Consider the following 132,890-nt stretch of genomic DNA (forward strand, 5'->3'; position numbering starts at 1 on the left):
TGAAGACGCTGGACTAGAGTTGCATGCTGTTATCTAACTTACTTTTCACTGAAGTTTTTCACTCTATCTGTAAAACACACCTTTGATGGAAGTCAAGTGGTATGGAAACTTCAGAAAACTACCAACCTTTGTGATGAACAAACCGCGGTATTGTTGTTACATAATTATGTTTTCTCTCAAAATTATTTCGCTTTTATTGTTGCAGCTTGCAACGAGGAACTTGTTTATAGTTGAACTTGCTTATAATTGCAACGTAGGCAAAATTATCAGACGAGTTTACACGGTGTGATCTTGAGCCGGCACTCCATATAACATCAAACAGGTTGCTACGCCGTTGCGAGCAGGAGCAATCTGCCGTAATGGTTGTTCGTGCGTCACTCGAGTTCGAGTCACGTGTGACGCAAGAATTATTTTGCATAGTTCTTCAGCCTTGAAAATTCTAGACTGTTCTATCATGGCAACTCTTTCTCAACTTAAAGTGCCTCTGACAGGAAAATAAATTCGCTAAATTTATCTAAGATACCAAAAAGATGACACTAACAAACTTTTCTGACCAGCAAATCGTAAAAAATATCAACAGGCTACTAAGTTACACGCTTGCAAACTTTCGTTGACATCGGCGAATCTGGCACTCATTCAATTGCGAAAATAAAAACGGCAACACCTCTGTGACGTCACAGTAAGTGGGAAGGATACATTCTTTCTCTGTGATGACTTGGTAAAGTATGGTACGGCTACTGCAAAGCGTGAATGTGTGGGGCTCTGTTGATCTAAAGCATGCGCAAATTAAGAATTACCGAAATGAAAAAGTGAACTTATTATTACTATCAGGTTTCGATCAAATAGGTTGAGTTTACTTTTATCAAACAGCATCTCAATTCAATTGAAATTGCAGTTTCATAGGGCTACAACTTTCATACTTTTTTATTTGTCCTAATCTGGCTATAGCCATTTGCAGTGTAACAACGGTATTTCACAAACAGCATCTTTGATTTATGGTTGAGGCAATGCCTACAAATTGCTGTTTATGTGACATTGTCAGTGACAAAGACCGTGTGCTTTCTTTTCCCACTTTCCCACAAAACAAGGTACTGAGAAGAAAATGATCAAAGTTTTCTTCAAGTGTTCGAAAGTGGGATGGGCCGTACAAAACTAGTCGTATATGTTCACTTCCCTGAAGATGATTTTGTTAATACCACCAAAGTAAAAATGCCTACAGGCATGAGTTGGAGTGTATACTACAAGGTGATGCTCTCGGAAGCAACAATGGGATTGTGATGCCGTCATGCATTGTTTGGCGAATCCGAAACAATTTTCCAGATCCAGATGGCCGTTACACAGGATTTCAATGGCCAACTGAAGGCACATTATGAGAGAGAGAAAGAACTTTTATTTATTTTTGAATACTGATGATGAATTAAATATGAATGATGATTCGTACGATTTCTTCATTTTTCACTTAAAGTATACTTTAGGTTTTGTAGGAACGTATCCAGTACAGTTTTATTAAACTGCAAAAAACAATAAATCTTCGAAAAAAGCAACCGCTTGTACCAACTCCGACCAAACTGTGATCCACCAATTAGCCTACATCTAGGAAGCGTTGGTTTCATCCGTTGCTAACGACGTCCACTTAGGATGACGTAATACCACCAAAGTCGTCCCAGAGCAGTGAAATATAGAGTTTCGCCTGTGGTGGCGCTGCGGAGCAGTCGTTTGATTAAATTACGCCCTAACCAGTCGAGCTACGAGGTTAAGATTAAAAAGTTCGCTAAGTGTAATTCTGCGCTAGGAAATGCTTTAAAAAGTTACTATACTTGGATCCCACCTGTCAGGGGCACTTTAAGGCAATCAACTTACCTTGATTCTTTTGTTGATCTTGATTTGGTTTTTAATTTTGTCCATACCACAAAGTAACTTAAATTAAAGTTGCAAAACTCGTATTCAGTATCTTGTTTGTTTTTGCTTGTTTTGATATTTTACTGATTTTTACTTCATTTCTAAAGTTACTTTTAATAAATGTACTAAAACAAGCAGTAAAGTAATCGAGAATTATAAATAGGGGTTTTGGGACTGCACTGTCATGTCAAACAGCTTCATTTTCTAAATACTGTAAGATACGTGAGTAATACGCCTCATAACATCTTATTGCTTGAAGCTATGCAATTTTCGCTTTAGAAAAAAAATCGACAATTTTTGCTGAATTGTTACTATTTTCAAGCACAAAAAATATAATTTGTCGTTGGTTAACCACAACGCAATCTTGATTTTCAGTTTAAACTGCTTCCAATCTGATGTTGGTTCCTTTAAAAACAGTCGTCTTTTTAGACTTTTAGAGGTATAAGCTATTTTGCTGCTACAAAATGTTGCTGTAATGGATTTGCGATTAGGTAAAAGTTAAGAGTGACAGAGCTTTGTAAGGCTATACTTGAAAGAGTTAACAAACAATTTTGAACATTATCTTGTGGAGTATAAAGGTCCTTGACATGGCAACTTTTGTAGCAACAATATCATCATCAAAAATGTCTAAACATGCGACGTTTATCTTCATGAAAAAGAAAATTTGTATTAGGTTGTAGTGCTACTTGGCAGTCCAGATAAAAAAATTATGTCACAATTCTGGATATCTTTTAGAAACGAATATTCGTGTTTAACTTTCAAAACAATCAAACCGTCAGTGGTTTTTCGATCAGCAACGTATGCAATAAATCTTTTTCGTGTTTAACTTCGGTTGGTTGGGATTGATTGGTTTGGAATCTTTATTTTAGGACTTGATAGAGTATTCCTGGCAGCTTCGCATACTTGTAGAGGCTTACACCACTGACGCAAAGCTGGTTACTGAGATTGACAGAGTGGAGCTTTTATTAGTTGTTGAATTGTAGTTGCTGCCTTGCTGGGAATGATTCCATCTACCAGGTGCCGGTGAATGGAGAGCAGTCCTGAAATGCGTTGATCAAACACACACTTTCAGAGTCAAACCAGCGCCGCTTGATCTTGAGTCGGGCGAATGTAAAAATGTAGGAGTTTTACATCAGTTGATGTTGGTCTGACAATCAAGCAATAATAATTTTTTAGGCGGTTAATTTTCGGTTTACTGTAACTCGAAAGCAAATGCTTCAAAGCTAATTTGACATTTTACAGCTTTGCACTACACGGCTTCAACATTGAAGCACCAGACTTTGCCGCAAACTTACGACCCTATCGTAGCATACCAGTGTGCCTCGGCACATTTTGGGAAATTCTGCCATATTAGACCGAGACACACAAACAATGAGGACATCAAATAATAGCCTATTGTTGATCAGCAATTATCAGGTTTGTAAATGTTTCTAAAGACAAATTAAAGCTAAGAAACTTGGCAACTAGACATTGAATTAATTCCTTTTCCGGGTCTTTTGTAATGTAAAGGTATGGTGAGGTATGCTATTTTGAGAGGTATGGTTCAATACGCAGCACCTGTGGCTCATGGCTGTACCGGTGGCGGATCTAAAAACGTAGGAGGAGGCATGAAGTTTTAACCTGCAAGGTTTGCTTTAGAATTTAGTTTCAAACGTTGTTTCTTACATTACAATCTCAGAATGATTTTAATAATTAGTTTATTTTTGACAGACTTTTTTATAGTCTTGTAGGGGTATTTAGTGTAATAAATTAAAAATGTAATAAATTAAATTTAACCAATTGAGTTGCCATTGGCAATAAACACGAAATAGTCTATTTATATTTTAGTTTTGGAAAAGCTCTAAACTTTCTATCTCTTAAATCCACTTCTAAAAATACGCTTGCATTGGGCAAGCAAAACGAGCGAGAAAATCTTGCAAAAGTGACAAAAACGTTTTTTGCGGGTTTTTTCTTGTGGAGAGGGACACGTGACCAAGTGGCCTCCCTTTGGATCTGCTTCCATCAGGTTGGGTCACGGGCCAACGCGTTCACCTTTCTTTAACAATTTCAGTAAATTATACCACATTCTTGATTCACAACCACTGGATAAAGACTTTCATAAAATGAATATTTAGAAATGCCTTGCCAGTTGACTAACAGTGATTTCTTTGAACAGAAATCGTTCGTGTTGTGTTTAAGTTACTGTTCTAAAACCAGTAGCAAATTTACGGAAAATCGTGGGAGAGCACCAGAATTTCTACAAAGCAAAAATTCTCAGCAACACAGTTGAAATCTAATGAAGAAGCAAATAGTCTGGTGAGGGATCTGCGTGCTTGCTACAAGTGGAAAATGTCTGGAGTAGCATTTACTATGATCACACAATACTTTCAATCACGCTCTCTCTTTATAATAATAATTTTGTTCTGCACCGCAGAAGTTGAAAAATTCGTTCTGAAAATCTCTGGAAAAAGGCAGCGAAATTGCAAACCTTTCTTCTATCTTACTTGATCTGATTGGTGTGTCCAGCAAGCTATATACGTGTCTATAATTCAATTCCCATGTTTGATGATGATGTTAGAACGATAGCTATAACATGCAAGCCTACTCGGCTGCGCCTCTATGCGGCTGTGCTGATATTGTCAGCTTGTAAAGCGCTCGGAAAAGCGACATATCTCGGCGATGGATACAGCCAGGCGCGGATTTATGGGGGGGGCCCAGGGGGCCCGGGCCCCCCCCGAAATGTTGTGAAGAATTATTGTTGAAATTCTATGTATCCGCATCAAATCGTTTAATATGCGTCTAAACAGCTGATATTAGTCCCACGGCGGACTTAAACTTATCCGGGGGGGGGGGTAATTTTTTGTTATTATTATGATTAAAATCATCCATCGATCAGACTCCTTTATTCCGTTATACAACTGCAAATACATTTTAATAGCAAAATTTGTTGAAGCTGACTCAGCTGAAACCAACGCTGAACCAAATGACGTCAGTTGAAACAATTTGAAACCTTGAATGGCTGTTTTATAGTTTTTAGTCTTCACTATAATTTCAATCAATTGCCGTCTATGCTTGCAAACATACAAACATCCATTTGGTCATGGACACTGCATACAGGGTTTTAAACCAGATTTCAAGTTTACTTTGCATGCTTAGCAATTTTTATTCAAGCAAAATGTATTTTTCAAACATTCACAATTGATGAAATGGCTGTTTCTTTTAATGTCTATTTTATTTTATGGCATATCGTATATGTCGTAGTATAGTGGCGTAGCCAAGGGAAGGGGGGGGGGGTTGGAAGTTACAACCCCCTTTGGCACGCGTGTGACATCACGATATTGAGAATGATGCTTTCAGTCTCTATGCCTCAAAACAAAGTTTTCCTAATTTTAAACGAAACTGCATTAAAAGAGCGAGTTTTGCCAATACCAAACATTCAAATATCTCAGCTGGGAATTAGCAACAAGAAAACATAGAGACTTAGCTTTATTTCCGAAAAATGCCCAAGAATTGATTGATTGATTGAATTTTTATCCTCGGACTGGGAAAGCTTCAATGCAGAGCTTAATCCTGGCAGTTTTGCATACTTGTAGAGGCTTTGAATCACTGACGCAGGCCCGGTCACCGAGATTGACAGAGTGAAGTTTCCGATTGTTGAAGTCTTGTTGCTGTGGAACTATTCCATCCATTAGATGCCGCTGAATGGAGAGCAGTCCTTAACGTGCGTTGCTCAAGCGCACACCCCGAGAGTCGAACCAGTGCCGCTTGATCTTGAAGCTTCTTCGTTCCAGAAGTGACGCGCTAACCAATTGAGCTAGCTATCGAAAACGTGATCTTATCCTTTTGATATGCCACCGGACAGCACCATTTTACAGGAATATTTATACCCACATTTTTGTTGAAAATGCTCTCAGAATGCACCAAATTCAAAGTAATTTTTCAAAATTTTCCGGGGGCTGCCCCCAGACCCCCTGCCGCTGGGTGTCGTCTTTGAAGAAGACACCGACGGGCTTCTCCCGCCGGCTGTCAAAACTCCCCCTTTCAAAATTCCTGGCTACGCTACTGTCGTAGTATCATTGTTCATATCTGTTTTATCTTTTTCTTTCCGTTTAATTGATTTTCAAATTTTCTGGCCCCCCCCGAAAAAAACTCCTAGATCCGCGCCTGGATACAGCGTTACATAAAACACAGGAATATTATCATATCATCAAATACAGTTACTACTCTCTAAATCCTCTACAGCCTGTTTCACCCTAAAAGGTTGCAATTGTAGGGTTAAACTCGATTGTCCCTAGCTTGAATGGGCAATGCTCGCAAAAAGCCGTTATTTACAAAACCACCATTGATAACGCCCAAAGGTCCTTAATTACATTGGTTGTTGTGAAACTACTTTTAAAAAACGTTTCTCCAACCACAAATGTACCTTCATGGATAGGTCTAAACTAAACAGCACCGAACTATCTAAGGCAGTTTGGGACCTTAAGGACAGGGGTGTTCATCCTAAAATATCATGGTCCTTCCAGAGCTATGCCCGGCCTTGCAGTGGAGGTAGTCGCAATAATCGTGGCCTCTGTCTTGCTGAAAAACTGGCCATTCTAAAGGAGGATTGTAACCACCTTCTAAACAAACGTTCTGAACTAGTGGGTAAGTGTCGTCATCGCAACAAATTTAAACTTTAAAATAAAATAAATTTCATTTGATTTTTACAGGTTACTAGTAGCCTACTACAGATTAAAAGAAAATGAAAGGGGGTAGGCTACTAGCAAAGATCTATAGGATTGGCCCATGATACAAGAGAAGGATCCACAGAGGATACAAGCTAAAATGAATAAATCTACAAGTGAATAAAAATAACAATAACCTCTCAAGTACATGTAGCTCCACACAGAGTGAAATTTGCATGACTTTTGACTCTTTTTTATTTCTTTAAAAAAAATATCTAAAAAGACATTTTAACTCTTTTATGTTTGTTTAAAAATAACGTCTAAAAAGACATTATTAAAAGATAACTACGAACAGGGGCCGGTGTTTCGATCTTCCGATCTCTTCAGCCTAGTAAAATGAAAGTAGAAAGTCGTTTTGACATTTAGAGAAGATGGTTTCTAAGAGTGATGTAATAAGCCAATGAGAATTCATTTAATTTTTAATTGATTTTATCGCCAATTCAAAAGTGTGATTTTTTTAGAAAAGTTGTGCTAAGCAATGATTGGAATTTGTTGAAAATAAAAACTTGAGAAAAAGATAGAAATTTATCACTAAGCTAGAACATAACAATCATCTGAGATGGATCCAAAATACAAAAAATTAGATACTAGCGGCACATATAAGTATTAAGATTCAAAGAAAATGAAGGGTATATCAGCAAACATCTATAGGGTTGGTCCGTGATACAAAAGAAGGATCCACCGAGAATACAAACTAAAGTGAATAAATCAACAAGTAAATAAAAAAAATATTTATTTGTTCTTTAATCAAAAAACATCCGGCGACACGTTTTAACCCCCCTTTCTTGGCAGGTAAGTTGGAAATTAAGTTTCCTCGTTGGAAATTACATTGCTCTGAATTCTTGATACCGCCATTAGATTTCTTCTGAAAAGTGATTGAAGAACAAAATGCACCGCATTATGAAGTCTACCCTTTGATTTTTTTTGCTGTTTGTTTCGATTTTTCCTTATATGATTCTGCAACATATTTTTAGATCGAACTAATTAGTTGCTGGTTGGTCCATAGGTCAAACTACTTATTAGTCTACAAATATTTAAATTTACTAATGACCGAAGGCTTCTATTTTTAGAATAAGACTTATTTGGTTGGTTGTGATTGATGAAGAAGTTGAATCTCCGATAACAAAGTTCCCCGTACCACGAGCTAGTAGTAGGCTGCAGCAATTGAATAGCTAAGTTTTTTGATCAAGCTGGATTCGATCAATTTTTCTCATGTCTTCAGATGGCGCTGCGATGGTGAAATTTGCCTGTAACAGATCAGTTTATTTTATTTTGTTCTGTTGGTGAATAAAAAAAAATATACAAAAACACAATAATTACAAATAAATAGCACAACAAGCGTGGCAGCGCAAGACTAAAAGGTTACCAAAGTCAGCTGCCACCTAAACATCTAAAATTAAGAACACCAATAATAATACCGGTAAATAACATAATACCGATACTTAGCATAATACATAACAGTGAAATAACTATACAAGGCAACATAAAACATAAGAACTGTGCAAGGAGATGAACAAATGATATGTTTTAGGAGTGATTATTGTAAAAATTCTTTAAAAAACATTTATATTTTAATTTAAAAGTATTGTAAGATGCTTTTTTATTTCTTTTTGTACAGTATTTGATTTCAAAGTAACACTCCATTGAAACATAATATCTTCTTACTATAGTTTGAAGTTGCTGATGGCAAATATAAATCATTGTTTTTGTTTTGACGGGTGCTATAATGGTGAATTTCACTCACAAAAGCAAAGCAGCCAGCAAAGGCCTGTGACAGCATTTTGTGCACAAATTTGTACATAAATTTTGCAGTCTCTAATTAGATAATATCTTCAATTCTGAGCACATTAAATTTATGTTAAAGAATAGTTGTACGTGTCGATCTTGGCAAAAATAGGCACAATTGGACAAATTTGTTCTGTAACACTTGAATTGGAGCAAGTAGTGTAGAATTTGCTCTTCTCCAATTGATAAATAATTGAATGATAAGATTAATAATAATATTATTATTATTTCATTGCAATCGTTCATCAAAAGTTACACCAAAATAGTTTATACTTTTCTTCCTTTGAATACTCCGGCCATTGATTGACAGACTAAAATTTTCTGCTGCACTTTGTTTATTGCAGAGAATTATATAAGAAATTTTACTATAATTTTATGACAGTTTATTGGATTTTATCTACACATCAATTTATTCTATTTTTGTATTGACATTTTTTCAGGAAGAAGGCAAGCATTTATCTGACATATGAAACTTTGAATCATCTGTACAGAGTAGTTGAAAAAAAGGACGCATTCGGAAGATCTGTCACATAATAGAAGAAAAATCAAAGGTCTAAGGATTGGCCCCTGCGGGACACCACATCAGCATTGAGATTAGAATTCTTACCGTTAATTTTTTTACTTTGTTTTCATCTTGTTAGTTATGATGTTGAAACTTTTAAAAACTTGCCTCTAAAGCCATAATGGTGAAGTTTTTTTTAAAGTAGGCCTATCTCATGATCAACTGTATGAAAGGCTTTACTTAGATCAACAAAAAGCGATCATTTAGTAGACCTATATGTGTGACCATTCATTGTCAATAAAATTCATCATCCGTTTATATAAACTTTTTCAAAAATTTTGACAAAAGTTGACTATGAAGAAATTGGTCGCTAATCTGTAAAGTGTAAAGGGAAACTAACTTTAGGTAGGCTACAGGTATCATGAAGCTCTTTTTGAGTAGTTACACCAGGAAAGATATTTTGCAAAACACGTTTATTTAATACTTTTGTGAAAAGAGAGCATATAATTACCTTAACCGTTATGATCAACCTGAAAGGTCAAACCAGGGATATCTAGAGAAGGGGATATGAAGGCTCGAAGCGATTGCCTTATTCTCATGACACTACCAGGGCGGTAGTTTGCAGTGCTTTAAACATGTGGTTCTTTTTAAAATCGTAGAAAGTTTTGTAGTGCAGCTGGTACAATGAGCTACAGGAGACAGTTAGCAAATGTTACATAGAGCATATTTAAAGAATACTTGTTTACAAAGACAGTTGAAAAGTTACCAGTAAGCTGTTTTTTTTTTAACAAAGTCTTTGCAGTAGGCTAGATGTAAAGCAAGTATATGGGTAGTTGAATTAACAAGCAACCATGTGCATGCTGTGAATATCCAGGCCTGATGCTAATAGCGCAATGGAAGTTATCATAACAAAATTTATTAAACTACTATCGGTGCCGATTGTCATTTTACGATAAACACAAATTATTTACGATAAACAAAAGCCCTTCTATTGTCAGACTTAATAAAAGCCTTCGTATCCCCTTCTTTAGATATCCCTGGGTCAAACATACATGAAGATTTGTTCGCTTTGAGGTGCACTATAGCATCAGATACTTCTACCTCATTTATACCAACAAAGCCAAAAAAATAACATTTGCTGTTTAACATGAATTATTCCAAATTTGAGTTGGAATTTGGAATTCTAGCTTCCATTGAAGTACCAATATTTGTAAAGTAATTATTTAATAAATCAATGCATTCAATAGAATCTGTTTTACATCTTTTATCATTTATAGTAACAATTGAAGGAAGCTTTTTATTATTCGAGTTTATTTTCTCCTTTATCATCTTATAATATAATGATCGTCCATGTTTTCTTGGAGTGACTTGTCGAGGTTTGGTTGCTGCTGGATGTCATTTTTGTTTGTATCAATATATGAAATACTGTACATAAAAAGTAGTACCGTAATATAACATTTTAATCTATGCATTATTTCATATTGTATTGAAGCGTTTTAGATAATAGTATGATGTCTTTATATGACCTATAGTAGACTCTATAGTCTGTCTAGGGAATGGATTAAATTCCATTGTACGTTATGTTTTTCGCCATCATCTACTTGTTTTCTAACGTAAATCAAACTTAATATAATGTCGAGTACTTTTTCACCTTTAAAATCAGAAATGGGAGAACACTGACCATTGGGCAACTATGCAGAGAACGTAGCATGTAGAACGAAGAATGTGTTTGACATTCCATACAAAATTGACACTGGTTTTTCATCCTATTCCTTATAAAATCATTACTGCTGGCAAAATAATAATTCATGCCCAGCAATTGCCAGATTATTCTTTCTTTTTGTAAAAAAAAAAAAACAGCAAGAAGTGTTATGACGTGATGTCTGTAGCAGTTTGTAGATCATGGCATAACCGGCCAGTCGTTGCGCTCTCCGGTAATTACAAAGCCCATACTTTGATGTCAAATAAAAGCAATTTTGTAGGTAATTAGACAAAAAAGGAAACACTCTTTAACACAATCTGCATAAGCTGCTGGCTGATGTTAGCTATAAGTACTTCGTAGCAAGGAGAGGAGGACAGTTGCTTAGAGTGCTTTTAAGGCAAAACCACCAAAGAACGTTGCTTGTTTATGCGAACTCCGGATCATATAAGCTTTCGAATGATGAGAAAGGATGTAGATGTATTGAGCCTATGTTGTGATGAAAGTGAGTTTTGAACTGGAGACCATCTGCATCCTGTTAATTAAAGAACAACCAAAGTCGATCTATGCTGTTGTAGTAGTAGTAGCCTATATAATATGATAATATGATATTATCATAGCGTGCAAGCTTTCAAATTTGACCTGAGACCGACCTGTAACCCTTTGCGGTCAGAGTGGCTAGACAAGTAGGTAACGTGAGTAGTAGCCTACTATACTTCATAAAATTCGTACATATTTTGGACTATTTTTCTTACCATGCAAATATTGAAATAGAATTTAGCACTTGTGCTGAATATGGTCTGGCAATATTGATATCAGGAGTTTACCAGTGACTTGAGGTTCAATGGTCACACTTTGGCTACGGTACTTCGTTTGTCGTAGCTATCTTTTTTAAGAGATATGAACTACGTGGCCTATAGCCTAGCCCTAGACTTACAGTTTGTAATCAACATTACAGCATCCTTCATTCATTATAGATTTGCATATTGGCAAGGCCTATGTAGACAGATCGCTATGTTACGAACTAAGAACAAAGACCAGAAAATTTTGTTACAGCTGATATCCGAGTGGTGAGAGCCTTGGTACGGCACTGGATAGGACGTCGGTTCGACACCGCTCAAGAGCATACGGCTGCGTTTTTGGCAAGACACTTAAATGCGGTAGGCACTTTAACGTACCACACTTGCCAGGTAGTTCCCTATAGTCATGTGCTACTGCTGCCACAGCAAACTCGCTATAACCACAGCGAACTCCCAGCATCAGGCTAAAACAGGTCGTTAATATCTACATTGTGAAGTAAGCAATGATCATGCTGCTAAAAGCGAAACTCAATCTATTGAATAAAATTGTTGTTTGCACCTTTTTTCTAAATATTATTATTTTTTGTTCTCGGTATTGCGCTCTGAAACTTTTCCCAAAATAGAAGTATTTGTTCTTCTCAGTTTTTTTAAAAGTTGCCGTTTCAATTTCGATCACAACTTAAAGTGAAATTAAAGTTAAAATAATTGAAATAGGACAAGAAAATGGCAACCCTCAAAAATCAGGCAACACTGAAACCGGAATCGGAGTCGTTTATTTTTCGTAATACTCCACAACCTTGAACACAATCCCAGCAATACACTACCAGTCTAGAGTCTACCATATATTATTGTTAATGTGGCACACGTAGTTCTAACGCTGCACCCAGGTTGAAGACACGTTCATGCAAGAATGCCCGGCGGTCAATTACTGCCGGTTCCAGCGTCCACACGCGACGGGTCGCCCGGCCCGTCGCAGGCCATCTTTCTGGGCAATGCAGAAAGAGCCTGTCTCCCTGGCCCGCTCCGCCATTCTAAATTTGCGGACGGGTCATGTAACGTTTCGATCCACACTCTCCCTCCACAGGTACCTCGACTCCCCAGCCTGGCCCCCGCGACCTAAGCTGGTGGACTTACCCCTCCGGGTGCATCGTCACCCCTAAATCACGCCGCTCCCCGCCGCCGCGGGGTGTGGCAGGCCGGTTTCTGAAAGTCTTCGACCTGGCTATGTTTGTTTGTGCTCTCTCGCCGTGTCAATTATTTGTACCCGTGCGCTGTTGATGCAAATAAAACAGTTCAACACTATTATTATTTCATCGATGCATTTTGAAATAAATGTTAATCGATTTTAAAGAAATATAAATTGCAGCTGACCCTTCGCACTGAGGTGCCATTTTCGATGCGATTGTAGGTTACAGTTCGTAATTTACATAATTAATTGCCAATATTCACATAGGCTAAGCATTCTTAACTGTTTCAACTTAAGAACCATTTTTTGAACTAGTTTTTATCACAGACAAACCGCGTGTTAATCATTACGCAATCTTATCCTGAAAAAAAAGAGAAACATTGAAACAATAATTCGTAAAAGAATAGCTAGAACCAAGGGTGTGCAGTGTGTATAATCGTCATGGGCCATATTGCACAATTGTAAAGTCTACCATATTATATTAATACGCCTGGCCGACGCTTAAGCGTTGATGAAAAATTATGTTGCTGTTTTTACTGCAGACAAAGGCTTGTTTCGTACAACGCAGTCGTGCGGATGGCGTGTTGCATGGCTGCATGAACCGATTTAACAGGATCATTAATCAAGTGGGCAACCGTAGTCGAAATGATGTATGCCCAGTTTCACACTATGAAGTTTTAACAAAAATAGCAGACAAAAAAAAAACAATTCATAATCGAGAACCGAGTGCTGCGACTGTCAGGTCTTTCTTGGCGTGTTAATGAACAAGAACCTTTCAGTCAACTATTTTGGATTGGCTTTTAATCAAGAAACAAGTCCTCATTAATCATACCAGTGCGTCATTTGTTCACCAGACTAGCATTTGATCAATGCCTTTTATGGCAACTATGTACTATCTCTTTCAGTGGCTGAAAGATACATAGCCGAGTGGGCTGCTGTAGGTTGGCACATAATGCACATTGCAACTATTTTGCGAGCCACAAAAAGAAGTCACATATTGTCAAAACGAGTCTTACTTCAGAACAACAAGAAAAAATCAATTGACCAATACTTTTAAACGTTATGACCAAGAACGAAGCACGTTTTATATGAGCCTATTATGAATTGCACGCACAATATTGCACATGCTGTATAGCTACAGGAACGCGAAGTTTTTCCTGCTGGAAAAGGAGATAATGAGACGAACATAAAGTTTTCTATTCAATTGTACAAAAAGAAAAGTCTTCTCTAAAATAAATGAAAAGAAACCAAGAAAAAACAATTTTGCGTGGGCTAGAAGAGAAACCTTGCTGGTTAAGAATAACAATGTCCCTTATCCTTATATCAGCGTGGTCCGACTCTGTCAGCGTGGTCCGATCTGCTAGTTAGCCTATCACACAGCTTCTCCAACTAGCGGCCAGATCCAACAGAGTTATGTACCACGGAGCAGTAAGTTATAACATTTACCTAGCTTTGTTTTCCGTAGCCTACAGTTGCCGTAGCCTACAGTTGCCGTAGCCACAAGTTGCCGTAGGCCAGCAGCAAAATGTCGATTTACAAGTCTAACAGGAGTCTAACAAGCGTAAAATTACTGAAAGTTAATGAAAGGCAGACGAATGACTACTTTTTGGTTTCAAACAAAGACAAAGCAACAGTATAACATTTTCAAACAGTATTCCTTGACTACTGAAACTGTTAATTGAAAGATGTCGTTTGTAAAACGAAGAGACAACACCACGCTTTCTTGACAATGAATATTCTAATGAAAATCGTTCGCCTCACTATAGTCGGTACTTATTGAATCCACCTCCGCTCCAGGAGATATGGATTCAATAAGCGGCGGATCTACGTTAGGTCTCCGGATGACCCAAATAAGCCAAGTGTGCATGATTGTTAATCATGTTATGTATAATGAAAGTCGTAAATAACTTAATAAATACAAAAATGACACATTAATCACTCAAGAAATGCAAAAAAAGCAATATCTGCGGAAGAATCTCTCCACGACAAGAGACTTCAAATAGAGTTTTATATTGCTTTTTTTGCATTTCTTGAAAAAGTTTCCGCACAAGTTGCCTTGAAATTAGCATTTTACTGCGTCGTCAGACGTTAGGAGTGGATCCACTAACCGGAGCAGTAGATCCACTAAACGGACGTTAGTAACTTATGGAGAAATTCAACTGAGTTGTCAGCCAACTACCGGTCAGGATAAGTCTACATATGATTGGATAAGACAACGACCAACCAGTGGTTAGCGATACGGTGACAATAAAGTTTATATAGGATTTGACTCAATTGGTAACCACTCAATTGGTAACCAAATGTACGATTGCAATACCAAACTAACATGTGCTATTGACTAATTGTTAAGTGTGCTACACATCATTTAAGCTTTGTGTTGCGTTGATATGAAACCACTTTTGTTCAACTTGTATGCAGGCTATATGCAACGCAAATCACTCAACTTTAACCTTTGACATTCTTGATTAATTACAGTTCTTGAAGGCGTCAAACGAATCACATAATGTCGTCAATGCACCTCCCTGCGTGCTCTGCGTGCTTTCTTTCAGACAGCCTCATGATAAACGACGTCACTTTTAGCTGTCCACTCAGCCAGATCTTGGGTCGATTGCCGCCACTGTTACGTCACCACGTTGAAATAATTAACATGTTTGATAAGTTTGCTTGGCAGGTATTAGCATAACTAATTCGAGTAGGGCTGCTGCAACAATTAAAAAAAAAAAACTGTTGGACCTCCTCCTATTTTATGATGACAGCATTTTGCAACATTACATCAGCAGCTTTGCAAATTCTTATAGGGCAGTTGAAAAGAATATTTCTCCATTCAACTTGCAGTAATCTGTACAATTTTTTTTTATTTGAAACAAAAAGAAACCAACGCATCGACTTTTGCATCAACATCAATCAAAATATTTTGATTTCGAGCAGCCCTAGAAACTTCTTTAAATTTGAAACATTTGCAACTTTTGACTGATTTTGTCAGATAGACGCGCTGCGGGACTCGGTGCGCTTAGGTAGCGCATTTACCTACATTATGTACAGGGGAAGATAACCAGGTTGAATTTGAACAGTTGATTCTATTTTAGTTTTTGAAAATGTTGAGAGAAGTATCAACGGTCAGTGCAGTTAATCAGCCGCTCAATGACATTTCAACTTCTTAAAGTAGGTCAACAATTTTCCAACTTGCATGGACTTGAGGCATATTTAATATAATGAATTAGCTGGCTAGCTGTATAGTGCGGTTGTGCGGTGCCATATGTCTGTACATCAAAGTATTTGGTGCTGTGACTGGTATAACAGTGTTATGAGTTTAATTTAGTTTGAAACATAATTATATTTCCACCGCTTTTAACAGAACTGTGTTATAGTTTAAGTATCTTTTGTCATTGACTATGGCTCCTCCTAGAGTGCAAACATCTGTGACGTTGTTTGGTTCCCCACCTTGGGGATTCCGTCTGTCCGGTGGAAAAGAATACCATCAACCACTTGTTATCTCCCGGGTAGGAAACAATTGTTTAATTGTATATTTAATTGCTTTTGCATAGTTTTATTTGCTGTTTTCCAATAATACCAACCTCTACTCACCTCTACCCAGGATGTAATAAATTGGGTGGGTCTAGTTGCTAAGGGAAAAATGGTCGAGAGAAAGAGACTGGCCACCCCACTCTCCTTAGTTCCGAAGGCTTAGTATAATGAGAATCTTATCTTCTAATTCCCCAAACCTTTAATTCAAGTATGGGACTCACCTTTACCTTGTCAATGTCAATGCTTATTTATGGCGCGATACTTAGCTACATGTTAAAATAACGGGAGCTGACTCGATAACTGCATGTCTCTTCGCTACCTGCTGTGTTGGATCTGTAAATAGGCTGTAATCGCAGTGTTATTGTACAATAGGCGCAAACTCCAACATGACTAGGCCTTTGCAGTGTATTATGTTAATATCAGCATGGATGTGACAGTTCCGATGCAACGTAATAACTTTGGTTGGTTAACTTGTGACTTGACGAGTCGAGAACATGGACCCACAGCTGCAATATGATAGCTTGATTACGAATGTGCTTGTTAAACACCTCATGCGTTAACACACTGCGTCAAAAAGTAATCATCTTTTTTCTAACCCTATTAATCGTAATACCAGGTTACACCAGGAAGTGTTGGGTCGAAGGGTGGATTAGCTCCTGGTGATGTGGTGATAGCGGTCAATGACCATTTTGTACATGACATGACCCTGGATCAATGCGAGGCCAAAGTAAGACAAGCGGTTGGGTCGCTGTACATGGTGTTGGAGAAGTAAGTTACGCTGATATCTTTTCAAAAACTAACCAACAAAAAGTTTTCTTTGTAGCTAGTAGCTCACTGCTGTGTAATGCACTGCCATTATTAAAGTTAAAACAACTTTTTTAACTACCAATCATTCAACGTAGGCTACTCTTTAAACCATTTTTTACAATCCAAACATTATTATATCAATCAAAAATTTAACCACTGATTCCTGCATCTGTTGGGGTTGTAAACATAAACTTAATCAGGAAAACTCTGTCGTTTGTGAAAGCTCCGAACTCAAAAACAAAAATCGTTGGACTTGATTTGATTAAAATTAAATGCAACAGTTTTGCAATTTTTGAAAAAGAATGAAAAGCGTATCGGATCCATTGCTGTGTAGTAACAGGCTACTACCAGCAACGACCAGAGAACCAAGATTGAAATTTAATGGAATGGCAAGCTGTTGTTTCTCTCACATTTTACTTTCAAGCCACCTAATTTGTTCAACATGGCATTGAAATCGATGAAAAATATAGAGGTCAAAGTTGTAAAAAATAGACAAAGCACTCAAAGACGTTCAAGATGACACAAAACAAAAACCTTAAAGTTTAAATTTGTAAACTTTATGATCGTAAACTTGAGCTCGGGCCTTGAACTAGAAAAGAAGTATCAATCAACATGGCAGTCTTAGCCAACTGGAATAAGAGGTCATGAGTTGTCAAGACATAAAAATAGTTACTCTAGACTAGACTTGGACAACTAGAATTTTTGTAGTCTTTCGAAATTAGATTTAATTAGAGTAATTTAGGCTTTTACAAATTAGACTAGGATTAGAATTGGAGCTACCCAAGTTTTCACAAATTAGAGTAGAATTAAACTAGATTAGAAATACATATATTTCCACCATCACAGCGCCAAAACCCCTTACGTCATAATATACATTGTAACGTCAGTGAATTGATGAATTAATCGAATTTTTCATGACTTTGCTGCTCAAGGGATGGAATGACACTTTGATCTTGATCGTTTTATTGCATTTTTTCGTATAACTTTGATAAGAGCGCAATATCCTTCCATTTGCCAAAAAATACTGTTGGACAAACTAGAATTTTTAGCAAAACTGGAGATTGGATAAGAACTACAATTAGAGCAAAGAAGTTTTTACTGAATTAGATTAGAATTAGAATTACCGACATTTCGCTCTAATTTATCTAATTAGACAACTAGAATTAGGCTATCTATAGTTGTCCAAGTCTGCTCTCGACTGTTCGTTTGCGTGTAAGTGCTTTCGTAGGCGATGCCCAACCAATAGCTCAAGACGGAGTCCGTCTTGCAATAGCTTCATTGCTAATTAGCTGTAGGTTAAGTGTATTGATCATTTAACTAGAAATATATTGACAAATGACCTCTATGTGGCAATAATACCTAGGTCAACCAACTGAAACTTTATTAGACCATGAACACCTATACTCTAAACCGCAAATTTTCGAAGCTACCGTTTTATTGGATTTTCGAAGTTTTCTTGCAACAAATTTCTTTTCGAAGTTTTCTTGCAACAAGTTGTCAATTTTCGAAGTTTTATTGCAACAAATGGCTGTTTAGGAGCATTTTTTAAAAATAAAACTTTAATTTGGCAGACGCTGCAGGATTTGTCTATTAAAATATGAATTGTTTAGCCTATAACTTTTAGGCTTACTTTCATTGTGAACGTTAGTCGCAGCTAATCAAAATCTATTTTGACAAAAATGTGTTGCTTAACTTTTTCAAACGTTTTTTGAATGATTTTGTTTAATTAGTATGAAACATTTAAATAATGCAGAAAGCTAGTTGAATTAGGAGGAAAGCTAGTTGAATTAGGAGGCTATCTTTAGTAGCCTCATTTTTTTGACACTTTATTGAGTTTTAAAAAGTGAGACCATTGTTTTTAGCTGACCGAAGTTAACACAATTTTCTGCTTTATCTCAAAATTTCAAAATTTACTTTGACAGAAACGCCGCCCATGTATCCGTTCGCCCATCCGGCCAAGTCAATGTTGATGGAGACAGAAATGTTTATGTACGTAGTTCACCGTAAACTTTACATAAGAGGCCTCACAAAATTGAGGTCTTAACTTTTTTCCCAATGGTGTATCAAAAAGTCAGTTTTACCATTGTCTAAGCTAAAGATACCGCTTTTTTCGTGTCACTAGTGTTTCGTGGATTTAGTAACTAAGTATATTTTGTTAATTTTCTAACTCGAATTTGTATGTTTTCTTTGCATGTCGCCCATATTGCAACCTGATAGAAGGAAGACATCAGTGTCTCAGAGCGGCTATCACGTCATAATAGATGTGCAAAACCCTTCTACGCAACACCCCCATCCAGCAATTCTCCAGTCTCCACTCAGGCTAAAGAAAGCAGATCCATATCAAAAAAACCTCCAGGATTCCGATCTGTTGCCTTCCGTCCGAAAGAATCCCTTAAATGCGCAGACCAATCAAGCACCGGGCTGCTCGGCGGGACAGCTCTAAATCAAAAAGCAAATTCTTTCAACAGCATTCCTAAGCAATTCATTTCTTCCTATAATTAAACTAAAGATTCAGCTCCTCTTCAGCCTGTGGATCTTTTAAGCTAATCTGTGTCACATCGTCGATCTTGTGAATCAATTCTGGCAGTGGTTTTCAAACTTTATTTCCGTGCAACGAACTTCAACGTATTCTCGGTCTTGAGATGCACAAACAATAAGTTTGTTAAGATTCACATATTAAAAAAAAGTTTATTTATTGAAATAACAAGAAAGCAAAGTACACAATGATTGAATGCACTGTCGAAGCTTTTTCTTTTTTTGCAATAATACAGTTTATCAAATCTTATAAGAATTCGCGAGATTATCACTCCCAGTTTTGTTTAATGTCTCATCAACATCAGGACTTGTTTCCATCACTGCCTCGATAGAAAATCTTACGTTGCATAATTGCAACAAAACGAAAAGTAGGCTACTGGCTATGTAGCCCAGTCTTAGCAAGGCCTGTTCAAGTGTCGCCGTTTAGGCTTATTGTGATTAAAAAAAGGGTAAGCTTGTCGAATCAAATTTTGTGAGAACTTATAAAGAGTTGTATAGAGTTTGGCCGTGCAGTTATTGATATTCTTTATGACTCGGTAATGTAAGCTAAAGTAGGCTACATGCCGATTGCCGATCTAGGTTAATAGGATATTTCCAAGGATGTATCACGTTGCTAATTTTTACATTTGTACTATACAGCAAGTTGTATTCGGTCTACTTAATTAGGTTTGTTTAAACTGACAGGTACAAATCTTAGAACGATTGGCATTTATAAGCGACAATGACTGAAACTGTATGTCGAACATTTCATGTTAAACTTTTTGTTGTTTTTCTGGTAAACTTATCTAAAAAATTGTTATTGTTGCACATACTGAGCTGTCCTTAAGCGTTTTTAAAAATAAGATTTGATTGTGATTCTTCCGTGTACAATCTCACATTTGATGACTTTTCATTTATTTTTGCGGCTTCGTGATCAGTTAAGGGGCCATCATAATACCCCTTAACTTTGCAGTTGATCAGCGTTACATGTTGTTGATTAAACATTGAAAATTTTTAAAACTCGCCAAAAGATGTCTGTAGCATGCTAAAGTTTAATAACGTTTGGTCTACTACATAGTTCAGTTCAGTTCAGTTGTTTTTATTTCTGACCATCATATCAAAACAATACACGTCAACATAGCAAAGGTCGAAAAAAAGGTAGAAGCGACAAAACGCGAACGTTAATACGTGCTTGTGATCAAAGTAAGTTATTGAGTTGAAAAAAATTTGGCACGGTCGCAACACCTTCAGAAAAATTTAAGATATAAAGGAAAAAAAAATGTTACAAAACAAATAAACATATATATATAGGCTATAAATTTATTAGCCTGATATGTTGAAGATTTGTATTGACAGTTGCTATGAAGATCGGCCATGGTGCGTTATCAAGAGTGCTGATGGTCGTAAGGGGAACACGTTTTGATGCGTTTAGCTCATAGCAAAGAAGAGCAAGGCAGGCAAAGAAAACCCCACAAAGAAATCCTACCAAGGGCAAAGCCATTTCAAGCGCAACGCACCAGGCCTTACATGACTCACAAAATAGATAGGCTATAACTTGACGACATGAAACAATGACAAAAAAACAAATAAATCAAACTAGCAAAAAACAACATCATCATCTTGCGGAAATTCCATTTTATCCAGGGAAGTTATGTCTTGAAGATATGAAGCGTGCTTTGATAAAAAGTTGCGTTGATAAAGCGATAATTGTAGACCCCAGTCAGCTAAACTCGTCACCTCCACACCGATCCAACGTTAGCAAACGTTGAATTAATGCAAAAATGACAGGCATCGCCAGCAGGGATGTAGTAGTGGTATGTCACAGTAATACGATAAATTTGGATTACCGTATGTTTTACACGTTAAACCATATTAAAGTGACAAAAAAAATCTAATTCGGCATGTTAGAAAAATACATAAACAATCAGACAATAGCATGACGATCCAGTCCAAGATATTGATATAAAACAACTGGTTGGAGCACATTGCCACCGCTTCACCGAAAGATGGCGATTGATCGAAGAGGATGGAAAAACTTATGCAGACTCTGTAGAACTTCTGTGAACAAAAAACACAAGAACCAGAAAGCCAGTAGGAGTACTTACAATCTTACTATTTTGCTAATAAATCTACACACATTGGCTTATCATTGCTGGGCAAAAAAAAAAAATATATATATATATTAGTATGTTTGGTGCATGATGTAATACTTAAATGGGATTATTTCAAAGAAGATTTAGCTTGTTCATTTTTGATTTAAAGCTTTTTACAGTTTTACATTCATTTCTTATAGTAGGGGGAAGCTTGTTCCAAACTGTTGGCTCCTTGTACCGTATTGATTGTTTGCAAGTGTTAATTCTGCAATATATCGGAATATAAGGAGAATTACTTCTTGTTGTTAGGCTACTTGATTGTTTACACATAATTATATCATTGAATGTTGTGGGAAGCAGCTTTTTTGAATATTTAAACATGAAAGTTGCAATCTCTGTATTTTTCATGTGGTTAATTGATTTTAAATTATTGAGTTCCATTACACCTTTTATGCTTTCTCTGCGGTCAATGTCAAATACAGTACGAAGAAAGTTATTGCATGTACGTTGTAACTTTTGCAATGTAGTTTTGTTTCCATGACACCACGTTGAGATACAATATAATATCTGACTCTCAACTAGAGAATGGTAAATGGAGAGAAGTGCTTGTTTGTTTAGGAAAGGCTTAATTTTTTTTGTCACGCAGAGTGTTGATCTTATTTTTTGAAGCAAGATTTCCATACGAGAATTCCATGACAAATGCTCGTTTACAATTATTCCCAGAAACTTTATTGAGGCAACTTATTCTATGTTGCTTTTTCGAATATTCAAGGGTGGGTTGTATGATAGTGTCTTGCTTCCTTGACTTGAAAATAATATATGTTTGGTTTTGGTGACATTTAGAGACAATCGATTTGTTGATAGCCATTGATCTATGCATACAAGCTCTTGATTTGCCGTATCATATACAGTAGAAACGGTTTTATTTTTATATATAATGGTGGTGTCATCTGCAAACATAATTGCGGTTCCGTGTTGAAGGCAGTTAGGAAAGTCATTTACATAAATCAGGAATAGAAGAGGGCCTAAGATAGACCCTTGTGGGACACCCAAAGATATGTTGTTAACATTAGAAGATAGTGTGCCATTGAAAACCACTCTTTGTTTTCTATTACTCAGGTAACTCATGAACCAATCATAGGCCACGCCTCTTATTCCGAAATGATATAATTTAGCTAGCAATATTTTATGGTCAATGGTGTCAAATGCTTTAGATAAATCAAGAAAGATTCCTAATGCAAGGTGGTTGTCATTGAGTATACTAGTGATACTATCTATTAGCATTGAAGAAGCATGGCTTGTGGAATGATTTTTTCTGAAACCAAATTGATTGTTATAGAAAAATTTACGTCTAATTAAAAACGAGTATAATCTGTTGTACATGATTCTTTCTAATATCTTTGAAAACACAGGTAGTAGGCTGACTGGTCTGTAGTTGTTTGAATCTTTGCAGCTACCCTTTTCAAAGATAGGTAGGCTATCACCTTCCCCAACTTAAATGAATTTATGAATTTTCCACTCGTTAAAGATAAGTTAAATATATGAGTTAAAGCATGCAGTATGTTGTTTGGAGTTGACTTTACAACTATGGATGGTATTTCATCGATGTCACTGCTAGTTTTTGCTGACATAGCATGAATAATATTGTTTATTTCATTTGAAGTAGTTTGATAAATATAAATTGTCTCAGAGCATGGAGAATCAAGATATGTTGAAAATATTGTGTTTGACTTGGGAATTTTTTTTGTAAGGGAATGGGCAGCACAGGAAAAGTGATCATTGAAGTGATTTGCTATAGTTAATCTGTCAGTGACTGTACTATCATTTATTTTGATGCCATGGTTAGTCTTAGACTGGGATTTACCTAATAGATTGTTAATTGTTTGCCAAGTAGCTTTCATATTAAACTTTTGCTTTTCAGATTTAGATTTATAAAATTCCTTCTTTTTTTGCTGAACTGTATGGAAGTATAAGTTTCTTGCAGAGGTGTAGTTCTGTTTGGAGTGAATAGTTTTATTTGATATGTACTTTTTAAACAAACGCTCTTTTCTTCGTAATAGATGTAGTAGTTCTTTATCAAACCAAGAATTATTCTTTTTTAAAGGTGCTTTTTGCAAAGGAAAATGCTTATTAAATTGACTGGTATATTCTCCTATGAATGACTCATAAGCTTCATCAGCATCAGTTTGATTTAAGCAACAAGTGATGTCCATATTTTCCAGAGCATTTGAGAAATTTTGTATGTTTGAGAGATTAAATGATCTGGTATATTGATGACATGTAACTGAGGGTTTTCCATTGTTAGTACAATACATAACTGGGAAGTGGTCTGAGATTGCATTAATTAGAATTCCACAGCGAGTTTTATTACCTGTTTGCACATTGGACCATATTTGATCTAAGACTGTTGCACTGGTGTCAGTTATTCTGGTAGGTTTATTAATTAGTGGGTAAAAAGAATTTGAAAACATCAAGTCTGTAAAAATGCCTACATTGATGTTTTCATAATCCAATAAATTATAATTAAAATCTCCCATTATATAGCATTGTTTTGATGTACCTATGTTATTTATGCACTCACTAGGCAGATCAAGAAATTCCAAATTTGACTTAGCATCCAATGCAGGTGCTCAATAAATGCTACCACAGGTCACTTGTTTACCACCAACGAAAATATCAATAAAAATAGACTCAAATACTTTTTCTTTCATAATGGTTAGGTCATCACGCTTAGTATACATGATATCACTTTTTAAATCAAATATAGTTATTACTATCTGAAGCCTTTACAAATTGTTTCACCTAACGGATCATCAGAAGGTCTGAAAAAACATGCAACCAGTAAAGAATCGATAATTCTGAAAAGATATTAAATATTACAAGTGTAATTTAATCTGCCAAAAAAAAACCTCTAAACCTGTACTTCCTGAGAAGATATTAAATATTACAACTGTAATTTAATCTGCAAAAAAAACCCTCTAAACCTGAATTCCTGAAAAGATATTAAATATTATAACCGTAATCCAATCTGCAGAAAAAAAACTTCAGAATTACTAAGGACAACCTCCATCCGCCACGACAAAGTTTCAATCAATTTGTCCCAATGGAAACCAAGCAACATGATGGCAACATCTATGACATCACAAAGAAGCAAAATGCTTGTGTGATGATCGGCGCAACCTGTAGTAATCTGAACAAAATGAATAAAAATTGCTTTTAAACCTGTAAAAATTAAATGAGATTTATAACCTGTAAAAATCAAATGAAATTTAATTTTTTTTCAAAATTATAACCTGTGAAAATCCCAAGGAATTGTGATGATGTAACCTGTAGTGATCTGAACAAATGAAATGAAATCTGTTTATAAACCTGTAAAAATTAAATGAGATTTATAGCCTGTAAAAATCAAATGAAATTTTTTTTAAAAACTTGTGAAAATCAAAAGGAATTTATTTTATTTTGAAGTACTTGAGTTTAAATTTGTTTCTATGACGACATTTGCCGACCAGTTCCGAACGCTTGTTCAAAAGGTGGCCACTATCAGCCTTCAGAATGGCCAGCTTTTCAGCCAAACATAGGCCACAATTGTTACGACCACCACCACTATAAGGTCGAGCACAGCTGTGGATGGACTAAGTTATTTTAGGATCAACACCCTTGTCCTTAAGGTCCCAAACTGCCTTGGATAGTTCGGTGCTGTTTCGTTTAGACCTATCCATGAAGGTACATTTATGGTTGGAAAAACGTTTTTTAAAAGTAGTTTCGCAACAACCAATGTAATTAAGAACCTTCGGGCTGTTATCAATGGTAGCTTTGTAAACAACGGCCTTCTGCAAGCATTGCCCATTCAAAGGACAATCTGGCCTCACTCTACAATTGCAACCAGGCTGCGATGGTACATTATCAGCCTGCAATATTGCTTTATTGTGGGAGGATATTACGCTTGCAACATTCGGAGTACAACTGTAGCTCAGCTTAATAGTATTACGGTTGAATATTTTGTGCAATCTATGATGGGGTGGAAAGTGTATGGAAACAAGTTTGAAAAATTCCTTACCAATATTGCTATCAAACTGCAAGCTGAAAGGAGGGTTAAACCATAAAATTTTCCGGCTCCTTTTCCTAGATGATTATAAGTTATTAGCAGGGTTGTAGCAAACTCTCTCCGCAAAACCACTTTTCAAAAGGGCATCATTATAAACAGATGCGGTCTTATCAAATTCATTTTGGCCAAATGATGTGGCGGACAATCGCTTTGAAATCATAGTCGGGATTTGTCTCTTAATGTTGGGTGGGTGATTGGACTGGGCATGGATGTAAATTGGATCATTATTGGGTTTTCTATAAGGCCAGAATTTACCAGATAGCAAATTCAAAGTGACGTCAAGAAAATCAGTTTCAATTAGACCAGTATCCACAGTAATATTTAAGCCATGTTGTTTAAATAATTGAATGACATTCTTTCTCAAACGATCAATCTTAGGGCCGGATAAATTACGCAAAATAGCCAGACCATCATCACGATATAAGCCAAGCATATCTCTGTCAACAATAGCAGAAAGTTCGTTCAAAAGAAACAAGCCGACCAACTCACAAATCTCAGCACCATCAAATGAGCCCATTGTAACATCAAACAAACCATCTTTCTTAGCCCAAGTTTCACCACCATCAAAAAGCAACGATTTCCTAGCATGGAAAATTGTTTGTATGATACAATCATCCAAATCCATAAATGGTTTGGCAAACTCAATTGCTTTACACAAAAGTTCCTCCGTAATGGATGGATAAAAATCAACAATGTCAAATTTCATAAAGGTGCATTGACGTTTAGATGGAATAGCCTTAAACCAGGATAACACAGAGTCTGTGTTTTTCCATTGATTCAGTCGTGATGCATCACGGATGGTTACGTTAATAGAGTCCAAGTATTGTTTACTTATACGGCCAATCTGGGACTTGGAAGGGTTAATCAACCTGCATTTAGGGTTCGATGTAAAATGTAAAATTTGATGTAAAATTCGATGTAAAATTTGATGTAAAATTTGATGAGAGTTTGCTACAACCCTGCTAACAACTTACAAACATCTAGGAAAAAGAGCCAAAAAATTTTATGGTTTAACCCTCCTTTCAGCTTGCAGGTTGATAGCAATATTGGTAAGGAATTTTTCAAACTTGTTTCCATACACTTTCCACCCCATCATAGATTGCACAAAATATTCAACCGTAATACTATTAAGCTGAGCTACAGTTGTACTCCGAATGTTGCAAGCGTAATATCCTCCCACAATAAAGCAATATTGCAGGCTGATAATGTACCATCGCAGCCTGGTTGCAATTGTAGAGTGAGGCCAGATTGTCCTTTGAATGGGCAATGCTTGCAGAAGGCCGTTGTTTACAAAGCTACCATTGATAACAGCCCGAAGGTTCTTAATTACATTGGTTGTTGCGAAACTACTTTTAAAAAACGTTTTTCCAACCATAAATGTACCTTCATGGATAGGTCTAAACGAAACAGCACCGAACTATCCAAGGCAGTTTGGGACCTTAAGGACAAGGGTGTTGATCCTAAATAACTTAGTCCATCCACAGCTGTGCTCGACCTTATAGTGGTGGTGGTCGTAACAATTGTGGCCTATGTTTGGCTGAAAAGCTGGCCATTCTGAAGGCTGATAGTGGCCACCTTTTGAACAAGCGTTCGGAACTGGTCGGCAAATGTCGTCATAGAAACAAATTTAAACTCAAGTACTTCAAAATAAAATAAATTCCTTTTGATTTTCACAGGTTTTTAAAAAAAATTTCATTTGATTTTTACAGGCTATAAATCTCATTTAATTTTTACAGGTTTATAAACAGATTTCATTTCATTTGTTCAGATCACTACAGGTTACATCATCACAATTCCTTGGGATTTTCACAGGTTATAATTTTGAAAAAAAATTAAATTTCATTTGATTTTTACAGGTTATAAATCTCATTTAATTTTTACAGGTTTAAAAGCAATTTTTATTCATTTTGTTCAGATTACTACAGGTTGCGCCGATCATCACACAAGCATTTTGCTTCTTTGTGATGTCATAGATGTTGCCATCATGTTGCTTGGTTTCCATTGGGACAAATTGATTGAAACTTTGTCGTGGCGGATGGAGGTTGTCCTTAGTAATTCTGAAGTTTTTTTTCTGCAGATTGGATTACGGTTATAATATTTAATATCTTTTCAGGAATTCAGGTTTAGAGGGTTTTTTTTGCAGATTAAATTACAGTTGTAATATTTAATATCTTCTCAGGAAGTACAGGTTTAGAGGGTTTTTTTTTTGGCAGATTAAATTACACTTGTAATATTTAATATCTTTTCAGAATTATCGATTCTTTACTGGTTGCATGTTTTTTCAGACCTTCTGATGATCCGTTAGGTGAAACAATTTGTAAAGGCTTCAGATAGTAATAACTACATTTGATTTAATTCGCTCTGCTTTGCTTTTTTGCTTGGCATTGAGCACTTTTTGTAGTATTAATAGTTTTCATTGTTTTAATATCACTTTTTAAGTATATCCCTACTCCTCCACCGCGACTGTTTTTTCGAGCATTTGATATGAATGTATAGCCTGGTAGGTTTAAGTAAGGACCTTTTGAATTAGGCTGAATCCATGTTTCGACTACAGAAATTAAATCATGTTTATAGACATCAGCAGGGCCTCAAGTTTGGTGAAATTTTTTACATTAACAATAGACCGAGCATTGATGCATAATGAAGAGAACACTGGCCCCAGTGAGCAGTCCATTTTTAGTTTGTTGACGGTTGTTGAGTCTACATATGTTTCAGATATGTTAGGCATAAAAAGGTCATCTATGTCATTGTTATTTGTGTAAGATGTACTAGCAAACATATCATTCAGATAGTCAGGCTTGAAGGTAAGATTTGTTGACACACTGTGGCTTCCAACCAGTGTAATTAATTCTGTGTTGGATAGATGGACAAAAGGGGGATTCCAGTCACTGCACAAGGTACATGTCCAATTTTGTATGTCATGATAATTTGCACTTTTTTTACAACATTTGACATGAACTTCAATGGGACAAGTTAAACACTTAATATATTTTTGATTTTTACTGATTGTTTTTATACAATAGTTACATTTTAGTTTTATTATCATGTATAAACAAGGAATTGAAAAACAAAAAGGTATAAGATAGGGTTGGTTTAAAGCAGGGGTGGGGAACCTGCGGCCCGCGGGCCAAATCTGGCCCGCGTGACTGCTCCATGTGGCCCGGGTCAAAATTTCTTTACCCAAAATATATTGAAACAAAAGCTCAAAAAAAGAGTAGGCTCTGCATTCTCGGTATATTGCGAATGGCCTTCTATGACTTTAGTGGTATGCCACTGTCTCATTCACCAAGAAAACTTGTGCGCGAAATCAGTTCAGCTCAGTAATGTCATGCCAATAGTGATACAATGCATCCATTTCATCAAAAGCAGAGGTTTGAACAGTCGCTTGTTGCAATTACTGGAAGATCTGAATACTGATTATCACGACCTTGTCTACCACTGTGCAGTTCGTTGGCTGAGTCGTAGCGACATGCTTACACGCTTTTACTTGTTGCGAAACGAAGTCGATCAGTTCAAGAATTATCAGGGAAACCATGTCGTTTTGAGTGATAGCCAATGGTTGTGTGACCTAGCGTTTATGGTTGACATTAGCAAGCACCTCTCCGAGCTTAACGTCAAGTTGCAGGGACCGAGTCAGCTGTTGAACTCCTTGTTTGCAAAAGTGAAATCATTTGAAGCTAAACTACATCTGTGGATACTAGTCCAATTTGGCAACTTGAAAACAATAACAACTTGAAAACAACTTGAAAACAACTTGAAAACAACTTGAAAACAACTTGAAAACAATAACACCGCACATTTCCCTACCTTGCAAGAGCAAAAGCCTTCTACAACAGCCAAATATTCCCATGTATGACTGTATGTGTCAATCTGATGGAGACATTTAATGCAAGATTTTTGGACATAAAGAGTAAAGAAATGGAGTTAGATATTTTTGCCTCTCCTTTCAATGTGGTTGCAACTGATGTTCCTAGTAATTTCCAACATGAAATAGTATAGCTCCAGAGTGACGGTACGTTGAAAGTGATGTACTAAAACATTCCACTGCTCACCTTTTTTCAACGCTACATAAATGCTGATTCCAGTCATGCTAAAACATGCTTTGAAATATGTGTCTCTGTTCGGAAGCACCTAGCGTTGCGAGCAGTTTTTTTTCCAAATTGAATCTTACAAAAAGTCGACTTCGCTCCAGACTGACTGATAAAAACGTGGAGATGCAGTTAAGAGTTGCAAAATCTTCCGGGTCAGCAGACATCACACGACTCACCAAAAATAAAACTTTTCAGCCATCCCACTAGCTTTGAAAGTGAAATAAATCATTGTTTACTTTGCTGCATTTTTTTATCTGTAAATAAAATTTCGAAATTTTTAGTGGCCCGCCTGTGTTATTTCTTATTTTATGTGGCCCGCAATACTAAAAAGGTTCCCCACCCCTGGTTTAAAGCTAAGCTTAAAAGATAGCTAAGCTAAGGTTTAAGAGAATGCATAAAGTAAAAAGGTTCCTGAGTTTGGTTTTATTGTCATTGGTAAATATCATATGTTTTGTTTAGTTTCAAATGATAATTGAAAACTGCATAATGTTATAGCCTAAGAAAATAGATTAAGATGCCTCATGGTTAAAAAATTTTGGAATATCTGAAAAATCATCTATCACTTGCCTTTTGTTAACATAAAAAGCTACATAAAACTTTAACATAACAGTTTACCACATAAAAGCTAATTAATCAGTGTTAAAAACCGCTACAAGTAGCTACCTATACATTGGGCCTCATCACTAAATGTTTCGCAAAAATCTCGAGATAAAGCACAAACCAGGTAAGGTTGTTTAACTTTTGAAAGCGTGATAAGGCATAGGCTATATTTTCATTGATTCGTGCTACAGCTGACATCTCAAATTGCGCATTCAGCTAAGATACGCAGAATTTGGCAGAAAGCATGTCCCATCAAGCTGCTATACTGCACATCAGTTCAAAGCACAAGTTGAAGTAATGCTTCTTTATTACGTGGAAACAATCTATTCTGAAGGCTACACATACAATATACATGCTATGGAAATAAAGGTCATATGCTATTTACAAACGCTACCAAGACCACACATAATACGCCATTTATTTACAGTAGATTTTTATTGAATAATTTTCTTTTACTTTAAAAATTTAAAATAGTTGCTAAAAAACTGAAAAGAAATATGTTTACAACCTAATCGTGAAATAAATTTTGTGCTAAACGTATAGGCTAGTTAGCAGAAATATTAACAATAATGACTTTCAATCTTTCTTTCGTACGCTTCCTGCATCACCTAAAATTGAAGATTTCCATCTACTTTCCTGCAAGGATATTTTTGAATGTTAAGCACCTGAACAGATGAGAGGACGGGCAACTTTTATGTTGTTTAGGCTAAAACACGTGCCTCTGTACTCACTCATGTAAACACTAGCAACTATAGTCATGTTGGTTAGGCGTTGAAGCTATTATGTAACAATAGGCTACTTATTGTTGTGTATGTGGATCTTACTTTTTCTATAGATATTATACAGCATACGAAACAAGTTTGCATCACGCTGTAAGAACGTAGCTGATTGTTTTAGAAGCTTTCAAATACAACGGTGTTTATGGAAGCTTCAATGTAGTTGAAGAGCAGGTCTGTATCAGAGTCTAACAAAAACCAACAGAGACTTTCTTTTTGACGCTTTTAAAAACGTTTTCACGTGTAAGACCAGCAGTATGAAGATGGTTAAAAATAACCTTTCAAGATCTCAACAACATGTTTCTTTCAAATATTTTTCTTTCAAGATCTTGTCTAAACGCACCACATATTAATGATGTTGGCGTTCAATTAAAAGTAAGATGAGCTTTGACATGAAATTTGCCAAGAAAATTAATTGCTTGATTTGTTATCTTGCTTTAATGAAATGAAGGACTTGACTTTGCCAAAGAGGTGATGACGTGAAACGATTTGAAAACACCTTAAATATTTTTTAAATTCAATGACCAGTCGAGTCATTTGCTCTTTGAATGTCATTTCATGTACTTTCAAGCAAAAACGCCGGGCTGATGTTCTTTTTCCTCCAGCGTGATTGAGTTCAATGAAATTGTACTTGTCGATAACTTTTCAATTTCCACGGCAAGAGATCCAGATTGAACCGATTCTTTGATTTCTTTAGAAGGCAGTGGCGTGAAAACTGAAAACAAATTAATGTTTTACTTGAAATAAAGCGCTGGAAATTGAAAAATTTGTAGAAACAAATTTATTAATTTGTACACACTCACTGCAAGCTACATGTTGATGATATTGTATGTACTTAATTGACACGCGAGATTCATTGCAAGTATCCATTGCAGATATGTGTTGCTCTCAACGATGTACAAGGCATCATTACCTTGACTCCGCGGCATTCCCTAAACGCTGAGTGCTTAGCAGGAACAAAATGCAATGACGTTTTTATAAGATTTTTTATATGACCTGAAAAAGTATCGAACCTAAATCTAGAATATAAAATCATTAAGTTTTCTTTAATATTTATTGAAGTTGTTGTCCTGTACGCTACAAAATGCTGCAATCTTAAAATAACATATGGTACTGTTCAATCTTGGTTGAAGCCTCCAATCACAGTAAATTAAAACTGTTTACAAGTGTTATAAAGAAAGTTGTCCAACACCAACGTTTGAAGTTATTGTGCATATTTTTACATCGATTCAATGCAGATACTTGGCAATGACCTGGCAATTCTCCACTCCGCAAAGTCGTGGGAAAACATAGAAGACACCTTGAGCCAGGACATGAAAACTCTCTCAGCTTATCTCCAGAATTGGCGACTGAAACTCAGCGAAACCAAAACTGTGGCAGCAGCTTTCCACCTCCATAATCGGGAAGCTGATCGTGAGCTACACGTCCAGAACAACGGAAAATCTCTGTCCTTCTGCCCCGAACCAAGATATCTTGGGGTGACACTGGACAGATCGCTCACATACCGCCACCATTTGGTGTCACTGCGCAAGAAACTCATATCCCGCGCTGCGCTACTCAAGCGCCTGGCAGGCTCTAGCTGGGGGGCGAGGGCTGACACTTTGCGTATAGCAGCCTTAGCCCTTGTCTACTCTTCAGCCGAGTACTGTGCACCTGTTTGGTGCCGCAGTGCTCACTGCCATGACATCGACACTGCCATAAACAGCGCCCTGCGCACAGTGACCGGATGCCTGCATCCCACACCATTGGACAATCTTCCCATTCTCGCTGGCATCCAACCTGCTGAGCTTCGTCGCAAAGAAGCCACTCTGTCCCTCGGTCGACGGGCACTGGAGCCTAACCACCTTCTCCACCACAAGATCTCTGCTCTCCCAAACGAGCACCCCCGTCGACTGAAATCAAGACACCCATTCGTGCCAGCCGCCCAACTTCGTGCCAGCCGTGCCAGCCGCCCAACGAAGCTGATTCGTGCCAGCCGCCCAACGAAGCTGATGTACAAGACATCTCTGCGGCTGCTTGGGCGGACCATAAATGGTGTTCTGAATGGAAGTCAACCGCCACCAGACTCTACTCGTTCATCCCCGACGCCGACACACGCCCCATCGGTCTAACACTACCAAGACAGGCATGGGTGCGCCTCAACCGTCTCCGTACAGGCGTCGGGCTTTTCCGCTCAACCATGCACCAATGGGGAATGGCCTCTTCCTCCTCCTGTGAATGTGGTGCCGAGGAACAGACCGCAGACCACATCATCAATGACTGCTTCATCTTCAAGCCACCTAACGGAGTGGAAGGTCTGCGTGTCATGGATGATGAAACCAAAGACTGGCTGCTCTCTAGTAGCCTTCCAGTGTAGTCCGGGAACATCTTGAATCTGGTGTGGTAAAAGGATAGACCCTCGGCCCAGACACTCACACGACGACGACGACAATGCAGGTGAGACCTCGAAGCAGAGCACAGCTTTACTTCCCAAGGTTCATTAACATCGTCTTGCACCTACTAGTGCTAGTTAAGTTTGAAAGGAAAAGATAGGAAAAAAAAATCTTTTTATTTCCTTAAAATAGTGGTTCCTAACCTTACTTTTCCCAGGGCCCCTTTTCAAAGATTTTCACATTCTGGCGCCCACTATAGTAGGCTATAAGAGAAATATTAAAGATAATGAGTGATAGCAGTGCAGTTGTATCGGATTATAACAGAACTATATAAACATCACATCAGATAAGACGCGTGAAGCATCACATTACCTTACGAACATTCCACAAAATAATGCTTCTTATAGGTTCTAGTTCTACTAGCTAAGTCTATGCAGTTACTATAAGGATAGTAAGCCTATACATAGCACGAATAAACATTGATCTTCATCTAGCAGACCTACTACAGCGCATTTGCAGTGAGAAAAATATTGTTATACCTTCTGAATATAGCGTCTCCTATAGCGCCCTCCTGAGTATCTCTGCCTTTCTGAGAGTCAACGGCGGTAGCACCCAGGTTAAGAACCATTGCCTTAAAGCAGTGATTTTCAACCGCGGCCCTCAACAACAATTAAACAACAGTGACTTTTCTGTCTATACAAATTCAATAGTAAAAATGCTTGTTAATACATGGCCCAGTGACACAAGGTGCCAATAAATGTTATCAAGCCAACAGCTGTGTGGTGAGAAACCCCAGTTCAACACAGCTTAAGAGCACATGGCTGTGTCTTTGGCAAAACACAAGGGATGCCTGAAGGTAAACACCAAGATTGCCATCTACAATAAATAGTTCTTTTGTTATGACAAGTTTATGTATTGTATCGCATATGCTTTCGATTGTGTAATCTAAAGGCATACTAGTCCGCCCCGATAGCTCATTTGGTTAGCGCGTGACTTCACGAACAAAGAAACTTCAAGAACAAGCGGCGCTGGTTCGGCTCTCGGGGTGTGCACGAGCAACGCATTTTAAGGACTGTTCTCCATTCAGCGGCACCTAGTGAATGGAATATTTCCCCGCAATAACACTTCAACAATCGGAAAAATTCACTCGGCTAATCTTGGTAACCGATCCTGCGTCAGTGGTTCAAACCCTCACAAGTATGCGAAACCACCAGACAGCAGCGTTGACAAGGGGTCCAGAGAGTACTTTTGGACCGAGACTGGGATAATCTCTTGGGGTTCCGGAACTTTTTCAAGGGACCGGGAGCATGAAGGAACCGCTGCGTGTTTTTTTGATGCATTGCGTTTTTTCTCTTTCGTTGGGACTCAAGGATCTCATTGGTACCTGACCCGACATATCCTCCCAACGACCCTTCTACCAGGAATAATCTTTCAAGGATTTGTCAGCGCGAGGATGAAGATTCAAAACCAACCAACCAACCTAGACTAGATTCAATGAATTTAGTTTGTTTTAAAGAATGCAATATAAATATGGTACGTTTGATCATACCTGAAACGTTGTGCATCCTTTTCGTCCAATGAAGCATTAAAAAATGAGTAAAGTTAAGTAATGTTAAAAATCACGAATCGGAGATTCACAAAAGGCCTTTCAAACCATGATGGTTGGATACTTTAGCCTAGTAATTCGCACCTACACTGGTGTAGAGAGAGATGCTTTCATAAATCGTGAAATTTTTTCTACACACTTATCCTTGTGGAGGAAAAATAGGACAGTAACAGTAGCTCAATTTTGCCTCCTCCCCAAGTTGGCATTGCATAGTGCAGTGGTTTTCAAAGTTTTGTCGTTGCGACACCGTTGGAAAAGTTTACTGGACGCACCCTGCGATAGGAATTTTTAATAATTTTTATACATTTGTTTGTGCCTCCAGCCTTCATTTGTCTCGCGTCAAAGTGAATTATAATTTCGCTATGTGATTGTTAAATCATAATCAATTTCTAACGATCCGCAATAATGAGTATGAATGCCCATGTCAGGGGATGAGAATATATGTGGGCATTTTATTTCTTCAATTGAATTTGTATACGAAATGGAATTATTGTGTGACGCCCTTGAAATATCGAAACGACGCACCAGGGCGTCACGACGCACAGGTTAAGAACTTGTGACATAGTGCATCAGCAATGTTCCGAGCTATTGAAGTGCAACTTTACCACAATAAAATTTCTACACAATCAGCCTACTATTAATGTGTTGTATGACCGATGCGTGGACTGCGCTTTAATAGTGATAACGTCATGTATTATTGCATACTTTGTAGCTTCAGTAGGCCTATCTTTGTATCGCAGACTATTTAAAATTAATTTGATTTGTAATTTTTTCCAAACCACATTAAGCAAGATATCTCACCATCACATGTTGAAAAAAGCGAATTAATATGAAATTAACGTCCCATTCAGACACAAACGTGACGCCATCAGTCCAATGAGTTGTCAACGAAAGGGAGTGAAAAGTTTTTTTGTGTCTAAAAAAACTAACAAAATGATGCAATACTTCGAAGTAAACACAGCTCACTGCAATAGCCTAGTTAATTGATAATTATTGATACATTTCAATGCGAATCGAGATAGGTTATGAAGCCAAAGTGTTATCTGTGAAGGTGGGGACGCCTTACGTAAAATTTTTGGAAGTTCTAGCCTGCTGAAAGGCTACAACACACTAAGCTATACAAACTTTCAAGAAGTAAATTATTGAAATCCTTGTGGGGTTGTGAATAAAAAAAATTGAAGTGGTAGGCCTAGGCCAGCGGTTCTCAACCAGTGGTGAGAACCAGATGGCTCACTGGTGGGCCATAGAAGCATTTTGATGTGGGCCACAGACATATTTGAAAAATTGAAAGATTTATTGAAACATTTTGTTTTATTTTTGTCACTATAGTCAATTTTACACTTGTGTGTTTGTTTAGTTACAATGAATGATACTGCTGTTTTTAGCTACAAAGTGGCAATCATCTTCTAATTATTGCAACATGCAGTTTACATCAACTCAGTTTTTACAACACTTTATGATGTAATTGACTAGTTTGTGGTTACAATTAAGCCATCTTTATAAGCGGCAGCCTTGTTGAACTTCTGCAGATTCGCTTTTTAGTACGTGCAGCATTTTATTTTGTGGATTATTTTGGGGAGGAATTGACAATACTTGAAGCTTTAAGTTTAATGAAAATTACATTCAGTATGTACATCAACTTTTGATAACAGAGAAGAAAAAGAACAATGTGTATTATGTTGTTCTGTTTGTTAAGTTCTTAGTCATCATTCATTGAGGCCATCAAAACTGAAACTTCATCGGGAAAAAGTTCATCCTATAATTGCAAGGATGAAGATATGAATTTTTTTAACGAAAAGAAGACAGTGTGAAGCGTCAGCACCTGGATTCAACAAGGAGATTCCAGCAACATTCCAAAGGCAATGTTCTGCTGCTTTTGTTTATAAACCTTTTTTGTAATTTTTTTCTTACATAAAAACTGAATGGGCCACAGAACTTTTATGCAAACAAAAATGGGCCACGAAAGAAAAAAGGTTGAGAACCACTGGCCCAGGCTATAACTTAAATTCTAAACAAAACCTCTACCCCAATCCAAATTTAACAAGATGAATTTGGTTAGCCTACATACAGAGTGTGCATCTGGATAAAATATTGCTCCTAAAATGCCTGAAAAGCAACCAAACCAAGATTTTATTTGTTAATTTTTTTTGGGAAGGAGGGGGCAGCCCCCCACGCCTCCTATCCATTTCATTTATTTGGACAATAAGTTTTGCATTGCATTGTTTATTTATGTTATAAATTTTGCTTTGTTAAATTCTTGTCCTTTCCCAACCCTTTTCTACATCCCCATCTGCATTTTCGGCATAGCCTATTTACTATTATTTTCTATAAAATCTTAAAAGTTGTTTACCCTTTGCTAAAATGATGAATGTAATTTTTTCCCCACATTGAAAGAGTTTGCCGCTCTAAACGGTTTCTGGTCCTATTTTTAAGAGTAATCACAAAACTCAGGACCCACCAGTGGATTTCGTGGGGAGGTTGGCTCGGGATAGTGCTCACATGGCCCTGTATAGGCTAGGCTAAACTCAATCACCAACCTTTGTAGAGTTTCTCGGAAAAGCCGAAAGAAATGCAGGTTGTGAAGCATTAAAATATAGCTGCTACACAGAAATAGCGTGGACTACAACGTTTTCAAACTGTAGCAAAGAAGATTTTATTTATCAACATCAGTCAAGCAACCATGTGTCAATGATGATAGTCATAGACCGACTTAATAATTTCACTGATAACCTTTTTTTTAATAGATTCTATTTGAAAAAGAGCTCCAAATAAATTTGATTTAGTCATCAAACCTCATTGTTGTTAGTTTATGATTTTACTGTAGGTACCAGTAGGTTGTTCGGTTGCATCCTGCAGTAGCCTACATTTGGCTGCATAGATCCTAATAGCTAAAAGTTATGATCTGCAATTCATTTCAACATCGAGAAGCCGACACGGAGGTGAACACTGAACAGATGTCAAAATCACTTTATTAGGCTAACCGATATATTTTTCTTCGGGATACTTTGTCTTTTTATATTTTGTGACCGCGCAGAGTGACAACTGAAAAATTACAGGCCTATGGTAGGCTACCAGTCTACCATAGCATGCACAAAGTTTCTGAAGTAGGCTATCTTTTGTAGCCGCCAATAGGCTACTTAGGCCCATTATAATGTGGGAAAACCGCCTTCTGTAGACCGGAGGAAAAAACTGTCGGGAGATCTATTTTGCCAACGAGTTAACTCCCATTGTTTATCTCACCGAAACACCAACCAACCGTCGTTTTGAAAGTTATGGATGATCTTAAACATAGACTAGTTGGAAACCAACGAAAATGTTGCTCCCTATGCAAAGGATTTTTGAAAAATAAATTGTAAGAAAAGCTTCGTGTGGTGAGCAATTGAGCATGGCGTGTTGCGTAGCTAATCTCCAACCTGTTGAAAGTGACAGGATGTCGACAATGTGTTCTGTGCTTTAAATTGGTGTCGAGCTTCCAAATATAACTGGGCCATGAAACCTATTACGGCAGAATAATGAGTGAAGTTCGGGGGGGGGGGGGGGGAAAGACGAAAACCGTTGTTTATCGGAAGTGTGGGCTAATCCACTTTCTGACTTCAAAGGGGAGTTTTCGCGTTTTGATATCACACGCGTTCCTCAGAATCATGGACAACGGCCCAGGACGCCTTCCATGACCATCCTGGAATCTATAAATCAGACCCAAGTAAAACAAAACACAATATCTTCTATCTCAACAAAAAGCAACGAAACAACAAGCTACAGTCAGAAAACAACTTAAGCCGTTTTAACATTGATTATCTGTCAACGTTAAAACAGCGTAATCTGAATTTCTGGACAAGCTAAAGAATTTTTTTTTAAAACTTCTCATTTTTCATCAGCAAAATGCACAAATGCAGAGAAATGATAAATTTTTATCAGCAGAAGAATTAAAAAGCAAAGAATTAAGAGCAATAATGTGTCGGGAACAAGTGATATAACAAAATGATTTTAAAAGCTCAGTTCAAATAAATAATTCCACAAAGTAACATGTAGTGCCAACTAAGAACACTTACTACATTTTACACGTCAAAATCAACTCGTGTATTACGTGAGGTTAAGAAAGCTAACGTTATTGAGCACGATACTGACCAATCTTTTATTCTAGTCACCATGAATATAAAATGTGTTGCTAACATATAAAATAAATTGTTAAATGAATTTTCCTATGACATCGTTCAAAGCTTAGACATTCAACATGAATGGTAATTATCGATTATCCCATAGCAACTGTTACTTGCGTAAAGAAGAAAACTGGTAAACAATAATTCATTTTAAAACAACAGATAAAAATAAATGTTTCCATAGCAACCTCAAGCAGTATCATCACAACGATCTCTCCATTAATGTTAAAACTGCGGGTTCGTTTGCACGATTTCATAACTATCGGTGGGTTGCTACGGAAAGCCATACGCGGCCAGCAAATAAATCCTTTTCACATTGATTCAAACAGTATCTGTAGGACGTTGAGTCAATGTTCAAAAGGAATTGTTTGCTGGCTGAAAATAATGTGGAAAGAGTTGAAAAGCTTTCAGCAAGGCGACAGAACAAGTTTTTTCAAATCTTTAAGTTTTTTTCAAATCTTTAAGTTTTTTTCAAATCTTAAAGATTGAGCTCTCGGCGATTGAGCTCTTGTAAAGTTACACACAAGAAAAAAAAAACCCAACAAAATGCTGATTAAATCTTTGCAACTGACATGGACGGCGCAAGAGACCAAAGACTTCAAAACGAAATTATGGCAAATTATTTAAACGTGATTGTGCAAAGTTCCCACAGATGGTGGTTTGCAGCTGCATCGGTCAATTACGCGTCACATATCAAGAGAGCACAGTAGGCCAGGTGGTTCGATTAATAAGCTACCCCACAGCGACCGGATCAACTGCACATGATATTGCTGGGGAGTTAGTTTTGTTCCGCAAACATCACGCAGATAACTTTTGACATTGCAATGCCGGGGGCTTGCGCTTGCGTTTTAAAAGTGCGAAAATTGAAAAAAAAATAAACATCCGCAAAACTTTTATTTCGTCAAATCGGCTTTAAATTCAAAGGAGAAAATATGGTCGTCCTATGCTTGGAAATGCCTTGCGAAAAAACTAGCTCTGTTTGAATTTAGAAAAACTCAGTACAGCAATTCAAAGGTCCTAATGAATGTAACTGCAGCTCATTTCGGGACGCGGAGGTTTACAAATTGGCGGATCCACACACTTCGGGATTAATGTAATGAGATCTCACCTGGAGTGTTGAAACCGTGCGTCATACGTGTCGTCATTACTCTTTAGTCCATGAAATAAGCAAGAAAGCACGCTTGAAAGAACAAGAACACGCTGCCGGTATTGGTTCAGCATTGCTTGCTCAAGAAAGTGCGATTACTGCCATACAATTTCAAGTCAATAAAACTAAACTGACTTATTCAATAGAATAGATTTGTAAGAAAGCCAAGCTAGATGAATCGCCTGCTTGAGCCGGTACAAGTGGGAAGAATTATTTCAAATGAAATCAAATGAAAAGCTTTTTTTTTTATCAGATCAAGTCAACGCTGTAAAATTTCTACACAAAAAATGCGCTGAAATTCAATAAATATAAAGCGACCAGTACGTGAGAGATGCAGACAAATGAATCGAGTCTTTAACATTGGCACTCTACTGATCTGGTAGCTTGACAGAGTCATAAGGTACTGGGTGGGTTAGCTGTAGCCACCATTCACCTTTGTAATTTTAAGTTAAAAAAAAAACTTCAAAACAACCCACTTATCACCATCCAGTTCCCCTTCATAGCAATTAAACCCTTGATTCTCTTAGAGGGGTGCAGCAACACAATTTTGCACTGCCTCTTGCAACTGTGGATGCTCCTTTCAAATTGGAACAATCTTTCAGATTCTACAACACTGGGGCTTCTACTCAACTTTAATTTCAAATATCTCGGAAGATCAACAGGCAAGATGCTTTCATTGCATTCTCTACGTCGGTATTTTATCATTCGCTCAAATGAATCGTCAACGAGCACAACACAAATGTTGGCTGGAGGTCATAACATTAAATATAGAGATGTACCGATATATCGGTATCGGTGATATCGGCCATTTTTTGAGTATCGGTATCGGTAAAATTTGGCCGATACTGTGGACGATACTAAACATGCAAAAAAGGCGTTTGCTGCGGATTTTCTGAAGAACCAAAGATATAGATTTTTTAAAGTAGTAACTAACGTCACATTGATGTAGAAAAATAACAACCTGTTCAAATTTTTGATACCTCACACTCCCATGACTTCATGCGCGCACCTTTTGGCATTGTTTGCTTACAGTGATTTTTTCACTCAAACAAAACGTTTTGTTTCAGCAGTGTTGCGTTGTTCGATTCTTAAGTTGTGAAGGAGACTCAATTTCTCCAATATTTATCATTTGTGAAAAAAAGAGAATTTCGACACTTTAAACCCTGATTAACGTAAAGTCAATAGAGGATTCGCGTGAAGCAGATACAAAAGCATCTAATTTAGTGAAAAAAATTGAATGCAGTAATATTGACGACCTTTTAAAGTACATGTAGTTCAAACAGAAATAGAAAATGTTGGGTGGAAATTCAAGTTTATCATTTGTGTTTCTTTTTTACTCTCAGCAGAGGATAAACCCAGGCCAAGACTACCCAGGTAGCAAAAATGTATAATTTTGCATCGTTTTTACGTTGCTAACCGTTTAAAAAAACCATGTAACTTGGTTGTTTTTAGTAAGCTGGTTCTATCAGTTTGTGATTTAATTTCCACCTTTCGTTGTAATAAACTCACCAAGCTTAAACAATGTCATGGCAGAATAAGTAGGCTCAAAATGAAAGCAATGGGACTACGAATCCTCACTAAACTAATCAATAAATGGTCTTGCTGCGCCTAAGATGAAAACCTCATTGTGAAGAAAGGAGCGTTCTTCCCGGCTATCAGCACAAGGTTGAGCACTCACTAGTACAGCGAGCTGTTGCGATTCGCTAACCATAACGGTGTAGCTTCCACGCTAGCCATTTTGACCATCCAATCAACTATACGTTTCTCGGCAGCCGTTTTGTAGCAAGAATTGACATCGACAAGAATTGAAATGGCTGGTGTGGAAGCTACACCGTTGTGGTTAGCGAATCGCAACAGCTCGCTGTACTAGTGTGTGCTCAACCTTGGGCTGATTGCCGGGAGGAACGCTCCTTTCTTCACAATGAGGTTCTCATCTTAGGCGCAACAAGACCATTTATTGATTAGTTTAGTGAGGATTCGTAGTCCCATTGCTTTCATTTTGAGCCTACTTATTCTGCCATGACATTGTTTAAGCTTGGTGAGTTTATTACAACGAAAGGTGGAAATTAAATCACAAACTGATAGAACCAGCTTACTAAAAACAACCAAGTTACATGTTTTTTTTTATACGTTTAGCAACGTAAAAACGATGCAAAATTATACATTTTTGCTACCTGTGTAGTCTTGGCCTGGCAAAAGCTTTTCAACTAAACGACAAGCGCCCTTAGGTTGCACATTACTTGTCGAATAGTTTTTGTACGACTACACAAATCACTTGGTTTACATTTTACATCTTATTATCAATTATGATAGCTTATTTGGAGAGTTTGCGCGAACACTTTATGAATTTTTCAGAAACACCAATTATGGTGTAATGTTTCTTCCCTTATACCTCAGTCCTCAATTACGGTGGACTTTCATTAATTACTAAAACCTACTATTATGAGTTATGACACAACAATGCGGTTGAGATTGGATTCTTAAATCTTTAATAAATTATGCCAATTGAAAGCTTTCTTAATAGTTTTATGCAAATAAGGTAAAACTTCGAATTCTATATAATTCCTTGCAAATACCAAAATTGCTTCTTTTTGTAACACCAAAGTATCGGCCAAAATATCGGTATCAGTATCGGCCTAAAAAAGTGATATCGGTATCGGCCAAAATAGTGGCATCGGTACATCTCTAAATATTTAAATCCGTCTAATATCACGTTCAGAGAAGTATTCGCTATTCAACACATGGATATTATTTAAGAGATTCAATTTGCTGTCAATTATATTCACAAAGCTGCAGAGCCCAACGGCTGAAAAAAACCCAGCACTTTCCTCGCCTTGGTACAAAATCTCTTAGTTTCTACGACTTGAAGGTGACAAAACGATCACACAATATCGTGCCAAAGAAGCCAACATTTCGTGCGTTCAACTAAGTGCAACATGCCATCATCCACTCTCTACCAAGAAGTGAACTTGCGTACTATCAATACAACAAGGTCGTCTATTTTCGAGGAAACACACAAAGCTATGAAAGAAAATGCGTGTGGTGCGAAGGTGTTGAACGCTTGTTGTCACTGCATTAAAATCGCAACTTGTTTTGTCACTTCAGCGTCAGGGTCGACAATGAAACGATAGAACAGTTGAGATGAGCAGTTTGAAGAAACGATCAGGCTACTGCGAGGTCGTACTTATTTGTTCTTGCGCTGTGTTTCCGCTCTCTAGGATTGTTGTTGGGATGACTTCCTGGTGTTGTTACACCGTCATGTTTGTTATTTAGTTCCAGTGGATCCAAGATGTGACAGATCTTGTCCTCCGCCAATCTCGGGGAGTGGGATCTCCGATGAGAGGATAGGCTCGAGCGACCAGGTTGCCGCAAATTGTTTGGAGCAGTACCAGCAGAGGAAGTGGAAGATTTTGCAGATCTTCTGCCTCTTCCTTGCTGCTGAGTGGTTGCTGGTGTTGCAGACGATAATATACTGGCATATTGAGGAGGAAATATTTCATCCATCATCCGAAGAGGTGGAAGATCGGGAGCTTTTGATCCTCCCCAGGAGGAGCTCGACCCTTTCCTGGCAAACATAAAAGAGGTTTCAAAATGAACATGCAAAAGACTTCGTGGTGAAACAACAATTTAACATGAAAGTGGAGTATTCACATAAAAAATAAGACAAAGGACATGAATGACGTGACGATGAGAAAAGAGACAGATCTGATGAATGACGAAACAAAACGGTGACAAAAAAGAGACGCAAGTAAATGAAGATTAAAAAGAGAAACAAAAGTCAATAACAAACTCTGACACCAGCTAGTTTCTTTTCTCGTGAGATGAAAATTTACTACTTGATGCATCTGGTGGAAGGTGAGGAGAATCCGGGTAAAGTTGCAAGGACTCTTGGAGACTCGAAGACTTCATAAATGGATGAACATTTTTTTGTGTAGGTCGCCCCCCGCTGGATTTCATTTGAGATTTTCGGCGCTGACGCGACAGATGAGCCGGGACGAGAGATGGGGCGTCAAGAGAGGACTGAGATGCTGAGTCTGATTCTTTGCTAGATTTCTCAATTGAAGATTTTATGTGGAGAAGCAAAGACGATTCCATGTCACTCCCTTGAGCACATCTCTGGACCCTGAATCTTGAGGAAAAACTATGAGAAAGGAATGATGTAAATAAAAAGCAGAAGCCGATGCATGAATTCACGAGGAAAAATATGGAAAAGAGTAAGATGAACATGCAATGTTAAAAATGCTTTTATTAATATTCCACAAGGTTGCAATCGTGAAATCAAGCATGATTCATGCGGTGGCATCTTCCAGTTCACCTTAGTGTAGGAATATGTTTACAAAACTACTTACAACAAATTTCAAGTTACTGTCCAAAGTTAATAATTGAATAAAGACGTAATTGAAACATACGTCCTTAAGCATATAGACAATCAAAATAGGATAAAAACGAGTGGTTATTGTGACTGCTCTGTTTCCATTATTACCATGCGAAAATTGCCAGATAAACTTACCTCTGTCCTGATGATGCGCTTCCGGCGCAGTAGTCGAATTGCATGAGACAGAAAATGAGATCGGATGACACGAGAACGAATTTATCAGGGGGGCTTGATATCACGTAGCGCTTCGATGTTGGGGTCGCAAGCTGATCATTGACGTCTCGAAACCTGCATCGATTTGTTGTGTCATTGTATTTTCGTCAATAACATGCCCGAAACAAAAAATACAGTTCCACCAACTACAACAAGTGATGTACCAGGATGTCAATGAACAGGCGGAAAAGCCATGAAATTTAAAAACGTGCCTGAATAGTAGTTAATATCTGCAACTGGTACAGCCACAGAACAAACAAACACTAAACAAACTTTCGACAGCTGCTGCTGCTCACGAATAAATTATTTTTACTTTGAGAATGTTTAAGTTTTTTTTGGCAAGATTCGGTCCGACTCGAGTTAACATGGATCAACGGTCTATGGTGATAAGACAAAAGCGACGCGGCTTGTGACAATATTCTCACTTCAAAACCAGTTAATAAGTTGAGTAATCTCTCAAGGTTCATCGCTCACACAACGTTTGTTCCGTATAAAATTGTCCTGTAGCACATCACTCACCGATATATCCCAAAACACAAAAGGTTGTAAGTCTTCAACGCTTCAACAAACAGTTCCCCATAATATCCACCTTTCTGTTTACATAAAATAATAATTTAGACTCGACCAACGCGTTGCATTATGCACGCGATTGACAGCACATACCAAAACGTCAATTTCGCCCCGTTAGCTCAGTGGTTACGCGCTTGACTTAGGATCACAGGGCGCTGGTTCGACTCTCGGGGTGTGTGTTTGAGCAACGCATTCCAGGGCTGCTCTCCATTCAGCGGCATCTAATGAATGGAATAATTCCAGGCAAAAACACTTTAACAATCGGAAACTTTACTCGGCCAATCTCGGCAACCGGACATGCGCCAAGAGCCTTTACAAGTATGCGACACTACCAGGAATAATCTATCAAGGCTTTGTCAGTCCGAGGATAAAGATTCAAAACCAACCAAATTGAATTATCAACTACTCACCCCAATTTCAGCAAACGGACCATCAAATAGTGCAAGTTGAGCAACCCTGCATCTGTCTCTGTTGGAGAGTGTTTCAACATTGCTGTAGCCCCCACGAAGAGTGTTACCCTCCGCTAGAATTGCTTCCAACTCGGGGGTAGCGCCGCCAGTTATGAGGGTGCGAATCAACGTCAGTGTGTTGCTATTGAAGTAAGCCTGAATGGAGGATATCAATTAAACATCACAAGTAATGAGCAACTGCAACAAAGGACAGTGAGCAGAAGTTGGCAGTAGCGCGCTACTTTTGTAGCCCCGCTATATATTTGTTGGAGTAGCGGCTGCAGCAGTGGGGCTACTTTTTTTCGCTACCCGCTACTTTCCAATTTAAAGTGAAAGAAGTAACTCGTTTTTGGAAATTTTTTGTGGAAACAATGCATGAAAAAATCAAAGCAGTAATCATTCGACTATTGCGGGAAATCTTGATACCACGTCACGTTGATACCGGCAAGAGTGACACAAACACCAGTCACGACTCCGAGGATGAATGCTATGGTGTGCTGTATCGCATGAAACGTCGGTACGAAAAGAAAAGTCAATTGTGGAGGCTGTTCTTTCAGACGGAAGCAAGTCCTTGAGCTTTCCTAGTGCCGATTTACAACGTTTGTTCATTAAACAACATTCGCTATTGCTTTCAGTGCTGCGGTGGAGACATTCTTCTCTGTTGGAAAACACGTGCAGGACTTAGCGGGTCCCATTTTAAAGCGTTTGTGTTTTTGAAAGATGCGTAACAATAATTTTCACCTAAAACGTGTTTTCTACAGTATAACGACGTTGAAATGACAGTGTAAACGAATGATATCCGTCCGCCCGGATAGCTCAGTTGGTTAGCGCGTGACTTCGTGATCGAAAAAGCTTCAAGATCAAGCGGCGCTGGTTCGACTCTCGGGGTGTGCGCTTGAGCAACTCATTTCAAGACTGCTCTCCATTCAGCGGCACCTAGTGAATGAAATAATTCCCCGGCAACAAACACTTCAACAATCGGGAAACTTCACTCTGCCAATCTCGGTAACCGGCCCTGCGTCAATAGCCTCTGCAAGTATGCGAAACTACCAGGAATAACCAATCAAGGCTTTGTCAGTCCGAGGATAAAGATTCAAAACCAAACCAATCATTCGTTTTCAAGGTCATTTCAACGTCACAAAGTCAGTCTAAGTTAAGGCAAAAGTAGCGGAAGAAGTAACGGTAGCGCGAGCTACTTTAGCACGAGTAGCGGATGCCCACCACTGATAGTTAGAGCAAGCAATCAAGGCAAATTAAACACAAATAAACCAAATAAGTACACTACCTAAAGTCCTAAATCAGGGATGTGCAACCTTTATTACAGGAGGGCCAGGTATAAATATTTGGGTGAAATCGCGGCCGCACGTTTATTTAACATATGCTTTTTAGTAGTTGCAGGCACAAAAAAGTAGTTTTTTTGTTATTCATGTTATTCTTATGGCATTATTAGGGGTTATCTCCTTCCAAACGTAATAATAATTTTTTCTCTGTAGTCTTGTATTGAGATCATTCAGGTGCGTAGTTAAATCAACCAAGAAAACTAGATCGCATATCCAACTTTTGTCTTCCATTTCAGTTATTGGGTGCCCTTTTAGTTTCAAAAATTCACGACTTCTTTCCGCAATTCGTAATATCTTCGCAACATGCAGCCCTTGCTTAATCAACGCACCTAGGAAAAGTACAGTAGATCTTTATGTGCCCTGTTGAAATCATCCAGAAACTTTTGAAACTGACAATGGTTGAGCCCTCGTGCTGGAATGAAATTTACTGCCTTAATAACCGGGATCAAGACGTGTTTGAACTTCAAGGATTTGCGCACAGGTTTTGCTGGTGAATGATAAAATGAAAAATTGCTATGTCATCATCGATTTTTCTCTCCCTCAAGGCAGACTTCAAGAGACCTATAAATCCAATGCCAGTTCCGAACATGGATCGAGCACCATCAGTTGCGATTCAGCAAAAACTGGACAAGTCCAGTTCGAACTTGTCAAAAGCATTAATCAATTCAGGAAAGATGTCAGCCCCAGTTGTCGTGCTCTTCATTGACTGTAGTGACAGAAGCTCTTCCGTTTCGTTCAAGTCTTTGTCCACTCCTTCTACAAATATGGCCAACTGTGTTGTGTCCTTTTGGTCCGTACTTTCATCGATCGGAATATTTCATGAAACAAAGTTCTTCACCTTATCCCTGAGAGTGTCACTAATATCACAAGCAAGATCATCGATACGCCTCGCTATCATCCACCGTGACAGACTTATTTTCTCGCTCACTCTTCAATTTAGGGCACATTTCTTCTGCGACATCGATAAGACACTGCTTCACAAAATTACCGTCAGAATACGGTTTTATAGTTTGAGCTGTTTCCTGTGCAATTCTGTGCCTCTGATCTACTGACGTTCCAAATAATTAAATACAATCGGATTAGCGGTGGCTGGTGGGAGACTTCTAAGATGGTTAACAGAAGGTGCGAAGTCTATAATAATCCACTTCACAATGAATTGTTCACACGTACCAGACTAAACTAAATTATAAACACGTTTCGTGGGCCGCATACAATTCAAAATTGGCACATCTTCACGGGCCGCACAATTTTTCTTCGCGGGCCGCATTTGGCCCGCGGGCCGCACGTTGCACACCCCTGTCCTAAATAAATACACCACACACGTTGTCTTCGGTACAGAGACCAGCAATCTAAAAATCTTACTATTTTTTTAGTCGTGCCAGGCTTACACCCGGTAGCTGAGGATTTAGATTAAGTGGACGGGAAGGCAAGGAAGCCAATCTTCGTGTCCAGTGTCCACCTTCAAGTATGCCTTTAAGTGTCCTGCCAGAGACACTGTCGCATACTTTTGAGGGGTGTGGAACCAGCGCCGTTTCAAGCGTCGTACCAAGGCTCGCAGCTGTGTAGCCGACATCTTGGTAATGAAAGCAACAATGGCAACCGGTCATAGCTTACCGCACTAACGAGCGAATCCAGCACGCTGACAGCGAATGCCGTGCCACAAGCGAAAGGTTGGGTGAGGTACAGCTCAGTGTTGGGGTCGTCGTCGTCGTCCTGGTCCAGGAACTGAACGTTTGTGTCGTTTACTGAAGATCAATAAAAACCGTCAATACTGGGAAGAAATAACAACCGAACTAATGAGGTCTGAAAAGTTACCCAGTTTAAATTCTAAAAAAATGTATTTCTACATTCTACAGTCTACACATTATTATAAAATTAACGCGAACCAATTTAATTTTTGGCTACACAATAAGCGATTCGAGTGGAGATCGAACGCAGACTTTCCACTCTCCTTTACAATTAACGATTTTCTATGCTCTCGTGCTGTCTTCGTTGCCGAGTATATGCAGAAAGTGTTGTTCTGCATGAGTACAAGTGGCGCGACTTGAAAGCCAACACGTCTGTTGTTTCAGCTGTTGTGGCACCTTAGGTTGCCTAATCAGTGATGCAATTCAATGTAAAACAATCTGCTTTGAATCAAATAAAGCAAAATCTTTGAAGAGTGTTCAGCTACGTAAAACTTGGTAACCAAAAAACTAAAACACTGCATTTTTGTGGCATTTTAGACATTTTTAACATGGAAATAACAAAATCGAATGATGAGGACACACGTACGTGTCGAAAACGTTTGAGTTTATTTTATTTTAATTATGTTATATTTTGTGTGAAATAAAGTATGCTAAACCCGCTAAAGTTACTATGTTTTATTTTTCTATGGTTCAACAAAGCAAACTCTCTACCAAAGCTTTATAAGAAAGAGTTGGAAAATATTACTACCAATAAATAATTACTTTGATACGTTATTGCGTTACCGTACATCAATGATAATTGGGAAAATCTTATATTTTCCGTGACATGATCTTCAAGTTTGGGATAACTTGGAAGTAAAAGCATGGGTCAAAACTTGAATCTGCCATATGTACTGCATATCAACCTGAACTTAAGCCACAAAAATTGCCGCAAGTTCAACGCCCTGCAATGTGACCAGCAACATTGTGTCACGTGATCTTTGGTCGGACCCTAGGCGTCATGTTTTAATAGTCCATGAAAATCCAAACTCACTCAGTTCTGTTATCATCGGGATATTGACCCCGTCCATGGTGCCTTTCGATGAGGACTGGGAGTCAGGATTCCCGTATGGAGGAAAACCTAAAAAGAATGAGAAACTTTCTGTTTTATAAATACACTCACATTACTTTTGATTGATTGATTGATCGCTTGAATCTTTATCCTCGGACTGGGAAAGCTTCTTGCAGAGCTTAATCCTGGCAGTTTCGCATACTTGTAGAGGCTTTGAATCACTGACGCAGGCCCGGTCACCGAGATTGACAGAGTGAAGTTTCCGATTGTTGAAGTCTTGTTACCGGGGAACTATTCCATCCATTAGATGCCGCTGCATGGAGAGCAGCCCTTAACGTGCGTTGCTCAAGCGCACACCCCGAGAGTCGAACCAGCGCCGCTTGATCTTGAATTTTCTTCGTTCCAGAAGTGACGCGCTAACCAATTGAGCTATCGGGGCGGACTGACTGTTTTAAAACTGCACCACGAGAATAACTCAGCTTTGGCTTCATTTGGCCCTGGAAGTTCCTCCGATATTCATGGCAGTGATGATGACAATTGGCTGGACAATGTCCATCAACAATGGATCTCAACAACAACTGTGACGGCCAGATACACTACCGAATGTTCATCGCGATTTCAAATTGGGCAATTACAGAGATTCGTGTTCGATATCACTCTAGAGTGCACACAACAAAGAATAACAAAGCAATAATCGGAAATGCGCGGTGATAGAGAAAGCAAGAAGTTAAGTGAAGCCGTCGACCATTGAAATTACAAATCGAGAATAATCCGGCGCATTGCAGTTTCAACCAGGGCTGTGAAGTCGGGAGAAAAATAGACGACTCTGATATTTATAAATGGTCGACTACTTCAATATTGCCAGATTTTTTTTTTAATTTTTGTCCTTTTTTATTTATTTTTATTTCCACTTGAGTTGTAATCGAAATCGAAACGGCAACTTTTTTACAAAAACTGATAAGAACAAACACTTCCAATTTCTAGAAAATTTCTTAGAGCGCAATACAATCAACAAGAAAACGTCTCCACAGCCCCAGTTTTAACATCAAACCAAAGGCAAGTGACCATCGATCTCACCGTGAGATTGCGCCTGTAACATACTGATGCTGTCATCAAAATGCATCGACTTGATGTTGAGAGAAGCTAAGATGGATTCCTTGTCCTGTAATGACGGATCTTCTATGGCGTTTTGGTTGGCCGACAGAATGACGCACATATCACATAAATTGACGTTGACTGAGCGTAGATCTGCTCTACTTAAAGGGGAACCCTGAAATGAAATTCTAATGTTCAAAAGCATAGAAAAATCAATGTAATTGCAAGTATCAGGCTTTCTAACTAAAATCATGTTGCAGTTCTTTGATTAATTATTCAGATTACGACTTGTGCAACGACGTACTACAACTAAATAAATAAAATAACAGCGGTCAACGTGATTTTTTGCTGCAAATTGTGCCATAACGTTTTTCGTCTATTCCAGGCGCGTTGCATCATGAATAGGAAGTGATGCGCGTGATGAGGGTTGCCAGCTGCTTCAATAAACAACGAATTGCTGTAATAAAGAGTGCCAAAGTGAGAGGGGTGCACCACTACCTTGACACAAAAGTCAAGATAACGAGTGGACGGAATGTCTTCGTAAGGCGAAATGAACACCGATCATTAGGTAAATTAATTTGTGAGCATTTTTGCAGATCGTTCAAAGACAGTGGCAGATTTTAACAGAATTGCCATTGCAACAGATGTTCTGGATAATATGAGAAATATGGGCGTTGATTATAAGCTTAGATAGAGGCAACATCACGATGGAGCTAGCAGGGGCAACAGAGGGCTTTATCAATCATGTCCAGTCACAATATCCAAGAATGTCTTCATGGAATCTTATATTAGTTGCACTCATACTTTTAACTTGGAATTTCAAGTCGTTAAGATATTGAGACATGACGTTTAAATCCATACGTAGGCTAAGATATGGCACCATTTTCTTTTCCACCAATATGCGATATTGGGTTCAGTGGCTGAGGTCTACATTCAACTTCCTATGATGAAACGGGATAAACGAAAGTGAGCTATGTAACTTTAAGAAGTTTAAGGCGCAATGAAGTTAAAGAAATAACGTCACATAACTTTAAGTTACACTTCGCTTCTTCTGTACAAAGCAGATTTGACGATTCTGATGCCTCATTCAACAACGCTCTCATGTGGAATTATAACAGTCACTTATTGAATGCTTCTGATGAACCTTCTAGCAGCAACGGAACTGAAACAACGTTGGACCCCAACAGAGTTTCTCCAACCTACAACGTTAAACTGAACGTAAAAATATCTGCAACACGCTGGGTGGAAAGATATGATGCTTTCGCCTCCAATTCTTTGTCTCTTTGTTACGTCACAGCTATCTTGGAAATTTTGTTCTAACCAAACAATAAATCTTCCCCAGTAAGCAAACCTAACTTCAATTGCCTGTCCTTACCCCTGGGCCAGTTCCTTCACTCTACCTTGGACTGTAATCAAGATTAACCTGCAGTTAAGAAAACCTGACGTGACAGAGCAAAAGTGACTCAGAATGGTTAAAAAAGGGACTCAGAACTTAGCCGCTAAAATTTGGCAGAAATACATTGTCGTAGTTTTTGCAATGCTTCCTAAGCAGACAATAAGTGCTTGAGCTACTTGTTGAAAACGTCGTTGAGTCAAAGGCATTTTTATTGCTACAGTGGTACAAGCGTGGTATAAATTGAAACCGCTTTGATAACAAGCTTGCCTCGACAGCCAATTTAGAATATGTCTCAGATCATTACTTTGCCTTTGAAAGTCGTATTTTGTGTCAAAGTAATGAAATCCGTAGCAATGAAAGAGCTTCCCTTAGATGTGTATATAATTCCGTCATAACTTGACTTCGTGCTCGCTAAACAGCGGAATATTGAAGCGTGGTTACCTTTGTAGTTGCAGTTCAAACTTCTGGCGCATGCGTTAAATTTGATAATTTGTCAGTCAAATAACCCATGAGGATTATTCAAACGCAGATATCTTACCACAAGTAAGGTAAAGCATATGAAGTATGACTTTTTATCAACGTGCCCGTTGTTTGACATCATTATTCATTGCTACATCATCTGTAGAAAGTGTCGTACTTATTGCAATACAACATTAACATGTGGATGCTCAGCTACAAACACGTTTTGACTAAGTTCAATACAGCTAAGTCTGTTTTGATCTACGATTCCTTGCAGTATTTCAGACAAACAACTTAAAAAACTTTTATAAATTTGGGTGAAAGTAAAAACACACTGTTTGTCTTTTTAGGCCATAAAAATATTCCAAGTTGTGACCGACTGCAGTAAAATTGATGCTCTGGGTTGGAAACCCAACCGTATGAGGCAATGCTTTACCGGATATCGCAACATACTTACCGGTAAGATGGAAATTTTAGGGAAGTTGCAAACAGTTTCCCACTCGCGATGGATGAACTCGATGTCACCGAGAAGAATGATCTGCTTGAGTTCGTGGTAGTGAAAGTTTGAAGCGCGCAGAGGCATGACGAAGTTGCGCAACCCGAGTAAAGGACTTTTCCCGTCTCCAAATATGCACAGAACGATGTGACCGTTGAGAACGGTGGTCGGGACACGATCACGACTCTGCAAGGAAGCGTTTAAAGAAACATGTGAAGCTGTGTAGTCATCAGCCTAGCTTTAAACTTTCAGTACCTTGCGATTGTCGAGAAGTGAAACGAACCAGAGATCAAATCTCACTTAGCTGTTTTCCATAAAAGGCGGACAAGCCGGACATGTCAACTGAAGTTATCGCAATAGAAACCCAGGGATATCTAAAGAGAACACGAAGGCTCACAGCGATTGGCTTATTTGCAAGAAACTTACCAGGGCGATAGTTTGTAGCACGTTAAAATACGTGTAGGTTACTTAAAAAGGCATAGTTGTGTGGCAAAAGCAGGGATATCTAAAGAAAAGAACACGAAGGCTCACAGCGATTGCCATATTCTCACGACACTAGAAGAGCGGTAGTTGATACCGTGTTAAAACACCGTTTCTTTTTAAAATTGCGCAAAGTTTTGTAGTGCAGCTAATACAGTCAGCTACAGAAGACAGTCAGCAAAAGTTATTTATTGTAGAGCATATTTAAAGAATCCTTGTTAGGAAAGACAGTTGAAAAGTTACCAATAAGGTGTTTTACTTAACAAAACCTTTGCGGGAGGCTAGGTGTAAAGCAAGTATAGCCTATGGGTAGTTGAATTAATTAACAATGAGCATGAAGTGAATATCCAGGCTTCATACTAAAATAGCGCAATGCAGGTTGTCATAACAAGCTTTATTAAATTACTATCCGCGTCAGTTGTCCTTTTGTGACAGAAAGGTCATTTACGACAAACAGAAGCCCTTCTATTGTCAGACGTTATAAAAGCCTTCGTATCCCCTTCTTTAGCTATCCCTGGTCAACCATCTATTCTATTCCAATAGCAATAAGCGCCATAAGCGGGTTGTACACAAAAGCACGAAAGCCGTCTTGAGAGTCATTGATCGTTGAGTCCCACATAATAAACTTCCATGAAATAAATTCTCTTTAAATTTGTAGATGAACTAAGCAAAGCTAATCATTGTAGAAAGAATATTAAGAGCAACCAACCAATAAGCACTTGTTAATGTCTCTTGCCGGACACCAGTGGAACATGCCAGTGACGTCATATTTCATCGAAGACTCTATCTCCTGTTGCTGAGTTGGAGCAGAAGTTACTGGCTGGAGAGATGAGGATATTGTTGGAGTTGGAATGCTGTTTGCTCTGTGGGGATAGCGCCTCGTTAGCAAAGTTAAAAAATCTGTTTGCCAAGTTAGACCTCAATAAAATTTACAAACAGGTGGAATTCAAAAGTAACTACAGAAACTGCATGAAATAATTCCACATGTTAAATTAATCAAATTCGCCTACCGCAGATATCAGGCCGTTACTTGTTGGTCAACTGTTAAAATAAGAAATTTAGGTTGATAATACAAATCACACACACAGATCACACAAAATTACGGGCGAAATGTTTCAAGAATGCAACGGCACATGAATCGTTTTTGTTCAAAAGCAATGCGCTACTTATGAATGTTGAAAATAAAAAAGTTATTTTTCGGCTCTGGAGACCAAAGACAATAGGTGCTTGAGCTACTCTACAATACGTTTCTATCCATTCCAAGAGGAGCGATTGTTTTAGAATGACAGCACGTTGAGATACCTTCAATAATTCTAACTGCGGTACTAGCAAACTGGCTGTTGCACAGTGTGAGGGGAGAAAAGCAAACAAAAATGCCGGTTGCAACACTACTGAGCGGCTTGCTGTGGATAGTCGTTGGGTTTTGCTGCATAGCTTGCTACAAATTATAGCACAGTTGCCAGGTAATCAAGAGCTCAAGTTTTCGCTGTCAAGTTAAGCGATCCAGTAGTATCGTACCTGCTTCTGGCCATCCCCTGTTGCTTTGTCGGGCTGATCTGTTGAATGATCGACGGTTGGCGGGTTCGAACCAAGTTGCTCTGTGCGGCGTTTGCGGGAGGTGAGAAGTTGTTGGCTGGTAGATAAATAACCAATTACAAAACTTTACAAACGGAATCGTACAATTATACTTCAAGGTTTTCAGCAGCAAATTATGACCAGCGGACTTAATAAGTAATATTAAAATTGTACTTGAAACATCAAGCCTGCAAACCACTGTGCACTTTAAAACATCACATTTAAACTATGGCTTTGTTGTAAGTTTATTTTCATTTTTTGCAATCGACATGCTTTCACTAAGCATTGAATCCTGTGATATGATTCACTTCAAACTTATCATTCAAATATCGTTACTGTTTTGAAAATTTATCGTTGCTGAAGGCGTAAATCTGAAAATTGTGGTCGTTTGTGATACACTTTACCTGTCAATTTGTTGACCATGATTTTATTTGCTACAATTTGCGCTTTTAAGAGGTCGCGGCAAAATTAGTTTAAATCGAAGTAGAGTACAGTTAACATGCTACAGTAAGATCTCGCTACAACAACGGCAATAAAGAACTTTCCAAGTGTGGCTTGTTGAAACGAGATCGAACTGTGAAAGTACCCGACTGGCAGGATCCACGTATAACGATCGGTTCATGCACATGCAGGAAAGAAAAAGATGTCATGATCACAAAACGTACAAATCACAGAAGATTAGAAGCTTCATGCAATGCAAGTCCGCACAATCTGAAAGGAAACGTAATGTAGTCATTTACTTGCAATGGATCACCTTCCATTGCGGTGGCGTGTGCCAACAAACAAAGTGAGATTAGTCTTTTAAATAATCTTTAGAAGTCAAAGCGATCTTTAAAAATTTTCTTCAAGTGCAACTTTTCGGATTTTTGTGACCATTTCCTTTTTATTTACAGTATATACATTCCTTTTATCACCAAGGCAATTGGAAGTTGGGGTGAAATTTCAAAATTGAACAACAACTTTTCTTGCAAACAGGTAACTGAACGCAATCACTGATTAGGTTGGACAAAATAAAATATTTTCTTTACTCCGACTCACCAGCCGATTTGCAAGAAAAAGGTGGCAAATCGTGTACGAAGCGTTAAAAAGGCAGAATATGCCATGGCGCCTTGGCCAGCAGAGATTTGGTTGGAAAAAAAAGAACTTGATTACACTCCTAAGCTATGTAAACACTATTGTCTATCTAAAACGGTTGATGAAACAATAAATCGACGTACAATGACGGCTGTACTGCAATGCTTCCCTGAAGACAATCTGAGAAACACATATTTCCTGCAGGTACAGAAGAGTCGTCAGATCAACAAAAAGGAAGCGATGACGATAAGAGCACGACACCGCTTTATGACGGCATAACCCAACATTTTCACGTTATTTGTACGCAAAAATGGTGGATCATGTAATGTTGTTGCGTTGATCAGTGGTGAAGGAAAAGCATGAGATAGTAGACTATCAGTGAACAACATTTGTCATTTCTCGCGTCTACATCCTTTTCCCATTTAGCTTGTTTTCAAAAATTCTAATAGGCTTTTCATGTATACTTCTTGAAGCTTCTGGACTAAAGTATTGACAAAGTAAAAATACAAAAACCTTTACTATGCAACAAGTAAAAGTACACATTTTTTTTCTTTCCGCTTATAAACAGCTTTTTGAGATGCACCGTATTCGCGGAAGCATCAAACCATATTTTCCTGAAGTGATATTTGCAAAGTGATTTTAAAACGCCAAAACAATAAAAGGTTTCTCTTCTGTCTACTTTTTCCACTGAAATACTAACACCAAATTCACTACACTGTGAATCACGTAGACAATTAGTGTTTTGGTTCACATGCATATAAACTTCAATAAATCTCGTTTACGCGTTCTTTGGCCATACAAGAACTAAACATTGTCTGCAGGCCAGTGTGAGTAAATGACTGTGCATGTTCTTGCAATGTGTGGGTTCTGTGGAGGGACAAGCTAGCATCAGATATAATAAAAAAACATAATGATGACGTGATGGTACTATTCACATGGTTTGTACAAAGAATTCTTTACAAGCTATGCATTTCACAGATGATTGTCTACTGAATGGTGATGCACGAACAAATTACCCTTTTCCAGCGGTGTAACGGTGCAAAGTTTGGGAGCAGGTTGATATTTACTGTCACTTGAAGCCCAGTACGATTTGTCACATTTAGCAATCGAAGACAAGAGCACTCGTGGGGAAATATCTAACAAAAAAGAACTGCGGCTTGAAACAGCCACCATCTCTCATCATCCGCAATCTACTCAAACTGCAATCCAGTGTTTCGTATCATCCCAAGAATCACTTACAATTTACAACAAATATTAAACTGAATTCATTCATGATTTCGAACTTTTGCAATGTATATTTGAAATACTTTGAAGTAAACACATCGAAACCACGTTGCGCAAGACAGGCAAAGCTCTGGTGACGTTAAAACAAGTTAATTACAGCTGGTTGGAGTATTGACCGTTCACAAACCAACTAGAATTGTATGAAACATTTAACACGTTTTTGAAGCAAAATTTCTGCGTGGTCTTGCCCTATAATAGAGGAAATTGTGCTCCGACGTAAATTAATCGGTCTTAGTTTTATTTCGAAATATATTTCGTTCTGAATAATGTCGGTTCGCCCAAATAAAGCTCATTTGGAAGATGACTAAACACATGAAGCAGTCAGCACGTCAGGTGCTTGACCACTACAAAGTGACAAGATGCTTCAAAGGATAAGCAGATTATAATTGTAAAACGTTAACATCACAGCCAATTTTTTTATCGTATCAACAAAATAACAAGCTTTGTGGTTAGGTTGGAACTTGGATTATTATATGGCTTAACAAAGTTAAATTCGGCAAAAACTGAAAGCTACCCAAGCAGGTTGTGCTTTATCTAAGATACTTAGCAATGTTATAATTACCAAAATGCAACATCCATCTACAGAAAACATGCAGCACCACAATGTAGCTCTATTAATGGGCGTTCCCAGTTGCAACTTTCCAAAGGGTGCCATAAAAAAATGTCCTACTTTGAAATTTGACCAATCAGAGTCGCGCTGATCAGTAGGGTAGACACTTTAACATTTATTGCTTTGAACATTGTTTGGTAATTACAAAAGAAAAAACAGCAATAGCAGTGATGAGAATCAAGCCCACATCAATGAAATGACTACCCCCGCCCTAACCCTCTGCGCCAAATCAGCCGATGCCAAACCGATGTTTTAATTTAATTTGTGTTTTTCCTTTGTTCTTCCGAAGTTTCAACATAGGGGATTTTTTTATGGCACCGTTTGGAAAGTTGCTTCCCGGTCCCCATCAGTTGAAAGGAATCACCAATGATTGGCAACAATGTTGCTTGTTGTACCACGTCATAACCACTACGTGGAGCTTCGGAGAATGATGTTAAAAATGAAACCGTGAACTGTAGTCTCAAAAATATGTTAGTTGTCGCTTTAAAATAAATCAGATAGATTCCACGTTGTTTTGCAACTAACGGCCTAAGTTTCCCGCAAGTATTCGTTAGCCTGTCAACCTACAAGGTAAAAACAATGAAATACGCTTCTCCCGAAGTTGCTCCCGAAATTATAGGAAAATCACTTCAAAAACAGATTGAAAATGACAACATAGAACTAGGAAATTGTCTGTGCAAAGGTCATAACATAGCACGATACGGACAGGCAACATTGATGACAATCTTTTGCATTTTCGAGTACCGTACCAAGATGATCTGATGACAAAGTAAATACCGAAATGGCCTGACGACATATGGTTCACGCCAAAGTGACATCCCTCAAATGGTGTCTCATCCATAACCTTAACCCACAAAGAAACTGACTACGTTTGTGCCACTGGTGTAGGTGTTCCCGCGAGATAACCTCAGTCAATATCTCTTCGACATATCTTCACTACAGAACTCCACGTCACTACTAGTTACGTACTTCTACCATGACGCAGCCTGGATTATAGCTGGCTGTCAGAAATAAGACCGCGCTTAAATATTCTACAGCTGCTACGCTTGCAGAGCAACGTTGGTTGTTAGTTGTCGTTCGCGAGTAAACGTCAGCTTCGCTTAATTAATCCTTTATTTTGTTAGTTTTTGTTAATTTAGTGTCCGGATTCCAACGACACTTAAAGTAATGCCAGAAGACAGTAAGCCCAGTGGTGATGGCGCTGCTAGATCTTACCTCTATTTTTGCCATAAGGATCCCACAGAGGGGTCCTAGCAGGGTCTGGAAACGAAACTGAAACAAAGAGGAATGTCGACCAGCACCGAACAATATCAACAACTAGCCACAATTGACTTCGAACATGCACCCAATCATTTACGGAACAAACATTGAAGTAGTAAAAAATCATTCCGGAAGTTGACAATTAAAAAACAACAAAAATAATCCAGAGCTGTCGTCGCCGTGGCGTCGTATAGTCGTTAATAAGTAGCAAGCATAACTTTTAATCCCTTTATCCAAGAACGTCCACGAAAACCAAAACCAGATACAAGACAAAACATCTGCGTAGAATCTTCATACAAGAAAGGCCAGTGAAGAGTAAATAGCCAAGAAAATGAAATAAAACTATCCTTTACAACATTTTATCACGGAAATCTGTAAATCTTCCTATTAAACAAATCATTTGATTTTTCGACACATAAAAAAGCAGCAAATAAATCCGCTAGCTAGTTATACATACAGCTAATAAAAGGGGATTCAGCAAAGAGATAGTAGAGGACGTGGTGTCAGCTAAATAGGCTTCGTGTTTACCTAATGCTAATATTTTCCTTAATTATGTTTTAAAACAACATGAAAATACAAAAAAAAAACGGTTTCAGGTTCCCTCGTAGGCGAGGGGGCCCGAGTCATGTAGGCTACTAGCCTATTTACAGGAAAATGTATTATTGCTCCATTTGGTAGAAAATCTTGTTTTGTTCAAGTTGATCATATTGTATTTCTCTACCAAGCTTTTCTTGACCAGGCAAGGCATACTACAAAAAATCCATTCCGCATTTATTCGATCATCTCAATTAGATATAAAAGAAAACAGGTTTAAAATGTAAAAATTTTTAACTTATTGTCAATGTCTTATTGTCCATTGTCAATGTCTTATAACTTATTGTCCAGAAGTTTCTTTCTTGTAAAGTTAGACATCCACACGTTTAACGTTTATATCCAGTATTTTTTTTATTAAAACACTACAGGCCACATGAGTAGACGTAATTAAACTATTGATAATGCCGATGACAGAGAAAAATGGAGGTCTGGCTGCAAACAACCGGATTATCCGAATGATTCGGAATGATCTTCGGCCTGAAGTGACAAATAAAACTTGACCTTTTTACGCCAAAATAGAAATGGCTGCAAAAAGTCAAGAGATCAAACACTTTAAGCAAAAAAAATTTAAAATTGTTATTAAAGAGAAAAACCAGCCTTCATTAACTTTAGAGAAGAAGTTGAGATTAGTAGGCCTAATCTAACCAATCTAAGCTAACCAACAGCTGTAACTTACAAGGCATTGTTTTGACTCCTCATTTACTCAGCTTGTTTGTTTGTTTGTATGTGGCGCTATTGAAATAAAATAAACTGACCTGACTTGTCAATTAGTTACTCGTCGAAATTTGTTCTCTCCGCTTAATCGGACCAACTTGGCTTGCTTCCGATGTGGTTCCATTTAGTAGGGTTGTATTGTATGTATAACAATTTTAATTTTTAACCATTAGATAAAATAAGAAGCCATAAGTGAAGCTTGCGTGCCCATAATTGAAATCCTCAACATACCAATAAGAATTGTGAATGAGTATAGTATTGATTAACTTCAAAATGACGAAATTGTGCACAAAAGTACCATGAATTATGATAATGCGATGGCTCGTGCTTTCCAAGGTCTGAGTTGTTGTTCACCTTTATGAGGAACGTGTTCAGTAACCATGTGTCTTCTCAATCTAATGCATTCTACAAAAGGGGAATAACCCGGGTGCACAATGCAAGGAGGTATATATGGCGCTGTATCCAACACGGATATGTGTTGATGTATCCAACACGGATGTATGTGTTGCTGTATCCAACACGGATATATGTGTTGCTGTATCCAACACGGATATATGGCGCTGTATCCAACACGGATATATGGCGCTGCATCCAACGCGGATATATGTGTTGCTCTCTGCGCATTACATATAAAGCAAAGTCAGCACAGTCGTATCCGAGTGCATTATTCCTTGGAGCCATTCCTTTGCTGAGTACCAAGCAAGAGCAAAATTCCATACCACTTTTGAGATGTCTTTGGTAAGACGCTACAGAGTATCGAACTTATAGCTACCGATTCAGAGGTGGACACTCTGGCCACTGAGCTCGTGTTAAGAACAAAACATAACGTTAAGATTAAAGCAAATTAAAAAGTGATTCCTGCACAGGACTGCTTACTTTCTGACAACGTTAATCTGATACGCAAAGCACACGTGACAATTATTGTTGTCTTCTGCATGCTGGCAATTCAATCGAATTATTCTTCGGTGATTCTGACAGCACAACAAATTTACTGCGATGACCCCAAAATTAATATAAATAACCGCATCTTAGAATTCTGCTTAAAAAAAAATCTAAAAACGAAGATCCATGCTTGCAAATTAAGAAAAGAATATCAAGAGGATTTCATGTTTTAAAATCACTGGTTATTCGATTGTAGTTTTTTAATTATTTCTTTGCACTTTACAGATAAATCTCGAAAACACAAATGTGATTTTCCAAGAAGCTAACGGCAATCAGGCGCTTCATTGGTCTTCTGCCATTCTTACCGTTTTTATTGCTTTTCGAGAAGCCGAGGAGTGAAAGGATCGATTTTCTTCTTCCTGCAACACGTAGCACTATGACATCACAGCACAAAGCATGCACACTTCAAAGCGACATGCAGGCGATAAAAAAAAAGACATTACAAGGCAACTTCGCATTTCGCCTCGCGTTAAGCGCTGTACAATGCATTTGTTCGAACCATGTACAACTCCAATAAGACTACCATCTCGTAATATTAAAACTTTCAACGTGGGTCTACCCACTGTATCAACACAGCACAGGTACTATTGCACACTATGTTGAAAACCAAAGCCACCCTTGTGAAGTATTATGTCATATCACGAACAATGTTGATTTGTTTCGTTTCCCTTAAGCTTCAGTTTGAGTTTGTAAGTGATTCAATAATTACAAGAGTTTATCCATTTGGGTGATAGGGATCACAGTCCTGTATGATTTCAAGGTCTCCGATATTTATTTCGCACAAAGTTTATATAGACACAATTAGGTAGGGATGGTTAAAAACTGTTTTGTTTAGTCGTCGTTTTTTTTTGATAGTTTTTCTTTACGTTTTTTATCCTTTTTTTTTCTTCTTTTTATACTATTTCCAATCATTTCATACATTTTTTCAAGTAACAACTGTTATCATTTATTATAACAAAGAACTGCAAGAGAAAGTGTTGAATTATAGCTGCTGAATAACATTATAAATTGTTTGCTGCAATTTTGACTAGGTTCTGTAAGTCAGAAGTGTGGTTGCATGCTCAGCAAATGGTACCAATGAACCACCCAAACTCAAGTGCTACCAATGATGAAGACTTTAACAGTCAACCTCCTTTGTGGTCTGTCTTAATTTCTTTGATTAGTTCATTTCTTTCATTGCATATAGCCTATTGTTGTACTTTAAAGTCTCATTGGTGAATATGCAGTCTGCCCGATTGATGCAGGTGAACTTGTCCTTAAAAAAAGTAGAGACTAGAGAGTATTACACAAAATTGACAAATTCAAGTTCTTTCAATTGAAACGTAATAAAATTGAACTTGCCAATTTTAGTGTGGTACTCTATACATTTTTCTATTATTTTATCTCACTATGCGACTATGCGTCCTCATGAATCATTGGTGAAGTCAAAAAAAAATTTTAATGAAAAGTTTAGTGACGAAGTAGTATCTTCAACCTAGATGACCTATCGATGTCTTGATTGTTTCAGAACAAATATTTCAGTGAAGCAAAAGTACAAATTTTGTTCCAACATTTAATTTTTAGACAGATTGTTGGTGCAAAAAACAATCGTTTTTTTTAACGTTTTTAAAAAATAAAACGAGCACAAAAAACGACTCCCATCCATGCACTGAGGTAAAGATACTAATTACAGTCTAAGCCTTTAATTACAGTGCATGAATAATAGAGGTCCTATGATTTCCAAAGTAACAAATGCAGCTTATTTTTGCTATGTATGAAAAGGTAGGGTAGGCCATTACAGGGATGAGCCTGTTCCAGTGACCACTGGTTAAGTCCATAGCAAGTGATCCACAAAAACAGCATTCTTAATCGCAGCGCCGAACTTTGTGCTGAAGTTTGGCATGGTTATTGGTTATACACAGCTTATCGAATTGACTTCAAAAGATTTTTTTTTTTTTAAGTAAAATATGAAATTATATCAGTTTGAATTTTTACATTCTTTTTGCTCAATTAAAAAGTTGTATTTTCTAAGTATTATTACAATTATGTGAAATATAAACACTTAATTATTTTTAAATGCACTCTTTGGTATGACCCGACACGGTATCGAACCCATGCCTACCGATTCAGGGGCAGACACTTTAACAACCAGGCCACTGAACCGGTTGATTGCGCAACATCTACAACCAACTACATGAGCAAGCCTTTTACAGAATTCACACACCATTGAAAAAATTAATCCTATGAAACTAGATGAAGAGTGCTGCAAGAAGTAACTCCTACGTGTGCGACACTTAATGACATGTGCTGTGTGCATGTTGCAGGTCAAAGGCGGCTTCAGGTATGTTACTGTATCTCCAAACCGTTGGAAAATAATATTACATATATATATATGGCAATATTTTCTTCATTTTGCAAGTTTTTGAACACTTTATATCCAGTATCGATATTTCAGTCAAAAGACACGTGCGTCCATCCTTGTACCAATTACCCATCTGTATGGAGGTTTATGCTACGATACGTGTATTTGTAAACTGCAGGTCGCTGCAGCAGATAGGGTGTTTTGACCGGTAGATACTTTAACAAAGGACAAATTTCTTTATGAACCAGCTGACTGCAGCATTGTGAGCCTTCTAGCACTCAGCCAGAGAGTTGATTTTTGCTTTGAACTTTGGTTGGTAATTACATAAGAAAAAAGAGCAATGGAAGGGGTAGGAATCAAACACGTCATCGACATGACTATTTCCTATCTCTAACCCTCTACACCACATTGGCGACGGCGAAACGGTCATTTAGTTTAGTTTCTAACGTGCATGAGTCGCATGACAGCAATCAGCTGACATTTGATCTACATTACCGTGTCTACCGGTCAAAACACCCTATCTGCTGCAGGGACCTGCACATTGTAAATACTCCTACGGAAGTCATGGTACCCAGTATAAACAAACACACATGCCATGAAAACGACAACACCATAGCAGTCAACACGCAGAGCGAAACTATTTTAGGTTTGGATCATGACCTTCTTTATATAGGCGAAGATGGCTATGGTTTGGACAGAAACAACTGGCCGGAAGTCATGGAATACGAACTCACCTCCGTGCTCGCGCTTTTTCTTGCAGTCGCATGACTTGATCAATTCTGGATTGGTGACGTCACTGTGACAGGACTTGCAATAAAGTTGCGCTCTGAAAGTAACAGGAACCGACATGGATGCTTGTGAATTGTTCAATACGCCCTACCATTGTATGAGTAAACACTCAACCCAAGCGCGTCGTAAGTAGAAAAAGTAAGCAATATGTATTGATGGGGGGCAAATGTATGCTTTTAAATTTATTGCAACATAATGATTCAAATAAAATAAGTAATGAAAATCAGCAACTAGACTCAGGAGAATGATTGGAAGGGTTAACATTTTAGGCTGCTTAACTTTACTTAAAGGAAGTTAATTAAGCCGTTTCAGTGCACAGCTTGCCTGGATTAGATTTTCAATATTAAGAATATCGCAACTCAACAACATCCTTCTGTACCTGCATTACAAACATCGCCAGGGCATAGCAGGATATCGAACCTACTGTATATCTACAGTACTCTATTCACAATCACTACACTACTTGGTCTAGGCGTAGAGACGGTGGCTAGTGGATTGTAAGCCGCATATTATGATCGCATTGGCGGATTCACGTATTCCGTCCTTGTACGCAACATGCATTAAATCGCGTCAAGTCTCTTCGACATGTGATTATTAAACAATTTCGATAAATAAATGAAGTATTTTTCCCAGCGCAGAACCTGATTCGCTACAATGAATTAGATGCAAACGGGATCACCTTTACGATGGTACCTACCTTTTAACTTCCTTAGCAGATTGAGCAATAAAAAATCCGAGTGTACCTTCTTGAATTTTAACATGATTTCCTGGGTTAATTAGAATTCTAGGGAAAAAACACAATTCTTTGTTAGACACATAACTCTACACTTTTTTGACGTAGCAATCACAGTTTTTAAAATAATTGCAAATAAAAACAATTTTGGAAGTGATAAGTATGAGATCAGGACATTGCGGTGAAGCTAATTTTGCGCAAGACTATTAAGCGTGGCTGATTGGTCGCAGAAAAACTTGCAACAGAGTAATCTCACTGCGAACCTATTAGGTACAAAGTCTATTTTAATTGAGTATACTTTGCCTTGAGAAAATACTTTTTATTTACCAGTATCGAATCACCAGCTTGTAACGCAAAAGCGACATGCTAAAAACAAGCAAGTAAAAGCCACGAACAAATGATGAACTTAAACCTATACTTGGAGAGTATAGCTAAATGTTTGTCATAGCAAACTGCATTTAAATCAGAAGATGTACTGTGTTGAACTGTTGATATGAAAAAAACATTTTTCAAGTCCCAAGTCATTTTTCGAAGGTTAAGCCTCAGGGGACAATGGTCACAATTTCTATATCGTCTGATATTGAGATTGATCCATCCTGTCTTTTAGCTTGGAAGTGAAAGAGTGGTTCAACGCTTCATTTCCAAAAGAAAAAGATACATTCAATCCCACTTGAATGGGATTACAATATTTATGATCTAACCAAAATAATACAAAAAAGTAAATCGCAAAACTAACAAATAAGTAGAAGCTTCGGTAAAATTCAAACTGCGTGACGGCCTTGAAGCATGTTTTTTTGAAAATCTACCAATTATCTTCAAAGTGGACATAATAATGATGATTACGTTAAGATGCCGTGTAGTACCCGATAAATATTTTATAAAAGGACCTCATAAGCTGGTGCTGGTTGAACCTAGGTTGATGACGTGAGTGGCACCAAACATTATATGATCAAGCAAAAAATGTGAAGCAAAACGAGAAAAACTGATTCCACGCCAATAGTCAAATACAGTGCTTCAAACGTGTGGTGAACGTGAAACCTTGCTAGGTAAACAGCAACACAGATGCTCCTGAGTTTTGCATCGTTTACGTCAAACCATTAATCGTAGAGCAAACACTGACTGTTTACCCACTGATGTATTTCTCATGGGACGCTGCGTCGACCGATACACAACTTTCCAGCTAACATCGAGTATAAGCATTTTAACATCACTTCAACATTAAATCGAAAGAAGAAGAACAACTCTCCAAGGTGTGCTTCTCAAAAAACATACAAGCTCAATGTTGAAATAATTTAACCAGACGTCGACACAACGTAGAAAAGACCATAATGGCCAGTGGTGAGATCGTAAAAGAGGAACAGTGACGATGTATGACGATGCATTAGGATGATTTGCAATAGCTACTGCAGCTGCTTGAGAAGCCAAAAGAACAAAACTGGTATGATAGCGGTATGTGGATTGCAGTAGCATCAATTGAAGCATGTGCCAATTTCTTAATACGCGCGGTTTGAGAAACCTAAGATCTCATGTGTTAAAAGTAATGCTGATCCTTGTTGCTACTGGTGCTGCTGATGAGTGGGATGCTTCGTCAACAAAAGACAGGACAGAATGAAAAACAAAGCTACCCTTCTACATCCAACTCGGTGCAACCGATTAAAAAATACATAAAATCCTCCAATTACGAACATCTTCGATTACCTATTGCTTCATCGAAATATCGCGTTTTCATTATGACATACACTTAATTAAATTTATGCTGTAAACATCAATAATTTACGTACAAAGCAAATTCTACTCTCAAGCCAGGTCTACTGATGTTTATAAGAAATAAATCGATCGTGACCAAACAGGTCATATCCGGTCGAAGGGGAGGTAAACAGGTCATATCCGGTTGAAGGGGAGGTAAATGATGGTAGAACATTGAATTTTGGAAAAGAAGAAAAAACATTTCACAGTAGTTTAACACAAACAGTGAAGTTGTCTCTCATAAACTGTAAATTCTTACATTCACTCAGAAAGAAAAATATGTCAACGACCACCAGACAAGATCAAGTTAGTTAATGTTGATTTGTTGTGAAGAACTTTCCACAGCGGAGTTATCACAAATGCAAAGTTCCAAATATATATGTTCAAAATTCCCTAAATTGCATCACAATTTATCTGCAAAATCAAAATGAACTCGGTGCAAATGAACTTGTAAAGGTCTGAAATGCTTAATCACACATAAAATTCGCTAAGGACTACTAGGAATGATCCAGTTCTACTTTTCAACTGTTACTCCACTATAGTCCAAGGTTCACTATATAACAGTCCCTAATATTGGGTAGAAATTGATGGGGGTGGTAGAGGTGGATGGATCAGTTCAAAAAGGTGTACAAATTTAAGTGCATTTTAGAAGATTTCAGTACAAACTACGCTATATTTAATCAGTGCAGTAAGTGAACCAAGGCAAAACAATTCTCACTAACTTTGTCCCTAAGTAGACATAACACTCCCAATCCAGGAACAAATTCCCTAAAACGGAGAACACTGTTCCACAAGTGGCTGGGCAGGATAAGACACCGACTGAGCAGTCAGCGACGCAAAGAAAGCGCTAGTTGCTGCCCAATGCCCATGTCATCAGGACAGGTGAGGTGAGGCTAAACAGTCCGCACAGCCACGTCCAAATAAAAAAAAAAACATGCGATCGACTGCATTGGCAGAAAAAAAAAAACTTTTCGCTTTGCAGTGGGCTACCACAGGTTGGAAATGATGAATGTGTTTACAGTGCAAGCCTACAAAAGTGCAGATGTGATAGTAAAGGCACTTTAGTTTTGACAGCATAAATATTCTAATATATCTTTGTATTGCTATGATAAGATTCCGGGTGTGAATGAGAAGTAGCGAATAAGTTTATTATTATTTTTTTGAGCCGAGTAAATCAAGAAAGTGTAGGGGAAAAAGTGATCACTCTTAAGAACAGAGCGAGGAAAACCAATCACTCTGTGGAGGATCTTCCGATATTGGCTTCTGGTGATTGACTGATTTATTATTTACTAGACTTGATCACCAGATTATTCAGCATCTATTTTTCAACCGTGTTGAAACTGGTTCATCGCAATAAAATAACTGCACTATATTTTTCCCAGCAAAAGTGACGGAATGATGACATGAAGCACACAAGTTGATTTGTGAAGAGAAATACAGAAGAGGCTTCCAAACATTCATGGCATGAGCATAAAACAGACACACTTGAAAACAAAGAAAAAACGAAACATTCACATGAAGAAAAAATCATTATTAGGGTCCAAGCGATGACGTCAAATTAATCAGCCAAGATGTGCTTGAAAAATGATTTCAATACAAACCGCTTGTTGTAATCTGACTTTAGCAACGGGAACCTAGACATAGATTAATATAACGGGATATTTGACTCATTGAAGAAATGGCTGAATAATAGTCGATTAAGAATATTATTTTACATATTTTCAAATAATTTAAAAAGTCGAACGTTTTCGGCTTATTATATGCCCTCATCAGGAATCTGAAAATATTTGAACAAATGCAATAATTTTCAACTTCTTAAACGTAACTACCTAACTGAATAAACAACGAGAAGTACGCAGTGCCCGAATACTGGCACAGAAAAAAATAACAATTTAGACAACAGAAAAACAAGCAAAAAATAAACTAAGTTACATTATTTTATAATGCTCAACCTTGTCGTTGTGTTGTTTTTGTGTCAAACTATATCCTTACTTCAACGTATGAAGTGATAAAGACTATTATCGTTGTAGAACAGTTAACCTGTTCATGTTGAAGTAAAGCGAAAGACTTCATTTGAACAAATAAACACATTTTCTCCATAGATATTGATTTTCTATTTCAATTAACATAGTATGTATATGGCCAAAATAAAACCGGTTCTATTTCAAAAATTTGTACAGCGCACAGCATTGAAAACTACCGGAACAACGCAAAAAAACTTAACCCGGAGCCACATATTTAAAAACAAAATAGGTGAAAAGCATCACAGCTATTGACATGAGTCTGCCTCGGACCACCTGAGTTGAGCACAGTCAACTGGGGACAAAAGTTATCGCATGCACTCCAGCCCGACTCATGGGAACAAACATTACATTTCAGAGCATTTTGTCTGGAAGTGGCAATGCACGGTTTGGCAGTGAAGTGAGACACAAAACGTTTCTTAAAGAAAGATTACAACGGATTTGAAGCATATACCGAAGCCAGAAAGTGCAATGGCTATTGACTAACGTACCATTGCATGTACCGAAGCCAGAAAGTACAATGGCTATTGGCTAACGTACCATATCGTGATCTCAACGAGCACCAACCAAACCAATGAACAACAAACAATCACCATTTTTATTGATTAAAACGGGACAATCAATTGATAAACTGTTTTAAAAAAAGTTCTTACTTGGTTTCGTTGTTTTCGTTCTTCACTTCAACAGCCACAAGCAGCAGGTTGAGATTTTTGTAGCAAATCCTGAAAGTCAGTGCAAAAACTGTAAACACGAAAACCTCAGGCAGTAAGATTGCAAAGTGTAATAATCGCCAGATAAAACAACAATGGGATGTAACACAGTTCGCCTTGCCGGACCAACACTCACAAAAACGAAATATCACAAACTGACCAAGCAAACAAAAACACATAAAAATTGTTTTTGAAATGCCGGAGTAAATACTTACAAAACAGAAAAGATCACATACAACAGACATCATAGCAAAAAATTCTTGCTGAAGGAATATTGGATAAAACTACCATTCAACGTTTTATAGGCAGAGAAAACTTTTTCTCGAACCGTAGAAAATTTCATTATCAGATCACCGCTTCAATGCGTGATGGAAACTCTACAAAGCATTGAAACTTTTTTAATAAAACGTTTTAAAACTCAGTTTGTGTTGACACCACAATGCTTCGAATTCAATTTTTAATTTGTGCTTTCGAAAACAAAAAGGTTACACACAGTGACACAAGAAAACGAAAATACTAACTCGCAAACTTTGGGAAATATCTGGTCATTGAAAGAGGAAGAGAGGTTCTCTGTGTACATTTCGGATCCTACCCCGGCAAGGTAATGCTTCTGCCACGACTCCCCGTCAAACTAAACCATGGAAATAATTAAAAACATAAATGTATATGCAAGTCAACCAAGCCTGAAATTATGAGCACCGGAAATATAATTTTGATATAGAGATTTTTAAAAGTTGATGAAACTGAGTTTTTTATAAGCTGCACTTGCGGTACAACGCAGAAACATTGCCATTTGATTGCTGACAAAAACGGCGTTAAAATATCAAATATAACAAAACCTTTCGTTTATGACAATGTTCACCTTAATAGTTGATCTCATCGAAAATAGATTGGCCATTAAGCTGGAAAAGCCCGGAGCCAAGCAAGATTGTGCGATGAAGCCTAGTTTCAGCTCAGCCAGGCAGATCACGTCATCGCCATCCTATGGAAACAATTAGTTTGATTAAAGAGCAGATCATGAAACTTGAATATGTTGTTAACATGATAGTTGAAAGTTTGCTTCAGCGTTCAACAAACACAAGGATTGAAAAACTTAACCTTCACGTAGACTTCGACTCGTGGAAGAACAATTCTCAACTTTCCCAGACTTGTTAAACTTATCAAACTTGAAATGAAATTTTTTAGCCTATTTGGAATAATGTAAGACTTGTTCCGAAACCAAGAAAAGTAGTTGAGAGATAACAGCAGCTGATTGTTGGTTTGACAATCACTGAGAACACGCAATGACATGAGTTAGCATGCTTGGAAGTGATTACTGATCACTGATCAGCCATAGTTACCAGACGTTTCTACAATTCAGCATGTTCAAGTGAGGCTTTAGCTCTTTCGTGGGCAAGAAACGCAAAGGAACACACTGTTAACTTTGTCACTTTCGAGTGCCCCATCTATAAGGCACCGAAAGGGATGCAGGATATCACAGCATTAAAGCAAACATGACATGGCTTTTCAATACCTGCCCTAAACTTCAAAACTGTTGTCTCACACGAAATAGGTAGAAATAATAATGACGTCGCAACAATTATGCAAAACCATAACCTGAGACAAGTTATTCCAGCTCACAACTCCCACATTACAGAAATAAGTTTCTGTTTTGCGTACAAAGTCCTTCAAACCACCCCACTCGCATCAGCCCACCTCAAGTGTTTCCTGGTTAGCCTGTGTATTAATAGCTGTTTCGACTGTACACAAATAGCAGGAAGTGACTGCTTGTGACACGTCAATGTTACAAACATCTTTTTTAAAGTATTTGGAGGCGAAGTGTACTATTCTAGGCGTACACACAAACGAAGCAACCATTCAGCCAACATTATGAAACAATGACATCATCTGCCACGCCAATCGGCTATAACTAAGGTGGATAAAACTACCTTTGATGATGTCATCATGATCTGCTGCGTTGCGAAGTAACTGCAGTATTTTATTCACAAAAAAAAAAAAACTATTAACTAGAGTTTCGAACGCTCTGATAATATTGTCCGTATAGCGACATCGCAGTATAGCAACTCTTTAAGTTTAGCCTGACCTGATGTATACTTACTTAGGAATATCATCCCACATGTTACTAAAACTTCACAGTTGAAAAATTTTGCACCAACAAAGAGATAATAGTAATCTTTCTTTAAATAGTTGTCACAACTTGCGTCTTGCCTACCTTGACGTTCCAACTTGGAATATTGAGCAGATGGGCTTTATTGTGATATTGCATTATTTGTATGATAATTCGAACTTTTGCGTGGTAATTCTTTATCGAAATCACCCTAAAATCACAACATGCTGATTAAATTTGTGTGATACAGCTCAATAAAAAGAAATTGGAAGAATAAAGCTTTACTAATGAAACAGCTGCGGTATGTGGAGACTGGAGAGTGTCCACTGTTCTAACGTAACCAGCAATTACACTGTTCAGACGATGAATAACCAATGATCTTGGATTCTTGGTGATTAGTAGCCACTACTAGAATGGCAAACAAAAAGAGCCGTGCGAGACTTGTAATACCCTTTCAGCCATCACGTTATCATTCAAATTTCCTTAGATTTAAAATGTTGTAACTGTCAGTCGAAAACCTCATAATGTTAGACGCGTCCTCTGCATCAGCATCAAGGCAATATTTGTTTGCGAGGATCACACATGAGTCCGCTTCTTCCATCTTTACTCTGGAAAGATCGTTAGAGTTCAATACAGATCCTTCGAAGAACTCAACTTGGGTGAAATGCCGCTTGAAAAGAGCCTCAAGTTCCAGGTTTGGTGGAATGCTGAAATAAAAAAATAAAAAACACAATCAGGGCGTATATTAGTGCATCTGCAAATGTATCGTTGTATAGTGCATTTGCAATGCATATTTATCAATCCAACTTTGGACATAATGCAGAGAGGTTTTTTAATAGTATACTTTTGATGTTTTGTCTGACGGCGTAGAAAGTATAGGGTAGGGTGGTCCAAAAAAAACTTTTTTTGTAAATGTTAATGTCTCACCCTAAAATATTGTTACCATTGATGAGAAAATGATATATGTGAATTTTCATAAAGATTGGTTGATATTTAGAGGTTGCTACCGGGGTTCAAAGTTTTGTCGTTTACCCCCATTTTAACGTTTTGAGAGGATGTGATACAGATATGATATGATACGGTACAGTAAAAAAATATGGTACAGTGCCATGGTATATTGCAAGAAAAATACAGTTTAATAATTACTCTATAGTCTGTTTATAAACTCATGTACGTCTGTATTACGAATTATACTAACTGGTCTACATATACAAAATGTGCAACTTTGCATACTTGTGTTTAAAATTCAGAGACTAAATTTGACAATCAATAACAACTTTAGAAGACAGTAAATAAACTACATGTACATGATGTAAACTAATATACATAGTACATACATATTTATTAACCTCTAAACCAGGGGTTCTCAACCGTGGCCCTCGGCCCCCCAAGGGGGCCACAAAGCGTTCTCAGGGGAGCCACGATAAAAGGCTTCATTAATGAATTATAACATGTATTGACAGAAACGTAGAATTGTGACACAAAAAACACTCATGTAGGTGTTAGTAACGTAAAGCTAGCTAAAAGCATGTTTTTTCATCGTATGTTCTATCTCACTGCATGTTGCATCATCTTTTGTGATTGTAACGTAACAATTAAGGATACGCTTGATTTACTGGCGTAGTCTATTACGAAAAAGAAAGCATTAAATCATTTAATCACTCGTTAACTGTTTTTATTGATTTCGTTTCGTTGTTCTTTAAACAAATACATTTTTATTTCACTCAAGGGGGCCATGGTCTTTTAGAGCCACAGTCTGGGGGGCCATGACTCAGAAAAGGTTGAGAACCACTGTCTAAACTAAACCCTTGACAGCCTGTTTCACCCTAAAAGGGTAATCATCAGAAGGTCCTCCTTTTAGGTTAAAACAGGCTGTCAAGGGTTTAGAGAGTAATAACTATATATATTTGATTTATTTCGCTCTGCTTGGCTTTTTGCTTGGCATTGAGCATTTTTTGCAGTATTAATAGTTTTTATTGTTTAGTACATACATATAGGAATTATTGCGCGAGGGTCTTTCTACTACAGTCTGGATATCGGTGATCAGCGACGACGCGCAAAAGATACTGTTTTTGTTCTTCGTCACATGTGTGCAATGTGTTGTATTCCGTGATCAACGCCACTCCACACTCGGCAATGTCATTTACAACCTTCATTTCACTCACAATTGCTCTCGCTCTTTGATACGCGTCATTGGTCTTCCAGTTATCTGGGTCTATCTCCAAAAATGATGAAGACAAATTCAGGGCCTTAAAATCGGTTTGTATTTGATGTAGCAAAAACTTTCAAACTTTTGTCTGCAATTTCTTTGTGGCCAATTACAGCTTTTTTACTAGGCTGTACTCCTTCGTCACATGTCTTTATTGGAGTCATCATCTTCCGTTTAGTGTCTGATGATAAAGAATTATCAAAGAATGCCAACGCGATAAGCTCCTCTCCCAGGTACCACAAATGACGCAACATCTTGTTCCCTGCGGCCTTTGCCATCTTTGAATGAATATCCTTGTACTGATCGAGTTGTTGAGAAATGCGAGATCCTGAGATAGTGCAAGAATCGGCGATGGGGCGAGAAACCAAGCTTTCACGTACACTCTCACAACAAACACACAGATATTGCGCAAAGCGACATCCTCCCTTTTAGTCAACGTGTACTGTTTTCGGTACATCCCAACTTTGAGTGCATAGATGGCTTTCGCCATCCACCTGGCACGATGAAGGGCACCAGGAGCCATGATTTTGATGCCACGAAGAGGAACTCTACCCAAGAATATGATGGTCAACTCAAGGAGCTCTGTAGTCGTCACAATGTTGCTGTATTAACAATTTTCATTAGCGAAGGTTCTTATGGCATCTGCTACGTCTGTCACATGCTTTAAAGCCTCGTCGTCAGTTCACGCACATTGTACATCATCTTTAGCAATGAATGACCATTTCATTTGAAAACGCTTGAAGAGTAGAATGTCCGGACCAGTCGAACGACCCATCACACATAAAAATATCGCCTCGAGAACTATCTCGTGAATATGATGACGGCAGGCCAAATACAACAAGTCTTTGGTTTTCAAATAAAATGGTCATTCATTGATTTTGTTACATCAAATACAAACCGATTTTTTAAGGCTCTGAATTTGTCTTCATCATTTTTGGAGATAGATCCAGATAACTGGGAAACCAATGACGCGTATCAAAGAGCGAGAGCAATTGTGAGTGAAATGAAGGTTGTAAGTGACATTGCCGAGCGTGGAGTGGCGTTGATCACGGAATACAACACATTACACACATGTGACGAAGAACAAAAACAGTATCTTTTGCGTGTCGTCGCCGATCACCGTCACTCCGTCAGCGATATCCAGACTGTAGTAGAAAGACCCTCGCGCAATAATTCCTGTATGTATGTACTACGTATATTAGTTTACATCATGTACATTTGTACATGTAGTTTATTTGTTGTATTCTAAAGTTGTTAATGAATGTCCAATTTAGTCTCTGAATTTTAAACACAAGTATACAAAGTCGCAGCGGTGACGCGCTCGCTTTCCAATCATGCAATCCTGGTTTGACTCCCGGCTTATACTGGTTGTTGACAAACACCGCCCACGCCCACCTCTACCCAGGGTGTAATATATTGAGTGGGCGTAGTTGCTGAAGTAAAGGCGGCCGAGAGAAAGGAACTGGCCACCCTACTCTCGTTAGTGCCGAAGGCTTAGTATAATGAGAACCTCATCCCTCGATGCTTGTATTCAAGTATGGGACTCACCTTTACCTTATACAAAGTCGCACATTTCGTACATGCACACCAGTATATAATTCGTAATACAGACACATGAGTTTATAAACAGACTATAGAGTAATTATTAAACTGTATTTTTCTTGCAATATACCATGGCACTGTACTGTATTTTTTACTGTACCGTATCATATCATATCCTCTCGAAACGTTAAAATGGGGGCAAACGACAAAACTTTGAACCCCGGTAGCAACCTCTAAATATCAACCAATCTTTATGAAAATTCACATATGTCATTTTCTCATCAATGGTAACAATATTTTAGGGTGAGACATTAACATTTACAAAAAAAGTTTTTTTTGGACCACCCTAGTATAGGGTAGGCGGTAATCATTTTGAAACAAATTGAATTTTGAATACAATATTGCTATAAGAACGGGAGTTGAAAGGGGGGAAACGTTAGCAATAAAAAAAATCCACATTACCGTCTTCATACAGTTAAAACAATAAAAAGTTTAACATGATTGGGGCATGGGGCCACTTTGAATCAAATAATGAGCTGTCTCAAAAATAATAGACATACCTGTGCAAAAACAACACCTCAACATTTACATCGTCTCTGTCTTTGTGTAGAAAGTCTTTCAAAAAATATGACACACTTTCCAGAGTAATATGGCCACAGACTACGATGTGCCTAAAACAGAACAAAACCCAGTGAGAAGTCGATGGGATTTAGACCAATGCACGACAAACTGATACTTTTAATTGATATAAAGTTACAACTTTAATCCAAACATTAATCAAAATAGTGCATTTGGCAACACTAAGTACAAAATACAGGTACAACTCGAAATAATTACAAATCGTAAGTGGAAGAAAATTTCTTTGAAAAAATAAGGTTGAGCGCAACCGCTAAACACACTCAGCAATTAAATTGTCAGCAAATACAGATCATTTGCTGCAAGAGTAAACTTCAATTGATCTTAAGTAATTCATTTCATCATGCTTCATCTAGCTCTGCATATTTCTCATGCGAACATCAATTATGCCTTCGACAAGGTAGTTGATGATAAAAACCATGCAAGGTTGTAATGTAGAAGGGACAAACTTCCGTAAAAAATGGGGAATTTTGTGTTTGTATTTGAATGCAATAATTTAACGACTTCAAACATTACTACCGGTATCTTACTTTCGTCCACTGACTGACGTATAGGCTCCACCATATTTCTTGCGTGTACCAATCAACTCTATTATCTCAGGCACGTAGCTCGCGAACATGGCCAACCCACCAAAGATGAAAAAGACCATAAAAAATCGACCAAGTGTTGTTTTAGCTGCAATATCTCCATAACCCACAGTAGACATGGTCACCTGGATGAGGGAATGAATTAATATAATTTCCAAGATTTAACGACAGGATAGTGAGGGAAGAATACCAAACACTAAGTATAAAAACACTAGGTGAGAGGAGTTTTGTTCCAAGTCTTCTTTGAATCTTTCGCTTGAAAAGAAGTCATACTTTTTACTAACAATAGAATGACCAAATGTTATATTTACAACAAGTTGTTTCAGATACTATGTCCTGCCTTTTCCATTTATTAGCGAAGATAAATTGAACCAAAATCAAAATACTGCTGAAGCAAAACGTTACTAATTTATACAAAAGTCAATGTGCAGAATATGATGTGGTAAAAATATGCTGCGTTCAAGACACTGCGGCCGAACTGACATTATTTCGTCCAGATGTGTTCCAGAACGTCTAAGAGTGTTTGCTTGGACTAAAATTGCATTTTCACTTCCTTCTATGTCACTATCACAACTAAATCGGGTCAAGTCAACCTTCTTTTCCTTGTAAGACACAACAAATGACAAAGTGAAAACAGTACGAAGTACAACAACGACAATCAGCAAACTTTCATAAACTATTTATACTCGAGAGTTTTAATTATGAAATGCTTGGCAACCTTTCAAGTGACATTTATGATCGATACAGTTAAATAACTACAGCAGTGGTTCTCAACCGGGGGTCCGCGGACCCTAAGGGGTCCGTAAAGCGATTTCAGGGGGTCGGTGAAAGTTTCCGAGGTTTCAGCATGATTGATAAATTGCGAAATTTAAAAATTGTTTGTGCTTTGTTTCTGTATTAGCCTACGGGATACTGTTAAAGAAATGTGAAGTAGATGGGAATGCGACATTTCTCAATCCCAACTCCAAGCCTGCTTGGCACGTGACAACCACTTTGCATCACAGGCTGTAGCGTACGAATGTGGTTACATTGCAATATATCGCAAAGCATCCCGTAGAAACGGCGTAGATAAACAAAAACATCATTCCAGCAAATAAAAAAGCTGCAAGCATACGGACAATCTGCACACTTGTTGTTAGCAGTCACTATCTATCTACCGGCATACGATTTAACGCCTCTACTTTTTTTTTAATTGAAGTAAAAGAATTGACTGTAGTGGTTTAAGTGCTTGCTGAAGTTGACGCTCTAATCAGTATTGGGACAACGCGACTATCATAATGAGAATATGCACTGCAATTACTTTTCTACTTTGAATCGAACATGTTGGAGTCCTTTGAGTTATATAATTGAGCTTCCTGTATAATTCTATGATAATAATAAGTCGGTCACCTTTATACTGCATTGACACTGGTAGCTGCTTAATCATTGTAAAAAGTGAATTTTTAAACTAGAAGTTTCGTGAACTCTCCAAATTAAAAGGAACTATTATCATATAAAAGTCACATAATGAGACGTTAGTCTGGCTCTACCTTGAGATGTTAACTTCTGCGCAGACAAAAGACTCGCTTAGAAATACAAAAGCAATAATCTCACTAGCAAGGAAATGGCAGTGTCTAACCAGTGTAAATGTTCGACTTGAACAGATATTATCGCAACTTTTCAATTTCTTCAGATCAAATGAGCAGCTGTCGACCTTTCACTATGAGAGAACTAAGCTCGATAACGCTACAAGATGTGCACGTTCCATCTCGTTAATGTTGGTTATGTTGGTAAGTTATTGAGGAATAGCAAATTCATGACAGTAGTTGATAGGATTAAGCCGGTTGCTAGGTACCTGGTACAGTGGTACACCCGCAAAGTTTTTAACTGAAAACACCCTGCGACAAAATATGCCTTTGTGACAAGTATAATGGAAGATACATAGAGGGTCCAGCAACGAAATAATCTTTGAAAAAGATGCTGACTTTATTGCTCAATCAAACACAGTAGCTGAGGGTGCACTGCACACACACAAACTATAAAAAAAAACATTCGCTGTTTTGCGTTACAGAAATCCGTGCATATGATGGCCTCGGTGAGTTCCGATTCGGTGAGTCCAATTCCTTAACGGGTGATTTTTTCAAATTTTTTTTTTTAAATTATCGGGTACCGGAGCTTAATTATCATTGCCGTTTTAGGGTTAGGGGTTTGGGGTTAGGGGTTAGAGATTAGGAACTCACCGAATCGGACTCACCGAATCGGACTCACCGAATAGTAGCAGACCCTGATGGCCTTGACTTCATTCAGCAGTTCAATGAGTTCATTCAAAGACTGCGCTATGGCACAGAGTTCAAAACACACTGACCACTTAAATTTCTAGATAATTAAAAATCGTCTATTTGCTTTTAAAATATTTGAAAATCAGAAATGTTAATAAGTGGGGATTAAAACATTTAAGGATCTCCACATGAAGCAAGCAAATCTTAGATGTACCGGTAAGATAAAGATATATTTACGGGATTACACAAGCCATCTTTCATAGCATACTTTACAATCTTTACATTGCCTCCATTCACAAATTGGTAAAAAAATACCTCAGCATCAGCACGCTCATGATCCATAAGTGATTTGAAGACAGCATTCAATCTTTTTTTGTAATGACACTGTGTTGTTTCTACAGCTATTGTCAGAAAAAACTCAGCATACTTTAAAATGGGTACAAAACATTATTTATCTTGCTTATGCTTAGCACTTAAACAAAACTCTACACCACGCTAATCCGATATAAACGTGTTGTCAATGACAAAGAAACGCCATTCAAGAGATAAAACGGCGTATTTCATTCAACAAGACTCACCATCAGAAGATAAACGCTCTCCCAGTATGTAATTTTTTGAGGATTGGTGAAATCCAACCATGGGTCTCCTGTATTTTCCACCTGAAACAAGGAACCTACTTAAGTGAATCTAATCCCGATAAAACTAGGATTTTGACATCTACAACTACTTACCGTGCAAACAAACAACTTAAATTATAGTTGATAGTTATGTTCACTCCACATAGAAAAACTAAACATAGTTCATCAATAAACTTTCGTTAAGTGGTGAGTTGTAATCCCTTTAGTTGCAACAGGGGTAGTGTACAACAGCAAAGTGCGTATGAGAAATAAAACATACAAATTTGAAGTAAAAAAATAAATCGGAATGTCCTTTGAACGGCCGCTGTAACCCAACATCCATCGTTCACAAACCTTCAATCAACGACGCTCCCATACATTGTAAGACCCAGCCGATGGCAGTGTCGCATACGCTCGTTCATGACGCAATTGCCGTACTACAGTATTAACAACAGCTATGCTTCAGTCAGCCCGGTTCAGTTAGGCAGCTCAGAGCTATGTGTGGTTTGCTAATGGGAATCTCTTGAGTTCTGTGGGTTTTGTTGAGGACTGAGCCATGCTACTTGCCACCTACATTGGTTTAGCATCGTCGGTTTCTCTTTTGCATGTTTTTGAGCACCTTTTGACCATCCCACAAAGAGTGAAACAGGCTATTAAGGATACTTGGACTATAGCGGTTTCATTTACTTGAACTGGCTCTGCTTGGCATTGAGCAAAGTCGTATTAGTTTCATTTATTGTATCAAAACCAGTTAATCAGTAAATGAAATGAAACTTTCTTACTTCCTTTGCGTTTTACAAGGCAGACATGCAGCAGCGTAGTTACATTCATCAGAAGTGGAGCCGAGTACACTGTTATCCGAAATCGATTCCCTCAATGCTAAACGGTCCAAAGCTAACACTTTTAAGTCACCGTACTGATATTTTGCTATCAATCGACTAAGAAGAATCTGCTGAATGTGTATCAGACCGACATTACCAAGATATAATTCGGCTGATGAGAAATTCTGTTGAAAAGGAGCTATCTTCCTGGCGTCAGCACTACCTGACTACTCAATGTAGAACAGCGAGCATTGTGTTTCGCTAACCATACCGGTGTAGCCTCCACACTAGCCATCAAGACTTTTGCAAAAACATGTGTTTCTCGGCAGTCGAGTGTAGCAGGAACTCAGCGATAGACACGTGTTTCGCTCATTAGGCTGGGCTCATCAGTACCGCACCAAGAATTCAATTGACTGACAAAAGCAGCGGTTGAGAACTATGTGGCAGGAACTAGTGGTGCGGTACTGATGAGCCCAGCCTAATGGGCGAAACACGTGTCTATCGCTGAGTTCCTGCTACACTCGACTGCCGAGAAACAGTAGAGAAATTCATTAAAAAGAGAAAAAAAAGCATTTTACAAACATGGCGAACATTTTCAACACAAACAACAACAAAGATTTTTATTATTTTAACACATGATCTTGATCAAGGAAAATCACAAATTTCATCAATTTTCGATAAAGATTCAAGGTAACTGAAGTGCATTGTTTTTGTTAGGAGCAATGTTTCTGGCTAAACAAAACCAGCGGTTCAGAAGTTTTCCGTGGCCCGATGAATAAGGGTTTGCGTTTTTTTCCTCAGAGATTTACATACAGCTAGCTTAAACGTGATCTTAAAACAAACTTAAGTTGTTTAGTAACAAACAAAATTTATTCGAATATCCCACTGTCACTATGACGTCACAAAATAATAATTTAATTCGACAACATCATAAGACGAGTAAAAGTTTAAAGCAGTGGTTCTCAACCGGGGGTCCTCTAAGGGGCCGGTCAGCAAAACGTTTTCAGGGGGTCCGTGAAATTTTCAAAATTTGCAGCACGATTGATAGATTACAATATTTAAAAATTAGTTGTGCTTTATTTGTGTATTACAGTGATTCTCAAATGGTTTGTTGCGACGCCCTAGTGCGGCGTTTGAAACTTCAAAGGACGGTACCAAGGTTCCGCTTCCTAACCAAAAAAGTTCATATAAAAGAGTTAAATATTTTATAAGGCTAAATATGTTCAACTTAATTCTTTTGAGGCAGCAGATTTTTGATCAATGCTGAACTTAGAAATACAAACGTTGGCCAGCAGCCTATTAGCACTACCAGTTTTGCCGCAGCGAAATATTGATTACAAATTTTAAAAAAAGGAAGACATTTTTTGTGAAGGTACCGGTAGCAAAAATTCTATTATTTTTTGATAAAATTTATAAAATAACATTACATCAGCATATAGAATATAGATTACTGATGTTTGCCAACATATAGCTCATAGCATAGGCTAGCTTAGTCAATGTCATCAATCGTCATAAGTGCGTTGCAAGTTCAGAAAATTCTTTTAAGTGTGTCGCTTCGAAACTTATAAAATATTTGATTCCATTAGGACAGGGGTGAGGAACCACCGGGTCGTGGCCGGTGTCGGTCCGTGAGGAATTTGTTACCAGGCCACGCAAAACCAAGCCTAAATTCCTCTATAAATTGCAAATGTTTTTGATTAACCGGGCTAATGCAGAATATCAATTTTATTTTCAATATTCGGTAAACGTTGGCTGCCAAACATACTCAAACCAAATATAAACAAGAATTACATAAAGTTGCCTTCAAAAACAGAAAACAGCAACAAACAAGACAAAATTACAAAGTAGGCTGGACATAACAAACACACTGCGGGTGTCATTAACCACCACAATCCCAAGGAGGAAGCAGATGATTGCTGTAAAACAATTCCAGGACTTTCACGGAGCAGCGTTACAATGACCAGATAAGTTGTATATAATATATTTGCATGCACCAAATGTGTTTTATTGAAGGCCGGTCTGCAAAAATAAGGGAGCAAGTCTTTTAGGCGCTGACAGTTAGGCGCTGGTCTAATAGGCGCGCACACTGTGGCGTCTGCATATTTAGGTGCGGAGCACTGTGGCGCCCGTTCATTTAGGTGCTATTCCTAGTAAAGTCTGTAGATTGTATCAGCTTAGCAGGTAGAGGCGTAGGGCAATGCTTTTCACACAAAATATTATATTGAACAAGAAAATATATTGTTTTGTTAATGCGTGTGCGTTGTTGGTCATGGCTTCAGTGAGTGAAGTTGCTTAAACCGCCAATGCTTTTTCACACAAAATGTTATATTCAACAGAAAAAATATATGGGTGAAGCTGCTTAAACCGGGAATGATTTTCACACAAATTGTTATATTGAAGAGAAAAATATGTCATGGCTTCAGTGAGTGAAGCTGCTTAAACCGGCAATGATTTTCACACAAAATGTTATATTGAACAGAAAAATATGTTATGGCTTCCGTGAGTGAAGCTGCTTAAACCGACAATGATTTTCACATAAAATGTTATGTTGAACAGAAAATTATGTTTTTTTTTTGCGCGTGTTCAGCATTTATTTCTTGTTAGTCCAGGTTTGCGTCGGCGAAAGCTTTATCAATAAATTATTCAAGTTTCCGAACATGTATGAGTTCACTTTTAGTTATGTCAAATAATAACTACACTAAACATCAGTAAAAAATGTACCGTAGCCTGTATTCAACCGGGCGGTAGGCTTAAGTGAAGAGTAACTTAGTTTTCCGTCAAAACCCCGACTAGGTTTAATAACGAGCGAAGTCCCACCATTATGCTTGCAACTTGTAGCCAAGGTGTAGCCTATATGCCCTGTAGAAATGTATTCATGTGAACAGTAGTAGAGCGTCTTACGCGTTCTCGTCACATGGCCAATCCATCCCGAACAGAAGTAATTGCGAAAGATAACAGATTAAGTAAAGTTCCATCTGGCTGCAACTTGTGTTCAGGATGCATTGCAAATGTCCTGTAGAAATGTGCTAATATCAAGAGTAGTAAAGCGTTTTCACGCACCTCAACTCCACACGATCTATCCGTCTCAAGTAGAAGTAATTATTAAAGGTAACAGATTGCACAAAGCTGCGCCTTTAAACCGGCAACTTCTACTCCAGAAGTACGTGTCCTGTGGAGATCAGGTGGTCTACTGGTCTAATTGCCCTGCATATAAGCCGATGTTGGATCTGAGCACTTCATTTGCACCGAAAGGTTTGGTAAGTTTGCCACATCATAAAGCAAAGATTGATATGGCAGCTTCGACTATTTCAACTTCACGTAATCGTGAAAAAATTGCTGCTGATGGCTTCATGTGTACGTTGCAGTGTTTGATAGCGCATTTTTCGTATTTATTAATTGTTTAATAAAAATCTTCATCCTTCCACCTCGTGTAGCCTACCTTCTCAAACAAAGAGCTTGCTGTGGGTTCTTTGCTGTAGCCTAGGCTACTTGCAAAGTCAGGCACTGCACACCAAAAATTTAACCACCCGCTTCAATATAGACTAAGGTATGATTTTTTTACTGATGTTTAGTGTAGTTATTATTTGACTTAACTCTTTCGCAATCACCGAGGTCAAGACGTTTAATCTAAATAACCAGACATTTTTCACACAAATCTGTTGTAATTACGCCGTAAAAACATCTCGTGTGATCGACGTAGACGCACAATCTTGACATCAAATGAAAGCATACATCTTCAGCTATCCGAAGATGCAAAGCTTTGCAATAAAATTTAAAACATTCAATCTACGACTAGCAACTTTCCATACGGTGTTTTTTTTAATTTCTAAAAAAATTAAAAATTGGCAGAAAAGTGTACTTCATTATAATCTTTACTACCCAAGCATGATAAAATAATTTGAAAATATATGTAGTTTAATCGAATGCCAAAACAATTCTGCACATGAGAAAAATTTTACTTCGTTTCTGCGCGCAATGCTTTAGGAGGTACAGCAGAATGATTATGGAGAAAATTTTAAGCAAAAAGTTTACGTAATTTAGCCTACAGTCTTTTTGATCGAGAAACATTTTGTGTGAAAAGCATTGCCGGTTTAAGCAGCTTCACTCACGGAAGCCATGATATAATTTTTTGGCAAGCTGCCATGCTGATACAATCTACATACTTCTAGGAATAGCACCTAAATGACCGGGCGCCACAGTGCTCCGCACCTAAATATGCAGACGCCACAGTGTGCGCGCCTATTAGACCAGCGCCTAAAAGACTTGCTCCCTTATTTTTGCAGACCGGCCTTCAATAAAACACATTTGGTGGACCCAAAAATAATGCCTGCCTCAAACCGGTCCGTAGTGCAAAAAAGGTTGCTGACCCCTGCGTTACGAGACGCAATATACTAAAAAATCAGGCAAAATTTTTAGGGGCCCACGACAGCTTCGCAGAAGAAGACAAAACGGTTGAAAACCATGGGTCTAAAGCGAACGTGTAATTGACCAGATCAATTACTTGTAAAATATATTTTTTTGAATGATCCGCTGCTCTTGGTAGTGAACGACGTAACTTTGGTAAAAAATAAAAAGGGACATTCTGTGGGACGCTACTGGGCTTGGCCATCTTTGTACGGCAGTGATTAAAAAGCGAATGAAATCGCCACAATCCTGAACAATGCAAATATGTCTCGCAGGAGAGTTTACACACAGTGACTAAAGCGTCGACTATTCAAATGATAGATGGAACTGAGTTGCCATGACGTATAATTCCTTAACGCGCTTAAAAAAAAGTGTTGAAAGTGACTTCCAGACAGACAGTGACTTCCAGACAGAGAGAAGCCTGATGGTGGACAAATAACAAAACTACAGATTTTAAAGACAAAGAAATAGACAATATGTAGTTAAGATAGAAAAACTCGTGAAGAGAGGAAAACAGACTACAATTTACAAATATACTTTCATGCTCATTCAAGGTAGACTTCGCTTATGAACTGATCCTTGTGTGATTTATAATGGTGGAATGGTCATACACCAATGCAAGATTTTACTGCAAGTGAACACAAATTGTCCAGTGATCCTTGTAGAATTCTTTTCACCCAAGTTACATCTACAGCGCATCGTAATATAGAATGTACTAGGTTGTCATTAAACATAAAAAGGCGGCTATTAATGAAAACGATCGATATTGCGACGTGCAGTGACAAGACCAGGAGTACAGAGCATGAAGCCAGTGATGTGACGTCATCTCATTTCACTAATAATGGATTTTAACTAATATTCAATTTTCTAGGAACACGTCTTAAGCTGCAGATGTCAGAGACAAAATTTTCGATGAATCAAATTTGATAAACAAAAAATCCTTTGCGAAGAAGGGAGCGTTCTTCCCGGCTATCAGCGCAAGGCTGAGCACTCACTAGTACAGCGAGCAGTTGCGATTCGCTAACCATAACGGTGTAGCTTCCACGCTAGCCATTTAGAGTTGAGACCATCCAATCAACTGTATGTTTCTCCATAAATAAGTCCTTTTGTTGCTTTATACAAAATTTCTTAACGTTTAGTTTTTCCACTGCGTTATGAAAAAGCAATGGGACGGAACAATCGACAAGTTACACTCTTAAGCACCTCTGAACAACTTCTTCAACAAAACTGATCAAACCCTTCAGAACACATCGCTTCGCAGTTCGCCCTATCAAGTGGTAAAGATTATTTTTAGAGTTGAAAACATATTATCTGTCAATCTAACTGAAACAGTTTGTGCATTACCATAGCGTCACTTACCAAGTGAATAAATCCAGCTCCAGTTAACCAAATACTGACAAATATTGATATTAAATTCACCAGTTTTATACTGTTACTGGTTTTTAAGATATTGACAAACTGAAGAATTTCTGAAAACTGAAGTAGCCGCAATGCGCGAAGAAACCTTAAGCCTGAAAAAAGAAATAAAAAAATTAAAACGTGAGTAAACACAGCAACTGCCATATATAATGATATATCAACGAATCAACAATGCAATGTCGTTGAAAAAAAGAAAGCAAACCTCAAAAAAGTGTATTGACAAACCAAATATATAATTGGTTTGAAACTTGAAAGCTTGAAACGTGTCTGTGTTGGAACTCACCTAACCAGGTGCGGTTGAGATATACCGACACAAACACTGGGGGAACAGTGAAGAAATCTACAATGGAATTCACTTCTAGCCAAAACATCAACTTGTCGTTTGCAGCAATGTACTGAAATGTAGAAAAGTTGTGAGCACGCGCATTAGCAACAGGTACATGCGCTACTGAAATACAATCGCCGAAGTATTCAAAATATGGTTGAATAAGTGCCAAACCAGCGTAATAGCCGGAATGAAGCTTTCTGCGTTGGAAGTATTTTTCAAAACAGAAATGGCTAAAAACAGAAAAGACTGTCATGCCTCCGGTTTCAGCAAAAAGTCAACTCCCGTGCCACTACTGTTGATGGCAGTAATCAATAATAATAAATGAAAAAGTCCACATGCTTGCCGGTTTAAGAGCATTAATGCCTTGAAAATTTAGCCTTAGCCAAATTGTAAATCAGTAATTGGGACTGACAGAATAAAAAATACAAACAGACACATTTTTAAAACAATATCAAAGTTATACGACATATATTATCTTTTGTCAGTTTGCTGGTCCAACTGCACTTCCATCAAAACCTTGTGTATCTAACTGTACAATCTTTCAGTCAATACTTCCATAATATGTACAAGCACTCAATCAATTTCATTAGTTTTAAAAAACAATCGAACTTACGCGAAGTCCAAAATACAGTAAGAAGAAAATATTCAGAGCTAGATCAATTTGGAGGGTTCTGTCTTTGAAGAAGTTTTTGCATGTTTCAATGGGACTAAAAACAAATTTTGTTATGAAATTTGCAACTTGGGGTTATCTAACGGAGTGAATGCGACAATGAGATTTCATGTAGCGCTGTAGCCACGAGCATTAAAAGACAGATATATATTTTATGGAATAAAGACTATATTGAAAAAATATTTTAATAAATATGCCTGAGCACATTTCAGTAAAAACAATTTCTTTGGACCTCATCGGCAAGGATGGGGTTAACAAACTTCATTAGCACAGGTACCATTGTAAAGCAATTAGCAAAATTTAGAAATGACACGCAAACCGTCGAAGACATTCAACATTTTTGCCAAAGTTATTCATTTTCAGATATGTTCTGCGAGCGAATGATGTAATCTCACTGTTCAATACATCTCGCATCCCATGGACCATCCATCGCTATGACTCGAAGTATGGTGATGCTGTACAGTAGGCTATACCGTTACGCATAAAGAATGATCGACTTAGAAAAAAAAATAAAGATAACCAATCATGTCAATAAATTAGTCTTTGCATTACGGGACAATCAGGCGACCTGCATGGTAAGATATAAAGGCGTATATATATATATAAAAATATAAATCAAATATAGTAATAACTATATTTGATTAAATTCGCTCTGCTTTGGCTTTTTGCTTAGCATTGAGCACTTTTTGTAGTATTAATAGTTTTCATTGTTTTATATATATATATACTGTAGGCTAATGAGAATAATTTAGAATTCTTTCTTGTTTGATTCTATTGGCCAATATACTGTAGGCTATATATATACAAATTTCTATAATTCAACCATTGGCACAATACGGTGTAAAACACTTCATGTTAAATCACAACATGCCAAATGTGCTATAAACGTAAGAAAAGGCAGTAATACAAAATGTAGTGCAATACACTTACTCAGAGGAATCTATGAAGTAGATCATAAGAGCACCGATACTCAATACGAAAACCATTACAACCTGTAAACAACAATCCCACAATTAATAGATATCCACGTGGCCGACTCTACTGCAGAGGTCTGCAATTCTTTTCTAGCGAGATCCAAAAAATTCCAAAATTCTCGCGACCCAAACATTCCAGAAACATATAATTTTGTAAAAAAATACTTGTAATTTAAGATGAATAGGTACTAGGTAGGCTACTATCTTTCACAGTATAACTTTCTTGCACAACATTGTATGAAACTTAGCACATCAAAGAGTAAATGATTGTATTTAGTTTTCCAAACGAGATTTATGGGCTCTGTGTTTAGAAAGCTAATCAATTTTAGGTCTACTATAATTTTAGAGATGACAACCTAAAAATGTTCTTCTATTACAGTCTTGATCTGTATTCGATAAGCTCCTTCTCGTTAAAACTTCCTCAGTGTAAAAATATTTGCGCTTGAAAACTTATTTTAGCGACATTAACGCTTTAATGCACATTAAGCTACTGCAGTGCTGTAGTAGTTTGCGTTGTCAGCATTTTACGATTTGCTGGTATTTAGCGAATAAGCAGATTGTAATCGTATTACTACAATCATATTTATGTTACATTAATACCGTACTAATAATATATTCTGACTGTAACATTGTGATGCCACATTAACGTGCAATTTTCTGATGACCAAGCAGTTACAACATCAAGAGGAGTTAAGCGGTAATTTCGCTTCTGTTAACAATTTCCAGTTTCATGATTTCGTTGTTCTAGTTAATTTCGGTTATTAGAATCATTATTCAAAACTATCGGTACAGCTCAGGAATGCAGTAATCATTTTGATCACATGTCGGCTCAACGTAATAAACCAATGAAATGATAATAGCCTTGTTAAAAAATTTCTCACACGCGCTAATTAAATTCATAATAAGGTCAAAATATTTTGCGACCCAGAGAGGATGATCTCCAGACTCAAATTAGAGTCGTGTTTCACTACTTGCGAATCCATGCTTTACTGGACAGCCCATCTCTAAGAAGCAAGGAAGGATGGCTTGTATAAAGTTTCAGTAAGAAATCGAATGTGCACATTTATCATTCGCTATGGCTTAAAGGAATTGCACAAGTTAAAGTACTTGACAGGACAAGCAGATAATATTGGAAACAACTCATAAAGAAAAATGAACAAATAGGTGGCAACTTTCAAAACTTTAACAGGCAAAAAAACTTTTCATGCATAACTTTTTCATATATGCAATTCTTGAGATATAACCCTGCTGGTCTAGAACATCAATGAAAATAAAGTTAAAACCTAATGCACCAGAAGCTGTCAAACCATATCAGTTTTAAATAGCCACAACTTTTTACAAAATAATATATTTTATGTACAATATGATAAAATACTTACGAGAATTCGACCAATGAGAGTTTGAGCTGATATCATTACACCTGCCCAATCCTTGACAGCAGTCATCCAACCAACTTCCACAGCATGGCTGTATCCGGTTTTCTTACTCAGCGAACTTGATTCATTGCTGCTATCATCAGAATTTTCAGAGAAGAATTCACTATCGGTATTGCTGGATCCGGGTTGCCTAGATGTCAAAAATATGCAAGGAATTTTCATTTCAGCGGTTTTGAATTACAATTTACAAAAGAAAAATTACAAATGCTATTCAAATACATGCTCTATATCAGGGTAATACTGTGTTACAGTCGTGCAGAAGAGAACCTTATTTTGCTAGATCCGCAAAACTGCATAAATACAGCAATTAAGAAAAGGAAATTGGATAAGGAAGGAGGTTGCTTTCAAAGAAGGTAGAACAGAAGTTACAATAATGTTTTTAGTAAAAATAGCAACAACTGTGTGTGCCTACCCAGACAGCAAAATCCGACATTTTTACATTGATTCAACGTCTGCAGATGTAGATTGTAGAATCAATGCAAAAATGACGGATTTTGCTGTCTGGGTAGTTTGCCAACAGACTGTAAGAAGTACAATAGAAAAAGGCACTATGAGATGAAACAGGCTAGCATATTTGAGGTTATTTGAAGCTCTGTGTTGAGACTAAAAAGTATGCAGCAGTAGAGATTGACGAGACTAGGGTGGGTGGCCCGTTTATCTGGCCTGCACTTTCTTCAGCAACTAAATCCACCCAATTCATAACACCCTGAGTAAAGTGGTATTTTTCAACAGCCACTCCAGCCAGGGAATCAAAGCAGGATCGCATGAAAGGAAAACGAGCACCTGATCTGCTGCGCCATCCCACAATAAGGTTTCAAAATAAAACTATTCATTGTCTTGAGATGAAGAGTTTAAGCCTATCGTATTACCACAACAAATCATGGTTGTATCGTGGTAAGATGAACCATGAGGCAAGTTGTCCCTAAGCCAGGTCAGCTGCGGTTAATAGTCTTACACCAAGTTGACCATGTCAGAATGCTCTGACCCCCCACATTAACTAGTTTTTTATCAAGTGGAACATTCTGTAAAACTGACAAACAACTCACCCATATCCTGGGCAGCACATATAACTAAATCCTCTCCATACCAATATCATTATTAAACCTCCAAAAAATGTTATCAGTGATGAAGCCACAAATGCATACCACATGCGAGTATCTTCACATGGACTGGATATGGAAGGTCTCACTGGGTTCATCTGTAAAAATACATCACAATCTCTTACCTAAAAAAATTAATTCCCGCATCATGTGTCTTGCTTATCACAACTAAGGTTGGCAAAAAATGTTTTTTTAGTTCTCACTTTTTTATAATTTTTTTGTTGTTTTGTTTGTTATATTATTTCCAATCATTTCATACATTTCTTTTCTTAGATATGTAGCACGTAGCTAATGTAGCTAATGTAAGGTAGCACGTAGCTAATGTAAGGTAGGAATAATCGAGGAAGAGGAAGCACCATACAAAATATTAAAGGTGCAGTAGTTTAATGTAAAACATCGCTTTATTTTGAAAATAAAATCAACAAATTTATGCCTCAATATATTTCTCTGGGTAGAAAAACTTACCGATGCTGTACTTGAAAAGATCTGAGAGTTGCTGCAGTTGCATTGTTCTTCCATTATATAGAAATGTGATAAATGCGGTCTTAATGTTTTTTAACTGTATCCAGCTATGACAAAGCCACCATTACAAATCAACAATACAGTAGTTTCTTTCAGTTGTTTTATCTTTAAAAATTTTTCGCTTCTTATAATGCAATGTTACATCCATTTGAAGAAAGTCAAATCAAGACAAGAAAGCTTCATTTGCTTTCCAGTGGTGCAACTAGCAATTCATGACGTTTCTGTTGATTTTTAAGCTGTTATTTTTTTATACGGTAAAACACAATGCTGAAACAAAAGTGCATAATCAAGCCTAGTATATATTAATTGTCTTTATATTAGGGAGTTCTTAAATCCACCTCTGTTCATCGCTTAGAATTTAGCAAGCCACACAAGGCAATCGAGTGCAGTAGGTCACCATAATTTCTAGCCTGCACAGTGCACAGTATACATACCACATTGGGTTTAAGTCTGGGTGATTATCAGAAATTTATCGTTTCTAGCAATAGCTGCAATGTACCGGTACATCTCATGAATGCAAAAGTAAAAGCACAAACATACTAGTTGTTTTATTGTTCCACTGACGTTTTGTGCAAAATGACAATGCACATCAATAGAGCAAACAACATACAAAATAAAACTTACAAAGTTCTATGCCACAGCACTGCTAGTGCTGAAGGCAAGAGAAAAAAATAAAACATAGATTATTTCAAATATATAATGACCAAAAGGCTAATGACCAAGAGGCGTGCATCAAGTGGTTACTTTCTATGTTAGATAACATAAACTTTTCAACAATTAAACATAAGGCCAAAGCAGTTGAAACAAATTAAATGCTCGTCCACACAAGTACTTCACCAATGAGAATGCCTATGGCGAACCACTACCATACCTTTCACTAACATGATCAAAAGCAAATATTACAACAAACTGCTCATTGCTTTAGAATTAAACAAGAAATTTGTAATATTCTTCTATGGTACGGTAACCAAACTATGGCATTAAAAAAAGGAGTGGCATTCGACAAGTAAAAGTTTTTTCACCAATTATACCAGAACACTGGAATGCAGAAATGCAAACTGCTGAATTTGATGACAGACAAGGATATTTGAAAGAACTAAATGGGGTACAGGCATGCCCAAGTAATATCATAGTATTTTTGCAATGGACTGAGTTTCACATATTGATTGAGATTAGCAGCATGACTATTGTTAACTTCACAAATGTAGATACAAATGACATGTTTTAGCATGATGCTGCGAGTTCGCCGTGGTAGTAGTAGTTTCCACTAGGTTTCAGAACACAGTTCCCTGGTCATGTGGTATGATGAATGGTGTTGGAGTCAGTGTGTCATTATTTTTGTCAGAATGTCTATGACAATTGGTGTTGGAGTCAGTTTGTCATTGTTTCATATCATTTTTCGTCATTAATATGTTCAAAGTCATTTCCATTCCATGCTGTGGATGGTGTTAGGCTACGTATGATAGTTTAATATTATTTCATACTGCTTTTGCAGAAGTTGAAAAACATAAAAAAATGTGTTGCAGGTAGGCTACCAAGCTAAACAAATTAGCTTACAGGATTTTGAAACTTTTTGGGTTCACAGATCTAACGAAGCTGAATAACCAATTTAATAGACTTTGACGCCATGAAAACACACAAAAAACGTCTGGAAAACAACAAGGAAAAGATCAGACAATCATGCTCTTTTAAATTGAAAAAACAAAATACGACTACGACTAACGTACGGTAACTGTTTGAGTATCTGACAAGGTAGCCACAACATGCCAAAATTGGCATGGTCGTGGCGGTTGCATTGTAGTCAATTTCAGTGGCAAAATTTCGACTTGTTAAAGTGGCTACCATCTGACAACTAGGACTAGGAGTGAATCAGCTCCTTAAGCTACCTGTTTACTTGAGCCTGAGCTAAGCTGTGGAGCCATCAAGGCAGCGGCCAAGGTTGCCAGATGTTTTTTAAATTTGCAGCCCAATTGCTACTGATTGGATTGATTTCAGTTCAGTTGTTTTTATTTCTGACCATCACAGAACAACACGTCAACATAACTAAGGTCTACAAAAAGGTAGAAGTTCCAAAACACGAATGCTAAAACGTGCTTGGAACCAAAATAAGTAATGGGTTAAAAGAAAATCGGTAATACAATTTTGGTAAAGAGGTGACTTTCTTCAACCATAAACAGATGAAACCAAGCAACCACACGACATTTACAGTAACATAATATATTAAACTGAACATAACTATCTACGAACGTTTTCGGCCATACAGATGTTAGCCCTTTTCAAGTAACGAAAAAATAACTGATTTTACATCTACATTAAAATAAATAACTGATCTTCACACTAAATTGAAAACGAAATGCATAAGAATGAAACAGCAAACCAGAGGAGAAAGGCACATCACATGGCGGTTAATTCCGCGAGGTAAACACTCACCATATGATGAATTAACAAAAGACGTTAAGCAAATAAGAAGCACCTGCGGCAAACAACTGCGTATTGAGGCTAGGATTGCATGATTTTATTAGCAAAGCCTCGTGGATTTTAGTGTCAAATTCGGTAAAACATTTACGCAAAACTCTAAAAGATTTCAAGGATGGTTTGTTGTTTAAACATGATTGGCAATCGAATACATGGTCTTTAATGGCACTTCTTCTGTTCAAAATAGTTAAATCTAAGTGCTCCCTCACTCTCGTGGCCTTTAATTAAAATTGGTAAATAGGTAAAGCCCTAACATTGGTAGCCTAAGGTCACAACACCTTCAGAAAAATTTACAATAAAAGGGAAATGAAAAAAAATTACAAAAATAAAAACAACAACATATATTCAGGCTAAGCTTTTAACTGATATTTTTAGAACTTGTCCAAACAGACAATGCTAAGAAGATAGGACATGGTGCATTATCAAGAGTGCTTATGGCAGTGGTGTAACCAAAGGCTATCTGAAACTTGTGTTTCTGTAAAAAATTCTTCATCCATCTTCTTCCACCTGCAAAAATGCAGCGAATAAAAAGTTTTTCAGAGAAACAATTTTCGATTAGAATTCCGCATCTTCTAGCGTAGCACAGTAAATCTCCTAATTTAACCAGATTCGGTTGAACATATTCTTTTTTCTTGATCAGCTGAAAACTATACCTCATAGGCTATGTCAAACTGATGATGTGTTATCTTGATCCAGCATGTTCGTTTTTTAGAAAGGTCATTTGTGTCTCTTTTTCTTCAATTATTACAAACCAGAATCAGCAAGTACAATCTGTATAATCAGAGGCCTAGTCATCCTTTATAACCAATCACGGAGTCATGCCCTCATCCCATCCTTCAGAAATTTTTCAAGAAAAATGAATTGTCCTCCGAAGACACTAAAAAATGCTCAAACGTCCTCTTTTTTAACAGTTTGGGTTTTCATGCTTATATTTTCAACGGGATTATATTGCTTGATGACGTTTCAGCGACGGCTTGTAGGCTATTTGTTTTCTAAACATTTTGTAGGCTATACCAATGTAGCCTAACATGCTGATTTATTAATTTTACAAGAAATTGGCGCATTTTTTAGTGCTATTCACTTCTTTCTGTTTGAACCCTCAATCAATCAATCAATGTTTTATTTGTCAGTACGGTAACAGGAACATAGGTAGCCTACATGTTTGAAATATGCAATTAATATACACAATGCAAAAGTTACACAAGTTCCCATACCGACAGGGAGACAACGAGACGACCATACGGTCTACTAGTCAATTGCCACCCTACATGAGGCTCCAGCTCTTTTGCAGCTAACTGAGCTTCTTTACGAAACCGACAGCCAGTAGCGCTGATTGTGAAACCAGTGGGTAATTTTGGACTCGAGCCCGGAGTGATTTTAGGAGCCTGTAACTTTTCTAAGGGCCCGAAAACGTCAAGAAACAACCTCGTGTTGTCGGTTTAGATGAAGTGCGTTTTTTCTTGTAAATGTCTTAATTTGGAGCTCATTGGTAGGCTACCGGGCTAAAATTACCCTCTTAACGGCTCTGCCGACAGCAACATCTTTCTTTCGTGTCTTTTTTACCCGCAGCCGGCTAAACAAAAGTTTGAGAAAATCCTGCGTACGCCACTGCTTATAGCCTATTGCTATTCACTTCTTTTTGCTTGAACCTTGATAATTAATAATTGATGATATCCTAGCTCACCTGCAACTAATTGATAAAACCAGCAGCTGGATGAAAACAAATTTCCTGAAATGAGTAACTTTGCAAAGAAAATATTGAGCTTCTTCGGTTTAACATAGCCTATTTGTGTGAGCAGACGTTCTTGGTTATAAACTTGAACCGCTTGAGATCAAAACTGAGCGACTCTCCTCTAGCCTACATCGTATATTTAATGTTACATGTTGTCTATCTCAAACCTCGAACACGACGTGACCTAGCTACTAATATCAATACGTCAGTTTCATCCTTCACATTAACACAGCTGTGCTTTACAAAGTTTCTGGATGTGTTAATTTATGATAAAAAAAACACATAGGCTAACTTATATTTATAGTAAGCTTAGGTTACACCCTAATTTGTATAGGCTACAACAAGATACTTAAACCTGTTTATTGCTTTATTGTATGAAAATGGCTATAAAATAGTAGGCCTACAATATTGCTACGCACACGATGCATCTTTCTTTACGCAAAACGAGATTGTCAGAGGTTGTTGGCGCTTCTGCATTATCAAATCTGGCCAACTTGTGAAAAAGTTTGAACACCCCTGACATACAGGAACGCAGAAGTAGGCCATGCTTAATAAATTCAATCTGATTAGCAACGAAAGACCATTTGATCTTCTACTCAGCTGCTCCCAACTGGTCACGCCAGTAACAAAAATGAGATTGAAGAAAGCACTTTTGAGGATTGGCGATAAAAGAATAGAAATTGAAGAATTGGCTAATGGCAATAAACTAATTAGCCTACGATGCATCAGTGTGTAATTTAAACAGCGTACCGGTATGTCTTTGTAGGCGCAGGCTAAGTTGTTTTCCATGCAGGAAATTGATTTGTCGTATAAGGTATGGGGAATGGATATAGTCTCGTGAAATTTTTTTTTATTATAGTTTTATGTAAATACGTTGTCTTCCGTTTTTCTTCACTAACCCAACTTATTAATAATTTTTATGCAAATCGGGTTACTAAAAATGTATTTGTGCCATGATACAGCAATAGCCAAGAAATTATCTGTGACAGAACTAAAAAGTGAAAAATTTAGTTGGCTAACTGAATTCAAATTAGTTAAAATTTTGCATGTCCTTGTTGTTTATAAGCCTAGTAGGGCTGCTTGAAGTGAAATTAGGGCATTGTGGGCACAGACTAACCATCTGCTTGAATAATAATCGGTATGTTTTTGCTAATGGGTGACCTATTTTTAGTGAGTAGCAGTTTCCACCGCTTGTTGGGGTAGCTCGCTAGCATGATCAACCTCAGTGTTACATTGAAAGGTTTTTAAAGCAAATTTTTTGTTTCATTTTGTTGTTTCATTTTGACGAAAATTTATTTTATCTTTTTTGATTTTTTGATCGTGGGTCGTGGCAATTTGGTTTTGTTATGCGCTTGAAATAGATCTAAAATATCATTGCATGAGAATCGTAGCTTACAAGGCAGAAAGCGCCAAGAAAAAAAAAAAACGTGAGAATGCTCAAAAATTGTTTGTTTTAAGATATGAAGAATCCAGGTGCATAATGATCAAACTCCATTATTTATTATTTGTGATTAAATTTTACCATCTCCAGTTCTGTTAACGGCGAAAGTTTTATGTAGCAGCCTTTTTTTTGCGGCAAAACGATCTCAAAATAAGGCTTTGAAATAACAGGGTTCAGCCAAAAAACGATCAATCTCAAACTTGATTTTCAGTTTAGGCCTACTAGAAAAGTTGGTTTTGGTAGTTTGATCGTTTTGCACCTGGACTCTTCATATATAGGCTACTGTTGTATTTCAAACAAGACGCAGCCGTATTATAATATTTAATTCGTTTGATGAATGATAATAATAATTTACAGGGTTTGTAGAGATTTTTATCATCTTTGACAGACGTTGTTCTGTCGCAAAGTATAAGCAAAGCTCTACAACAAGTAGCCTATTTAAAATGCCACTTTGCTACGAGATGCAATCTAACGTAACTTTAATGAAAAACGTCTTTGTAGTCCACAGGCAACACCGGCCACATTCCGGATGGTCAGTGGATTGCATAGTATAGATTTAACCAACAAAAACTGTAATGTTAGTGAAGCTTGCTCAACCATCTTGTAGCCCTCATCATCAGCGCAGTTACAAGTCAATACGTTTTGTGACTTGCCATACGTCTATAGTTTCGTTTCTGCTCTGAAGAAAATGTTGGTTGCGTTTAAAATGGTATGCAATTTTTTTTTTCAACACCTCTGCCAACCCATGAAAATTTTCTGCGTGAGCCACTGAGCTACACATTAGCCAAGCTCAAAGCCTACCTCTACAGCCTCTCGAAAAAAAGAAAGATTTATTAGAGATGACATCGCAAACTTAAAACATCAAATTAGTTACTATGGAAACCTTCTTTATTTCTTGCTACTCCACTGCATTCTCATAATCTTTTTGTCGATTTTGTCGATTTCCATCGTTGATTTGTAACAACAAAACATCTATTTGTAACCAAAGGGTTCTAAATGCACTTTTTTTTATTAAATAACATTTACAAGTAGAATGTGGGTACGATCCTGGTGCTGCTAAATTCATGTAGGCCTAGAGGCCAGTTTCGTTGTTCGTCGTTTTGTTCAGGCAGGTAGGCTACTGCTATATGACTAAAGTAAAAACGAATTGGAAGTCAAACGTTTTCACTTTAAACAATGTTGGCGGAAAGAAGATATAAATAATTTAACTTTGTATTCGCTCAATAGCTTATTGTCCTATTGTAAAAATCGTCTTTGGAAGACAAGTTGCTTTGACAACAATTATGACGACATTCAGTCCTTTTCCTCTCTTAGAAATTTCTTTTAAGTTATCATGTCAAAAAGCTAACAACGGTAAAAGCGCTGATTATTAACAAACAAACCAAATATGTTGTTGCATTGTGATAAGCTCAAGGCGCAAAGCAGCAGGGAATGGGATGAAATAAAAGATGAAATGGAAAATGGAAAATGTCAAGGATGGAAAGGGATGGAATATTTGGATGGTGGGATAGAAGACAGTCTTCCATCATTCCACCCCAGTTCCATCATTAACTTTCTAACACATTATTAAAACATAAGCTACAAGATTTATAAATTAACATGAACAAAATTTTCAATACAGCTTCACATAACTGTCCGGAAGATACAGTGGCGTAGCGTGACCCATTTGGTTGGGAGGGAAGAGGAATACAAATATACAAATACTCCAGAAATACAAATATTTAAATTAAATCTAAATCTTAATCTTTAACTAAAATCATGGTGTCACCACAAATTTGAATAACGCTTAATCCAGGAATGTCCAAACTTTTTCCCTAGTGGACCAGATTTGATAATGTGGAAGTGTCTTCGGGCCAACGTTCAGTGATAATCTTGTTTGGCGTAAAGAAAGATGCTTACTGTACAGCAATATTGCATTATTTAATGTCATTTTTATACAATATGCAATGTGCTCAATGTTAACTCAATTGGTAAAGAGTTTAATATGAAAAAACGCTATAAAGACCAAATTATTGATAATCTCAAAATCACCAGACACTCCAATACTCCAAATTATAACCGACAATTAGTTTTAAACCATACGTGTCTCTTTATCTTCTACCCTCCCCTGTTTCCAACAAACAACTACAAAATATTCGTTTACAAAAGTAGTTTCGTGAAACAAAGTTTAGAAACCACTAGGCTACCACGTAGGTTACAAATGGTCTATTTGTTACCTGTTCTAGTTGTGAGCTTGCACTCGAGGCTTGTTCAAAGTTACCACTGTGCTCAAGACATAAACGACGTTTCTTCATTTAGAAATTAGCATCAAGTTCTTCTACTTCTACTAATTATTTTCAATCAACACTCATTTTCATATTCTTTGTAGAGTTGCTGCAATAAGCGGACTACTCACAATGCTCCATTTTTTGTGGTTTTCACAGGGCCATATAGCCTTAGTATCTGGCATGGCAGCAACTGGATAGCCTACTGTTTAATGTACCAATTTACAAATTCAACCCGATAGCCTGGACTAATTCAAAGGTAGTAACTGCTATGCATTGCATTTCTTTTCATACCAAGAAAGAAAAAATTTAACAACCCGCTATTACGCATACCATTGCAAACGAAGAATCGAAGGGTGAGGGAAGGTTACCAATGTAATCAATTTTCAATTTGCTTAAACGTCGACGCAGATGCGCAGCTCTCGAAATCAATAGAAACAATAAACCGTGCAAATAATAGCTAAGCATACAAGAATCTTAGTTTTTCCGTCGATTTAACGTCATTAAGCATTGTAATTTTGATGTTTTATAAACACGAAATTTCTTCTTTCAAGTACCTTAGTTAGCTTATTATTTTTATTTCAAATCGATCGCAGATTCTCAGCAGCACAAGCTTCGACCATGAGATGGAAGCAAGAGTTTACTGTCAGGGAATCAATGAACACCATTATTCCACACCAACCACAAACGAAGTCATTCTACCTGCAAACCTAGCTCGTTGAAAATCAAGATAACTTGCATCAAGTCCTAATTCTAAAGTAGGCTATGTATTAAAGTAATCCAAATAAAACGGAAGAAATGAAAAACATTTGGTTTCAGAAAAGATTTTGTCGTGCGCATTCTTTGTGTGATGTGCCGATGTTCCATAACGAAAACTATAGTGCATCTAACACCCTGCAGTGGTATGTTCCATTCAGGTTCCATTAAACCTACAAGGCCAAAATTAATTTAACAGACTTTTTATAAATTCTCTTTTTGCTTCTTGCTCGTCTATTACATTGCAATGGCCTTGTTTCAAATGTGGCAATAGTTTGACGTCTTCAAGTTTTCCTGGAAATTCAAAGACAAGTTATTTGGCAACGGTGTAACTTCTGTATTGCGATGGCTGCTGGATCATTAGCCTACACTGGATTCCAACACAACCATGTTCTGATAAGTACCTAACTTTCACGTGCAACAACTTAGCGTCTCGTTATAAAACACTGCGGCTTACATTGTTTATGCTACAGAGATTATAGAACTGAAGTAGTGTTGATGATAATTGGCCTGATAGAGTATTGAACTGTTGATCAAAACTGTAACGCAGTAAATGATAAAGGCCTCAGTTCAAATGGTTCTATTCGTTTGATTCTTGATCCCATGCGCAAGGCCTATGAGAGGGGGGTACGGAGGGTACGGCGTACCCTTGAGGGCCCTGGCCTGTGTTTGTTGGGTGACCCGAACTTGTAATTTTATAGTTTACGCGCAAAAATGTTTACAAGCAAAAATGTTTGGTTAAAACCATCCTAAACGATTAAATTTAAGCATAAAAGTTGTTGTTCTTTAGTCCTGGAGGGGGCCCGTAATGCAGAAAAACAGGCCGGAAAGGTAATTGAGTGCATTGCGCGCAAATTCGGGGCCCAAAGTGGTGATTTAATGTTTTACGTGCAAAAATGTTCTGTTAAAAAAACCCTTAGAAATTAGGCTAAATAATAAAAGTTATTCATTTTCCTGTCGGGGAGGGGGGGGGGCATAGTGTAGCAAAAGCAGGGTTGAGAAAAACCCGGGATTTTTTTAAAAAACCCAACTCGCTAGCCGGGTATTTTTTGCTTCTTGTGTTTTTTAAAAACTATTTGAAAAAGGTGGTTTCACGCTTATTTCAATTCAAAATGAATTTTGGAGCAGGAACCGGAGTCAATATTTTCGGAGCAGGAGCGCAGCCGGAGTAAAAATAAAAGTTAATGAAGAAAGGTTATTGGTCAGATGATTAATTTGATTATGTTTTAAAAAGATGTTATGTTTGAGCCTTGGTAGAGAGCTTGACTTGTTGTACCAGATAGGCTACATATACCACTCAGTAACGTTAACTGATTTGACATTTTTTATTAAACACAGAAAAAAAAACAACAAGAAAACACTACTAAATCCAACGTTTTCGACACCACATATTATCTTCATCAGGAATAATTATAGGCTAGGCCTACATCTAAAATAAATTAATAAATGAATTTAAAAATTTTACATCAAAGCTGTAGCCTACAACTACAAGTGACACCTCTCAACAGCACCATCAACAACTGAAACACGAGTTCAATGCATGATGCACAAATTGGCGGGGACAGATCACATGATATGCACAACACAAAACACTGAATAATAGTTTTTTTGCAGCCTTATACCATTATTGCGCACAGATGTCCAAATCTGCAGTAAAATTTTGTATGGTGTGCAATACTCCTAAGAAAACATTACGCGTTTTGCCCAAGACAAAGGGGGCCCGAAGTGAGAGGGGGCCCGGAATGACTCTTCGTACCCCTAATTAAAATTTCTCTCAGCGGCCCTGCCCATGCGATAGTGGGTTTGCTAACTACTATCAATAGAAAACATCAAAAAATCAAAGAGAACAAACAACAAAATTCCAAAACTTTCCACTTGTGAATATAGTCCATCGCCTTCGTTGCAACTTTAAAATTTAGCTAAAGACTAAAATTTGGTCTTTTATCAAACAAATTACCGAACAACCGGATTCATAAATTATTCAACAGACTACCTTTAATCCAGCGTATATCGTTGTATAGAAATGTGGAAATCCAACCTCTCCATATTTGACGTTGCGTGAAAAAACACTGTAGCCTACGGTAAACTACGGTAGCCTATGGTAGACTACGGTATACTACGCTAGCCTACGGTAGTCTACGGCAGCCTACGGTACACTACGGCAGCCTATGGTAGCCTACGGTAGCCTACAGTAGCCTATGGTAGCCTATATTGTAAACGCGATCCTTTAAACATGATTACTTTGTTGCTGTTTGTAGAAAGAAAAATAGATGGTAGAAAACGAGTGTTTAAATTAAATACCAAACGCCAGCTTGGTTAGTAAAAAAACCAATAGCTCTTATACGATACATAGGGATTTATAAGAATCGTGCCTGACGAAGACGTGCACGTGCCAACCGCTAGCATACAATAAAACTATTGATTCTTCTCTAGACTATAACGTACAGTTAGTTTGCAGTAACATGACAAATTTATTTATTCAAATTTTTTTAGTAACAATTCAAATTTATTTGCACAAACTGTTCCAAATGGAAATCTAACAATTTGCAAAAATATTGCGAACTGAACGAATCACCACGTCTACATAGCAAACAGAAAAATATGAAGCTCTCAGGCTTATTTGGTTTCAAAGCCACTATTGGTCATTAGGCTTTCCCACTGCCCAACTCTCGATTTGTAATTAACAAATTGTGCCTTGCAATCAGAGATCAAAATTTTTACGGCGTTATTTAACAGCACTAGCCCACTGGTACTAATTACTGCTAACCCTGGCTAATGGCTATTCACATTAAATTTTTGAATAGCTAAACTTGTTTACCCTAATTGTTTAAAATACTTAAATAAAACGATTTCCGCATAATACGTTTGACAGTATAGCCTGTGCTAGGTAAATCTTTGAAAAAAGTGATACAAGAGGAAGGCTATAGGCCTACTCACTTTGAATTTTACTGCGATTTTGTGTTGTAGCCTACGTTCCATTTTGTTTGGATACACAACGAAACGTCGTTACTTGGAACTAAAAAAGTTTTAGGTTAAAAAAAAAAATTGTTTAGTTTTTGAATAGCGTCGCTACTTGATAATTAGTGCAACCAGAGCATTGCCCTCACCTGACGTCACTCTTTGTTTGAGGTGCCAAAGTAAATTCGTGAAGCTTTTTAATTTGATGTAAACTCACATTCATTAAGTAATCTTGCTGCTTGTTCCATCAGTGATGATTCATTATTAATTATAATTAAGATGAAAACATTCCTGAGGGAAAAAGATTCGACCAAGCTGATGCATCAATACTCATAAAGGGGTATATTGTCTAACGAAACTTTTTTGTGTATTTAGTTAGTAGTCCGCGCTTACCTTAGTCCCGGCCCACCTCGGGACCGGCGATTATGGGCTTATTAAACCGTTAGGCCCATTAAGCGGGGAACAACAAATTATGCCACTTCCATACGCATAATCGACTATTTACTGTGTCTGTACTGTGGCTAAAAGTTGCTAAATATGTTAACAAACTGTACATAACGATCGATTCTTTCCTGTTGTACGCCATGCATTTTTACGGCGGGCCAGAAGCTACATTGTTTGCGAGTTGTGTCAGCAACTGGCAACGAGCAGCAACGAGCCGTGTTTTGTACAATCCAACGATCACACAACATAAAAAACAGTTAGCAGCATAATAATAAGGAGGGGGAGAGTCAATTTTAATGTTAACCATAGCCTTGATTTTAGGATACAAGTATATTCTAAGATCTCTGACATAACTTTTTTTTAACATTTTTGTTCAAAACTCCCCTCTACCGTGAAAATTACTTTTCGAGTAAAATTGTCTTGTATTGCATGGGCGTATTTTTTTGTTTATGGCATTTACAGTTCAGATACTGTTTACTACTGTACTTCTTCATCACTGTACTTTCTTCTTCACTGCACAAGACACGTTAATAATGTTGCAAGACAGCCGGAAACAGTTTTTCTGGTCTTGGTTTCATCGTAAAACACGGTAGAGTGATCATGGCAATTTGTGCGCATGACTATGCGCATGCGTAAAAGCGTACCGAACTTACAGATATTCTGTATTGAGGAAATATTGAGTAGGCTACCACATTAAATTGATCCAAGGGTAGGCTATTGCACAGCTTTTGCCACACAACAAGGTACAGTAGATTAAAACGAACATCAGTCACTGAATAATTTAGAAAAATAATTTTGTAAAACAAAAGCAGTTTGAAAATGAAACCAGAAAGATGAACCCAGCTTTTGTTACGTTCATTTAATTTTTAAAGAAGTTAGAAGAAACATGCAGTGATAAGAATAATTCGCATTAGGCCTGTATATAAGATTATAAAATAGGTTATACTGCAATCATCAATTGCGGTAACAAAATGCTCACACATAAGTTATTATTAACTTTACAGTTGACTTTACGGATCCTACTTTGCGTGCAAGAAAGTCGCATCGAATGTGATGTGTTAGAAATAGAAACATTTCAGCATCCGATCTACATGAGCTGTAGTAACGTTTGTCGTGGGCGCTACAAGTGAAACACTCAACTTTTTATAAAATCAACTCGACATCATCACAAAAATATAAAAAACAGCAAAAGAAGTCAATCACACTTATGTTTTTTTTTCTGCATTTGTGATATCAACACATTAGGCAGACGCCAACCTTATTGAATGCGACCTGCTTCCAGTTTATCTTAAAAATGCATTTCGGCATTGACCAAAATTGCATACGTCAGCAAAATTGATGCAAGAATGGTCTTAATTAGTTATTTTTCTCACATTGTGAGAGCTCTTTCTGCCTACCGCTGGCTGGGTATTTTCTCATTGTTGTCAAACCACTGTACAGCTCAGTCTCAATAAGCCAAAGCGAAAGTGGTTGACACTGACATAAATTATTCAAGGTACGAAAAGGTCATCGTGTTCCTTTTGTGACACACATGCTTTCCGTTTTCGTTGCTTCAACGTTTATAAATGCTGGATCTCCATAAACATATATGTTATTCTTGTCCCGACTGACAAGCCAATAGCAGATGGAAAAGATATTTTTAGGTTTAGAATGTTTGTCAGATAATTTAAAGCAAACAAACTACTGCCTGGTGGTCAGGACAAGCATATTAACATATTATTGCTTATAAGTTCTAATATGAACATTTGGTAATTTCAGTCATTCATGATTTAAATTAATTAGTATCGAGCTTCTGTAGCAGTATTTCATATTTTTATTTCAAACCGCCAAACAATTAATTAGATCAAAATAAGTGAGCCCCTAAGCATCATGCCCCCGCGCTTAGGGGTGCGTGGCGCGATTGACAAGGTTCTGGAACAAAGCATCTACATTCTACAATATAGAGCTTATACCAGGGATGTCCAACTTTGTATCATGGTGGGCCGCATTGTCACTTGAAATAATTCAATGGGCCGCAGAACCTATTAAATTTCAAGAAAAATCGGTACATAAAGAAACAATTAAAAACCATTAATTTCATCTTTGAAAATAGGAACAAATAACACTAGGCTACCCAAGTACTAAACGCGTGCTTTAACTCTTCTAGTCTTATAGTTATATATAACCCTAATGCTCTAATACTATACTATTACTGCGCCCTAAAAGCTGACTGGTACAGTTTAATTAGGCTAAAATTCAAAGTTCAAAATACTACTTGGAGTGAAAATGACTGGCGGGCCGCACAAAAACCTCAGGCGGCTGCACTGTGGCCCGCGGGCCGCAGGTTGGACATCCCTGGCTTATGCTGTTTGGCCAGCTAGGGAGTGAATACAATCCGACAGCAGCAGCAGCTGCTGTCAAAAAACGAGAACATCGCAAGGCCCGAGCCTCAAACAACCCTAGCCTTAGTCAACCATCCCTCCAGTGTCCATCCTGAAGTAGAAGTTTCACCGCACAGATAGGCCTCATCAGCCATCTCCGCACTCATGCAGCCTACACTGACCAAAGCCCACACTAAAAAAAGCTTGATCTCAGTCTCATTGGCCATTTTCGGAAACAAAGGGCGAACATCATAATCCAACAAAGTCTGTGTCCATTTATTGTTTTTGGTCTACTGCTTCATAATAAGCTAGCCTACTACTTTTCCAACTACCGATATGAAGTTATTTGCAAACCTCCATGTGCCTGTTCAAACTAGAATATACAAAAAAAAATATACTGTAATAATAAAAAACCAGTAAAAACACTGACCAAAATTTCTGTTAATGGATGTTCGCCTGAAACATCATTTTTTGTTTTGAATAAGACTGAAAACTTTAATTTAGTTCTGCTGTATGTGAAATGGTTACGCGCAGCCATTTTCATGCAGTTTGGCCATTAGCTTAGCCTACTAATGTAATAAAAAATCTTTTGTGAACAAAATTGATAGACTATCAGCTCTGCTATTGATATTATAAAAAGGCAACTAAGCAGAGAAAATTCTTTTTTTAACTCACAAAACTTTTTTATTTACTTGAAAGTAGGCTTTCTACAAAACTAATAGCCTATTGCATAAAGAGCAGATTCAACGTAATAATTTTTATTGACCAGATAGTGCAGGCCCTTAGGGGAATCGTTAGGCTAAACGTGTTATACGTTGTTTTTTTTGCATATTTTTGCAGTTGGTCAACCCAACTTTGATTTTAGTGGGTGCCGCAACTTTTTTGGGTCACGTGATCAGCCCCCCCCCCAAATCGGAGATTTCCCCAGGGGATTCCCCCACGTTTCAGCTTTTTTTACGGCATTTTTGTGCAATTGCATATTTGATTTTTGCACATTTTAACTTAAAAAACACACAAAAATAAGTGTGACAAAACAAACACAAAATAGTTTGATTGATGACGTCATTATGACGTCATCAAATATTTTTTTTTGCTTTTTTAACCTATTTTGGTCGTTTGCTGTTGGTTTTATTAGGAGTACCGGTTACTAAAACCATTTCACAATTCCCAAAAGTAGTTTCGTCATGATTGCATCTTTTATGACATCATCATTACATAATTAAGACTAGACAACTTGAAATTCAGGAACCAAAGGTAAGTCTATTACGAAAAAAGCGATCAAATATCATCATTATAAGTTTTGCAGATGCTTAAGATTTTGCAATTGCAAGCAGTAACAATAATAGAAGTATGATAGGCTATGACGCAACAATGACGTCATCAAGGATATAACCAAAAGAGCAACTACCAGGGGTAAATTTCCCTTTTAGCAATGCCACTTTTAGCCAATGCTTTAGTCATGCCATTATCACACGGGGAAATCTCAGACATGTCCTATGTTTGATTACTAAGAGCTATGTAGCCTATCTAACGATGTAACAACAATCGCAGACAAGTTTGGATAGACTGAAGTTATCACAGCCAGGGTATGGGATGGAATAGAATGGAAGACGTTTTTTCCATCTTCCATCCTGAGATTTTCTTCCATTCCATCTCAGAAATCTCTTCCATTTTCCATTCCATCTCCATTCCATCGTAGAAATCTTCCATTCCAGCTTCCATTCCATCTCAGAAATCTCTTTCATCTTCATATTTTGTGATCTCCGCGTTGAATATGCCATAAATAAACCTAAAAACCATAGGCTAAATTTAAGCTAAAAATTTAACAGCAGTATTTTCCTAAGGATTACGTAGCCTACCGCTTTGTGTTAGAACTAGAAGCGTAGATTGATTCTATAAAATATACAGAAAGAAACAACACGTAGCAAAGTTAAAGAAACTTTAGTAAGTTAGTAGTCTACGCTGGAGAAGATAAAAAGTAACGAAAATACTTGAGAAGCAACATTACTTTGTTCAGGTTGCAAATACTTTCAAACGTTTACTTTTGTTCAAGGTTGCAAATACTTTCAAACGTTTACTTTTGTTTAGGTTGCAAATACTTTCAAATGTTTACTTTTGTTCAAGTTGCAAATACTTTCAAACGTTTACTTTTGTTCAGGTTGCAAATACTTTCAAACGTTTACTTTTGTTCAGGTTGTAAATACTTTCAAACGTTTACTTTTGTTCAGGTTGCAAATACTTTCAAACTTTTGAGACATTTTTGTTTTGTTTCCTTCTGTTTTCTATCAACTTTGCTATTGCAGTTTTTCGTTTTGAAATGTACAAAAATTTATTTCGTTTAACTGCCTTCTCGAAGCAAAACCCACGAGAATCTCCAAACATAGAACACAATTAAGTGTCGTATGATGGAATGCTGTCAAACGTCAAGACGTTTCCTCCTCTTGGGAGAAGTGTGAATCGTTTATTGCTTTCTGATTGGTCAATTCTGTCAACGACAGTAGGTTTGACAAATATGCGTCAGGCAACAGTCCCGTTGGTTTAATACGAACCGAAAATCGAATTATTTCAGCAAGCAACGTAATATTTCGCATGTCTTGATAAAGCGTTGGAACGTTAATGATGGAATTGGGATGGAATGATGGAAGATTGTCTTCCATCCCATCATCAAGATCTTCCATTCCTTTCCATCCTTGACATTTTCCATCTTCCATCCCAAAATCTGTCTTCCATTCCATCTTCCGTTCCATTCCATCCCATCCCATTCCCTGATCACAGCTTGTTGAACCAGTTGATATAACGCAGTTTTGTTGCTGTCATTTCTCAAAAACTCAGACCAGTTAAGAGGAAGACGAGTATTAGCCTACTTGTGACAGCCACGTAACATCCAGATCCTGGCCTGTTTCTTGCAGAAGATTTGATGTTATTTTTCAGATAGTAGCCTACATCGAAGACAATGTCAACACGATTGCACTTTGCTGCCTTGCCAGTAACGTAAGGGATAACGATTTAAAAAATGTATTCTTCAAATGTTTTCACATTACCTCTGGGTTTTATTATTTGCATGAGTGCTGAACCGTCTATACTCTATAACATAGACGTTGCAACTTGGTGCAGTACATTGTGGACATCCAAAGCATTCTAAAATTGTGAGGAGAGCTGATTGTGAGGAGAGCCGAGGAGATTTTGTTGTAGATCTCAAAGAACCGTTTGCAGATAATGCTATAGGGTACAATGATACAGCGTTAAAGACTTAAAGAACAGCGTTAAATCATCTGTGCCACGAACATAGCTTGAAACAAACACTCTATGAAGAAGGGACGATTTATATTTGACTATGGGTTGTGTGTTCCTCTTTGTTGTTCGCGTTTTGCCGAACAAGTCTAACGATACTTTGGTTATTGGTTCTTCAAACTTTTGATCTTCAAGAAAACTGGAAAATACAAACGATTCAAATTTTGTTTTCCCAAAGTTATGAAGGTTTAGATTCTTTAGAAGCTGTTGCACACTTTCATCATTGAAGGCTTGCCTTGAGGACACTGTCAAAAGTTTTCCAGACGATTCGGTGAAAGGGTTGCCAAGCTCTTCAAACGTTTGTACCAAACAAATCAATTCTTCACGAAACCGCTCGTGATAACCTTTGCTTTCTTCGTGATGTAGCCATTGGAGTTTTCCGTCACTAAAGCCAATTTCGTCATGAAATTTTGTCACCGTTTCTACAATCATTGGTTAAGAAATCATCCATCGTTTCAAAGCTTCTTCGTTTTGAAACAAATTTATAGTACCTCCTTTACCTTTAACAACGGCATTGCACTGCTCATGATTCCGGTCAAGTGCCATTGCAGAAAACCTCCTACAGGATTTTGTAACTACAAACTTCCCTTGAACAAAATGTGTCTTCAAAGTGGAATCAGTTTGCTCAAATGCTTCAATATCACGAATGTGAACTGATGTCCAACGAGCATAAAGGTGATGATTTAATGCAAAAAAACATAGGCAAATGCTTTTCAGATACTTGCAGTACATTTTCCAATTTTGCGTTTTTTCTAATTTCGCAAGTGATGACCCCGATGATTGCCAACCGGACAGACATGTGCTGGAGAAGTTCTCCCGGTCCCAACATCGACCCTCGCTCATCACAGCTCCTACGCTCACAATGCCCGGCCCGAGCAAGCCTGTTAGCGATGAAACTTCAGAATGGCTAACTGGGAGTACTACAGCCTCATCACCAACGAAGCCACACAGTATATCCCATCTCCACACAACAACAACGTGGAAGAAGCCTACCAGGAATTTTGTGATGCAATAACATCAGCGGTAAAACACTCCACCCCCGCGGTCGACAAAAGAACTACATGCCGTGGTGGGATAAGGAGTGCGAAAGCCTCTACGACTTCCTCCATGCCCCCCCCCCCCCCCCCGGGCAACGACCAACAACACCAACAGCTCAGCCAATCGGTGAGTTCACCCCGGAAGAATTTTCCGCCGCCCTCCAGCGTATAAACCCAGGGAAAGCCCCGGGACCTGACCACCTATGCCCGGAGTTGATACTCCATGCTGCTGCCTCCTTAAAGTCTTGGTGAAAAAACTTCCTTTCCTGATATTTGCGCCACCTGAGAATTCCCAGAATCTGGAGAAGAGCCCTTGTGGTTGCAGTTTCTAAGCCGAAGAAGCCCCCAGGCGATCCGAAGAGCTATCGCCCAATCTCACTGCTCTGCATCACTTTCAAGATCCTCGTGAGACTCATCTACGCCCGTGTCGAACTAATAATAGATCCGCAGCTCCCCCGTGAGCAAGCTGGCTTCCGACACAGACAATCAACCGTAGATCAGGTCACACTTATGACCTAAGACATTGAGGACAGTTTTTTTGGCTAAGAAGAAGGCTGGCTCCGTGTTTGTTGATCTCACGGCTGCCTATGATACCGTAAAAAACCGTATAATGATACCGTATGGCATAACGGCCTTACCTGCAAGTTACTCCGTCTGCTCCCTGACAGACACATGGTCCATATGATGATGGAACTTGTGCGAAACCGCAGTTTTACTCTCACAACCGGTAGCGGTCGTCGAAGCAGACTACGCCGACTTAAAAACGGCGTCCCACAGGGCTCAGTCTTGGCTCCTCTCCTGTTCAACATTTACACCTATGACTTGCCCCCCCACCATCTCCAGGAAATATGCTTACGCAGACGACCTGGCACTCCTGCACTCAGGGGGAAATTGGCAGTCAGTGGAGAGGAACCTCAGCCAAGACATGCAAACACTATCAACATACTTCCAGAAATGGAAGCTACAGCTCAGCAAGGCAAAGACAGTGTCGGCGGCCTTCCACATTAACAACCGGGAGGCACAGCGTGAGACCAACATTGATGGGGAGCTCCTGCCCTACTGTGCCAAACCTACTTATCTCGACATAACTCTGGACAGATCACTCACGTTCCGCCGACACTTGGAGTCACTGCGCAAAAAACTATCTACAAGCGTCGCACTTGTGAGGCGATTGGCCGGTTCCTGCTGGGAGCTGATGCTAAAACTCTTCGTACAGCTACCCTAGCTCTTGTTCATTCCTCATCTGAGTACTGAGCACCAGTCTGGAGCCGTAGTTCTCACACACACCACATTGATGCTGCCATCAACGATGCACTGCGTACTGTGACCGGATGCCTGCGTCCCACTCCGACGGACTACCTACCCATTCTAGCAGGCATCCAGCCGGCTGAGCTACGTCGTAAATGAGCCACGATTTCTCTCGCTCGCCGCGCTTTGGACCCCGACCATCCCCTCCATGCAACATTCAAGCGACCACCACCTTCAAAGCAGCGGCTGAAATCAAGACGTCCCTTTTTGCCTGCCGCACAACAACTACGGTACTTAAGAACACAGAAGAACTTGGTTTAAGTGCGGAACACTGAACGAACCACATGTGGAACAAGGAGTGACAAAACCACACCTCCACGCTCCATTACTTCATACCCGATGCCGATCCCCGTCCACTGGGAATGTTCCTCGCAAGGCTTGCGTGGAACAGGCTAACCGCCTGCGAACTGGCGTCGGCCGTTTTCGTTCGGACATGCACAAGTGGGGCCTGGCTCCTTCACCAGAATGCGAGTGTAGCGTAGTGTTCCAGACAATGGTTCACCTAATCAAACGTCATATAAAAACCGTTCAAGTCTACTGAATATTACGTCATGCAAGTTGCTAGAAAATGTGCCAAAATTGCACCATCGTTCATAAAACTTGTGTCAAACCTGTTTGGGCCTGTTTAAACAGGAAATATTACATCAGCTTTAAACACCTGTTGGAATGACTTCATAATTGTCTTTCATTATTGCGTCACAGTACTGCATACGTGAATTTGAGATATTGCTATCTATTCTGGTCATTCGTAAAATGATTGTTTGAAAGTTGGCCGCACATTTAACTGTTGGCTTAGTGCTTGCTAGCTGGACAAAGGTTCCGTCTTTTATCCAAGTAATCTGTTCTGTAGTGACAGTTTTTCACTGGTGTACGGCGTTGCACCCCCCTCGTTTTCGGTAGCCTCGGGCTAATTTTACAGAAATACACTGTTTGAAAAGAAATTCAAGTGTGTGTTTCTTCGGTCATTATATACAGACGAACGGATTCGGGAACTTTATGTTAAAATTTTCCCAAGAAGAGATTATGGTTTACCGCTGTGACCACGTAGTGATGGCGCGGGCAGGAAAAATCTGCCCGCTACCCGCACTGCACTGCAAATGTCTGCCCGCACACTGCACCGCACCGCAAAAATTCTGAAAATGTCACACTGCGCCCGCACCGCACCGCAAAAATCTGAAACTAATAGTTACAAAAAATTCAGCCACAGAAGTTGGATTAGTTGTTCTCACCCGTAAATGAATAACTTTTTATTGCTACTGTATTTAAATAGCAAGATGAAATCGGTTAATTGCATAAACTGTGTTATCCAATAAGGTTCCTTAATTCAAAATTAAAAGATAAATAGGAAATTCAGGCATTTACAAAATCGAAAATTAGGTATGCAATTATGTGTGTGCCTGTATCTGAAAAAGGTAGAAGCAAAGTTATGTCACTGAGTTCCCTGGGCACAAATAGCCTATGGCTAGAACAAGCTTTCTACTTTCTGAAATAACTGTTAAACTTTACAGATAAAATATAATGAAGAAAAGCTCCTACATTCTCATAGACCTCCCTTTTACTTTTTTCTAGACTTCTGCTACGTATTGTTTTCATTGTGATGGTCAAAAAAAATCTGAAATAAATACTGACAAGCGACAACTGACAATAGCCTTTTTACTGACTGGTTTGATTTGACAAGGACTCAACATTGCATTGAACAGTGTTGCCAGTAACCAGATTCCAATAAATGAATTTCCTTGTAATTTTCCAAAAGTTTTACTATTTTTTCTTCTTATTATCCTGATTTTAACTCTCCAACGTGTAATGCTGAGCAAGGCTCATTAATTCTACAACCTTTGATTTACTAAAAGGTCCTAAATATGCCAAATTTATGTAATTGCGATTTTATTTCCGATAAAATGTTTAAAAGTTTAAAAAATTTGGCAAAATAATTCATCTGGCAACGCATTTTTCATGATGTTTTCTTTGGATTTACCAAATTTCCACAACCTGAACCTGTTATAAACTCGCTAGAACAGTTATCACACTGGAATGTTCAATGATACAGTGAGTTCAAGCTTGAAAAGTTTGTTTAACCATGCTACCAAACAAAAATTTTTTTTTCAGTTTTGTTCTTCATTATTTGTCCGTGCGGTGCCCGCGCGGCGCGGTTGGCACAGTCAACATTTCTACGCGGTGCCCGCGCGGCGCGGCGACGTCACCGCGTACGCGGCCGCGTACACTGCGCGGTTGACAACACTAGTGTAGCGCCACTGAACAGACCGCAGACCATGCCATCCACCACTGCCTAACTCATCGGCCTCCACCAGTGGCGTAGCCAGAAAAAATTTTTGGGGGGGGCCAAATATTTGATGAATTGAAGAGAACGACAAAATGTTTGATTTAAGACATCGCCACCTGATGTGCAGTGGCGCATCCTGGTGGGTTAAGCAAGGGAAGCAATAAAGCTGGTGGGGGTTAGAGCGTGCCGAAGGCACGCGTATTCTAGGGGGGTCCGGGGGCATGCTCCCCCGGAAAATTTTTGCAAAATTGCACTTAAATAATGGATTATAACGCTTTCTGGAAACACTTTCAGGGTAATATTTGTATGAAACTTATTAGCAGATAAACAGCTATTAACTTATTAAAGGTAGCTCTTATCTACACACAAACGGGCAAAAACTGCGGCTAAAATTAGAGAACACAAAAAACTCAGCTACACAAAAACCCTAGAGAGTAAGCGATTCTGAAATTGCTTCCACAGATTAGTTAAAAGAAGCGTAAATCGCGTAAACTTTGCGCGATTTACGATTTGCAAAATTTATTGGTGTCTTTCTGTGTGTCTAAAACAAGTCCTGGGGTGTGTTAATAGCCAGATGTCTTGGAAAACAATATAAATTTATACAAATTATATTATATTTTCAACAAAGGGTTCAACTTCGAAATCCAAACTTGGAAAATTTGGGGGGGGCCATGGCCCCGTTCGCCCCCCCCCTGGCTACGCCTATGGCCTCCACATGGTCTGAGGGTCCTGGACGACAAAACTGTTGAGTGGCTGATGATTTCCTGCCCTCCAGCTCCAATCTAGCCTGGAAAGATCTGCTCATACGCCAATGATGAATAGTTTTTTTGGCAATGAATATTCAAGATGTCATGAATCCTGATAGGCCTATTCCTAATCAACCTGTATAAAATACTAGTTATTGCCTACCTACTATGGCCTACTAACCTATGAGAAAAACATCAGAAAAAAAAATCACAAAACAAATTTATGACGTCATTTATGAGGCAATGCTGACGTCATATTTGAGGAAGGAATTATTTTAGCATTGGTAACTTGTTGTAACCAAAAAAGTAACATAAACAACAAACAAGCAACTACTATAAGAAAAAACAAGCAAAAAATTATTGTTATGACGTCACAATGACGTCATTAGTAACATAATTTGCGTGATTTTTATCTCGTGTATTTGTAGTGGCAGTCAGTCCAAATATAAAAAATATCGTATCTAATTGCATAGAAATGCCGTAAAAAGAGCTCAAAATTGATTTGGGCAGATTCCCCGATTTGGAGGTGATCACGTGACCCAAAAAGTTGCGGCACCCACTAAAATTAAAGTTAGATTCATCAACTACAAAAAAATGCAAAAAAACAACGTGTAACACGTTTAGCCTAAAGATGCTCATTTTTGCCTCTAAGGGCCTGCACTAAGAACATTAGTCTAACCCACTCCAATGTGTTCTGTATCTATCTAGCTCTGCGATATTTGCTACTTCTCTACACCTCATCATTTGGTAATCTGCGATTAGGATTTTCGTTCTGCACGCTTTCAGCTGCTTATATTTGAATAAGCCTAAGGTTATGATTTCACACATTTATCCTCATATTCTCCACTCCTCTTCATATTCGTATCGTCGTAACTGTTTTTTGTAGCCTTAATTTTTTGTGCAAACTGTTAGAACAATAATCTTTCTTCTTAATTTGCTTTTAAATACTTGTTTTTAACTTTTTATCATTACCTTTTGGTGACATCGTAAATCGATTTAAATTACAAAAAACTTGTTTTATTTGTGATTTTCATAAAGCTTTGGAAATTTTGAATTGAATTTGATTAATCCAACTTAATCTAAAAAAAAGTAAATAGCACATATGTTTTTTTTTTATTACGCTTAATTATATCTCACTTCTTATTATTTTGTTTTTCTGAATTCATGTGGTCACAATGAGCCGGTTTATTGTCACTTTTTGTCACTCTGACTCATTCCTTTATGACATCACACTTTAATTTTGTTAATTGTCTTGAGACTTCATAACTAGGGCAACCAAAAGTCAATAAAGTCAAAATTTTTCTGCCTTGTTCAAAGTTTATAAAACGTCCAGAAACTAAATTTCAGGCTGACATGAAGAGAGGTTTCAAAGTTATTAAGTCAAAAAAAAGTCAAATTTTTTGGTTAGGTCAAAATTTTCTTTTAACGTAGTTTTTCTTCTCTCTATTGATATTTTATTAAAGCTACACAGATACTGATTTTTTGTTGCAATTTATGTTGCTATTCTGACGTAATAATCCATTTGTTGCAATTTCTGTGGTAATAGTCTTGTTTCGCCTTGCCAAATTGGAAAATGGGACGAGATGATATTTCACCACATTTATATAGCCTGCTGAGGAACTCCCAAGCAACTTCTGTATCAGTAGTGAGAAGTTTGTCCATTTTAGAAAAAAATTTGACGAGAGACAGGAATTTCAAAGGCGATAATGTGAAACATTACTTGATGTTGAAGTATAATACTGCAGAATCCCCTCAGTAATTTCGGGATATTTAAAGACACTCCATATTTATCTTTTGCAGTTTTTCGAGTGATTTTCGTTAGGCCTACATGTTCGTTAGCTGTGGTGTCATTGAGTCTTCCACATTTTTCTTTTATTTTATTAGAAAAAGAAGATATTCTTACCTTACGGTTTGATTTCTAACATGCTTTGTATTTCGCATTTGGGTTGCAAACGCAGAAAGTTATTGGTCAAAATTAGGTCAAAATTTGTAAATTATAAAGTCAAAATTTTAAGTTTTTAGGTCAAAAATTTGGTTGCCCTATTCATAACTTAAAAGTTTGTGGAACTTTTCACGTCTTGAATTTGGCAAAGTTTAAATCGCCCTTGTTGCAAGTGTTAATACTGTAACTTAATAAAATTGTACAGTAGGCACGTTTTTGTTTTCTTGTAAAACTAAGAAAAAATTTGTAATAGGGCTATGTAGCCTATGTATTTTTTTAAATATTTAATCGTATTTTTGCTTTTTTTACTTTTTTTCTAAATTTGTGCGGTCACTCTGAGCCGGTTTCCTGTAATTTTGCCTTGCTGAGTAGCATCACTTTTTTTTAAATGCTTTTGATGACTCACAAAGCGAAAGTTCAGGAAACTTGTCACCTTTCGAATTTTTTTCTTTGTGTTAAAAAGTTTAATCGCCCTTGCACTTGTAAGTGTTAATTGTAATTGTAGGACTATTTTCCCAAAAAATAAAGTTTGTTTTTCTATTTCTCATCTAGGTTTGGTGGCTGTGCAATTTTAAGATAGTGGTAACACTGTTTTATCGATGTATATTTTAAACTTTTGGGTTTTGCCATCTTTCCCTTTTGTTGGTGTCAAATTCGTATGTTTACTTTGCCGTTTTGTACATGTTTGCGTCAGCAGCAAAAAATAAATTGAATTGAATTAAATATTCATCATTAACTGATCTAAACAAGCCAAGTAATTAAGAAAGTGTACATCACAAAATGTAAACTATATAGACGAAATGTTTTGTACCAAACAGTAAATGAAAACTAAGTAACATACTGCAATGAGTATTTTGTTGAAGATCAAATCCATAAATATGTTGGACATAGAAGAAAATAAATCACCAAATACAAAGAAGGGTCTGCTACTATTCGGTGAGTCCGATTCGGTGAGTCCGATTCGGTGAGTTTTTAACCTCTAACACCTAACCCTAACCCCAAACCCTTAACCCTAAAACGGCAATGATAATTAGGCTACGGTACCCGATAATTAAGAAAAAAAATTGAAAAAATTCCCCCTTAAGGGATCGGACTCACCGAATCGGACTCACCGAATCGGACTCACCGAAACGGGCCATTCCGTTTATTCATGATGTTTCCTGAACAACGCAACAAAAATCGAGTTCAGAGTTAATTGGAAAACACCAAATGGAATCTACAATTTTCTTCTACAGTGCTTTCAGAACTTATGTATATTTTTTTCTAAATTCTAAATCATTTTTTTTGCCTAAATAACAGCATCTACTTCTAAAAGTTTCACCTAATCCGATTTTTAAAAACCCTGGTAAGCCTATGCCCTGATATCCTAGGACCAGGTTTATTTATTGCTACATAGCCTTTGCGTAGAATATATTGTGACAGCGCACGACGTGAACACGGTCTGGAATGTCAGGCATTTCGTCACATTGCCGATTGTTCGAAAAACAAGTACGTAGTTTTACGTCATTTTACTTTCTGTTGTTCCTGAATAACATTATGAAGGTTACTTTTATTGCAACATTTATACACAGGCCATGACAATGTGCAGCTTAAAATTTGACTGAAGGCCGATCTGTTAGTAGCCAAAATCTCTAGTATAAGTTGATGGTTTGAGTATCAGTTAATAAATGTTGTCTTTGTGTATATTTTGTTCGGTTGTTAGTTACTTCTGTGCTATTGTTACCATTCAAATAACGAGGTAGATCTTGGCACTTGTGCTGGAAATCCAAAAAACGTCTGGCAACGCTGGCAATTGGAAAAAAATTTGTCAATTTTTTATCGTATTTTTAGGAGTTTTGCAGTGTTTTCAAATTCATTGATAACACTTTGGCAATTTGAATTCTCAAAGCTATTATTTTAAAGATATATAAAGTAAATAAAGCTTACATTTCAAAATCAAAATTATACCGGCCTTCAGTCAAGCCTCCAGTTCGCACGCTGTCAAGGCCTGTGTTTAATTATTTTTTGAATCTTTCCTACCACTATTTATGATATTTAGTATCAGCGTAAAATTCTTTCAAGACCATTTTTTAGTACAACCAAAATGCTATTTTGAGCGTTTAGTCATGTTGCAAGAAAGATAATTTCCTTTATGCGCCTATTTGCTAAGCAGTGATCATAATATGTTTTTCGTCTAGCAAACATAGGCTTATTATTAGGCTATTATTATTTTTGTCTCCCAAACGTTTCAAGAGCAGGTTCAATATGTAGCCTACTGTAAATTCTATTGCTTTTTGCTGTAACAAAAGTGGCCTACATTAACTGTTTTTAAAAATAGTTTGTAATATAATTTCATCAACTGATAGATATTTCAGTCCTCAATCTCATCTTGAAAGTCTTTATATCGTACCTTCAAGAAAAACTAAAGAATTACAATTTCTTGATCAAATATCCCAACATTAAATGCCAAATTTTTTGGTCATACATAAGTTTTGTTTTCCTCAACTTCTTACTATATTTTACAAATAAGACTCTCTGTCTGTGATGTAACCTAGCCTACTGTTATTGCATCAGAGGCAATTTTTTTGGATAGTCAACTAAAATAGGGTCTAAACCTCCAGCCCTCCTGCATACTCCAGTAACAGTAGTCTATCATTTGTTCAGCAGAATATTCCAGAAGATTGTCTGGGAATAGATCGACGATTTAAGAGGGTACCGTATATGATTTGAATCCATTCTTGTTTTAGAAGATAATTTGATACTTGAAATAATTTAAGCACTAGTTGCAACCGAACTTGATGAGATGGAGAGTTAGCAGTACTTCGGGATAGTACATGCAGTGCCTTTTTCAGGTTAGTTTGACATTTAGCAACAACGAAACTACGTTTGAAAACAGCATTCAAGCGGACTTATCAAATTGTATTTCAGTCACCCCGTCAACTGCTTGATCCGTTGATATGCACGTCATCGCAAAAAGATCAAAGAAACCGACGAGACAAATAATTTTGACGGTTTTATGGCTTCGTGATTTTTTTGTGTTAATAATACTGTCTCAACAAAGGCCTTTGTATTCAGTAGCCTACAGCTTCCAAATTGTCTTTTCGTAAAAATCGAGACATCACATGGCCGAGACTAAGATGAGACTTTAACGGTTCGAGACCGAGACTCTAATTTAACTCTAACGTTAAATCACATTCTTTTGTATTTTAATAACTTAAAAAATCTGTCCAAACTATAGTTGTTGCAAACTAAACAATTATCGTCAATGCCAGCTAAGTATGGTAGGCTAATCTTACACAATATGACTTACCGTACTGGTTGTGATTAGCAAATAGGCATTTTTTCAATTCGTTTTTGTTTCCGTTCGGAAAAAATTTCAAATGCCCCCCTCCCTTTAAGAAAATCCTGCGTACGCCACTGGTAGCTTACAGTTAGGCTACACTATTGAAAAACACATTGTAGCTTATACCTTAGACCTGTTTATGAATAGATTGTTCAACAAAGCAACCTCTTTATCAATTCCTATTCAACATCACACCACTGTCGTTGCTGCGAACACTTCATTTTACTTAAAACGATACACTGTACATAGTATTTTGTATTATAACATGTAATATGTTTAATATGTAATAATATGCCGTATGTTTATTGTTTATTCCTAAATGCTCGTGTTGTTGATTTTTCTTTTTTATATTAGTTGTAAGGTTCAGTCGTCCCCGCATGGTTTCATCAACTGGCACACCTCCAGTTGCTTTAGGTATGTGGAGCCAACTGGTTCTTCCAACTAATTCATCTACTTCAAACTGTTAGGTTTGGTGGCCGTGCTTAATTTACTTTCGTGTACGTAACCTTTAAATCTGCCACGCATGCACGTTTTAAACTTTTGTAGATTTGCCACCTTTTCCTTTTGTTGGTTTTGTTCCCGTTCACTATTTGTAACTTTATCATTGCTGTTGTTTTCCCACAAAGAAAAATAAATTGAATTGAATTTTCCAAACTAAAACAAAGAATTAGGAGCCAAATTAATGAGAAAAACATTTAATTGTAAATTAATAGCACAAGAAACCAGACAAAAACAGGCTAATCCCCAGTGAGATCGCAATGCTTTTGTGGGAAATTATTTCAATTGCACCCATTGTGAAGGAAAACAGAAATCTACGTGTGATAGGCGTGCTGTTAATTATTTTAGCTTTGAAAAAAAAACACGAACAAGATACCCTTTCAAAAATCCGTGGATCTATCTACCGCAAGTTATTAAAGTCGACTTCAATCGTTCGACAACTAAGCTACTCGCCGAAATGTCAAGTACTTGCTCTGTCTTTTCTGAAGCTGTTCGTCTTTCGTCCTCTACAAAAAGCACTCCAATGCGACTCATGTCACCAGATAACGTTGCCCACACTTGTTATAAAAACGTAACATTATAGGCTACCGTACGTTAAAGTTTATTAATCAGACAAACCTACATTGTGTGTTTTTAAATCACTGAAAGCTATTTTATTTGCATGACAATAGCTGGTTTGGTTTTGAATCTTTATCCTCGGACTGATAAAGCCTTGATAGGTTATTCCTGATAGTTTCGCATACTTGTGCAGCTAGGATAGATGTATCTATTTCCAGCGGGCTACCTACCTAAGCTATATCAAAATAAATGTTCACGAAAAGAAGCTGTGTGGTGACTAGAAGAACATGAAATCAACGTTGTTTGGACGAAAGAACAATGCGAAATTCATCAGGAGTCAGCACAGGGCTATAAAGAAATAAATGTGAAGTTTTTAGTGTTGCCAGATAACCTAACGCCAAATCAACTTTTTGATGCACCACTGCTTTGAAAAAATTTTCAACCGCATTCTCATTTTGCTTTTCATTGCAGCCCGACTTTAAAAATATGTTTGCCTGTTCAAGTTCCAGTGTTTTCAGGCCAGGCTTTCTCTTCGCTTCCTTTCTTGTTTGAAATATTTGAAAATTATGTATTGGGTTCAAGCTCTGCATACAAGATTTGAATAAATTTCTAATGTGAGGGATTTTTGCTTACCTGAACTGTATTGTTAAATGGACAAAGCTGTTGAGCGTTTGGTAACACTGCTTTCAAGTAATGACATCGGCATGGCAGAGGGGTAGGCACTTTAACGTATTACACTTTCCAAAAGCAGTAACGCAATCATACGTGACTTGACATATGACATTGCTGATGTATGAAACCACCTGATTGCAGCCAAAGATTTTTTGCTCTCACTTCAGTTACAGGTAAAAATAGGTGGTGGGAATTGAACCCAAGCAATCGAAATGACTAAACCTCTTGCCCAAACTCCTATCCACTAGGGCCAGTGATTCTCAACGTGGTCCAGGTGGACCACTGGTGGTCCACCTGGAATTTCTGTTGGTCCACAGAGAGTTCTATAAATCCTTGATAAAAAGTTCTTTAAAATCGTATCGTTTACTACAGTAAATCATGTGGGGATTGCATAAAGGTGTAAGAAAATTATGTAGCATGTATGATTGTATGTCAGCGTGACGTAATGATCATGTTTACTTAGTGATTTTTGCTCTATTTTTCTGGAAATGCTAGATAAGCATAAGCTCAGCAATTTTTGAACTTATTTTACTAGTTCACGAGTAGGCTATTGAGCTGTAGTTCAAGGCATAAGTGAAGTGCTGGCAGGCTTAATTAATAAATCATATGTTGCTGTAATTGCTGTCGGTGCACGAAGATTGCGCCTCTTCATTGTAGCCTATAGACAAAGTTTCTTTAGAGAGAGTAGAGCTATTCGCTGTTTTACTGATTATTTTATTAATCAAATTATTTTATAAATGTCACATGTTAGGCTATATATTCAGTGCTGTATTCGAGGGTATACGGCGGTATACGCAGTATACTCTCTTCTTTTTCGAGCAACTATGAGTATACAGTGGCGTACCGTGACCACTTTGACAGGGTGTTCAGTGACGGCAAAGCAACAGCGGGGGGTCTGGGGGGCCTCCCCCAGAAAATTTTTAAAATTAACATTGAATTTGGTGCGTTCTGAGAGCATTTTCAGCACAAATTCTGAACTTGAACAGAACTGACAAAAATAATGTTGTCGGAATGGAGAAGAATACAAAATAGATATTTATTTGACAGCGCCTATTGAATGAAAGACTTAATAATATCAAACATTAAGTTGCATTTCTAAAGTCACATACTTCAGTTCAATTTTTATTTCCGACCATCAAAACGAACAATATTACTTGCCATAACACAGCAGGAGTCTGAAAAAACGCGAAAGTTAAAGCGTGCTCGAGATGGAAATGATTTACTTCATGCAAGGATTAGGCACGGTCGCAACACCTTGAGAAATGTAGCTTACAATATATATTTTACTATTAATATATATTATATTTATTATATATATACTAATATATATTTAAATATTATTTACAAGCAAATTAAAAACAAACAGGTGAAAGTTAAAACAAAAAACAATAGCAAAGCAACTCGATAATAAACAAGCTTTAGCCACTAGCCAATTTTTTATTATCAGTACCGGTATCATTTTGTTCATTGGCTTCACATTTTAATATATATAGCCTATTATATACCGTACCGCCACCGGTGGTACACCCAAGACGAAACGAACATAGGCAATAATTAATGTGAGACAAACCGGGAGACACAGAAAGCGACTTTGAGTCAGCTGGCACCTGCTACATAATAAAGGCGTTTCCGCAATAAGGTACAATACCAGTAACATACAAACACTCTAATTACAAAACGATTAGATGTGTTGTTTTAGAATGGTGCATCAATGATATTGGCTGTTGCCATAAGCTTTGTTGCAGATTCAGACAAGCTAGTCTTAATTTACTGGCACTTGGTGCATAAAAAACATTTTATCTTATCTTGTTTCCAACTCTGATCACCTCAAACTCTAATCCAGTGGTTCCCAACCTTTTTGTTGTCACGGACCCCTTTAGACAAATTATTAATTCCGCGGACCCCTACCTAAATTTTGCCTGAAACTCAATTAACATACTATTGACTATTGTAATAATTATGCTAATCATTCAACTACTGTGTCATATTGCATTGCCGCTATGACTCCTGCGGCGAATATCAGGTTAATTAACAGTTGCTCAAGTAAGAAAATGAATAAATTGTTCAAGAAATCTCAGCAGTATTTCAATATTAAGGTGACCCAAAGTGCCATGCCGAAACTGTTTCAACGTAAGACAATTTAATGGGAGAGCTGTTGTTGCAGTTTATTCTCGCGGGCTTGAGCTTGACACATTTGCATTTAAAGAGAGAAATGAAAGTAAAAATACCGCTTTTCGTTTTATTTTTTTCAAAATTCATCAAGGTAATCACGGACCCCCAAATGCTTTCTCACGGACCCCCAAGGGGTCCGCGAACCCCAGGTCGGGAACCACTGCTCTAATCCAACAAGCTAAAACTTGCTATTGCCTGGGATTCCCCCAATGACGCGCCAAGGTGTGCAGATCAGCGAGTGCATAGCCTGGCTGACCTAAAACCATTGCTGTTTTCGCTGCCTTGTGAAGTCATTTTTCTTAATTGTTTATTTTAAATAGAACTCGCCAAGCTGTCAGTGCACGGTGGGCACTTTAACGTAGGACAGGTTTCCTCGTGAATCAGCTGTTTGCAGTCATGTGACTCACGCCATTATGATTGTACAGTACAGCCGTAGAGAGTGTCTCATTCTCCATGGCTGCCATTCAAGGGACATTGCAGATGCTTCAGCAAGTGATCGCTCCTTTGAAAAATATGTTTTGGACATTTTGAACTACTACCTAAGAATGCAACTCACTCCGATAGATATAAATATAATGCATGTTCTCCCTAAAGCTTCCAATGGTAAACAACCCATCATAATAAAATTTGTCCGACGAACTGTAAGAAATCTTGTGTTCCAGCGAAAGAAAAACTTTGCTGGATCATCCATGGCGTTGACGGAGTCCCTCACTAAGCGGAGAGTTCGACTCGTCAATGATGCAAAACAAAAATTTGGAAAAAGAAATGTCTGGACAATCAATGGCAACATTTTTGTATGTATTAATTCACGGACACACATAATCAAATCCTCAGAAGACATCCTTGAGTTAAGTACTGATTAATTAATCTTTTAATGTTTTGAGATAGGCCTATAATAGCCTATCTAATGTGCTAAAACTGCTTGTGTGTATATATATGATACTGAAAACAATTTTAACCAATGTATGTATAGGCTAGATTGTCACTCTCCTGTTGGACACTTCCTTGTTACTTGTAAATTAGGAGAAAAAGTTTGCTTTGAAAATGTTGAATAAGGTTAAATGTTCACATTGCACAAAAACCATTAAAAAAAATCAAAATTCTGTCTTTTGTAATATAAATCAACATTGGCTCCATTTGAAATGTTCAGGCCTAACACATGAAAAGTTTATCTTTCTTTGTAAGGAATCTGATGATGTGCCATGGTACTGTCAGAGATGCTTGAGTTCTTCTCTCCCCTTTGTTGACTGTTGTGACATTGATTTTGACCAATTTTTTTCCTCAAAAAATTCAAAAACTCAAAATAGTACTGTAGTACCTAGTAGCAATGATCTGAAAAATCTTTTCACAAATGATAACATTTTAAATAATTTCCCAGCTGACAATGACATGTCTGATGACAATCCACTTACCACTGTGGACACTACATACATTCCTTCTCATGAGATACATACATTGATAAGTACTGTTGAATACAACAATTGTCTCCTCACTATGAATATCAACATTCGCTCCTTGTTAAATCCAAATAACTTTTCTAAATTGCAAGCTCTTATAACATCTATGTCCTACAAGCCCCATATAATTTCAATAAATGAAACACGGCTGAAGGAAAATCAATATGGAAATTTTAAGTCACTTGATGGCTACATATTTCTAGCAAATAGTAGAAAACAATACAGAGGTGGAGGTGTTGCATTGTATATAAAAAATGACATTGTGTTTACTGTGAACAATAAACTTACAATTATGGAAGAGAAAATTTTTGAATCTTTATTCATTGAAGTTTCTGTTAGTAATAAAAAGTATACTGTTGGGACTATATACCGATCACCTAAAAATGACTCCAAATCTCACTACTCTTTTATTCAACATTTAACTCAAGTTCTACAATCAACTAAAAATGATTGTTATATTTTGGGTGATCTTAACTATAACCTTCTTGATCTAAACAACAAACACACCAACGGATTTGTTGAAACCATGTTTGATTACAGCTACTATCCTATCATTAATAAACCAACCAGAATATGCAATTCAGCAGCCACAATAATTGACCACATTTGGACAAATGTCTACAATGCTCAAATAAAAACAGCAGTGCTCACTGACTGTATTGCAGACCATCTTCCAGTATTACAATGCTCACAATTAGGATTAGTCAAACAGTGTAATTTTCAAAAACAACATAGAAATTTATGTGATAAAAACATTGCTATATTTACAGAAAAGTTACAACAATTAGATATCTCTGACATATATTATGAAACTGATGCAAACCAAGCATATGATATATTTATTGACAAGTATAATACTCTTTTCAAAACTTGTTTTCCAGTATGTAATGACAAAAACAAGAAACATAACATATGGTATGATAATGAATTGAAAGAAATGCATCGAGCTAAACAATTGGCATATAAAAAATTTCTTAGAAAACCAACTCCAACAAACAAAGCAGCATATAATAAACAAAGAAATACTTATGAAAGATTTTTGAAATTTAAGAAACAAAATTATTTCAAAACCCTTCTGCATAAGCACAAAAATGATCTTAAAAAGACCTGGAGTGTCATAAATAGTTTGCTTGGAAGGAAAAAACCTAAAAGTGACTACCCCATTAGCATTAATGGTCAGGTAGTAAATGATACTTCACAAAAATGCAATCACTTTAATAAATATTTTACTTCTGTGGCAGAAAAATTACTTGAAAAAATTCCCCATTCTGCTAATCATTTTTCCAAGTATCTTCCAAATTCATCACCCCAATCAATATTTTTAAAACCTGCAAGTTTTGAAGAAATTTACGGATTTATTAAATCTTTGAAACCAAAATTAAGTTGTGGTACTGATGGCATTCCAGGCAAAATTTTAAGGCATAGGCCTACCCCCGATAACATAATAACAGTACTAACACATATTTTTAACTTATCTTTGGTACATGGTGACTTCATAAAAGCATTTAAAATCGGTAAAGTAGTGCCAATCTATAAAAAAGGAGACCCAAGCAATTGCAGTAACTATAGACCAGTTAGTCTTTTGTCTTGCTTCTCAAAAGTCTTAGAAAAAGTCATGTACTCAAGATTATACTATTTCCTTGATCAGCGTAATTTCTTTTACACCCAGCAGTTTGGTTTTAGACATAACCACTCCACGAACCAGGCTACTACACTTCTAACCAACAAGATCTACAAAGCAATGGAAAATAAAGAAGCAACCCTTGGCATCTTTCTAGATTTATCAAAGGCTTTTGACACAGTAAATCATGAAATACTTCTGACAAAACTTTATCACTATGGTATCAGAGGAACACCCCTCCAGTGGTTTCGAAGCTACTTAAATAATCGTTTTCAGACAGTAGAAATTTCTGGTAGTGTTTCAACTCCATTAGAGACAAAGTGTGGTGTGCCCCAAGGTTCTATTTTAGGCCCCCTATTATTCATAATTTACATTAGCGACTTCCCAAATTGTTTAAATTGTACTGATTCTATCATTTTCGCGGATGACACAAATCTCCTGATGTCAGGTAAGAGTGTGGATAAATTGCATGAAGCGGCCAATACAGAAATGCAAGAAGTTGTCAAATGGCTTGTAGCAAATAAGTTATCACTCAATGTAAACAAAACAAAATACATGGTATTTGATACTAACAGTTTACGTGCGAATAAGTGTAAGCAAATCTTAAGTATAAATGATCAACCAATTGAGAGAGTACAAAATATCAGTTTCCTTGGCCTGACTCTGAATGAAAATCTTTCATGGAAACCACACATGCAACATTTGCTGCAAAAGCTTCGAAGAAATTTTGGCATAATTACCAAGATTAGACCCTGTCTTAATTTATCAAATTTGATCTGCTTATACCATTCTTTAATTGAAAGTAACCTGAGGTATTGCATTACGACTTGGAAATATGGCAACGAAGGACTTATACAAAAACTTCAAAAAGTCTGTGACAAATTTCATCGTATTTTCCGTCCCAACAATGATAGTTGTAGCAAGATCCCGATATCAATTGAGCAATTGTTCAAACTGGAAATTGGTGTTTTCGTGTTTAAATTTCACAACAATTTACTACCAGATTGCTTCACTAACCTTTTTAAATATGTCAAAGAGGTTCACAGCTTGTCTACAAGAAACCATGATAATGATTCTCTAAACATTCCATACTTCTCAAAAACGCTTACTCAACATTCAATAGAATTCACAGGTGCGAAAACATGGAACGAATTTCCTTCTTCAATTAGAAAGACTGATACAAAGTCACTTTTTATTCACAAACTAAAACAACATTTAAGCAAAACGGACACGCAATAGTATAGATTGAATAGAAAGATAACGTAGAAAGGCTTCTTGTGAAGATTTTAGTAGAAATCCGAAATTATTTACAAAAGACTAGGCTTACCTAACAATACCGGTAATATCGATTGCTTGTGCTGTACTTTTTTGTTTGTAGATATTAACAGCAAACGCAATACTCCATAATCAACACGACACGTTGCAAAAGGGGATGAGAGCTTCATCAACACCATCAGGACATCATCATCCACATCATGATCTACCAGCTCATCCATTTCATCACCCACCAGGACAAGAAACAATAACTTAAACTGGATATCAAACCTCAATCGTCTTAGGCTACTGTGTGATGTGCAGTCTAACCGTAGAAAGAGCTCAACACCTGCTCTCCTGGGCCACATTGAAACGGGCTTTTGCCTGAGGATGGGTTTCTTTTATGTCCGGTTTTCTTTCTCCATCCTATTATTATTATTATTATGACTGTTCATCCACATCAATATTGGAACTGGCAAATTCAATCCACAACACTTTTCATTAGGCCGTCATTCATTACTACATGTGTGCTTCTCTCTGTTTTTGTTTTATTTTTTGCTATTTGTTTTTTTGGGTTTTGTGGCCGTGCTAACTACTGATATATAGCCTACTACATAATTTTTCATTCAGGCACGTTTTAAACCTTTCAAGGTTTTGCCACCTTTTCCCGTTCGTTAACGTGCTGGTAGGTTTATATCGATTTTTGTAGTTAGTATCTTTTTCGTCCCGGACGCGTTAATGACGAAAAATAAAATGATTGATTGATTGATTGATTGTAACCTTATAAACTCAATTGATTACAGTCTTTAAGATTCTTCTTGCACTCAGTTCAGTTGCAGAAGAAAAAAGAACATTAGCAGAGGGTGGGAATCGAACCCACGCAATCGAAATGACTATTCCCTTGCCCTAACCCTAACCCATTAGGCAGTGGCGCCGGCAGAGGGGGGGCAGGCGGGGCAGCTGTTAAGCTTTCTCTTTTATTTTAAACTTACTCTTCTTGCTGCTGTTATTATTACGATTTTGTGATTCTATTCACGTATACTTTGCCTGCTTACTGTCACGTAACAATTGTTACCGGCTGTTTAGCAGATTGGCTCTTGCTTGGTTCTTGAGTGGTGGCAGTGCATACAGTAGTGGGTCATTTAATGTTTCAAGGATGTAATGTAGATTGAACTCAACGAAGTCTACTAAAGTAATACAGTAAGTAACCAGTGGTTTGATGACTACCTCTGGCTGGAGTATTCAGAAGCTGAGGATGCCACATTTTGCTTTCCCTGTCGAGTTTTCAACAACTTGGTATGTTATAGTTCTGTGAATATTAGTTAAAGTTTGTTCTATTAAACTGCAATTTTGCTCCACCGGTGTTAAATGATTTTTTATTCTTAATGTTTCTTTATCCTATCCACGAAGATTCCATGCGCAATATAATGACGATAAAGTTTAAAACACACAATGAGCGAACAATTATATTATATACGTATTAAGATGCAAAAAATGCAGTAGGCTATGACGAAATAATGCAACTAAAGTCAACATGTTCCTATGTTTACTAGACGTTAAAATACGTTTCACTTGTAGTAAAATTCTTTTCTCATTCTTTTATTCTGAGGATATTGCGTTGCTTATTGCCTTTAAATTGGAAAACTTGCGTCCCCGCGAGCAAGCTTGTGCATCTGTTACATCGATTCAACGCCCTACAACGTTGAATCGATGTAAAATCAACAGATTTAGCTGGCTGGGGTTGGCGTTTTAATTGATTATTTTTACTTTCAGTGAAGCATTTGTAAAAACGGTTTTTCAATCTGGAAAAAAGCAACGCAGAATTTCGCTAGCCATGGCAGTTGCAAGTCTCATACGGAATCCAACTGTGATTTATTTTGTTCAACAGATCAGACATGTCAAAAGTGTGGGACTTTTGGTAAGCTATATTGCAATAGACAATAGCAGTAGAAAACAAGAGAAATTAAATAGTATATCACTGTCTTGCACCAGTGCCGTAGCCAAGGGAGGGGGGTTTGGGGTTTCAACCTTTCAATTTGAATTTACAGATGTTAATACATTGTTTGCAAGAAAAGCTTCAGCCTATGATGTAATTTCACGTTAAACTGTGCAAGGATGCAAGCCATATGTAGGCTAACTGCTGAGATCGCTTGTTCGATCTAGATTAACGTTTAAACAGCTATTCGTTATACAAAACTTGAATATATCAGAAATAAAGTAACTTCATTGTCTCAAAACTTTTTGTTTGACACTCATCAAGATGTATGACCTCTATGACGTTACATTTTCTAAACTTTAGGTTGACTTTAAAGAATAAAAGTTAGTGACTTACAGGAATAAGATCGCTTTTTGGATCAACCAAGGAGAAAATTGATAAATAATAAAACTGTAATAAGCTCGCAAAAACAAGCAATCAACCTATGTCTCTAAAACAAAGTTTGCCTAATTTTAAACGAAACTGCATTAAAAGAGCAAGTTTTGCCAATACCAAACATTCAAATATCTCAGCCTGGAATTAGCATTAAGAAAACATAGAGACTTAGCTTTATTTCCGAAAAATGCCGAAGAAAACATGATCTTATCTTTTTGCTATGCCACCGGACAGCACCATTTTACAGGAATATTCATACCCACAATTTTGTTGAAAATGCTCTCAGAATGCACTAAACTGAAAGTAATTTTTCAAAATTTTCTGGGGAGGCCCTCCAGACCTCCCGCCGCTAAGTGTCGCCTTTGGCGAACACGCCATCGGGCTTCGCCCGCCGGCCGTCAACACCCCCCTTAAAAAAGTCCTGACTACGCTACTGTCTTGCACTGTCAATATTTTGCCCCCCCCATTGTTGAAGGTCTGGCGGCGCCACTGCCATTAGGCCACGCTGCTGTGGCGATACATTCACTTAATTTTCTTTGTAGCAAAAATGTTTGGAGAAGATCGGAGAAGATCGGAATATCACGTGCTGAGTCACATGACTGAAATCAGCTGATTCGCACGGAAAACTGTCCTATGTTAAAGCATAGATATCTTACATTATAGATAGGCAACTCAGCAATCGTGGAATTATCGTCACGCTCGACTGACTTTATGGACACAATCAACAATCAAGGTTGCCAGCTTGGCTATAGCGTATCTATGGTAGGCTATTATTGTACGGTTTGGGCTTGGCGAGTGGTGGCTTTTGAGCTCCTTTGGAATATTTTGTTTGGCGTATATTTCAAGTTTTCACAGAATAGCCTACTATGAAAAATCAAGACAATAATCTTTCTTCACGTAGGTTATGCAACTTCTGTTTCATGATCGTTGGAACTTTCATTTAAGCTTATTTCCAGTGACTCATTAAAGCTTGTTGTAGGCAGTTTACAAACCTGAGATAGAGGGGCGCCGGAACAATTTTAGGATGAGAGTTTTAGGATGAGATATAGCGATAATGCTGGGCAACTCATTCGTTTTCCGCTATTAGCCATGAAAGTCGAAATGTGAGACAGATGAATAATTGCAATACCTTGAACAAGAAACGAAAGGTAAATTTCACATTCATAGCATCACAATCTGCTGCAAAGCATAAAATGTGTCCACGGGATAATTTGTGTGGGCCTACTGTAGGCTATAGGCCCTATAATTTGGCTATTTGCAGTAGCTTACATGACCTTAAAAGGGCACCATTGCCCCCCATCCAGAGAAAATTTGAGGGCAGGGGGCATCCTCCCCCCTGCTGAGACAGCTTCATTAGCATCACGGATCCAACCGCCAAACCAAGACAATTTTAATGTTTGGTACACACCATAACTAGGCTACCAAATGCTGTAGCACAGCTTTCGGTAGCCAGCAGTAACTTTCATTTTGGTAACACTCAGTAGATTAATTGAATAAAACTTCAGCTTGTCCTGGAACTACAGCTCCAAAAAAGGTCTTTACTTACTTATCAATGGTTGACAGCCTTGTTGTTAGGCATTGTCGGAAATTTTCAGGGGTTGTCAGGCATTGTAGAGTAGCTACTTTCAGACATTGTCTAGGATTTCCAGGCATTGTCGAACATTATCAGTGGTTGGCGGGGTTGTTAGGCATTATAGAACATTTTCAGGCATTGCCAAACATTTTCAAGGGTTGTCGAGAATTTTCAGGGGTTGTCAGGCATTGTAGAGTAGCTACTTTCAGGCATTGTTGGGAATTTCCAGGCATTGTCTAGGATTTCCAGGCATTGTCGATCAATATCAGTGGTTGACAGGTTTGGTAGTCATTATGGAACATTTTCAGGCATTGTCGAACATTTTCAGGGATTGTCGAACATTTTCAGGGGTTGT

The 132,890-nt window shown here is 37.6% G+C and overlaps 2 protein-coding genes across 2 annotated transcripts; one reads left to right on the forward strand and one right to left on the reverse strand.

Moving 5' to 3' along the window:
• The first annotated feature begins 15,937 nt into the window (after nucleotides 1-15,937).
• On the forward strand, nucleotides 15,938-20,460 carry LOC145783525 (PDZ and LIM domain protein 3-like). Its single transcript, XM_082595414.1, has 4 exons — nucleotides 15,938-16,074; nucleotides 16,716-16,867; nucleotides 18,829-18,895; nucleotides 19,124-20,460. Exons 1-4 carry the CDS (start codon nucleotides 15,967-15,969, stop codon nucleotides 19,406-19,408), a joined length of 612 nt encoding a protein of 203 aa, XP_082451540.1. The 5' UTR covers nucleotides 15,938-15,966; the 3' UTR covers nucleotides 19,409-20,460.
• Nucleotides 20,461-42,105: 21,645 nt separating this feature from the next.
• Nucleotides 42,106-92,137, reverse strand: LOC145782722 (calcium-activated potassium channel subunit alpha-1-like). Its single transcript, XM_082594478.1, has 28 exons — nucleotides 91,946-92,137; nucleotides 91,427-91,578; nucleotides 90,324-90,510; nucleotides 88,901-88,962; nucleotides 87,914-88,007; nucleotides 87,256-87,367; nucleotides 86,913-87,064; nucleotides 80,290-80,370; nucleotides 77,397-77,578; nucleotides 76,791-76,901; nucleotides 72,998-73,186; nucleotides 72,585-72,690; nucleotides 71,235-71,354; nucleotides 70,894-71,003; nucleotides 70,316-70,384; nucleotides 65,860-65,946; nucleotides 65,108-65,199; nucleotides 62,338-62,391; nucleotides 55,498-55,612; nucleotides 54,689-54,842; nucleotides 53,461-53,685; nucleotides 51,131-51,323; nucleotides 50,036-50,122; nucleotides 48,929-49,059; nucleotides 45,936-46,130; nucleotides 45,475-45,548; nucleotides 44,878-45,030; nucleotides 42,106-43,932 (listed from the first exon to the last, which is right to left on the reverse strand). The coding sequence occupies exons 1-28, from the start codon at nucleotides 91,997-91,999 to the stop codon at nucleotides 43,530-43,532; spliced, it is 3,744 nt and encodes a 1,247-aa protein (XP_082450604.1). The 5' UTR covers nucleotides 92,000-92,137; the 3' UTR covers nucleotides 42,106-43,529.
• Nucleotides 92,138-132,890: the final 40,753 nt, after the last annotated feature.

The sequence above is a fragment of the Aplidium turbinatum genome, chromosome 14 (genome assembly GCF_918807975.1).
Source record: "Aplidium turbinatum chromosome 14, kaAplTurb1.1, whole genome shotgun sequence".
Taxonomy (NCBI): Eukaryota; Metazoa; Chordata; class Ascidiacea; order Aplousobranchia; family Polyclinidae; genus Aplidium; species Aplidium turbinatum.

Excerpts from the sequence above, each read along its gene's own strand:
- LOC145783525 (XM_082595414.1), top strand. The coding sequence starts at position 15,967 with ATGGCTCCTCCTAGAGTGCAAACATCTGTGACGTTGTTTGGTTCCCCA. Across the intron at positions 16,075-16,715 it reads AACCACTTGTTATCTCCCGG|GTTACACCAGGAAGTGTTGG; the intron begins GTAGGAAACAAT and ends TCGTAATACCAG. Across the intron at positions 18,896-19,123 it reads ATGGAGACAGAAATGTTTAT|AAGGAAGACATCAGTGTCTC; the intron begins GTACGTAGTTCA and ends GCAACCTGATAG.
- LOC145782722 (XM_082594478.1), bottom strand. The coding sequence starts at position 91,999 with ATGGAAGAACAATGCAACTGCAGCAACTCTCAGATCTTTTCAAGTACA. Across the intron at positions 70,385-70,893 it reads ATATTTCCCAAAGTTTGCGA|GATTTGCTACAAAAATCTCA; the intron begins GTTAGTATTTTC and ends ACTGACTTTCAG. Across the intron at positions 49,060-50,035 it reads CCCGATGATAACAGAACTGA|TAAACGACACAAACGTTCAG; the intron begins GTGAGTTTGGAT and ends ATTGATCTTCAG.